At 40.8% G+C, this 130,109-nt stretch overlaps 1 protein-coding gene across 1 annotated transcript; it reads left to right on the top strand.

Moving 5' to 3' along the window:
* The first annotated feature begins 22,212 nt into the window (after nucleotides 1-22,212).
* On the top strand, nucleotides 22,213-75,097 carry GRAMD4 (GRAM domain containing 4). Its single transcript, XM_027639860.1, has 18 exons — nucleotides 22,213-22,423; nucleotides 30,312-30,432; nucleotides 45,337-45,457; nucleotides 52,863-52,924; nucleotides 54,361-54,493; nucleotides 54,968-54,993; nucleotides 56,763-56,854; nucleotides 58,378-58,469; nucleotides 59,444-59,492; nucleotides 60,307-60,378; nucleotides 61,680-61,723; nucleotides 61,821-61,930; nucleotides 63,157-63,311; nucleotides 67,170-67,317; nucleotides 67,772-67,865; nucleotides 69,061-69,145; nucleotides 70,192-70,260; nucleotides 71,236-75,097. The coding sequence occupies exons 1-18, from the start codon at nucleotides 22,262-22,264 to the stop codon at nucleotides 71,335-71,337; spliced, it is 1,737 nt and encodes a 578-aa protein (XP_027495661.1). The 5' UTR covers nucleotides 22,213-22,261; the 3' UTR covers nucleotides 71,338-75,097.
* Nucleotides 75,098-130,109: the final 55,012 nt, after the last annotated feature.

Genomic DNA, 130,109 nt, shown 5'->3' with positions numbered 1-130,109 from the left:
GCTGTGGCCTGGTGACCTGACGTCAGCGCCTGTAGGGGTGGGAGGAATTAAGGGCAGCAGCTGGGAAAAGCCTGTCCTGGCTCTGCTTTTCTGTGGGACGTGGTTTCAGAGAGATTGGTAGAAGGGAGTTCACAACTGAGAAGGCAAAATCAGGGGGCTGACTGGCAGCCCTGCTGTCTTCCTGGCTGGAAACTAATTCCTGGTGGTTTACAGCAGGTAACAGATACAGAAACTATTCCCTGGTCTTATGCCTTCTCTTCCCAGTGTGTGATATTCAAAGCTTATAGGAACAGAAGTTCATTATTAGAGTGAATGGCTGAGGCAATATTGCGTACCAAAGAGATTCAGTATTGTTTGAAACCTGGGAAAAAAACCCCAGCTGGATTGTTTTATTTTGGTAACGGAACCTTTGCAGTGTCTGAGAGGTGATGAGTGCTGCTGTTGAAGGTGGGGTACACATCTGGGGTATGAAACATTGTGGATACATGTGATTCTACATAGTCTTCAGCATAATTCTAATACTGGAGCATTCAATCCTTAAGAAGGCAACTTCAAATCTAGGGAGAAGCATTAACTTTTTAACCCCGAAAGCGATGACAGATCTGTTGGAAGAATAACAAAGACCCTGTTTCTCCTCATTTTACCTGCTGAAAAGTTATGTTTTGTATTTTGGCTGCATTGCCACCAAATCCATAGGGATTCTTGAAGATACGAGTCTGTGTTTTGTGTAACATATGGTCCCATTAACAGTTTTACAGGGAATATTTTTTTTATTTAAAGAGTAATAGATCACATTTCCTGATGTTTTGGTTTTTATTCACAAATGTGGATAATAAATACTGTTCAGGAATGCTTGAGTCAAGGGCTACATATACCTCACTGAATTTTTTGGGTTAAAGCTATGTAGCTATTCAGTGGCTGGTCACGGTCTCTTCTTCCCTCTTCTTCCCCCAGTATTTATCAGGCTTAGCAGTGATACCCTCTAAATTTGAAGTCTTCAAAGCGCTGGCTATTATCAAAATACTCCAGTATTATGTGCAGAGAATTCTGCCATTTCATATTGAAGGCTCTCTTGTCCAAACCTGACTGTGTCAGGCCCAAATAAAGTACACAATTTTCTACCTTTATCCTGTACACTGTTTCTGTTTCTTTCCTACATAGATTTTTCTCAGCTAAATAATATCTACATGGCAGCATCCATGCTGGGAGGAGAGATGACTTTCTCTAATAGATTATTTTTATGACAGAGAGTTTGATCAGAGGGAAAGCTTTTGACAGTAAGTGCTTAATCAGGGTCTTTCAAAACAGATTCTTTCTCTGCCCTCTGCCCTTAACCTGGCAGGTTAATCCATGAATTAATCTGTGCACAGAAATATAGACATCAAATGTAGTGGATCGGCCGTAGTGTTGGTTGCTTTGTGGTTTTATGTGTTCTGGTCTTTCAAGTTTCTTAACAAATACAGGTTTTCGCATCTTTTGGCCATTGTCATTGCTACGGGGAACACACACACAAAACAAGGAAGTTAGGCCTTTTCTGTGGAGCTCAGGATTTACTAAAACAGTTTATTGGTGAACTCACCTTGAAATTTAATGAGTTAGTACTGCTTTTTGTTATGACATAAGGAAATGAAGTAAGGAGTCTTTGAAGCTACTTCAGACTTCATAAATATTAACAGGCTCTGCAGTCTTCACAGAGAGTAAGTTCTGGATGCTTTTTCTTCACCTTAATAGTACGTTTTTGTTTGCACAGTAAATCTTCTTACCTTGACTAAACTGAAAGAGCGGTTATCAAATGCAAACCAGAAATACTGTATTTGTGGCTGGGAGTGCTCTTGCTGGTTTTCCCCTTTTCTCTTTACCACCCAGTCCTTTTTCCTGGTGAATGCACTGGTAGCAGTAAATTTAATTCCATGGCTTATAAGACCAGATTTTCAAAGATGCTTGAATGATTTAAAATGGAGATTTTTTGCTTCTGAGAATCATGGAAGGTAAAGATTCCCAACTTGTTCAGTTGCATTTGAAAAATCCTTTCTATTTGCTTCTTGGGTCTCCATACGTGTTTAGTATTTGCCTGTGTTAATGAGGAAAAAAAACCTCACTGGTAGTATTTTCTAAACATATCTTGAGAATACTTAAAATTGTCTCTAAGTTTAAAAGCTACATCTGCATCTTAATAGAAACTGAAATTCCATTTAGTTGCAAATCCCCTGTTAATGCAGAAAGTTTTTTGTGATAGCCCGTGAAGAACACTTGATCTGTTCTGGATACATGTTACAGGAAGTTTGATGCATTGTTTTAGAACTTGTTCTAGATCTCTCTTCAGTAGCTGAAGAGAACTAGGTTTTTTATTTCACAGAATCACAGAATAGTTGAGGTTGGAAGGGACCTCTGAAGGTACTTGGTCCAACCCCCTGCTCAAGCTGGGCCACCTAAAGCAGGTTGCCCAGGGACAAGGTCAGATGGCTTTTGAGTATCTCCAAGGATGGAGACTCCACAACCTCTGTGGGCAGCCTGTGCCAGTGCTCAGTCACCCCCACAGTGAAAAAGTGTTTCCTGATGCTCAGAGGGAACTTCCTGTGTTTCAGTTTGTGCCTGTTACCTCTGTTCCTGTCACTGGGCACCACTGAAAAGAGCCTGGCTCTGTCCTCTCTGCACCCTCCCTTCAGGCATTTATATACAGTTATAAGATTCTCCCCTTGAGCCTTCTCTTCTGGGGGCTGAACTGTCCCAGCTCTCTCAGCCTCTCCTCACAGGAGAGATGCTCTGATCCCTTTGTTAGACTGTCTCCAGTATGTCCATGTATGTCTTGTAGTGGGGACCCCAGAACTGGGCACATTACTCCAGCTGTGGCATCACATTTCTCAGTATGCTTTAAAAATAAGAAACTTCTAAAGTAAATTGTGTTATGTTTTTTTAGGATGCAGGTCCAAGAGGTCACTTTGGTGCTGTAAATCACTGATGCAGCTTCTCTGAGTGCTTTTGCTCTTCTGCAGGAGCTGATGTTCCTTGTTTAAAAGCCCCAAACACTTCAGTGTTTTCCCGATCCCATCAACGCAGGCTTTGACAACTCTTTTGACCTGTGATTAAGGGATTTGTGGCTAGGTTTGCTGGCTACACATGCCTAATAAGCGTAATCATTGGATGCTGAGTCACATGGAGTGTTTCTGCTGTGTGTTGATACAGACTGCTGTCTGAAACAGACCTCCTTGCAGCTTACAATGGATGCTTGCTTACGTTTGTGAGGGCACATCCTTGCTGTGGGTTTGGTTCTCCAACAGCCTTCCAGTGCACTCCATTGGGGCAGACCAGCCTGCTCCGTGGGCACTTTATGCATTACTGTGTTTCTCTTGTGACGTGCCTGAAGGTGAGCATCTGTCTATTGACTAAACCGAGTGACGTTTGGATGCTTCCTTGTTTTACCACATCTGTTTTGTATGCATATATGGGTAATACTGTAGTTGATGTTAAGTACAGAATTTGTAAACAGGGGTTTTAATTTTAGGTCAACATTTTCACTTGCAGAATAAAGCTGTTAGTGTAATGCTGCTAACACTGGTCATGGACAGGAGGGAGAGAGGAGAACAAGAAAAAGGCATAAGGCACAAAATGTCATTTTATCCTTGGGTTTCTCATCAAACTCCACGGCAGAGGATGCTCTCATTTCTTGACCATTGAGTGTCCCCTCCTGCATATATAGGTATGTGTAGTTGATTAAGACCTTTTATGGAGGTTCTTAAAGAATATGGCAAAATTATGTGGAAAAAGCAGTTGGCAGTTGCTAGCCTTATCTATGTCCAAATACAATGGCTAATAGCCACTTTTCGAATTTTCACAGTACCCCACAAGAGTGGGGTACAACCGTACAACATGAGAGGTCTATACTTACCTTAATTAGAAAGAACAAAACTGTACATTTCATGCTGGCCTGATGTATGCAATTAGTGACTGAGTGCAATTAATTTCCAGCTGCTAAAACTGTTTTATCAGACCTCTTGACAGGACTATCAGCAGTTTGTATTAGTATCTGGCATTACTAATGCTTGGCATTTTACCGTGTTGTAAAAGCCACTTGTTCCTTCAATATTTATTTCAGGTATCAGGTTACTTATGTACAGAACACATCAAATTCACTGGTTTGGAAACCAACTAATTCTTAGAGACTGAAAATTAGTACCAGGTTTTTCAGTGAAGGATACACGAGCATCTTTAGGTGCTCAAAGGGTTTAATTCATAACCTGAAGTTTATTGTTAGCTTAAATTTTGAAAAGTGGCTTCTTCAAGTTAGAAATGTATATGAAAAAGAAGACTCCTGAAGGGAATTTAAGCTCTCGAGGTACCTTCAGAAAGAAGTCCTCCAGCTTCTCACCATGTATTTTACTACCTGAGGCTTCACATTCCTTCTACGCTTGGGAAGTGATTTGTGTGTTTTTCTTTCCTTCTCTCTGGATCTCTTCTTTGCATTCCCAGGTGTGCACAGTAACTGGGCCCTAAAATAACTTGTTGCACTTCTCAAGGTTAACAGCATGTTGTAATTCCTGGGGAAGCGTAGCAGGGCTGTGGAGAGCTGTATGGGTTTTTAACCATCAGCGGTTTTAAAACAGTGTCACAGCCATAGGGATGGGGAAATGAGAAGCATCTGGAGAAGGATCTCTTGAAAAAAGTGGTTTGAAGGGCATGCATAGTCCATCCTGCTGCCTTATAAGCCTGATGAGGTTGAGATAGCTTTTTTTCCATCTTTCTTTTGGTAGAGCCAGGTGATGTCTGTAGTTGTACAGCTTCAGAGCCCTGCCTAGTTATGTTAGGACTGAAGAGAGCGTCTAAACCCTGTAATTTACTGTAATTTGCTCCAGATCAGAGCCCAGGGAGCTGTATAGTTGTGTGCTTTGGGTACACACTGTTTCCCTAGACACTTCTGTAGTAGTGGGACCACTTCCAGTAGTAGATTTTGGACACTACCATTATAATTACCGGGTTTTGTTCCAGGAGTAACGTGTTTCCAGGAACTGGATGAGTTTATGCTTTCTAGGTTGTCTGGAGAAAGTGGCATGTCCATTTCAAGTCTTAGGGATCTGAGCAGTAGAGAAGAGACCAGTCTGAAAATATCTATAACCACATTCTGGGAGTGAAGGTAGCAGTAGCCTGGGCTCTGAGCATTTTGTAAGATGCACAACTATTGCAACAAGGTACCACATTGCAACAGGAAAAAAAATAGCACGTTAAGCACCCAAAGATGAAATGCTCTCTGAAGTTCTGTGCAGTTATATGGCCCTCAATGAATGTGGCTTTGGCTACCTGATTCAAATCAAGCTGCAAGATGATCTGTAATCCATGATCCTATCTCTGAACTCATTTTTGTGTTAGGGGCTTACTTCATCTTTCCTCTTGATCACCTTTTCCCTTGTGAGACAGAGAGCTGAAGGAGTTGCCTGAATATATCATCCTTGAAGATCCTGGCTGCTTCCTCTTGCTGTATGTAGCCGAGAGGTTTGATTCCCAGCAGCTGCCATCCTGTTTGTGTGGAGCAAAGGTAGCCATGAAGCGTGGAACCTGAGAGCAGCAAAACGTCCAAAGCATCCTCATGGAACTAATATTAAGGTGACTTTGGACTGCAATCATCAAATAGTAGTAAAACCATCTCTGTAGAATACTAAATTTTGCACCACCCTGCAAGGATCATGTCACTGGAAGGAGTAGGAAAATGTAACATCTGTATAAATACACTCTTTATGTAGTCTGACTTTTCACAGCATTAAACCACTTGTAGGTGTTATTCCAGTTAGATTAACTTTATACAGTTTTGTACTTCTGCAATGCTTTTATTCAAGATCTTTACACTCCTTTTAAAGACTACAAAGTGACTCAAAAGGTACCTTCAAGTGTCGAGATCACTTTTTGTATGAAAATATGGTTTGGTTTTGTGTAAAATCTTGCATGGTCTCAGCAGCTCTGTGAGATCACCTGCACTTGTGCAGTGAGGAATGTCCTTCCCAACAAGCCATAAAGAGTGTGGCTGGACATGTTGATCTTTAAGAGAACTAACTGCCAGCTGCTAGAGCATGCTGTGCTTGCAAGGTTTTCTTCAGATGTAAGAGCTTCCTGGAAACTTGCAGTAATTAAAACTAACGTCAAGAGTTTGGAAAACACTGAAGAAGTGAGGACTGTGGTCTGTTCCACATTATCTGAAGCTAGCTCTGTCCTGTTAAAGAGAAATGTTTTGAATACAAAAACTTTTGATGCTTATGAAAGGGTCTTGGCCTTCCCTTCCCGGAGGAGTTGCTCATGGGACTGCATTCAACAGCTCTTCTTTTTACTTTCACTAATGGGAATAACCAGCCAAAAGTGGGATAGTTCTGACTTCCCCAGAAAACCGTATTAGCAAATATTTTTACAGGAAATAGACTTTTTGTAAAGATACTTCTTCATCTTTCCTGTCTCTTCCAGTAGCAACTGTTCCCCAATTTGAGGGCTCTGCCAACAAAGATTTCCGGTAACGCTGGATCACTTATCCCTTTATGACAACACATTGAAATCAAATGAAGCACAAATACTGTTTCTTGGAATATTTTACAGGAGGAATGTGGAGCTCACTTTGCTTAGCAGTTTGAATTTGCCCAGTGAAGCTCTCTGGCCTTCACAGGCGTCTGTTAAAGCAGAGCAGGGACAGTAAATGCTTTTTGAACAAAAAACAATGTCCAGCAATTTTCAGTCCAGTTTTCCTGGTGGAATGCTAGCCTGGCTTGTGTCCAGTGTCTGCTTCTGATTTCACTTGGATGCATATGGCTATCCAGGTTTGAGACTATGGGATATATTCAAAACTCATTTTGTGTTTTGTTATTAATACTTTGAAATTGCATAAGTATTCTTTTGTTGAGCAATAAGCTTTAAGTATTAAGCTGTTGCCTGTGACTCATTAGTCTGCTGTTGGTGACAATTCATTGTCTTTGTTAAATCATGGAAAATCTTTCCATGCAGTTTGCATTCCTTATTGTCTGAAGCAAAGTACATCTGTTTATTTTACCCTGAAGAAGGCTTTCCTCTCAGCTGGCTGAAAGTTCATCATATCCGAGAGCTAATATGAAAGTACAGCAGACCTCACTCATTGAACAAAAATGTTGTGTGTATTAAACTGTTGAACAATTATGTTAGGTGAGTTTTTGGAAACTACATGGACTGACAGAAAAAAAGAGTGTCTGTTTGCTTTGTTTACTTTTTCTTCTCTTTTCTAAGGCTCCAGGAGAACCAAATGTTGGTAGTTACATACACTGGGTGTTTTCTAGGGTTTTTTTAATTCATTGATTAAATTGCTAAAAAGCTAAGACTGCATTTTTGTAAAAGTCAGAAGAAAAGTCAGTTAAAGGCATATATACTTAGAGGAAACACTAGGAAGCGGTTGGACCTTGAAGATGGCTGTCTAACCACAGATTGCTCATTATCTGAAATGAGAGATGAGAAACTGTGTTTAGGAAGCAGATGCATGGCTGATGTTTCTGAACTGTGAAGGAAGCACCAGACACCAGCTCTTAATGTAGATTAGCTACAAGCATGCAGATTTTCTTTCTTACAAGTTAATCATAATTTGAAATAACTTTTTTCTTTTTAAATAAAGACTAACTAGTAGATTCAAATCCTAAAGTAAAAGTTCTTTTGAAAAATGCAGTCATAACTAGCAATGTGAATACTGTCCAGTATGTACCCTTGTGTAAGAACACCAGTATGAAGTGGTCTGACGTTTTCTGTAGCCTTGTTAACTGTATACCAAATCCAAAGACTTTTTTTCCCTATACATATGTGAGCTCATGGTCAATTTTCTTAGTGCTGGTTATACACAAATCAGACCCAGCTTTCTGATCCCACTGTCTGTTGTGGTTCCTAGGCACTCAGAAATCTTCCCACTTACTGGAAAACAGTCTTCTAGTTCAGAAAAACATGTTTTCATGTCTCTAGGTTGTGTGGCTGCCTCTTCTGAAGGAGAGGTTTTAGTAGGGAGTGGTTTTTAATCTACTTGTTGCAGTACATCTGTTGAAAAACCTGATGCCCTTGTTATGCTGTGGTGCATCAGGGCTGAGTGCAGCAATTAAAAGCCAGTACAGTCCTTGATTAACTGCTGTTTAGTTTCTGAAGCTTTTGTATTGTCCAATAAGTAGAAGGGCTTGGCAAGAATATCATTAGGAGAGGAACTGTCCCTTCACTGTGTATTTACAGCTTTTCTTGTCACCCAAAAGACAGCCTGTCCCTGTTTCTTGTCAAGTCAACTTCCATGACTTAGGTCTTGCTTAGAACAGACTCCCATTTACAGCCATCCAAATCCCTGCTCGAGTCAGCCTGCCTAGATCTGCAGCTGGATGGAGGCTCCAGATGCCTACAACGAAGAAATCCAAAGATGTCCTCTTTCCTTTTTTTTTCCTTCGCCAAATTTGATGCTTTGTAGTTTGCTTTTGGGCACTTCTTGCTCTTGAAATCTCTGAAATATTCAAGAATAATGTGGTATCATTTTTTCTTTTTCTTTTTTTTTTTTTTAGCTTCTATGCCAATTATGTAAACAAATCATAGGTTAGTGGGAGTTCAGTGCTAGCTGATGGTTCCGTAATATTCTGCAGTCTTCAGTGTGCTTCTGACATTAATGCAAAAAGTCTTGGAATTCCCAGTTTCTGTGACTTTGAGAGACTTTAGCTGTTAAAACATATGTGTAGTGTAAACAAAAGGCTTGATATCCCAAACTGGAATTTGAGCCAGACTGGTAATTAACTTTTAGGATCCTTCTTGAAAAGTGAAATCTATGGTTTAGGTTTTAAAATTCCAAGATTTAAATATGTGAATATTATTGAAGTAATTGGGAATAAGTTAGAGCTGGAAGAAATCCTTGTTAGCAAACTGACAGAAGTGCCAAAAATGTCGCTCTCTGCCTTCGTTTATACTCCTTTCTCCAGATTCTTTAGGGAGTTTTCATGAGGTGTGGTCTGTGAGTGGTCTCTGGGCTTCAGCTGGTGATGTGGCCTCTCAGTTTCTCTGTGAGGCACCACTGCCTTCTCTCTGGCTTTGACTTGGAAAAAACACACCATTTCTTAGGAGTGGTTGGATGACGAAAGGTGGGATCTCTCCAGAAATCTCCTTTGTGAATTTCAGAAGCTTTGAAATGGGCACAGCTGTGAAGTGGTTTTATGGTGGCAGGTGGGTGTGTGCAAGGACTAATGCTCCCTTTTCCTTTCTTCCCCATCCCGACCGTAGCTGCTTGGAAAGATACACTGTGGTCTACATGGATCTCTGCCTTAAAGTACTTTGACCTTTGGACCTTTATCATTGCCAATTGAAGTGTCAGCATGGCATAAATAAATCAGCTCTCAAGTAGTGTAATTCTGGCCCTCATCCCAGCCTTAGAGGCAGACGTAAATGCCATCCTGTAGCTGGCTCTTGTTTGGTCTGATTGAAATGATGACTGATAGAATCTTATTTCTTCTCCCTTGGTTTCTTTACTTTGTTACTAAACTCTCTCCTGATATCTTTGTACTAATTAAATCTATTTTGAGTCTGAAGTCTCAACCATGTACCATGTTGCGCTTTGCTGTCATTGAGTTTGGATCATCTTAGCAGCCTGACAGGCTTCATGGCGTATTTGTGACATTTTGAGACAAGAAAATACTTTTTTTTGTTGTTATAGTGTAGGCAAAAAATATGGTAAATCAGGGTACTTGTACAGGTTTGGTTAATAAAGCAAAGAGCTGATCCATGAAGTGCAAATACCGTTGGATTCATAGCTTACCCCATGTTTGGGGTCAAAGAAACCAAACTGGCAGAGTTGTGGGTTGTTTTTTTTATTTTTTTTTTCCTTTTCCACGTGTCCAGTAAATTTCATGTTGAAACATGGTGGAAACCATACTAATATGGCTCTATCAAGAGAGGAGTTGACTTTTCTTAGGAGAAATGCTACTTAGAACATGTCTGTAGTCTGGTGATGATACCAACAGCAGGCTCCCCCTTGGCAGAGGATGGGAGCTGGGTTACTTAATATGCCCTGCTTTATTTAAAGACTTGCTCTAATATAATCTTGTTCCAGTTGTTTCAAGCAGCTTCAGAAATGTAGTTGTTAACTCCTGTGTATAACTTTTTGTCATCTGCAGTTACAAAGCAACAGGACTTTTGCTAACAAGCAGTAGGACTAACAAGCACTATTAAAATGTTAATTTTTCACACATATGATCAAATTAGTAAGAACTGGGCAAGCTTATGGTGATAACCTCAGCTGGGTGGTTTACTTGCTAGAAATAGGCTTTGTATCTTCCCTACAGATTTATGTAATGCATAATTTCTGTGTTTTCTTAAAATGATGGAATTTTTCTTTAGTTTTCCTCAACTACATCCTCGGAGGAAGCCTCAAAATTGCTCATAGAGTGTGGATGCAAATCTCCATGTCTCCTTCCCATTCCTCCGTCAGCTGTCTGTGCAGCCACATGTGCTAAGCTGCTGAATGTGGAGAGCTGAGCTGCCCTGTATGTGTGTGATGAGTGGGTCACAATTCCTGGCCGGGGCTCATTTGCAGCAGTGTTCAGTGTCTTGAGTCATGAGTTACTTCAGTTTTGTTTGCAAAATAAAATTGGTTTAGTAAATGAATAAAATGTGGGAGAAAATACAAGCATGCATGGGAAACTTAATTTTTTTTTTTTTTTAAATCTCCCTCCTGTATTTCCCTACAAGTGTCTGACTCACAGGCTCCATCATTCTTTCTGTGGTTGTTCTACTTCCTGACGCTCAGTTGTCCCTGACTGTATCTGCTGGTGGGGTGAGGGGATGCACTCTGCTCAGCCTCACCTTCATGCTTCTCCACCAGTTGCCTATTTTAGCTTCAGTGCTGCAAAGCATGTACAGCAGCCTTTTCCTGGGCTGAACTGGTGTCTGTCTTCAATCCTCCTTGTTTGTTTGGGTTTTTTGTTTGTTTGTTTTGTTGTTGTTGTTTTGTTTGGTTTTTTGTTTTGTTTTGGTTTGGTTTTGTTGTTGTTGTTTCTTTAATTTAGGATTACTACTGTAAGCATGGTGACAAGGAGCAGATATTCTGCCTACTGTGGGAATGATGCAGTTTGAAATGTGACAGTGTAGGGGTTTGCTCCTGTAAGGGAGATTACCTTGAACAACAGGGCCTTTCAATCCAGAACCTGCCATTTCACTATGTTAATTATTCAAACAAGTAACTGCAGGTCAGATATCCAAACTGTCTTCCGGGTACAGTGATTTACTTCTTTTTATAGCAAATGTACCAACAAGTGCAGTTGAACTTATGCAAAGGGATGCACTCTCAAGAAATGGAGGAGGGGTCTGCAATACTTAGAGGCCAAGTTTGGTGCTTGCCTCTGTCACGCAACTTCTGCTATTTCCAAACTCTTCTACGTGGAGTAAATTATCTCTCTCATCTTTTGACAGGCTGTGTGGGTGAGATGAAGGAGGCTTTTCCAGTGCTGCTTTCCAGCAGAGCTGCTGTTCATGTTTCTGTCAGTCTGGTGGGAACTTGACCTTGAGTTTTTTACTCTGTGATAAGATTTCAAGGAATAGTTTACATGGCTTTTACAAGCGGCTGTGTAGTACAGACAGTACCAGAAATTAAGCTGATGCCTGAAGCCAGACTTACTGTATGGAACTTGCTGTTTCTCTGTTACTTTTTCATTTAACTTACTCATATAACTCCCTCCTTTGTGTATAGTGTCGTGTCCTTTTACGCATTATTTATGCAAGTTTTTACACAATATTTCATGCCCCTTCATTTAGAAGTTGACATGATGAGTAATTATAACACTGCAAACTTGCGTAATCCACAGAGTGGCTTTTTTTTTTCCTGCCCTCTCTTCTGTGCCTGTAGCACCAAATTCAGAAGCATTTTCAGGTTTTTGTTGGGAGAAAGGGAGAAGGAACAGAACGAGCAGCAGTTCTGCTTCTTGGATGGAAGTGTATGTGATTTGGGGATTACACGCATTCTTTGTAAGCTCAAGGCCAGTATATAGGAATTGTAATGGTGGTTGTAATTGGCATGTGCTAGCTGTAGCTTTGTAGTTCTTCACGGAACAGCAGTGTTCAACTTCTTTACCTATGAGGGGAGATTTTTTTGCAATATAGACATCTCAGAGGCTTAATGAATTCTCAGATCAGCAGTAGAATAGTTAAAACTCACAGATGCGAGTTACAAAGTGTTGTACACAAAATCACTGCATCCTGGGAATCTTCCTCTGAAAACTTGCATCCGGATGGTTTCATGTTGAGTGGATACTCACAAAGTTCTAATGCTGGCTTCTGCTAAATTGTGTCCCTAAATTGAGGGAAGCCCTTCGAAATAGACCATCTTGCTGTACTTTGGTTGTTAGTCTTGTTCTCAGTGAGGTGCCCTGATAGCTGAACAATCTGGAGAGCATGAACCCTGCCCTGTGGTTGCTTAGTGAACAAAAAGGTAAGGGAGTTATTTACATTGTATATGTAGCACAGCAGTTGTAGGTCTGTGGTCTTTGCCTGATAGTGATTCCTGCTGTATGGTCTAGCCATAAGTGAAACTGTAATGCAGAGGGAGCTTGGCACTGTGGCACATGGAAAGTGTGACTCAAAGGTGCACGTTGCCTATGTGAGGTCCAGATGTTGGTGAGGGCTTGGGCAGGCTTCTCATGAGCACTGGGTTGTGTGCTCTCAGCTGTGCTCAGTGGAGGTGCACACGCAACAGAGATTTGTCAGGCTGCAGTCATTAACTGTGGCCTGCATCCTGCTTCAAATGGGTGCCTCTTTGTTTATAAACACAACAAAAAGGAATTCATAGTCATTCTTCAAAACTGGGCAATGCAATATACCTTTATTCTGCTTTCAAAGGTTGCTGAGTGAGGTACAATGAGACACCCTGAGCAGATGCCTGCTTCCGAGAGTCCTCTCATTGAGACACTTGCTAGATCCAAGCCATTCTTTGTAGACCTTGGAAGGTTGTTCTCAAATGACTTTTTCTAAGCCTGGATTACGGCTCATATTCACAGTGTCACTTTTTCTTAGCAGTACCTCCATTCTCTGATTTATACCATCTGAAGATGATGAAAATGCAGTTGAGGTAATGAAAAACTCAGCGTCAAACAGGTCTCAATAACTTGCCCTTTTTTTACTTGAAGGGATAGAATTAAAACTCTTCAGGGCTGGCAGGACTGACACTTTCTAAACAGTTAGTGATTACCTTCTGTAATAAACCTGTTAGTCTGAATAAGATTTTCTATGCCAGTATATGTTCTTCTGACTTTAAATATTTACTTTAAAGTAGGTTGTAAAAGGCCAGTTTTATTCTGAGTGCTTTGTCAAGCTAGGCTTCCTACATTTTCCATTTGAACAGTGGAAGAGAGATAAATGCAGTGATAGACTAATTTTCACAGAATCAACTAGGTTGGAAAAGACCTCTGCGATCATCTCACCCTCTGTTAGTTGTGTCCTGTCCTTCTCTTCCATCTGTCACCCCTTTGTCTTTGTTTTTATAGGCAGAATTGTGGTGCTTGCTTAGGGCAGCACTTCCTCTGTGCCCCAGCTTTTTACCTGTTTGAAACCCATCCAGACCTGAGCTGCCTGAGCCTTCTTGTACGCAGAAGCTCTTGCTGAGCTGGTGATGTTCATCTTCCTGTCTTCACCCTCAGCTCTACCCTTGACTAGTAGACAAAATTCAGAGCAAGAAAGCAGAAAAAAAACTTTTGTCAATGCCAAGCTGTGACAAACTCTTCCCCTGTCCTTCAGAGTAGGCACTGAAGTTCTGGTGTCCAGTGTCTGAAATGTGCCTTATGGTAGCTTTATAACCAATGTCTTTATGGTGAGACTTTGCAGTCGTTTCACCTCATTTAAGTGCAGGTGGTTGCTGTAAAGGGATGCTTTCTCCCTCTGCCCACCACCACAAATGTTTTCTGTGTGAGAGTCCTGACAGCTCTAATAGCTTGTGCCACCTCAAGTGAGACTGCATCGTTGTCTGCTCTGATTAGACTGACCTTGCCAGAAAACAAACACAAAAATTAGTTGCATCAGCAGTGAGCTGATAAACTGCATGAATGGTCAAGTGACATAAAGGCTATGGCAGAAGTGAATGGGGTAACTCCCTTTGGTGTCAGCCTGTGATCAGGTCGGCTTCAGGGTTGGCTGGGCTCCTCTGGAATCGGGATGGGTACACAGCAGGGGGGATGAGGGCAGCAAAGGAGGACCCAGTGGGTGACTAGGAAGGGAGGGGTTCACCTCCACTGTGATAGGCTTTTATTACTATCATTACATGCTACCCCTTTCACAGAATATCTGCCGTGGCTTGAACTGGTGACTCCTCCCTCCTCTGCAGGCCGTCTTTTTCATGCAGAGTTTTTGGTGTGGCTTTTATTTTCTCCCACACGCATGTCTTGAGGAAAAATTAGCTTTATCTTCCTTCTTTGGGAGTTAACATTTCCAATTTACAGACAAATTAATTTAACAAGGCTTGCTAATTTTAGGTTCATGATGACAGACAGATGAGAGACAGTGGTGTGTAGGGTGGCTATGAGTTTGCGGAAGAGGTGTTACCTTAAGTGGGGAGCTAAGTGCGAAGTATGACTCCCACAGCTATTCAGTGGAAACAGTTACTGCCTTTTGTTTCTGCGCTACTGTGTGACCTGGATAGATACATGTGTGTGGTTTGGGATTTTTTGTTGTAACCCCCTCCACCCACAATTTTCCAGTGGTGGTCAAGCCAAGGCCTCCAGTTTCGGCTGGCTTGGGTACTGAACAGCAACTCCTCTTTCTTTCTTCATCCTTCTGTGTAGGGTCACTGGGGCCACTGCCTATGTCTGACTGGAGGGCTGGTCTTTAGGTCCTTGAGGGGTTAAGGCTGATGCTTTGCAAGGTCTGCAACTTTGCGGGGATGGAACAGCGCATTTTGGGAACGTTTGCCTTAATATGTTTGCCAAATATGTCTGAAGTGCCCTCTGTCTGAGGCAGGTACGGAAGAGAGCCCTACAGCCCCATGCCACCGTGCTCTGCGCCTCCCCTCTTCCCCCAACCCTTTCTGTTTGCAGCAGTCAAGCTGAAGGTTTTGAAGACAAGTCACTTCTATTGTGCAACTCCGATTTGTCTCCCAGGCAGCATCATGTTGTGAGCTGAATGACACGTTAGTCTCTTCGGGGGAAAAAAATAGATTTTAGCGTAATGCATATTCATGAAGCTGCATTATGGTTGCTGTGACAACCTCACCAGTGGCAGTTGAGATCAGTATGCTGAACTTCTGTCTTCAGTCCCTGTGTTGTACCATAGCTCATGTTACATAGCTTTCCACTTTTTTCTTCCTCCTCTCCTCCCCCAGTCAGTGTACAATTTAAATTGTTTCAGAGTTGATGCTTAATTAATAGCTGCATCTAATTATGCCTACAACACCAAAACACAACTTCCTGCTGGTTCCCAACCCACATTAATCGAGTGTTGCTTCTGCCAGCAGAGGAATGAAGTAGAAGTGATTCTGGTGGAATTTTTTTTCTTTTGTTCAACTCCCTTTAAGTTTAAAGGAAAAATAAACCTTAATTACTAAACATAATGTTTCTCCATAGGTAGCCTAACTAATAACTTCATCTCTCATGAGAAAAAACCCCAACAGAATCTATCCCCCTAACCTATCCCTATCTTGTCAAGCATGTCTCTAGATTCCTAAGGACTCCTGACTCTGAAAGGAGCTTTTAGTAGGGTTCCTCAAAACCAGCAAGGAGTCTGTTCTGGGTATATTATGGCCCTGAAGCCAAAAGTGATGTTACTGGAAGAAGACTTTACCAAACTGTGACTCTGAGGCAGTGACTAGTATTTCAGGATGAACCTGTTGTGTTGAGTGTGGGGAGAGCTCAGCTCTGAAGTTTTGTTTGTGTGTCTGTTGATGTCAGATACTGAGGGCACTTGTGCAATGCTTGTAACATTCACAAAGTGTTTGTAAGCTGCTCTTGGCCAATCCATCTGGATGTTTGACCCAAAGCATTGCTGTACCTTGGTTTCCAATGAGAAATGATGACATCATTCTATATAGAGAATTTAAAATGTTGCATTGTCCTGGGTGATCTCATGTGGGTGCTGCTCATGAACAAGTTGTGTTGAGCGAGGTTTGTGACCCTTCTGTGTGCTGAACGACTTCTTGAGTTGAGCTTAATGTAAAGTTTTCTTGAAAGGTGCCAACTTCACCTCTACAAAACCACTTCCTGTTGTTCAAGGAGAGATGCTGTGGTTAAGGTTTAGCTTTTTTCACACGTGAGCCTTATGGAGAGCAATTTGGGAGAAGTGTGTGCACAGGGAGAAGAAAAGTGTGCTTTTCTTCTTTTATCCTGTGCTCGAGGATAACCTTGCTTGAGTAGGGAGGTTGGTCCAGATGACCTACTGTGATCCCTTCCAACCTGACCCATTATGTGATTCTCTGAAAAGCTGGCAGACAAGGAGCTCTCAAGTGCAGTCAATTGATCTTTCTCTGGTGAGTTTCTTAAATATTAATAAGTACAAAATGTTCAGACAGTGACTTGAAATGAGATTCTGCTCATTAAAATGAGAAATTGGGGAGAAAAAAATCACGTAGCAAGAGGGAACTTTTTGCACAGAGCAGTATATAGAGCTGGACTGTGAATCTGTTGTAGATTTAGATGTACTCACTGCGGCTCCCAGTTTTAGTCTGACGTCCAGAAAAAAACATGCCAAGCTTTGTTTTCAGTATCAGTTGGTATGTGGATGAATTGGGTGTGTCTTGTTGGGTTCCTGCTCTCCTGTCAGCTGCTAGGATAATATGCAGGAGTATAGAAATAATGAATACCTCATGTAATCCTGATACTTTCCACTGCCTCAATTTGCACACCATTGCCTCATGATAAGACCAAAACATCCCTGTGTTGACAACTATGCCTGTATTTGTTTGTCCACACACAGCCTGGCTTTTCTTGGATACCAGGGCTCTTACCTTGAACTTCTGCAGAAACATATTTTCACATTGAAAGGAGAATATCAAGGAAAAATGAGGGATATGTTAGATTTGCAGTGTCATATTCAGCTTTCTGAAAAGCTGTTTTTCTAGCAAAAAGAACATGGGTGCTTTGAAGGTTGCTATACTGTGTCATAATCTTGTAGGGTCTTTTTGACCTGGGATGAAATTCATCCATGATGTTTTAGTGGGTTTTTTGTTGTTTGTTTTTCCTGCAGGCTTCAGACTAACGCTTGCTGGGGCAATGCTGTTTGACTTTGTGTAGCAGGTTTGTGTTTTGTTAATAGCAGGTTTGTGTTTTGTTAACAGTTAAGGAAAACTGAACCCGGTGTTGGGAAGCAGAGCCCTTTATCTAACAAAGTGCACATGAAAATTTAGCTGTTCAATCTCTGCCTGGTCTACCAGGCCACGTGCTCTGATTCAGTGTATTCATGTGTGAAAACTAAATGCAACAACAGAAAACCAAAACCCACAAGCCATTAGGGTTTGAGAGTAGGAGACTGGGGTGGGTTAAGGCAGATTTTAGACATAGTGGTCCACTGGGTGCTGCCCTTCCCTGAGTTCCCTTTTCCCTTTTGCATCCCAACCTTTTCCACGTTCATGCAAGAGCAGAGTATGGGGGAGCAGTGACTTGAAGGGGTGGAGAGGTTGTCCATAGGAAAAAGCCTCATAACCAAGTGCCTCCAGACTGCACAGGTGGGATGACTCTTGGCATTCCCTGGAAGCTTGTTTTCTCCTTACTGAAGCCTCTCTGTAAATAGGCAGAAAAAGCTGTTGTAGATCTCTGTATGATTTTTATATGAAAGTTTGGGAAAACTTGATTTTTCTGTTCTTAGTATAAATTTGGAATGTGTGTATGTTGGTTTGGGTTTTTGGGTTTCATTTCATTTAAAATGAACATCTGACGGCTATTTGGGAGTTAATTGAGGGGTCACATATTAGGTCCAAATAGAGTTATCTCTTCCTTGGCCCTCTGTAAAAGGAATAAAACTTCAGGCTTGAATGATTTGCTTTAGCAACTAGATATTAATGGCAAATAAAAAATATCTTTAAAGATTATTTTAGTTTGGGGTTTCTTTGAGTGTGGAAAATATAGACCTATAGGGCTAATCAAACCCTGTATAAATAAACTGTTTCCTAGGGGGGTTTTTTATGGTTTAGGACTTTGGGATCATTTTTACAGGCTGCTGCTTAATTTTGCTGGTTTGACATCTACTAGTAAAACAAGAGGAAAGCAAGCTGCTTTCTTAAAAATCTGGATGCCTGAATAGCCTGGTTTGTAAGCATGTTAATGTAAGATATCCTTACTGTATTATGATTCAGGACCTGCTACTATTATTAGATCTGGGTGAGCTGTAACAAAGTTGGCTGTAAATCACTCTTGCAGAGTCAGCGCCTGCCTTACTGTGCTGTGCAGCACTTTCTGTTGTAGTATTGAGTGTGGGGAAGGTCTTTTGTTGCTTGCATTAATGGTAGGGTGTTTGTATGCAGAAATAAGCTTGATTGGGGAGCATGGATTGGATTTTATTTTGCTCAAGTTGATTTGCAAGCATGATACCAGTCTTAATTCTCACTTATAGCTTGTTTGCTGTATGGTAGTGAGAACAATTATTGTCACATGTATGAAAGTGTTGGGAAATGACAGTTGAAAACACATGGAGTAAAATACTTGTATTGTTATTAGAATTTTGTAATATTTATCAGTGGTTAGTTTGAAAGCAGAGGGAGATGTGGGTCTGCCTTTGCACTCTGAGCTCCACATGTGCAAAACTACAGGGTGGTTTTGATGCTGTGGATATGGGGAGTTACTAGAAACGACCTGAAACTTACAGCTGAACCAGCTGAGTTCAGAAGGGGTGTTTGGGTAGGGATGAGTCCAGGATGGAGAGATGGGAGAAGGTGAGGGATGAATAGCTATGATGGTGAAGGAAGTGTTTTGATATTTAGTTACTATATTTTACAATAAATTAATTCTAGATCAGATTCTGGTCTTTCATTTTATAAAAGCTTCCTTAAGCTTATCTAAATTTGACTCAAGTCACTTGGAATACAGAATTTCCAAAACTCATTTTACCTAGGGAGCCTGAAACTGCTGAAATGTCGCCATATTTATTGATCTTTATCTAAAAAAAAAGTTGCTAGTTGCAAGAACAGGCTGCTGACAAAAAAGAGCCTGTTTTATATCCAGCATTTGGCTGGAGGCCAGATAATGAGTTTCTATAGGAGCTTATTGGCAAGCTTACTTTTTTGCTTAGGTTCATGTAATGTAACTGTAAGTAATTTGGGAGCCTGGTACATACAAAACAATTTTTAGACAAAATGATCTTATTATTTTTAAATTTTAACAGAGAAGATATTTTTATATAACAGCTTTGTGAACTTAAAGCACTTTAAAAGTGCCTTGGAATGTGATTCTTTACTATCTCCTCTTTTAATGGTCAACCTACTGAATAATCCTTTAAAAATATTGACCCTCATGGCATCTCTGTTTTGCTAGCCTCAGAATTAAGCTGACTACATTCAGTGGAGTGATTTAAAGAAAGGTTTGCATTTATAAAAGGCTGTGTGGTAACACACATAAGGGTAAGTACCTCAGTTTTGCGAGTAAAAAATGCCATAAATGTGTTAATGGGTAATCTGTTGGCCAGGTTATTCTGTCACCTAGGGCTGAAATGTATGAACTATCCTAGGATGAGACTGGAGCATAGGATTTTAATTTCCCAGATGGTGTCCATTCCAGGCAGTTGTCTCGATGGGCCTTTTCACTGGCCTCGTGCATTTTTCATTCTTGATTCAAAGCTTGATGGGAAGGATTGGAGATTGCTCTCTCTCAAGATGTTTTTGACATTTCTCATTTCTTTTGTGTGATAAGTGAATGTGAATCTATGCTAAGGGGAAAGAAAACTGAATTTGGGTCTTGAAACATCCATTGAAGTGCTGTATATACCAGGCTATAAGAAGATGTCCAGATCCAGCTCTTGGCTTTGAGGAATGATAGATAAATGTGATTTTAACAGGAGAATGCCAAGGACTCCTGATTCTATCCAGGACAGCAATGCTTATCTGCAACCTTGAGTAATGGCTCCATCCTTAAGAGGGATAGAGAAGGCATGGGACGCGTACTCGTCCTCCATGTTGGTATGGGCTGATGGGTGCCAACCAGAAAAGGAATAACACTGTACCATACTTTATTATTTCTTCGTGTAGCTGTATTGTTAGCAGTGGCAGTGTGGATGATGAACAGACGGGGTTTGATTTGCAGCTGCTTTGCTGTAGGTCTCTTACGTGGTGTATAAAACTGGTTGAATGTAGATGGAGATCATTGCAATGGGCAGGAGAGCAATACAGTTGTAGAAGTGCTTATCAGAGGTTTGAACTTCCCTAATACGATTTGTTCCCTAGTTGCTATTAATAGAAGGGCCTAGAGATATTTCTGGATGTGATAGCTGAAATGTTTCTTCATCAAATAGTCAATGAATGAGCAAGAAGTGTTTCTATTTTAAACTTAGCTTTGACAAGCAAAAGAACTTCAAAGAAAAGCTGTTCATAGAAAATAACCTTGGTGTGAGTTACCACAAGTGATTCTCTCTAAGTGATAGATTAAACACAGGACTGCAACTTTAAGCATCTCTGATAAAGGAAGAATTTTATGGGGTTTTTTTGCAAGCTATACTGTAGGGGATTTGTATTAGTTTAAAACTTCTGTATTTAATTGAAGGTGCTAATAAACCTTGGCAGAGATGCAAACTCAGGCAGATTTTGAAGGGAACGATCCAGTTTGAACTTGGTGTGAATAGTCACTGCCAAAGTGTTAGGGTAAGCAGAGAATTCATAAGGAAAGTTGAAGAGCTCTGTTGAAAAGAGGTTTGTGTTAGGAGGTGAGAATTGCCTCAGGTGCAAAGGCTTTGGTAGCAAAAGGATCTTCTATTTTGCTCTTTATGTATATTCCTGGAGTGACCTGTATCTGAATCTGCCTTTGCTTTTTCATCTCACACCAGTGCCTGGGATGATGTGCCATGAAGCAAAGCATGACTTTTAATGAAGAGGATGGTAGTGTTGACCACAGAGGACAAAAGGGTAGTAACAGGAACAAGTGCCTCAAAGTTTTTAAAAATCCATTTGTTAGAGCATTGAATCATTCTCCAAATGGAACTCTGTGAGCTGAGGAACACTGTTTGTAGGAGAGAAAATTGCGGCTGATTTGTTATAAATGGCCAGAGTGTTAGATTGCTGAAGTGGCAGGAAAAAGGAACTAACTGTTGGGTTTTTTTTTTCTTTTCAAAGATGGAGCTTGGGACCTTTAGTACAGAGTGTGATTCATTGAATGGGACCAGTTTGGCAGGTCTGGTTTAAATCAGAAATTATACAGTGCAGTGTCTTGGAAAACTATCATTACAATGAGTTTACGTACATAAATTAAGCTTTCTTCTATTGTCTTTTAAAAAGCAAAATGCTTCCCCCAGTAGTATTTAAGATCTAGAATTTAAGAATTGCTCACGTCAAATAGTGTCACTGGAAGTGAAATGTCCTGGGCATTTCTCATTCCTCTGAATGTCGTGGCACCTGCACGTTCTGCAAAAATACTGGCTATGGTGTTTCTCTTACAGTAGAATTTTAGCCATGCTACTAGTCCTAAAAAATTGTGAAAAGTTGTGGTAATTTGAAGGATTTTCGCAGTGCATTTGAATGTTCATAGTCTGTTTCAAAGTCTCTAGCATTTGGTGGGATCTTCTTCATGGGTCTGTCTAGTGGCTTTCTTCAGTAAACCCTTGCTACTTTGTTTTCTTAGCCTGAAGCAGTAGGGAGATATAGCATCCTTACTATTTTGCTCCAGTTTGTCTGGGAATTTAAAGATTGCTTGTGAAGCTGAGTGGATTTTCATGTCTTTGATTAGAAACATCCCAAGTTCAAGAATGTGGACTTACCAGCTGAACTATTTTTGTTTCATGTGACCTGTTAGGAACTGACTTCCTAAACTTTCTTTGGAGTGCAGGTTGTTACCTTGTGCCTATTCTGACTTGCTTTAAAAATAGCCAGGAGAAAGAGGTCATAATCGTTTGGGAAGAGGGTAAATCATCAACTACTGAAAAACAAACCATGCATTTGTTACACTGTGGAAAAAAATGCCTATTAAAAAGCTAAGCTGCACCACATTTTTCATCCACTGGCAGGAAGGCCCTTGAAAGATGATTGTGAGTAGTTAATGATGAGAATGTCTTTATTTAAGTTTAATGCAAGCTTTCTAAAATACTCTTGATGTCTTGATCTTGCAGAGACTCCAACCGTCATGTTAAGGTAAAGCAGAAAAGTGCAGTGCTGAACATGCTAAAGAAGTTGGACAAAATAAGGTTCAGAGGTCACAAGAGAGATGAGTTACTTGATTTAGCAGAGTCTCCAAATGCTTCAGACACTGAATGTGGAGATGAAATTCCGGTGAAAATACCTCGAACGTCAGCTCGAGACAATGAAGAGCTGAGAGACCCTGTAAGTACTTGATTTAAGTATTGTTATATGATGTTTTATAGTTGTGAGGCAGAAAATAACAGACATTAGTAATTCTTTATCCTTATATTTTGGATTTAGCACTTGAGGATTTCTGGACCGGGAAGCAACCTTCCAGTAATAGTCTTCCATTTTGTAGAAGGATAAATTAATTTCTTAGTATTACAGTTCCCTGTCCCTACTTTTTATTTTAGATATTGTGGGTTGACAAGTTTGTTAACCTTGGGTGTGCTTCTGAATGCTCTCTGTTTTTATTTGTTTTGTTGAATTACTAATGAACACATGAAAAGAAAAGGCAACTTTTCAGTCTGAGGAGCTCAGGTCTGCTTAAATGGCACTGTCCAGGACTGTACGGATAAGGCTTCTGTTGGCTTCATTTCAGGGTCACACCACATTGTTCTCCACCGCAGTGTTGTACCTAGTAAAGCTTCCATGCTATTGAGCTGGTTTAAACCTATGCAACAGGTGCTAAAACTTTTTGGTGCTTGTAAGTGGGAGCACCCAAACAGACCTACCTTTTTAAAAGACACTATTTCAGGAAGAGTTAAATATTGGTTAAAAAGTAAAATAAAATCCTACTTTAACTGTTAAAAAGTGGCTAAGGATCCTTGAGCTTGGAATGCTACAATCTAAATTCAGATTTGTCTATTTAACTGTATTCTAGAATGTGACTTGGAAGTCAGAATTTATATCACCCTATTTGGAAACGTACTGTGCGGTTTCTATCCCCAAAATGTGATCAGACTGTTGTCTGAAGGCTCATTTCTAAGAGCACAGGGCTTGCTCACAGCAAATTCTAAACTAAAAGACTTCAAATCTTATATGCTTATGTATCTGCTTTGAGGTTGGGAGCTTTTTCTGTATGTATTAGCTTTTTTAAATTTAAGTGGGCTTCTCTGGTACCACATACAATTCTGGTTATAAAGAGCCTTTTTGCCAGAATGTTTTTCCTGTGGTCATGGAACAAACAGGTGGTAATGACAGAGCATGTTTTGGTCACAGAAAGTCTGTTGTATGCAAATCCTCAAGCATCTGAGACAAGTAAGTCTGTTAAATGCCATTTATTCTACTGAAGACATCTGTCACTTGTTAAGATGTAAGTATTGTGTATGCTGGGAGTAATCTCTGCTACTGCCCTTCTAACATTGTATTTTCTGAGGTTTTTATAGGTAAATACTTTTTTCATTACACTTAAGGCGTTATGTTTACGTGTGGGTATATATTAGATGCCCTTTGTATCTAAACAGAAGTATCTGGATGAAAGAGCTAGAGGCTACAGAAACTTAAACTCTAGATACTATCTTCTATATTTCTTCAGGGGAATAGTAGCTTCAGGATGGTAAGGAGGGAACAGCAAGGTAAAACCTACAGTTTTGAATAGTTATAAAGCCTTATGACTGCACATCTGCAGTGATGGTCTCTGATTTCTCAAAATGTTGAGCTCTGTGTGCTGAGAAGGGAATTTGAAGAGAAACACTTTGCTTTCTGGCTAATTTACATACTGTAGTAGGCTGTTGTGATCTAAGTACTTGGGTTACAGTTGAGTACAGTTCTTTAAAAAACAGGGAGAAAGGGAGAGAGGAAAGCAGCAACAGCATCAGACTTGTTTTGCCCCACTCCTGATATTTGGGAACTCCAAATGCAGTGGAGTAACAGCCTAAGAGCAGCAGCTGTGTTACAGATATGAGCGAAATAAGCAAATTGGTATGAGCAAAGAGGTCTGATGTTCAGGGATAAATTTCAGATGGGAAGTTTGAGGAATTAGCAGTTGGCCTCACAGACATCTGGGAACTGTCCATCTGTAAAATGAAGGGAGAAGAAATAATCCCCTGTGCTGCAGAGGTGCCAAGAATAAAGAAAGTAATGCTTATGTATTTAAATCAGTATTAAAATACTGGTTGAGATCATGTGAACAGGGCAATTCTGAATTATGTCTTTCTCTTATTGAGATCATATGATTGAATTGTACCTGAATTGGTTTTAATTTTCAGTATCTAAAACTCAAATCTTAAATTGCATGTATACAGATTTGTTTTCTTTTAAAGGTTCTGTTAACAACTTAGTATTATAGTTCTATTGCACTCATCATAAGAAGACGAAGTCTTATTGGTTTCTTCCTGTTTAATACCTTAGGGAAATGTTGAAAGCACACAAAAGCTAATGCAAATCTGCATAAATTGCAGTTAGACTGCATATCTTTTCAGATAAATGTGAGCTGTACTGTGCTTCCACTTTTGTTGCTTCATTGTTTCTGTTGAAATCTGAGTACAGAACTTGTGATTTGGAAATTGGTGGCTTATAACTGAACATATGCATGCAAAATTAAAGTCCTGGTCCCCTTATCTGCATCTGTCAACCATTCCCTTGACAAAGGCTTCATCTCTGCCCCTCTACTTCCCTCCCCCTGCTCCTGTCTGGTGTATTAATCGTTATGGAGTCATTAAAGAAAGATCTCTGTCTATTAGAACAGTACAGTGCAGTCATATGAATGAAGGGTCCTTCTTTGCCTCATGGGTTTGCAGTGCACTTAGAAATGTGCACATTAGGTACCTGTTCTTTAGGTATGTATCTGAACTTGACAAGCGTATGCAGGAACTCGACCCAAATGCATCTTTTAGAGTAAAAAAAACCCTGTCATAAAAGCTTGTGATTGCAGAGCCCTGATCATCTGCCAAGAAGAGCATCATCCTCTGTTGTGCACCTCCTGCAAGTGAAGTGAATGTTCAGTCTCATACCACAGTGGCACTTAGTCCCAACATATCTTACCGAAGTTACACATGCAAAATTTACACTGTGAAAAGACAGAAAAGATGGCCAGATGAGGTCATCTCGTATTCTTTATCTTAAAACTGTGAGCTTTACCTGTTTAGTTCAATAATAAATATCCTAATCTGTGTTTGGATAAATCACACAGCTCCTGATAGGAGGGCCCTGGGTCTGGAAGGATTTATATTTTCCTTTCAATTCTTCTCAGTGATTTCTTCTGTTCAAAAAGTGTCTTACTCCAAATTTGAACTAGTTTGGACTCAGCTTACACGCTGGCTGCTAGCATGTGTGGGTACTTTCTCCCCTCTCATTTAAGTAACCCAACTACTAGATAATGCCTTGGATAGCAGATACTTTCTTTGATCTCTGTGGGTATTTGGGCACTGTGATCAGATCATTGCCAAGACAGCAATGTTGGTTAACAAATTTAACTCTTTGCTAAACATCTCTCTTAGTTCTTGAATGGCTTCCTGGATTTCTTCCTCCGTTCCCTCTTTACCATAGGTGATTGTTTGGTTTTTTAAAGCAAGAACATTCAACACTGTAGGTATGTAGAAACACCACAAGTGCAAAATAGGTAGAGGCAGTAACTTGGTCCATTCTTACTTCCTAATTGTGAACATATTAGCATTTGACTTGTTGTGACATTGGAAATTGAGGTAATGTTGCTTTCTCAGTAATTAAAGTCCCCTTCATTCAGTGCCACCATGTCCCATTTTTATGAAAGCGGAGAAAAGATTCAGTTCTATGTACAAGTATATGAATGAATGTGGTGCAGAGGAGATACCATCCCATTTGCAGAGGAGTAAAAGAACAAATTGTGTCTAAACCTGTGGAGACAGTGCGAATTACAAGTCAAATCTCTCTTGTACCTGGCATGTTGTACTGAAAGCAATCTAATCTACTTAACGCGAGTTCCCTACCAGTATGCTAGGATTAAATCTGCGTTAACATGGTACAGAAAACATTAATTTAATTGCAGTACAGCTTGGCTTTTCCTGACATGTCAATTAAAACTTAAATGCTGCTGCATCAGTCACCTCATTTACAGTGATTGTAAGGTATAAAGCATGATGCTTGGGAGGTATGAAGCATGATGCAAACATTACAGTTAAGATGTTCAAGTCTCTAAAACTGACTAGCACTAGAGTTTTTAAAATTTATGTAGAATATAGCTGTGTTTTAGGAGACTTCCAATATGGACAGGCTTCCAAGAATAGCTACTAAGCATTAACTATTCATGCAGATGCCTTCACTCTTAAACAGCGTTGTTGAGTTTTCCCTTTTCTTACAGCAGGTAAATGCAGCATTCATGGGGAACTCTTTCATAATTTGAAGTAAGAAAATGCACATGAAGTGTGAGTTGAGAAACTCAAGACAAACTGTGAATGCAAGCTAAGATTTTGTATTTCAAACTACCTCTTCCCTGTGTTGTGTTCCAGCCACTTTCTGGGCCCTGAGGAGTGACTTGGGTGGATGGTTATGCCCCTGGGGTTGCCATGCCTTGTCCTCATTGCTCCTTTTCCTCTGTGTTTGAGAACTGTTCCTCTTCAGGCTAATTACAAACTTGGAAATGAGGCAACTGTTTTGTTATATCTTCCTAGAGAAAAGTCATCCATGTACATATGATGTTGTGGAAGAAAATTAGGAGAGAGTTGGCCATTTTTATTTCTGTATGATGGTGAAACATGCTGTGCTGCAGATGGAGAGGACCAGATCCACATCTGCTTGGTTAAGAAGTGACTTAGACCCTTTCTGTGACTGTACAGTGGCAGTGGTGTCGGTGCTCAGCACACAGAACAAAATCCCAGGGCCAACAGGATAAAGGGAGTTTGGAGAGGGAAGGCAGAGAACTCTTGGGCTGGGAAGTGCTTTATGAAAAGCCTAAACTGCAGATGGTTTGAAAAACATTGATGAGGAGATGTGATTTTTAGACCCGGAGCCGGGTATGGCTTGGAGCAGCAACCCTGAACTCTGATAATGGGTTAGAGACAGTCTGTCATCATCAGAAATGTTCCTTTAACCCCTCTGTCTCTGACTCCACACTCACCTCAGGCATTTCTCTGGCTTCCTGGGCACTGCCAGGCCTTGTGCATGGTCTTGGCTAAGTAATAGCAATTGCCAGCATTTTAAGAGGGCTCCTGTGTCAAATACTGTCAAAGCTAGAGAGGTAGAAGAAAAAGCAGAAATCTGCAGAAGCCTTCAAGGCTTTTCCTGTGAATCAGAAACTAGAAAGGACATCTGTATAGTACAGTGTAGTTGTTTCAGCCTGAGTCACAGTACTGTCCTACGGAGACAACAGATAGGAGAAACCTTTACCCAGATAAGGCTAGAATTAATACAAGGATTTTGTTAACTTGTGAATTGAGTCAGTTATGCTAACTTCAGACAGAAGGGCTTTTTGAATTCAGAGGTAGGCAGTAGACCTTCAGCAAATGTAGAGACTTTATTTCTTGTCATCTTAGGTGTGTTGGTGTGGGGAAAAAACTTCTGAGACAAAAAGAAACATCTACTTAAATATCTCTCATATCGCTGTCCTGGGCATGCTTAGTTTTCTGAACACTTCTAAACAGTATTCATAAAATATGGTGATGCCAGTTTTGGAAATTGGTGCTTTATTTACCACCAAACTTGTGTTACTGTGTATCTTACTACTCTGGTTAAACTATATTATTGTTACATGATAATTACATGATCTTGCTCCTAGTATTCTTAGCAAGCAGCCTTATGTTTTAACTTAGTGGATTTTTTCCTCTTTTTTTCTCTACGTTACAAGGTCATTCTAACCTTTTGTACTTAGTTTGAAGATCTGTACCTTCTGATTTTTAACCTATCAACGGATGTCAGGCTGCTTGAAAATCTAATGCTTAAGCAGATAAACACATTTGAAAACTTTCAGAATGAGTCATGTTAACTGATATCACTCTCCTGAGTGCTATTCACCTCTTGCTCTTTCCTTTCTTCTAAGAGGCACAGTCAGGGTATGCTGGGCTTTAATTAATGACTTAACATCTCTAAAGAAGGAAAAGCAGAGTTGGTTCTCCAGATGGATTTCTGAAATGTAGCACAACTTTGGGTGAAATATCTTGAGTATCTTCAATGAGGATGAAAATTTGGATATGCTGAGATATTTTTTAGCCTGTTTCTTCTTTCTCTCCTCCCTCGCTTTCCTTGCGCCTGCCTGTGGAGTGTGTTGTAAGGGTGCTGCTGTTCGACTTCAGCCACACCATCCTCCTTGGGGCTCTCCAAGTGTCTGGCAAGTGATAGCACTAAACCTTGCAGTGTAAATAAATACAACCCAGCTCTATAGATAAGAAATCAACACAGAGGTTAATTGACATGCTCATCTGATAACAGGCTCTGTTACTCTTCAGCAGTGACTGGAGCTGTTTCACCTCTCTGGCTAAAGGCAGAGGTTAATGGGAAATGTGGAGCATGGGGAGGAGGATGCTGTGCTGCAGCTTTCCGTGTGAGGATTGCTTGCGGTCTGTCTGCCTCTGCTATGACATGGTTCGTGCTGGCTCCAGAATGGGAAGCAGCTAGGGCTGCTGCTGAGCTAACAGCTTCTGCTCCTCATCGTGGCCAGCAGCGTTGACTGACTGCTGTGTGGGTGGGTGCTGCTTTTGGCACTGGAAATAGCATCTCTGCTTGGCACTGTATTGAGCATGCCCAAGTGGGGAGTTGATACCAGGTAAATGCTGGGCAGTAACTACCTACAGAGTGCTAATTTGCCTGTATAGACAAATTCTGAGGCTTAAACTCAGCATCTGTTCAGCTCAAGGAAGAAAACAGATGTTTAATAGATATTTCCACACTGATTTATCTTAGAAGTGCAAATCATTCCCAACAGTGAAAGTAATTTGTTGTCAGTAAGCTTTCTGCACATTTTTCCTAAAACACAGAAGATGTCTTTTAATTAACTCTCCTATAGATTACTTGAGTATATAAATATATATATATATATGTAATTTAGGTGGTGTGGTTAAATGTAAACAAGCTGTTTGAAAGCAGTGCAGTTCCTATGTGTTTTTAGGGTTCAAACAAGGAGTGGGGGAGCGATTAGAATGGGTAAATAAATCCCTTTCTGTCTTTGTTCTGAGATGTAGCCTTCTGTAATCTATCACTTTGATTTTGAGTATTAGCGGTTGAAGAAGCTCCTGCAATTCTCATTGACAGACTTTTTGTACCTTGTGGGGACTGCACACAAGTGCTGAACAACCATTACCCAGGAGATGCCCTCACCCACCCTTTTCCCTACTGTTTGAAAATGCCCACTTAATGAGAGAAAGATGGCATCACCTGCCTTCTGCTGTGTGGGCTTGGGGTTTTTCTGTGCTCACTTCATGGAGGTGGTGGTTGTCACTGCTCTTGCAAATTAATCAATTTGCTCTTTAATTCCTGCTTTCTGCAGTATTTCAAGTGCTGAGTTCACTTGAGGGGTGCTGGTAAATCTGTCAAGACACACAGTCTCCTGACTCCCCCCTCTCCTAGCCTGCCAGGATGAGCTCCTGGGCACCAGCAACATCCTTCTGCAGTAACGGGGCTGTGGGGGAGATAGAGGGAGTGGGGAACCCTTCCTTGCTTGAGAGCCTGTGGTCTTCAGAATTACACATTCTATAAATGGATATTAAAATATAAAATATATATTTTCTAATAGCTCAGCAGTTATCTAGGAAAGTATTACTTTTGATAACTTCACAATTTTATAGGTAAAGTGTGTTGCATTGACTGTTCATTTAATGGGAAGAAGAGAGGGATAGTATAAATATGCCTTTTAAATCAGCAGAAGTAATGCTTAAATGATAACGCAGCAGAACTAGTAAGGGTGGCGGTGGTGGTGGGAAATCTTAGTTTTCTGTAACTCCCTGAGGTCTGTAGAAATGTATTCTGTAAACTCACATGGGAGAGATACCATGCATTTGATTAGCTTTCATTCATTTGTTTTGGTAATTTAATACTGAGAGAGGCATGCAGAGTTGTTGATACTTGCATGTTTCTCACATGACTGTTTCTTTACTGCCCCAGAAATAAGTTGATGTATTTAAATGAAAAAAAAAACAAACATGTGCTTCTGAGCTGTGAATATGTTCTGGCTTTCTTATAGGCTGGTCCAGGGACCATCATCATGGCTTCAGGAGTCTCGGATTTTAACAGAACAGAGTCTGACAGACTGAGTGAGATCAAAGGTCACCTGGAAATAGCCTTACTGGAAAAACACTTTTTACGTAAGTATAAAATGCTCTGTGGAGAGGAATGGCTTAAGCTTGCTGAAATAAGGTTTCTCTAAGCTGTAGAAGTTGGCATCAGAATTTTGAGGTGTGCTGATATGTGGATAGCACATGGGCTGATGTTTCCCTAGGAAGACCTTAAAAGCATTCTCAGGGTTTCTGGGTCACTTGGATGTTTTTTCTTCATTGCATTTCTCACAGCATACCTCACTACATGACTAAAGCTGCTTAGTTGAAATCCTGATGTTGACATCTGCAGGTTATCTTAGAACTAAGTCAACCTTAATGTGCTTGGAATAGGTGGAGTTTTTTTTCTAGTAGTAATTCATAAGAAGAGATTTCTGAAGGGGCAACCACTGCATTTCCTTGGCAGCTGTTTCAACAAATAATATATCTTAAAACACATATCTCTTAACAGTATAAGGGTTACTAGTAAGTGATGTAAGAAATACAGAGAAGTGTGACTGCAGATTTCAGGTGTTACTTGTTTGGGTTTATTTGTATATATATGTGTATTTGTATATATGAGAAAAAATGTATATGAGTCATTCATGGCTAGAGAGAGCCACAAGATTTTGGGGATTTAATCTCAGGAGTTCTGAACTGCTGATTTTTAAGACAGGATAGTTAAAAACGGAAAAACGGAAGACAAGCATTCCCGTGACTTAGTAGAAGTAGAGATCTCTGTAATAAATCAATGAGAATTCTTGGTCAGTTGCTTCATAAAACGGTCATTTTAATGTTTTGGTTTTAACTTCAGAGTATGAGGGTTGTTTTTATGTGTTCAGAGCTTGTCAGGTATTTTCTGAGGGGTAGGAATAACAAGCCTATGGATTCTATTCAATTTCTATAATCCAGCAACAAGACTTGTGTTTTATCTTCAGCATGTTCTCAAGGATTTGCCATTAATTTCCCTAACTTGTTTTTCATTTGGCAATATTTCTTTGATATGTTCCCCCCCCCCCCCATGTATGTGAGGGAGGCCTGATAAAGGAAACTGGGAAAGAATTTATAACAAGCTACTATCAGCTTCCACAGATAGCTGGAAGAGGTATCACGGTTGGAATATCAGGCAAAAACTGAAAGATCTGTTTGACTTGCCTCATTAGTTTCAGTACTTTACTTGAATATTTAGCTACAGTTACCATGTACTTCTTCCATCGCAAAGGTGATATATTGCTTAAGCTCCTGTTATCCAACTGTTTTTAAACTAGATGGAACATGTATGATTTCCTGATGTAATCTAGTGTGTAACAGAAACAGTAGGACCTACCAGAACTGATTTCTGGTTTGAACTAGGACATGCTTTTTGATATAAAATAGGGTTCCCAGGGCACCTCCATTGCTGGTGAATCCATTCTCCTTTCTTAGCATGTTCTTACAGTAACTGAATGTTATTTTTGTGAACGTTTGTAATCTTCAGGTTCTTGCTGTAATTTCAAAACCTTCTGATAAACTATGTTACCACTTCTGGCTGAATCCTTTTTCCTTTTCACAGACCTTTGTAGCAAACTCCAAGGTAAAGGGTAATGAAGATTACCCTTTCATGTAAACGTTGAGCAGATGGTTGGAGGTTCAGGCTGATGGGATAGTTTAGCTGAGTGGATTGAGTCAGCTCTGGATGTCTCCAGCCCTTACTGCTAGGTCAAGAGCTCTTCACCGAAGCCTGAGGTTTGCTGTAGCTGAAATTATGGATTTCTCCTGGCAAGTTCGTTGTAACTCTGTACCGAAAACAAGAATAAGAATCATAAACTGGTGGGGAAATAAGTGAGGTAAAGCTTACCCTTTATTCCCCTACACTCCATTCAAGATTTTAGGCTGAAATAGGTCACTGTGTTTGTCAGCTGGAGTGAAGTAGCAGTTCTCTTTTTTGGGTATGGCTCCTGCGTTCTTCTCCTTTCTTTTCCCTTCTCTTTGAGTTCGTGTTTTGCACTTTTTTAATATTAGAAGTGCTTCATTATTGTTTTCTTCCCAAAAATGAACTAATGGTATGCAGAAAAATATTCTTGAAGTGTGCAGTTTGTTTACTTTTATTTTCCTTGGATGAAAGCCTGATCATTATTTTTTTAAAATCCTATAGCTGCAGTCAGTGCTTTTTAAGAAAGCTAGTTTCTCTGCAGTAGGTGTTTTTTTAGAAGGCTAGTTGCTCTGCACTATTTCCATACTATTTTTATTTATGGAATTCTTTAAGGACGTCTGGCTATAATTGTGTTTTTGCATAAACCGTTTGCATAATCGTCCACTTAAATCCATTTCCTCCAGCTAGATGTGCAAAAATCAAAGCAACTGCTATAGTTAGTGAGGGAAATACTTAAAAGTTTCATGGATTTGCTTTTTAATGTGTTGAGTTTCTAATTGTTATCACTTTGATTCTGACTTTATTTTTGCCTCTTCTGTACTTTTATTTGTATTACTGTGCCATTAGCCAGGAGGTTTAAGGAGATTTCCTCTCAGCTAGACATTATGCATAATGTACGTTACACAGCTACAAGTCAGTGTGGGTCTCTAGTTGCAGGTGCCTGGCTAAAGAAGAGCAAAGCACTAGTCTTCTCTAAACTCTATTCAGCCATTAGTAGGCACAAGTAATAGGTGCAGTTTGGCTGAGTAGTATATTCAGTGAAACACATCCCAAACCTAACTGTAACCTCTACAAGCTGCAGAGGAAATCTGGATCAAATAGGTACTGGAGACAAGCTGTTGTCTGTAAAGGGAAAATATCTTCATCAAAGATGCCAGATGAATCTTTTCTTTAGCAAAGAGATAATCTGAACATCCAAAGATATGAAGATGGAGAGGAATTGCTTAACGTGTGCATAACTATAAATGCAAATAAAATGTGACTGGAAATGCAAGGGGTTTAAGCTGCAAACTGAGAGGAGGATGAGGCAGGCAGAGGAGGGGATGTTGGATAATGTCTTAAGCAAGAGGGAGTGATCATCTGACTCTTCCAACCAAGTTGCTTTTTCTGCCTGTGTGGGAATGGTCTTAATCTCTGTGATCTAATGGCTCCTTCTGAGCCTTATTACAGGAATCCTGAAAACTGTGTTGGTTGGGTCTGCAGTGTTGGGGATTCCTGCAGAAAAAGTCTTGAACACCAGCTGAATGAAAAGTGCAGAGAGCTTAGTGTGCTAGAGTTTTAAGTGCACGTGGATGGATAAAGCTTTTTCTTGGAGCTGTGACAATCAGAATCGTTCATTTCTAAAGGATTTTGTGTTGTTATAACCTAGTTTTAAATGCACATGAACACTGCCTTGGGCTAGTTGAGGATTCAGTTTGGAAAGGCAACTACTGACCCAGGACAGTTTTGCTAAGATCAGTAGTGGTTTTAGTGTTTCCATTTCAAAACCTAGTTGTATCTAAACAAGCAATAAAATCGTGCTTGCTGCTCTTGCATTTGCAAGACAAAAATTATGCAAACCCACGATCTTTCTGGGTTTGCACCTCATAGAGGTAAACACTCTGCTTTTCCTCCTGTTACTTCCTGTGCCTGCTTATAGAGGGCAGTTTTGGAGATATGAGCACTCTGATCCTGGTGCCACAAGGTGCTTTGTAAGCACACATGCATCCTGTGGTTTACATGAAGTATTAGCTAATTCTTGTTCAAAGATGTTCAAGCCTTTTGCAGTGCTAAATTTAGCAGCTCAGTGAAGAGGAGTTGGTGGTAGCAGCAGCATATGAGAGTAAACAAACCAGGTGACTGTTAGAGAAGAGGGTTAGTCATGACTCGGTAAATCAAAGAAACACTACATGAGGGTGAAGAGCTCTAGGAGGAAATAAAGTCCTCTCCCACAAGGGTTTTGCATTCCACTTGGTAAAGCAGAGTGTGGCAGGAGTCTTTGGGGCTTACCAAACCACTGGTTTCAGTTATGATTTTTATACTAGCATTACAAAATAACTTGGGATTATGCTGCTTTCCCATTGAAATTCTGCTCCAGCACAGTCTTCATCCTCATGTGCCTTTTTGAACCCTTTATGTGACTAACCTCCACAGTGTTTTCTCTGGCTCGTTCTTTCTGGTATAAATGAGCTGATGATTCTTTGGATGAAGAACAACCTAGCAAAATACTGACTACAGGGAAGTAGAGCTCTAGAAAAACATACATGATTCTCAGGCAGATCTGGGATGTTAGAAAGTGTTGAATCTTGAAGGCAAAGTGTGTGGTGGTGGTTGTAACCAACAGAAGACCTACACTGAAAAGTCCAGTTCTGCACAACCCCAGTAATTGTATGCAACAAATTGACTATGAAGCTGAGTCAGAGTCCCATTACCAACTATGTTAGAATACCTTTGGTGTAATTTATCTTGACGTAAGGGCCAAACACCAGCTGCAGTGGCAGAAATAGAGAAGAGCAGAAGAACAGATTCACTGCATTGGTTTTGCTGTCTTCTTATTGACTTGGCAGCCTTTAATCTGAACCTTAGGTTTAGAAATCTGGAAGCAGAATCTAGAGCTGAAGCAGAATCTAGGGCAGGTGAAGACCCTGGCAAGAGAGGAAGCAGCTGCTGTGTATATCTGAGACACCCAAATACCAGCTCTGGGCCATAGTATCCGCTGCTTGCTACATGGTCAACCCCAGCCAAGGGATCCTGATGCTGCAGCTTGGGCTCCAAGCTTGCTGATGCTGGTGAGCACTGAGGCTGCTGTAGCAGTGGAGGTTACCCTGGGTTTCTCACATCCTTTACTCCTTCCCCTAAGCTTCTTTCAGTTTAAAATCCTGGACTCTCAGGCAGTAAAAAGATGTCCCTAGGGAGATCTGCATGTGTCCCTTGAGATTGTGGAGCTTCTCTGATGAGGACTGTGGTTTGTGTATGGTGACTGGTGGGGAATCTTCTTAAGTATTTTACCTGGGCACCCAGAAAAGACACAGTAGAAAGATTGAGTTCAGGCTTTGCTGTAGAGCTGCTCTCACTTGCTTTGTACTAACAAATTTTAAAGTTTTTCTAGGTCTGACTTCTGACTGGGAGACTTCTCAAAACCTACAGAAAGTTTCTTAAGAGATGTAGGAAAGGTATTGCTTATAGCTGGAGATGCTTACATGATGTACTGTGTATATTGAGTTCATTTCTAGCCTTCCTGGACAGAAAAACCCACAAACCTCCAAAACTCTGGCTTCGTTTTCCTGGAAACATTGGGAACGTTGGATGAGGCAGTCATGAGCAGGTTAGAGCACTTCTCTGGGGTTTAAGAAGCCTCAGTACAGACTAAGGAACGTTCAGACCTTCCTTTCTCATCTGCAAGGACTCTGTTCTGACTGGTGGAGGAGATGGGTTGGGCTCTTGCTTGCTCTTGACTTGGCTTCCAAGAACACGATATTTCTGAGAGGAGAGGGAAAGGATGTGACTCCAGCTCAGTGCAGCAGCAGGCTGGAGTCCTGGACTGGTCCTTGTTCTGGTCCTGACTTGTGCAATGTGCAATGTGGACAAAGCACATACAGGGAGATGTATGTGATGATGCTGTACATGAAGATGCCAGAAAGCTGGAGGATCTCATATGGTCACACCATCTTTGGGACTGATGAACCAAAATGCAGCACTGTGCTGAGAGAGATGTATTGTTTGAGCTCCTCCAGAGGCTTGAACAGGTGCCACCTACTCACTGTGTTACGTAGGTGGGCTGTGCTCTTGCTTCTGCCTTTTTTGCATGCCCAGCTCAGCTTCCTGAATTGCAGAGAGGGTGTGAAAATCCAGGCAGGGCAGTGGTCAGCACTGTTGTGCCTCTGCCTGTTGTGTAACTGGGATGGAGAGTTTGGGAGCCCCATGAACTTGCCTTTCCCTGCTCATCTTAGTAACACAAAAGCTTTGGAAGAGCCTACTGCTATTTCTAAGCCAGACATTATTTCAACATTTGTAGACTGTTTCACTTCTGCCAAAACCAGTGAGTGAAAACCATTCTTGCAATAATGACAATATTTTTGCAACTCCCTTCATTTTAGATGGATTCTGCAACTCTTCTGGCACTTTTATTCCCTGAAATTTCTGGAAATTCACATAGCAGCAGTACTTCTCATGACTTTTAAGCTGACTTTATAAGTGTATCTAGCAATAGAAAACTTCCCACTTGGTGTTTTGAGAAGGGGATCTGTCTCACTACGCTGTATTTTCAGGAAGCATAATTTAAAATCTTTCCATAATGAAGGGGAAATGATCCTGTCTGTGTCACTTATAACACAGTAAAGCTCCACTGAAAGCACTGTATGTAAAGTTACTAATTGGTACTGTTTTGTACAAACCATAGCAATGACATCTTAATTTTTTCTAATATCACCCACTCCAAGTAGGACATAATGAGAATGGTGAGAGAGACTAGAGCAGTTTGCACTGAGGAAGACTGTCAAATATGAGGTGCTTTGTAAATCAGTCTCCTTCATCTCACAAAAGAGAAGAACACTTCATATGAGAATCTACTATTCAGGTGAGGAGAATAGTACCAGGGAATATTAGTTGCACTGAGAGGCAGGTTGTTGGTTCACTCGGCCTTGCCTCCACTGCCTCTGGATCGGAGTTGGCTTATTTCCTATCTGCACAGCAAGAGCCCACGCTGCTCCCTGCCTTGTAGGCGTATGCAAAGAGACTCAAAAACTGGTCCTCAAAAGATATGCTTATTGTAAGTACTGGAGCAGGAGCTCTGCCTTTGAAAGACCACAGGCAGGAACAAAAGAACGATGGAAACAAAACAAAGTAAAAAGAGATTGTTTAACTGCCAAACCCATGTTGAAGTTTTTTAAGTCATTGGGCATGACAGATCACTTCTTTGTTTTGATATGTGCAGACTTAGCTGGAGAACAGTCATAGTGAAAATACGGGATTTATATTTGATTGTTTCACTTCTCCACTCTACCAAAATCCCTATAGAAAACACAGGAGAGAGGAGGGAAGGATATGAACTCAATAAATAATCTTAATCTTTAATGATTCTCTCTGCTTTTGGGCTTTCTCTGACACCAATATTCTTATCAGAAAATCTTTTTGCCTTGTTTTCTGGATGAAAGATTCATGCAAGATTCAAGCAAGAGGCCTGACCGCAAGGGAAAACCATTAAATTGACAAAGTAAGGTGTTCACAAATGCAAAAAAAACCCCCCAAAACAAGGAAGAGTTCTTCCAGACTGCTTGTTGTCCGCCTCTGGAAGAGCTCTGTAGAATAAGAATGCTGGTATCCATTTCAGAAGCAACCACCTAATCACACAAGACAAAGGAGGGGGTTAGACAGTCAGCCTGGAGTCTGGAGGTTTACAAGGCACATTTTTTGGTTCTTCTTAAAGCTCCAAGACTAGTACTCCTTAGGAGGTGAGCTTTGTGCTTCCCAATTGAAGCACTGAAGTCCAAGCATGAAAGAGGACATGAACTTAAGTGGTGACTTAAAGAAGAAAGGGCAGCTAATAAAGTGGAGCTGTTAGAGCGATAGCTTAAACAAGTACTTTTCTTCCCCAAGCATCTGGCATGCAAAGAAGTAAAATATCTTTCAGTGTCTGGGATCGAAGGCTAGTGTTTTATTTGAAGCCTTTTGGGTAGATCTGTGATAATTTTTTGGCAGTCTCTGTGATTCTCAAGTCGCTGGTGGAAAGACATATGCCCTGGAGAAGGACAGTTGTGGATTAGAAGAAGAACAGGTAACAAATAGTACAATTAAGCTGTATCCAGTTATAACTGCAAATTGTGAACGTGTCTTCAGAGGAGTATATATAAATTGCAAAGTAACTGTAAGCAGGAAAAAAGCAGGCAAGGGAATTCTGTTGTGGGTCCTTCCTCCATCACTGCTTGTTGGTCAGACCTCATTCTCTGGATATCTTCGCTTTATCTTAAGTGGTGAAGTCATTTCATGTTTTTTACAGGACTGCCATTTGCTGCTGGTTTTTAAGGTGAAGACTAAAAGCTCTTCAGTATCTGTGATGATGAAAATAGATATGTTGTTAAGACTCCTAACATCTTGTTAGTAATGTCATATAGTTGATTTACTTGGGACAAGTAAATATTAGCTTTTTGTAGGAATTAGGAATCTGGTAGCGGTTAAAACTGCCTGCGCTGGAGACAGCTCTGGCTTCATTAGTGTGGCTGATGAGATCCAGTTTGAAGATGTGTGGTTGGAATTTAGTGTGTTTAGTACCAATTCAATAATGTGCACTCTGGTAATGTTCAAAGGGTTGTAGAGATATTTGCCATGATTAACATAGACATACAAGGGTTACTTTTGTCTTGTTAAGTACTGGTGTTTCCTCATGTAAATATGATGGGTAACATGTATGCTTTTTGGCATTTCTAGTTTTCAACTTGGTCTCCTTAAATTTAACACTAAACTGATTTGGTAGCTAGAAACAGCAGGCTGGCAGTCTGTAGCTGTGCTCTGAAAGAAATTTGTGATCACCTTGTCCCAGAGGGAGGTTTTGCAGTGTACCTGTAGGCCTAGGAAGGAATGTTATGTAAAACAGCTACGAGGAAACTCCCTAATCTACCTTCAATCCTGGGATTAAGGGAAACATCCGCTTTGCTGCATATGTAGTATCAGAATTAGAAATCCAACCTTCTGCCACGCCTTCCCAGCCTCATGTGTCATCCTTCTTACCTAAATACTACTCAGAGTCTGTTCGGTCTCACCAGACCTAAATATTTTGGTGTTGAAGTGCTTTTTGTCAGAACATTTTTTACAAGCTTGTGTATTCTGAGGAGCAAACTGAAATTTTTCAGTTTCTCTAGTGGCTGATGCCAGACAATGGTGCAGCACAACACTTGGTAACTCATCTTATAGCAGTTCCATTGTATCAACTAACCTTTTTGGAATGTTAATCTTTGAATTTGAGTGGTCAAATACTTAAGCGTTCAGGTGCGACAGTTACATTAGACCTCATAGAGGATGAAATACTGTAGAAAAAATGAAATAGATAAACGTTTTGGTAACCTGTGAGATGCATGGCTGATGACGTTCTTTACTATGGGGTCAGTTCTCCCACGGCTTACAGTGCAATAATACTTGGATTAATGTCATTGGAACACCATTGTTGCCTTGTCTCACAGACATCTACAGCTCATTTTTAGAAGTGCAGTAGCATCCAGATATTGTCCTGCTTTTCTACACAAGTTGACTTTATTCTAGAGAGCTTTTAAAGCATTTTTTCAGGGTCACACCTGCTGTCACAGCCTAAAGGGTTACCCAATGTGTAGGTATATAGAGGTTATAACTGTAGGTTGGTAGGCTTCTGTAATACTCAAAGACACGGAGGCTTTTTACTTTAAATTTCTCTACTTAATATTAGATTGCCAGAAATACCCCAAAAATCACCCCTAGCAACTATACCTGTGATTTATAAAGTGAATATATATATGAATGAAATAAATATATACAGAGAGCGAGCTGTTATAAATTATTGGCAGCAATCAATAGTAGGTGAATAGCAATAGCAACCATGTAGGTGTATACTATTATAGGTTACTGCAAAATGATCACTAATGAAGAAAACTTTTCAGTAATACAGCAGAAAATGTAATTATGATGGATTACTTTACATACACATATACATATGTTTACATTAATACCAGTATCAAGCTAATTGGTCCATATTTGGCCCCTTATATGGGCCAAACCATCTGAGGTATGGGAGGACAAACTAAACCCTTCTGGGCAAAGGTCCAAGATCTCTTAGAAAGTTTGTGCAGAGAGTTCAGCTCCTTTAGGAAAGGGATAGTGTGCACAGCATGGGAAGTTCTTGGAGAGAGAAGCTTCATTTTGAATAAAAATTAAGTCATATTTATATAATAGAGAAATAAAGACGTGTTGGACACCATCACTTCAGCAGCCGATAGATGCTGATAATTTCTGCTTTTCACTCAGAATAGCCAATAGATGCTCATGTTTTCTGTTCTCTTGTGCCAATTTTTATTTTTCTAGACTTTTCTTGTTCTTACAGATAGAACAGCTAATGGCATTTACCAAGTCTTACTTTCCCAGGATGTTTTCCCTTTTTTTTCCCGACTATTTTTCACCTTTTCAGATGATAAGTTGCTATTACAGTTCCTTATTTTCATGCCTTTCAGTGGTATCTCTGGTTTCTAGGTACCCGGCTGTGCACTTCAGAGAGGCCAGCTGCACTTCTTGACAATGCTTCTGGTTCCCAGGCCTAGTTCCAGCATTTTCTGTGTCAGTATTTCAGCAGACACTTTCTTCTGCTAGTAATTTTCCACTTCTAAACAGGTCACTTTTATGGCTGCTTGCTTCACCTGCGTGTCCAGCTAAGACATACACTGAGACTCTTGCAGTATTTTAACATTTCTTGCCCAGGAGAAGATAGAAAGCTGTGATTGATATACCTGGGAGGGAAATTATGGAAGCTGATTAATCTTGAAGCTGAAGCGTGACCTTTTATGTTTTACCCTTTTGTGCATGTGCTGAGGGGGGAGGATGTTTGAATTTTGACTGTCTGAAGATGAAATCCAAGCAGTGCTCCTTTCTTGTCATCAAGAAGGATACTTATCTGTAAAACTCAGTAGATAGATACCGTGGTGAAGTGTTCTTAGGGATTCTTCTCAGGGGTCTGTGACCTCTGCTCTTTGTAGCCAACTTCACTCATTCTGCAAGAGGACCCCATAGGGATAGAGAAATATCCTTTGAAAGTGCAGCTCAGCTTGGCCAAATGGTAGATTATTTCAGGGGAGAGAGCAAGGAAGAACTTCACCCCCTTCCCCTTCTGTTGCTTAGCAGAGTTAAGAGTATTTAACTAACCAAACACGGAAGTTTTACGGTGCCTGACCACACTGCTGCCAAAGTAGCAACAAATACTACTTTAAGGACATAAATGGACTAGAGCAGTTGCAGTGGGGTGGATTTGAATTGCAGTCATGTATGGGAAAGTTAGGAAATGCTCTGAAATGTGAAGCTGTGACAAACTGTAATGATGGGATGTTGCATTTGTTTTGTTTTGTTTTATAGGAGTTCTGCCTCATTCATTGTGAACCCTTTAACTCTGCCTCTTTCCTTTAAGAATCTTTGGCACTGCTCATCCTCTTAGTGGTTGAATTTCTGGGGGTTTTGTTTTGGTTTTAGTAGTACAAGATGTAGAGCAATCGGAACAACTGGAGTTAGGGAAGCTGGAAGATCTGAGTAAACTTTCAAGGACATTGAAGTTAATTTATACTGCTTGTGGTTTGTTTATATACACAAAATGCATAGTCACTTCCTCTTTAAAAAAAAATAAATGTGCTTAATGGAGAATTTTTTTCCTTTAATGGTCTTGAGATGATAACATCCCTGTCAAACTTTGGAACGTTCTGTGATATCTTCATGATATTGCACAAGCTCCAGTGCATTTGAAGTGCAACAGATGTTTCCCCTCAGCTGTGTGCAGGCCCGTGTTCTGGAACAAGGCAAGCCCTTGAAAGTAGGGTAAACTAATTATAAACTTAGTTTTCTTGTTGGATTTAAAATTCCTTGTGGACACGTAATTAGGAACAGCTCCATGTGTAAGTCTGCCCTTATGTCCATATCTTTCCATTTATTTACAGGAGAGACAGTACCTGCTGCAACAGTGACATTTCCCTACCATACTCTTGGGGATTCTCAGTTTTAGTTGCTGGAGGATAACTTGGTTTTTGTGCTCCAGCTCTTCTTCCCAGGATCACTAACCATCCGTCAGTGGGGAGATGAATTACAGCACTCCTTTCTCTTTGGTGGAGTTCAAGCTGTAGCTTCACAGTGGAAGCCATCATATTGTCCTCTGGATTCATGTATCTTTTTCCCATTTCTCTTAATTCTGTGCTCTAAACCTCTTATTGCTGCAGGAGTGCAGATAATCTCCCACTAGCTAACTTGCACAGCAGATAAAGTGATTGGACATACTGCCCCAGGGCCTCCTGCAGAGGAGGGAGAGTGTGTAATTTCGTCTGTACATTTGCATTGTGGCTTCAGACCTTCTCAAGATGCATAATGATTGGAGTCAGAGAGGCTCAGATATCAAAATTATCTGATTATCAAACACTTACAAGGCAATATGTGAAAAGAAATAGAAGAGGTTGCTGGAGGTTATAACATAGTATACCAATTTTGTAAAACAATGTAAAGCCTGAACCCCTGTGTCTGCAGTGAAGTATTTTCTCTTCTGCTTTGTTGTAAGCTTGAAATACACCTGCTGTTCTACTATTTATTGTTGAGAGTGAGCTAAAAAAACAGCCCAGAGAACAAAATGTGGAGTAAATTTTTTGTTTAAAAAGACTTAAAAAAAAAAAAGAGAATCTCACTCTTCGGTTTTTCATGTTTCTTGTATACCTGTTTGGGAAAAGTTATTTGTGGTGGTTTGAAAAACCTTTTCTCTGAGGCAGTAATGGTTTGCCCCACTGATAATACTGGACCAATCAATAGTCCATGTGCGCCCTATGGAAATTACATACCCACAGAAACAGATGATAAGGTTGTGAAGATAGTTTAGAAGATAGGTAGCCATGATCTGAGCCAGGAGGAAGCAGGAGGCCAGTGAACCCTTCTGGGGGCCAAGGACCCCCAGCCCTCAGCTGAGGCTACGGGAGACCTGGTATAGTGTCAAAGCTGGACCAGGTCCCGTAATCAAGAACTGGAAGAGTTTCCTTACTGTCAGCAGCAGCAGAAGACACTGAAAGTTGCAGCGGAGCAGCCCTGAACAGAGACAACGGTGGCTAAAAGGCAAAAGATAGCCAGTAGCAATGAGTTAACGTGAGGCCGGCTGAAAGACACAGAGATGTTCCTGCAGGAGGGAGAGCTGGCAACAAAACAGAAGAAAACTCAACAGAGCTGGTTTGGGGTAAGACTCTATTACTTTCCCAAAACCCAGACACTTTTTTGAAGAGGAGGGGTGGACTTCCAAACCCTTAGGGAGTCCCGAAATGCAGCAGCAGCAGCTAGACAGAGGGAGAAAGGAGCTGAAAACCCGGAGTTGTCCTGAGAGCTGAGCCAGGACGGAATGTGGAGGAGGTGGCTGTACCCTCTGCTGCTGCTGCTGCTTCTATTGCTGGCGAGCTGAGACAGAGCAAAAGAGCTTTGGTAAGACTAAACTGAAAGCTGCCTTCAATGTTCTAACCCAAGAGGAGTGAAGATCTACAAGGAAATCCCCCGAAGGCTCGGGCTCGGGGTTGGAATTTCCACAAAGTAAGAATAAAAACCCTGACTGCCATACATAAATCTGCTGCCTCAGGAAAATGAAGGACACTAACCAGTGCCACAAAAAACTGAAATGAAGGAACTGTGGCCTAAGAAGTGACAGAAAGACTTTTCTCTTTTCTTCTTGGACTTTTATTGACAAAAAGGAGAAATTTAATTTAATGTAAATATATATGTGGGTGTAAATAAACCTTTGTAAATATTTTCCCCTTCCTCCAATAACGAATTGGTTGTGTTTTGTCTGAAAACTCTCCACATGAGGTAAAAAAGATATCAAGTCCATACCAGCACTAAACCCTCTCACAGGGGCAAACTGTGGGAGGGGGGCTTGAACTTAAAAATTAGATTCTTGGGAGTTTCAAACCACCACTTTATCAATAATAGTGACCCCGTTTTAGCGCTAGAGTTAAATAAGGATGCTGCCAGTGACAAAAAAGCAAGGCTAATTAGACACAAAAAAGCCTTATACATAGCTGATGCTAACTTCTTGTGAAAGAAGTTGTGTGTATGTGTGTGTATGTTTATATATCTAATTATTACACTGAAGTTTATAGGGCACAGTGTAACCTCAGAAGAGGGTAAAAATTTAAACTTAGTTTCTTGTTTCATAACCCCTTCTTAAAACTGTAAGATGCTCAGGCCCATAATTGGGACCATCTGACTTAGATAAAATTACAAGGGTGCCAGAAAGTGACAGGCAGTTTCTGTCCTGACAGCTCATAGAATCATAGAATCAGCTGGGTTGGAAAAGACCTCTGTGATCATCAAGTCCAACCCTTGATCCAACACCACTGTGGTTACTAGACCATGGCACTAAGTCCCACATCCAGTCTCATCTTAAAAACCTCCAGGGACAGTGAATCCACCATCTCCCTGGGCAGCCCATTGCAATGTCTGGTTACCCTCTCTGTAAAGAATTTCTTTCTAATATCCAACCTAAACCTCCCCTGGCAGAGCTTAAGACCATGCCCTCTTGTCTCACTGATAGCTGCCTGGGAGAGGAGACCAACCTCCACTGGCTACAACCTCCTGTCAGGTAGTTGTAGCAAGTGATGAGGTCTCCCCTCAGCCTCCTCTTTTCCAGGCTAAACAACCCCAGCTCCCTCAGCCTCTCCTCATAGGACTTGTGTTGAAGTCCCTTCACCAGCCTTGTTGCCTTTCTCTGGGAAATTTTCACAACAGCAAAATAATTAGGTTGCTCTTTTTAGCACAAAAAGAAAGGGCTCAGCCCTGCAGACGCTTTTCAAGTGCCTAATTTTATAAATGCTGACAGTCATATTTGTATACAGAAAATAAAGCTTGTGACAGCATGTGTGGACAGTCAGTCCAGTATGGCATCATATAACTTCATGTGAATTTCTTGTGTTTTCCTACCCAAAGACATGAGGGAAAAAATCAGGTACTTTTTTTTCTTGTTATGGCCACTGGATTTAGCAATAGACAGCCTTTCCTGCTGATTATTTCTTTGGGGAATGAAGAGTATGTCATGTTGTATTTAAATAAAGATAGCTTGTACCATGGGCTTATTTTGCATCTTGAAAAGAAAACTTCCAAGTTGTTTTTTCCCTTGCTTAATAATTGTAACTAAATATTTTGTATATCATACAGTTGTGTGCTTTTTATGAAGTCTGTCTAGCCCTTGATTACTTGTTTTTTTCTGGTGAACATATTTGGTATAGCACAGATTAAAAAAATCCCCCACACTTAATCTGTCATAATTAGATTTTAAATTTCTTACAGAAATACTTCAGGGTAACTAAATCTTTATCTTCTCCTTTAATTAACAGAGGAGGAGCTCAGGAAGCTGAGAGAAGAAACAAGCACTGAAACATTAAGGCAGGAACTAGAAAAGGAACGGCAGAGGAGAATGGAACTAGAACAAAAAATCAATGAAGCACCTAAAATAAGGTAAGAGAAATATCTTCACTGTAAAGCTGAAAACCACTTGAGATCTCTGACTGTCTATGAGAAGTTCTGGTAAAAGCATATGTTTCCAGCCTAGATGCCCTTAAAGTAATAGTTCACAGGTGCCTGTGTTTTCCTGTACATCATTAACACCATGTACATATGAGTTACCATGCATATTCCTATAGCTACAGAAGTGCTGTGACACTTTTCTATTTGAGATATTCTTCATTTCTGATGCCCTCCTTCTGGGATCTTGCCCAGCTGGAACTACTGAAAGCCAGAGCTTTTGCCATGCCATTGCATGTGCTTTGCCTTTTCAAAACCTCTGTCTTTTCCAGACTGCCCAGTCCTTGTTGCTCCTGTTCTAGCAGCAGCATAGAAATCCCAGTACCACAGCATTAAATGTGTGGAAGTGACTGGAGTTTGAGCCTTCCTTGCCACTGCAATAAGTGGAAACATGCCTCCCTATGCCCCTAGTCCCTTTCAGCCTTGAAGACATCCATCTTGATGATGTAAAGCACTGTGTTTGATGTCTCTCCTTAGTCTGCCTAGCTGCACAGACTTTGGATCTTAAGACCATAGCAGTTGCTTGGTGGTCTTGTTGTTCTAGACCACTTGCATACCTAGATGCCTGTGTTATCTTCCTCAGCAGTAGCCAGGATTACTTGGCTGAGCAGCAGGATCTGTGGTTCGCTGCCAACTGCTATCATTGGGAGATAGTGTGGGCTGAGTTCATAATCACACGCTATAAGCCAGTTATGTAGAGGTGACAAGCAAGAGCAAAAAAGAAAAACTTTTGGCTTGGATATGAGGTTTCCCAATGCCATACAAACTCTTCTTGGTCTTCTGCTTCTTTCGGTACTCCATTCTGAGTGTAAAAATGCCTTTCTGCTCAGGCCAGCAGTTTGTGTCCAATGCCTTTCTGCTCAGGTCAGCAGTCTGTGTCCAATGCCTTTCTGCTCAGGTCAGCAGTCTGTGTCCACTGCTATTCTGTAGCAATGGAAATCAGAGCCATTTGTAGGAAACATGAGTCTAGTTGCTTTCTGTGGTCAATTTCTTCCTGCTCCTATAGAATCATTTAGTTTGGAAATGACCTGTAAGATCAAGTCCATCCATTAACCCAGCACTGCCAAGTCCACCTCTAAATTATATGCCTAAGGGCCATATCTACACGTTTTAAATTATGATGGTGACTCAACCACTTCCCTGGGCAGCCTGTTCCAGTGCTTGACAGCTCTTCTGGTGAAGAAATTTTTCCTAATATCAAATCTAAAACTCCCTAGCGCAACTTGAAGCTGTTTCCTTTTGTCCTGTCGCTTGTTACTTGGGAGAAGAGACTAACCCACACCTGGCTACAAACCTCCTTTCAGGTAGTAGTAGACAACAACAAGGTCTCCCCTGAGCCCCCTTTTCTGCAGGCTAAATGACCCAGGTGTCTCAGCTGCTCCTCGTAAACCTCCACAATCACTGTATTTAAGGGTATCAGAAGGTACATTGCTGCCTTTCGCTTCAGTCTCTGTTTGCAGGCCTGTTATCCATGAATTTATTTAATAACATTGAAAGTGCTGGAGCTGTCTTCCACAGGAAGCTATGGAGACAATACAAGTCCCCTCGACTCTAAAGACACATTTTTTTTTCTTTCCTTTTAAACAGATTTCTTAGTGGTTTCAGTAAGTGCCCCATGGTTACAGAATTGTGAGACTTGGTGAATAACTGTTCAGTGTCTGTTTATTTGCCACCCTTGATCAGTCCTTTCTTCACTTATGCTTCTGTCCAGACTGAAGAGTTCCAGCTTTTCCACTGTCTCCTTAAGAGTAGTCCATCCCTTTGATCAATTCAGCTGCCATTCTTCAGCCATTTTGTCCTAAGATGAAGAGTGGGATTTTTTTTAGGTCATGTTTCCCATCAATGGTTTTCCAAAATCACTAGTTCCATGCAAGGTTGGTCTATGTGTAGTTTTGACCTGTGCTGCCAAGTCATGTGCTTAGACGGGGCTCTGGAAGGTCCTTGTGGAGGAATCTGGTTCCCAAGGCAGCACCATGACCATGAAGTGGGAAGGTGGTCCAGAGTGCTCTGACCTGGGCTATTTTTAGTGACCCTCTAGAGTTGCTCTTACATCTGGGATGTGAGAGTGCATTTTTATTACCTATGCTGGTTGATCTGGCTGTGTATGTAGGCTGATGTTGCCTGGTTGAGTGGACAGCTGAAGAGGAGAAACTTGGACCCGTCCCCATGCTGAAGGTATCTGTTAGCTCCCTAACAGCAGTAGAAAGCAATGAGTATTGTGGTAGGTGGAAATGGCAACTATGGATACCGTCTTGCTTGAAGTGCAAATTCCACAGGCTTGTCTTTAGCACTTGCATGGGCCTTTGGCTTTCTCCCCAGAACAGGTATGCCTGGGCTCTAGATTGTGCACAGAGAAGGGGGAGAGTGATCTCCTCATTGCTGGGAGTCCTGGAGGAGGATAAGGAGCCATCTTCCTCTGCATCATTCTGTCCTGTTTCAGAGTAATGAGGGCGGCTCAGAGTCTGATCTGGCCCACTGCAGCTTTGAGTACACATTTTACAGAGAAGAGAGATGGAAGATCTTTGTTTATCAGAGTTAATGGCAACATCTGTGCTTTGTTGGATTGTGGACAATAGTAAATCTCTAGCAGGCATGTCATTGCTAAATTAAGGTAGGATGACGCTACTTCCTGAGTGTTGTGTTCCCATTTAGATATCCTAAGGATTACACTAGTCCTGTTAGCTTGGGTATTGCACTTGTGGATTACATTCAGCCAATTATCCCTCTTACCTGAGTCTTTAACTAGTCTTACTAATATTTCAACCTTTTGGGACAGGCAGTATATGTAAGGTACAACAAAATAAGACTTTGAAAATTTTTCAGTTCCTACTCAGGATGAGAAAAATTGGGTTGTCTATGATTTTTCATTAACTTGTGCTTCATTGTGTGAAATTCTTCTTCACTGCTTACTATCTTTTTACTCTTCATTGTGGACATTTTAAAATACTTTTATTAGGACTACAGGTGAAATGTTGACATAGTCAAATAAGTAATAGGCCAAATTTATTCCTTATGGAAACTTAATTTTATTAAGCAAAGTAATGGCAAAAAGTTCTCTCTGCTTATGTCAACAAAACCAAATTCACCCTGCTTCTCACGTAATTCTTTACACAATTTTAAAATAGATATTCATATATCCCATAGCAGGGAGAGTGAGAAGCTGTATGGTACTTAACTGGAGACTGGGGTTAACCAACGATAGTATATAAACATATTTGCGTGTGCTTTTCTTTCTGCTTACAGAAGTGAAATGAAAACAAAACCATGCTGTGATGTAAGAAGAAAGAAACAATTTTAAAAGTTGCAGTTTTAAAAGTATTTGTGAAGCAGATCAATACATGTAGCAATATAAAACATGATGCAAAATGTTTGCAAAGAGAAAACAACAAGCTCACAATCTATTTTTTTTTAAATTTTTTTTTTGCTAGTGAAGAACATGGGCTTCTTTCATTGAGTTGTGCACAGAGAGGATTGGAAGAAGAGGATTTTTAGTGGTTTTGTTTGTCATGGTGTTTACTGTCTGTGTGTGTCAGTATTCAGAAACATGGTGGCCTCAGTTACAGTTTTCCATAGATACACTTCAGGACATCCCCCCATTTGGAATGGCAGCTGAAGCTTATGACATTTTGCTGGTAGAGAAGTGCATAAATAATCTGAAACGTGTGAGCTATTGCTGCTATATTTTACAAATGGTGAGCTAGAATCACAGAGGAAGAAAAAATAACAAGTTTTGCAACAACACCTACCAGCAGGCTGTGACTCATGCAAACATTTTTATTAGTATCATTGTGAATTATTTTTACAAGGACTAAATAGACAATGCTTCTGCATAAGACACTGTTCCTTCATTGTGGATGAGAATGGCAAAGGCTTCTGAAGTGCTTGGTGTATTTAATGGGAAGGAGATGCAAAACATGAAAATTATTTAACTTGGTTTTTTAAGAGCTCTTCAGGTTAAGAAACCGTGCATACCCGAATGCTATGTCTTTAAACTAGGCTGTGAAAATACCTAATTTATGCTTATTTTTGTATGTATGTGCTTTTGATGGACGTGCACACACATTCAGGTTGCTTTGAACAGTAGGAATATATAACAGCCTTGACTGGCTTCCGCAAGAGCTTTTGAAAGATTGATGGTTGGTTGCTTGTGAGCTTGGAGTTAGCCTGTAGCAAAATTGCTCTGAATATGTCTGAGAACATCCTGGCAGTGACTGGACCTGTCGTGTGCAGCAGTTCTAGTCTTCACCCAGTTGTTGGAGGGAGTCTGTTGATTTGCATACATCTCAACTCGCAACTGTGTTCAGGGCCTAATATGCACAAACCAAAAATGTTTTTTTAAGATAAACGGCCTTCAGTGTCAAGATTTCCTTAACTTTTGTGTCACACCAAAGCTACAAAAATAATGCTTTGGTGATGTTCTGTGGGGCAGCAGTGAGTGGACACTGCATCAGTATGTGCTGGATGTTTTTGAGTGGTACATGTGTACTGGTCATGAGCAACTCTAATATTCATCAATATTCATGTTTCCCTGACTTCAGTATATTGTAGAAAAAAAAAAGGGAAAACAAAAAAAAGGCACATTTGTGTTTGTTTCCTCCACAGACTGAGATTCCTCTTCCCTCTTTTAATCAGCCTGTGCTTTAAATGGGTACAATCTCTGGTTGTCTAAACATGACCTCACCTCAGGTTGGGGATGTGTTGATGTTACCAGTTAAACCCTTTTTCTATGTGAAAAGTGTGCTCCAAGAGGAAGTAATGCAGCTTGTTTTCTTTGGTGCAGGCTGCAGTTAGGAAGCCCACACAGGAACACAGCATTGTTCTGGGGACTCTTTATGTTTTTCAGCTTTTTAACTGGTCTCTGGCATGAAGAGTGGTGCAGAAACTGTAGCAAAGATGATTTCTCCCCTCTGTCAGTGGTCTTGATGAACCCGTGGTTTGATGTGACCTGGTTTTGGGATTGAGCTTCCCGGTAGGTGTGCAAGCCTAAACAATGAATTCTGAGTTTCCTGGCCCAGATCTGTCTTAAGTGGCTAATTATAACCTGATTCACAGGTGCAGTAATGAGCTGTCATTAACCTGATGATTCGTAAAGGTCAGGTTCTTCATAGGGAAGGAGTAACAGGCAGATGGCAAGTAAGACATTGCCAAAAAAATGAAACAAAAGCATCAAGAAGGGCCAAAGCCAACTTGATGTATGGTCCTGTGCTCCTGATGTAGCCCAGTAAGGCTGCTATCCAGAACTGCTTCTTGATGAGATTTTTTTGCCCAAGAAACATGGGGAGTAATGACACTGTGCTGCTTCTGAAAATACATCCCAGCATGTCAAAGGAACACCCAGTTTGAAGAGTCTGGCAGCTGGCAGTGGTGGGATCCTCTCTTGGCTCTGTCACAGGAGTTGTTCAGGTGTGACACCACCCTGGTGCCTTCACATGACTGCAGTGCGTTGAGTTACTGGCTCCTGCTTGTGTGAACCTGCTTGTGAGTGACTGCCTCCTTTCCACCTAAATGTCTTCAGCTTCAGTGAAACACAGTGACAGTGACAGATTGCAGATGAAAACGCCCAGCTATATGGTGTAACCATCCAATGTGCTGATAGAGGAAAACGAGACAGTGCTCTATAATAGTTGGTGCAAATTTGATCATGTTTATTGCTGTCTATTTTTTGAGAGCTTGAAATGGAGGAGATGCAAGGGTGTGGGAGAAGAAGCAGGGAGAGGAGGAGTTTTTAGGTGACGAACCCAAGGTTTGTATAGAAACTGGGGGAAAATGGCACAGAAACCAAAGTTAAAGTTTAGCTAGAAAAAATTGGTGGAATTTCAGGTGGCTGTTGAAAAGAAGAGTTGCTGCAAATACTCTGGGGAGTATGCTGGGGAAAAGTCCTGAAGAGTCATGAAAACAAGTGTCTTTAAAATCAGGAACCATTTGAATTCAGCTCATCTAAGCAGCTAAAATGTCCTGTTATAATTCATAAATCAGTAAATTATTTCTAAATGTTCTTTTTAGAAATGAACAAGGATGTTGTAAGCTCATTAAATCTGAGGAATGGTTAAGAAGGAAGGGAGGTAATTAGTTCTGAGGTTTCTCCATCATACCCATTGATGTATGGTGATGTTGAGACAGCACATATTAGTAACAGCCTTTTCCATGTGCAGACAGAACAGTGAGATGTTTTCTTAATGTCCTTCAGCAGGAGAGAGAACTGTATGTCTATATTTATGCAATCTGCCCAATGCAGTGAGATCTCTCTTCCCACTCTTTGGTTTTTTGACCATGTTTCACTTGATTCCCTTCTTGAGAAGCAAAAGATGAAGGGAACATTTGAAAGTATCTATTTTATCTGATAAATGATAATGAAATTGAACAACTGACACTTTTCTGTTTCAAGCAGTAATGTTTTCAATCATACAACTCCCTGTCAAGTGAAACTTGCTGTGGCTGGTGTTGTGTTGTCAAAGCTGCTGCTTCATTAGAAAAATCTTTCTGTAGGATGGCTGTACATGGATGGCTGAAGACTTTGGGACTGAAGCCTGAAGTAATCTCAAGACAGGTTGGCAGTTGGAGGCTGTGGATAGTGCAAATATAATTTGAAGCCTTGCACATGTGCAGAATGGCAAAAGCATTTGTGTTTTCAAAAATCTGTTCACTTTTAATGGATGAGAATATTATTCTTGACTCATTTTGAAAGGTGAGACCAATGATGCCTGCTACTTGACATATAGTTTTAGAACATTTTTGTCTCAGTTTTTCAAGCTGTTATTTCGATTTTGGAAGTTTTTAAAGATATTGTTAAATCAGTTGGTATCTGTGCATTTTTAGAGCTTATAACATTTTAAATCATTCTTGACACCTATTCCTCTTGTGAAGTTGAGTGGTGTTTGACTGTAGTAATGGCAGCAGAATTCAAGATTTATGCAATTAACTGTGGTTTTGCTCTACTGCTGTGGCTATCAACTTGTGATACGGAATTCCTTTTAATTTATTACTGTGAGAAAAATCATGGCTCTGAAGTTTTCCTGGCAGGCATTGCAATGAATATACCACACAAACTAATGCAACGAATTTGATACTAAATTGTTTAGTAGTTGTAAGATGAAATTGAGGTGTTGGTGACATGAAATGGCTAAACCCCACCTCTCCTTCCAGTGGATGGAATTTCCCTGGGTCCTAAGTGCAATGAATGTTTTGAACCTTGTGAAAGGGTGTATATTTGTTTTTTTTCTTGTTGTGATTTTATAATCTCAGCTATGGAAACCATAGAAGTTCTAGTGCTTCCTTTACCTAAAAGGGAATAAATTCTTCTTCTTTAACATTTCACACTGTCTCTGTTTTTTCTTTGTAGGACGGAAGAGGTGCCTGCAGCTCAGCAACCTGCAAAGCCACCAGTGCAAACCAATGGAACAGGTAAGCTTGGTCAGAGCATTTGTGGACATCTGCACTGTCATCTACATTCCTCAAACTGATGCTTATTATGAAATCAATAACATAGTGATTTCTGAAAGAACTAAGGCAACAGTTAGATTCTCAGTCTTTCAGTACCCTTAAGCTTTCCTCCCCACACCTCCTGATTGAGACTTAAGGCTTTTAAATCTGTGTACTAAATTTGAAATTGCTCCTTCTGTACTCCTGTAATGTCAATGCTTTCTGTTATGTGAACTACAGCCTGCTGTTTTTTATTCTCATACACTCAAAATTTCTTTCTCAGTACTTTCTGAAGTATTAGCATGTGGGAAGATGCTTCATATTTTTATTTTCCAATGGAAGTATTCCAATGAAAGTTTTATTCCAAATGGACAACAGCTGTAAACTGTCACAATATTCCTTGTTTTTCTAGATATCATTGTCATTCATTAATAAATAATTTGATTCTATTTTCTGAGCACCAGTTGCTTTTTCTCATGAGCTTAAAAGCATCATTTTGGCTGTCGTAGTTGGCTGGTTAATCTTTCCTGCCTCTTAATTTTATGGAGTTCTGTACTGAATTTACCTGGAATAATTTATGTCCTTTTTGCAACTTTGTATTGACTTACATTTCCAAAGAATAGTCTGTCTGTTCCTTCTAGACAACAATTTTGTGAGTTACAGGTGATTTTGTTCTCACTTGCTCTGTCCTAAGGTTTTTACCCTTATATTATTTCCGTATACCCATATATTATGTTATAGTTTTCCACTGAAATCAACACACAGAAAGTGTGCATTGCTTCATTATTTTGCTGTATGAGACTTTCCAGGTAATATGGTGCGTATATGTTCCATATATAGAAAGTAGGATATGCAGCATAATTTCTGAAGCCTGACTTTATAAAAAAGAAATTATTTTATTTGTATATAAATGTTTTATTTGTACAGATATATAGAGACACACAGACACACAATCTTTACAGACTATAAGTGGTTGGAAAGTGGTAGTAAAAATGCCTCTTGCAGAATCTTGCTTGAGCTTCCCTTTCCTGTCAAATTCACGTGGCTGCAAGGTGGTTGTCCAGCTTTCTGCTCAGGGTTGCTTTGCTTTGCACTTGCTTTTCTCAAGGTCACCCCTCAGCACAACAGGAGCACTGAGATTTACAGTCTTTTGTTTACAGAAGCCTCTTAACTAGAACATGTTTTTACGGTGTTTGCTAAAAATTATTGTTTCTTAGGATGTTTTACTCTCTGTACTTCTGGTAATAAGACTCTTCATGTACTATCTTGAGAGCAATACAGGAGTCACCTTTAGTGAAGGACAGGAAATCTGTACAAAGTCTGCTTCCCAGCGAAGCATCGTGTGTGGGAACAGGAGCAGGCATTGGATAAAGAGGTCTTCTAGCATTATCCTAATACTTGCAACTTCTTTTTTATAGATAAGCAAAGTAACACGGTCTGTTCAAGACTCCAGAAGTGGCTCTGTGACAAATTTGGGGAGTATGTTGAGGACTTCAGATTTCAGCCAGAAGAGAGTACAGTGGAAACAGAAGAGCCGCTCAGTGCTAGAAGGTAAATCCCCAACATGATTTTGAGAAATTATTGGCTTCTTTGCAAGTTGCTTTTCTTCATCACTTAATTTTACTTTACAACTTCTTACACGGTTTGAGCAAGTGTTTGCATAACAAGTAATAAAACTGAGTGCACAGAACCATCTCAAAAATTTTGTGAATGCTTTGGACAATACATGAAATTAAGTTTTTCTGCTGTCTGAGGTGAAATAAGATTTATATAATTTACTAGGTTCCTTCATATGCCTCCCAAAAACTGTGCACCAAGTTGTAGGCTGCAGTGCTTTTACACTTCAGTTTTTGGTCTGATGCAAGATGGACTGTATTAGTTACTAGAAACACAATTTTTAACAGGCAAGAGTGAAGCTTTATGCACATATAATTTATAACTGTAAGCAGTATTTCAGAGACCAAATGTACCCAACTGTGCACTGGTTACCTATTTAACACATTGCTTTTATCTGTTATTTTTCAGATTGACTGAAAATTTGAGAAGATTAAGTAAGTACTTAGCACTGGTTTATTGTCTAGAAATAACAGTAGTTCTTAGTAACCCTATTTGGCAGGATTGCTGCTTTTTAAAATACAGCGTTTTGAAATGCTTCTGCTAGTTCATAAGCAGAAAAGGTTCTGGAATCCTGAATTAGTGTTTGGAGTGCAAAGTAACTTAGAGGAGTAGGGATAGAAGCTGTGATTCTGTTTAATATTGAAATATATAGGGTATCTATCTCTGAACCAAACATATAATGTTAATTAAAATGTGTAAACATGCAGTGAATGAGAATAGGGTATTTGTTCACTGGCAGAAGTAAGATTGTTCATTTGCTTATGTCTTAGCTGCTTGTAGTTGCTGGTTTATCAGCTTTTGCTTTCAAAGAAGTGGGTCTCGGACGGTGCATACCCTGAGTGTGTCTTGCATGTCTTTCTCTTGGATTGGTGATAAATTTTTTTTTGGAAGGTGGAGGATGCAAGATGGCAGGTTAAGCAAAGCAGTTAAGCCCTTCAAAAGTTTTGTTTTTCAAAGAATTGGTAGCCTGAAAAAAAAAAATGTTGATATGTGTTCCAAATTGGTAAATTATTGTAGGGAGGAAGGTGCTTAGAGGAAGAGAGTAAAGGACTAGTGGGTTTTAGGGAGCTGAGAAAGAGCCCCTCTTGCTGTTGCTGGCTGTTTGCATCTGTCTGTGGGCCTCTCCCAGCACAGGTCAGTCTCCCATACAGTGACAGCAAGAGCAAAGGTCTGCAGAGGTGGGAGACAGACTTCTTCAGAGGCAGTGATGTGCTATGTTGCTTGGCTTGGAAAGAGTAACCAGCAAAGTGCTACTAATGGATAGAGTCCTGCAGAAACATAGCCAAAACAGATCTAGCCTGGCTTTAAGATAGCTGAAGCAGCAGCAAGGGAGGGAAGGGCTGTGGGTGTTGTCTACCTAGACTGTAATAAAGCTTTTGACACCATTTCCCACAGAATTCTCCTGGAGGACCTGGCTGCTCATAGCTTTGACAGGTGTATGCTTTGCTGGGTAGAAACCTGGCTGGGTGGTTGAGCCTAGAGAGTGGTGATGAATGGTGCTGCATCCAATTGGAGGCTGGTCAGTAGTGGTGTTCCCCAGGGCTTGGGATTGGGGCCAGTCCTGTTTAATATCTTTATCAGTGACCTCGACAAGAGAATTGAGTGCTCCCTCAGTTTGCAGGTGACACCAAGTTGGGTAGGAGCGTTGATCTGTTGGTGGGCAGGAAGGCTCTACAGATTGTTTAGGGACATGGCTTAGTGGTGGACTTGGCAGTGCTAGGTTAATGGTTGGATGCAATGATAATCTTAAAGGTCTTTTCCTACCTAAATGATTCTGTGATTTTGAGTTGTTCCTTGGTGGCTTGCAATGCAGTCACGCTGATGTACGTTGTTTTACAGTGGGATGAGCTGACCTGTGCAGAGGTCTTTGGGGTAGTATGGACAGGGCTCAGAACAGACTGCTTTTAACATCCAGGGTACCCTTGTAAAGGATGTTGGGGTTTTTTTCTTTGTCTATAGTATGTGTTAAGAGTTTAGACATAACCTTTGTCTTGGATAATACTTTACTTTTGGAAATGCATTCTATAACTAATTTCTCAGTTACATTGATGGATTTAATTTTTCTTTATTTGGATAAGCCTTTTGTCCTTACATGTCTTGAATATTCTTAATAATTTTCTAATTTGGTTGTTTGTCGTTTACAAGTGATTTAACTACTGCCAGCTAATTCTAACAGTTCTTTTTTTTCTCTGCTTCTCTTTAGAGAGAGGTGCCAAACCTGTTACTAATTTTGTGAAGAATCTTTCTGCCTTATCAGACTGGTATTCTATCTACACTTCTGCTATTGCCTTTATTGTAAGTTATCCTATTCTTCTGGGAGTACTAAATACTTTAAAAAATCTATTATTTGCTCAAATTCATTGAAATTGCCATATCTGAGTAGGGGTTGTGCTACAGTTCAAGTCAAAACAAATAGTGTAATTTCATTTAACACAAAATACCAGTAGTTGTCACTTTAGTTATATTTCAAAACCATTTAAATTGTGTATCCTGGGTTTCTTGTAGCATAGCTTTGTCAGTATTAAAATAACTTAAAACGATCTGGGCATTGTTCTCTTGTTTCTTGTCTCCCAGTCCTGGTAATTTGATGGTAACTTCAGCCTCTGCAAAGTCTCTTGTTGCCTAGGACTGAAATGCTGATAGTGGTTGTTTGATGAGAAGCTATTGTTCCTCATCAGTGCTCTTTGCCACTTGTTAGGATGATAGTGAGGAGAGGCAAAATGCCTTGATTTCAGTATCATTTCATGTGCAAATATCAGGTCTGTGAGCTAAATTCAAGCATTCCCATGCTATCTATGGAGGTTTGGATGTCTCAAAGAGACATAAGTATTTAGTGGAGTTTTGATTTCTTTTCCTTCTGAATGTTAATTAAATGATCTAAATTCTTTTGGTCACAGTGTATATGAAATATTGTTCTATCAAAGGAATTACTAATAATCATAGCTGAATGAGCCTGTCCGGTGAAAATGTCACACACTTTTTCATTAAATGATCCCTTCCTGTAAGTTACAGAGCCTATGCTATTTTACATGGCACAACTGAAGGAATATTGAGGAGGAGACTTCCCTGTCCCAGTGCCCTGTGTCTGTCCCTCCTCCTAAGCTACTGATTTTCCTCTTGCCTCTCCTGGTAAACCCATTTTTCAGATAAAAACCAAAAGAAGAAACTTCAGCTGATTTTTTTTTTTTTTTTTTAAAACTCTGGAACTGGGAGCCAGAGCTCCCAGTTTCATTTTGGGGTTATCCATAAAAACCGTATCATCTCTCACAGAGAGACTGTAGTCTCTATTTTCAGAAGGGAAGGGAACAGAATACCTTTGTGTTTGTACTTGTTATGTAAAATAAAACCTGTTTTCCTCCAATCTTTTTGGTCTTGGTAGATATCTGGGATTTAATTACTTGAAATACTAGAGCAAGAGTTTATCCTGTTGCCCAGTATGGGGCTAATCATTATAACTCTTCTTCTATACCATTGGTGACCATATCATGGTCTTGTAGCAGATTCACAGACTTTAAAGTTTACTTCTTTTTTTTCCTCCTACCCCTTCATGTAATTGTAGTGTTGGAAATACTCAATACTCTCTCTCAGGCAGCTGAAAACTAGTTAGGTGTAATCTCTGGAGATTTGGCTCAATTTTTGATTTACATTGATAAGTGCAGGGCTGTTGTCAGTCATGGGGGCTAAAATTTATTAATTTTTTTAAAATTAATTGCATGATTCTGAGCCCAACAGCATAGTGGGAAATGGTATTTCATGTAACTCGCTGTACCCCAGTTTGTAATCCACATCTGTCTTTGTTTTTTCTTCTTAATCTGCAGATTTACATGAATGCTGTATGGCATGGCTGGGCCATTCCTATGTTCTTATTTTTAGCGATTTTGAGGTTATCCCTAAATTACCTCATAGCCAGGTATTTACTTAAATACTAGCTTATTCTCTTGTAATGCTTTGCTTGAAAGATGTCTTATTGTTCTTGCATTGAGTTGTAAACTGTTACTTTTTCTAATGTTGTGGGTTATGTCTAAGAAAGAGAAATTCAAACTTTAATATCCTTAGTGTCATTGCTCAGTTTCTAAAATCTTTTACTATTATAGGGAATTATTTTTGTATCCTCTGACTTGCGTCATCATAAATAATGTTGCATGCTCTCAAACAAAAAAATTTTAGTGTGCCCTCAGCACACTAAAATTTTAAAATAAAATTCTGCAGCATTTAGGGTACTTGGGGAACATCACCTTAAATATTGAAGTCAGCTGCTTTTCCCTGGAGAGAATTTTCACCTAAAATTGCAGTTTTGCCTTTTTCCATAGCTCTTGGCATGCTTTATCCAAAGTGTCTTCCATTTGTAAATTCAGTCTCTTTTAAAAATGAAGACTTTTTTGTAATGTATGTTTTCTATATTAAGAGAATCTTTTTAAAATGCTGTTTTATGGTGATGGTGTTTTCCCCCTTAAAATGGTGCAGAGTACCTTAAAGTGAATATGTTAAAATAAGTTTCTGACTTCTTAATTGATACTTAACGTTTCCCTGAAAATTGCTGGTAGGAACAAGGCTCCTGAATAAGTTGATGTAATTTTGTTCACATGGAAAAACAAGAAAAAATATTCCTAATTGTTTATTTTGTGTCCACCATTAACTTTTGTTGTAAAACCCACAAGCAGTATTTCTGTGTAGTATCTACTTAGCTAATATTTTTAAGGCTGGCTGTTGTTGGTCACTTGTGCTTTTGTCATGTTGTGGGTTCTTTCTTAATTTGGGGATTATATATTAACTTTTAAGCTATAAGTCCTTGTTGCAGAAAACTACTTTTTAACCCTTAACAAATAATTCATGTTGGCAGGTGGAGAAGTTCTTGCTCTCTTTAACTGTTTCCATAATTTCTAGGGGTTGGAGAATACAGTGGAGCATTGTGCCTGAAGTGTCTGAACCCATGGTAGGTCTTTGATCAGCTTGACCTGTACACCTATGAAAAAAATTGCACCTTTAAACCTTCCTTCTGCATCTGTGTGGGGTATTTGTTAAAGGAAGAGTGAGGCGCAAGTAAAGACATTACTTTTTTTTTTCTTTTTGTAATTTAGAAATCTTTACTAACAGCACTCTTAGAATCAGGTGCTTCACCTTAAAATACTCAAAACCTGAAATATGTTTATGAAATTAATCTTAAGATATCAGTTTGGGACAAGTTAGGTCCTGTGGGATCTTCAAGAAGCCTTGCATTCTGTTTTCTTTAAGATCATCAAGTCCAACTGTTAACCTAACATTGCCAGGTCCATCAATGAGTTCTGGTCCATGTCCCTAAGTGACACATAAAATACCTTTAGAGCGGTGACTCCACTTCCCTGGACAGCCTATTTCAAGGCTGGACAACCCTTTTCGTGAACAAATTTCTCCAAATATCCAGTCTAAACCTCCCCTACGACAAGTTAAGGCCGTTTCCTCTTGACCTGTCACTTGTTACCTGGGAGATGAGACTGACCCCCATGTTGCTACCACCTCCTTTTCAGGTAGTTGTAGAGAGAAATAAGGTCTCTCCTGAGCCCCTTAAAGCATTGAAAACTAAAGATAACTAGCAATGAAAGACATAGAAAGTAAATCTGAAACAAGAGAGGATATTGGTAAATTTAGAGACTATTTAAAGGGAGAGGACTGTTGCCAAGAATGTTGAGGGATCACCTTGTTTTGAGAAGTTTTGTAAAATGCGTTTCATCTGAGCTGAAAATTAATGGATTGTCTCTTTCTTGCCTAAGGAACATGCAAAAGAGGACCTGACTGTGTCTGAAAAGTTTCAGCTTGTTCTAGACGTGGCTCAGAAGGCGCAGGTACTGTGCTGCTCTCAGACCTCTCTGGCTGCTCCTTTAGAAACAAGGAGGTTCATAGTCCAAGTGGTCAAAGGATGTTGTTAATGCAGCATGTGAAAACAAACACTCAAACTTTTCTTGCATAGGGATTTTTTTACCTATGAGCAATGGAGATCTTGTTAAGATTCCTGGAGCTTCTGAAGTGGCATGATGCTTCAGAGAACTGGTTGAGGTTCTCTGGTCACATCTCTGAGTGAGCTCTGGAGCTTTCACAGTTTTCTTCCTTATATTTTCATATAAGGTTCTGATAAGGTAGATTGGATGGTGAATCTTACCATGTACTGGAGGGTAGGTCCTTATCCCAAATCTGCTAGTCACAAAACTGATGTAGGAGGCTCTATTCCTTCAAGATTTAGCTGAAGGCTGCTGTCTGTTTAGGTGTTAATTCAACAGTTTGCACTGCATCTCTAAAATAGCATGTTTTTAAAAACTCCACCCCCTTCAAGCCCTGAAATCTGCTTGTGTGGGAGAGGCTGAAGGAGGGTTTTCTCCTGGCTTCATCAGTTTGATGAGGTAGCAACTGAGTGACTGCACCACCCAGTAAACTGCAGCCTTGTGCCATGTCAAATGATGTGCTGCTGTTGAACAGGGTTTACCTTTCCCTTGCCAGCTGCGTATGCTCAGCTCCTGCCTTCTGCTGGTGGCAGTGCATGTGTTTATGGAAATTTATTGGGAAGGTGAAATTTTCAAGTGCTCTGACAGCAAGGATTGGTCGGAGAAGGTGGCTCTTAGTCCTAAGCAGGAGTTGGTTTGCATCAATAGTTGTTGGAATTATATGGAATCAAGTAACTCCATGGGCTTATTATAAAAACCTGATAGTGGCTGGCTTCCAGGAAGCTAATAGTCCTTTTGATGAACTCAGTAACCACTTTCCCAAATTTCAGTGCTCAAAATGTATGAAGAAATTTCCCATTTTGTTACCTACTGGCAGAAGCTCTGAGCTCTTAGATTGACAGATGTATTTGCAGTAATGTAGATACGTTTCAGTTGTGACAGTGGGATCAAATAGTTTCTTCACTTCTAACTATCAATCACAAGGTCCAGAACAAGATGTTAAATTAGATGGAAGTCATTGAGTATTGCTATTCTGTTTTGTATTTCCTCAGTTGTGAAATATATAATGGCTAAAAATTAGTTTAAAAACCTCCACTTCTGGAAATTGCTTACCAACAGAGTAAGATAACTGTTGGTTTCCATTATGTGGACAAAAAAACCCCAAAACAATGCAGGACTTAGTTTTACTTCTCTTGCTTCTTATGCAGAACCTTTTTGGCAAGATGGCAGACATACTGGAAAAATTTAAAAAGTAAGTTATCTGACGTGAGTATTTTTTCCCTTTAAAACAAGACTTGACCAGTATTTGGAACACTGGTAATAAAATTTTGTTTCTTTTTTTTGTGCAGCTTGTTTATGTGGGTCCAACCAGAAATAACACAGAAGCTCTATGTTGCTCTGTGGGCAGCTTTTATTGCATCCTGCTTTTTGCCGTACAGGATTCTTGGCCTTGGATTGGGTAAACACAATAAATAATTGACCTGTTACAGTCTAGATTTAATGCGTTAAAATTTACATGATCTTTAGAGGGAGAATTTTAGAGTTTAAGAAAGAAAACCTTCATTAATAAATAACGCAGTGTTTTAAAGTATCTTCATTGTACTTGGCATCATTTGTCATGAGTTTCGAAAACCATCTCTGTATATAATAAAAAAAGACTGGTTAATGCTTTTGCTTCTTGAGGAGAAGTTTATGATGAGCTGTTAGCAGAGCTCTTCAGACTGTCAGATATAAGGCTTCCAGAAAGTCCTATATTTTGAGGGTTTTTTTCTCATATATCTTTGTAAATATGTGGCAAGACACAGAAGGCATGAGGATGACAGGGTAAGTTGGAATGGAAAAGTTAATGGGAATACTTGTAAAACTTGGCGGATAGGCTGGACAAAACGAACTGTGGGTGAAGTGGCAGCTAATTAGTCTCAACTGGGAGTTGGGAAAGGAGAGTTCTCACTACAGCATGAGACCATCATTTTTCTAAGGTATTAAACCCTGTACTGTGAATCAAGAACCTCTCTTTTTTTTTTTCTTCATTAAAGTAATGATATAATAAAATGAGTATTACTTTTAGTGGCACTGAACTTCAAATTGTCTTAGCTTGAACATAAATGTAGGTTTGCTTAATGTGGCAGTTGAATTAGATGTGTGAGGAATTATTTTTTTACTCTGACTCTCGGGAGGTCTGAATTGCACTCAGTAAAGTTTTGAGAAAGTATTTTAAACCCTTTTTAATCTGGCAGAATGTAAGGAAATAACTTGGATAAGATAAGAGGAGGGAGTGGAAGATAGACTTTTATGTAGTACGTGAGAGCCCTCTGTTGCCATTTAAATTCTTGCAGGAGCTGCAGAGTTGAATGCTCTGGTCTGTTTTCTGTTTTGGAAGTATATTGTGTTTTCAGACTGGTTCTAGAACATATGTTTGGATTATTTTAATGTTCCTCTGCATAATAGCAGCTATATAAGTACTTTAAAAGAACTGAGGATGGGGAGGAAGTAATCTGGGCAGGGAGGAAAAGAAAAATAATTTTCTGTCATAAGAAGAATCAAAATATAAAACCAAGGGAACGGTTTAACACTATGATTGAAGATGCAGAATTTGGTTTCATTCATTAACTTGTTAAAACATTATTAAAACAGTGATGTTCTTAATGCCCTTCCAACATACATACTGAAGTGAATTTTTTTCAGGACTCTATGTTGGAACAAAGTTTTTCCTTGTTGATTTTATCTTCAAACGATGCCCCAGACTAAGAGCTAAGTATGATACTCCGTATATCATCTGGATAAGTCTCCTGACAGATCCTCAGCTCAAAGAAAGATCTAACGCTACAGTGTCGAGACGGGTAAGGGTAATAAATCTTTTTGTCCCTCTGTTCCCAACATTTGAAAATCAGATCCCTTTCTCCCTTTCCCTTTTCTCAAGTGACTAGAGCACATTAAAGATAAGCTTAATTAAATCCTAACAATCAACGTTAGTTCTATTTTTTTATTATTTTCAAGATTCACCGTTTTTCTATGAGTTCTGTTGTATGAAAAGAATCAATTATCAAAAATGTGTGTGCATATATATATATCTGTGTATATATATATACTGTGAATCATATGAAGCTAAACACAGAAATATAACATCTTCTGTATTCATATTGATTTCTCTAACATACATTCTGTGTGATTTTATTATCAAAATCTAGTGTTTATGCATCCACCCCTATACTTGGACATTCCTTTTCAGTGGAAATTTAGATGCTTAGGTAAATTGAAGAACAGTTAGTTAAAAAAAATAAATAAAGGCTTGATTATAATATGTGCCTTACTAATGGGATAAGTATTAGCAAAGGTAGTAAAGTAGTTTACAGATTTAGATGTTGTGTCTTACAGTTATTTTTATTAGTTGACCTTTTAGCATAGTGGTGATAAAGGACTTCTCACCATGCTGGTACTCCAACAGTACGTTTTCTTTTTGTTAAAATGTCATAGTTAAATCTCAAGTGTTGTGTTTTGTGCATCCTGGTAAATTGTTTTGGAGCCTGACATGATAACTGAAAAGCTAGTCATGCATTTCCTTGTCCCTGAATTTGTCAATGTTTATTAGTTTAAAAATTAAGGTAGTTGTAATAAATCTTCACTCTAATTCCCATTTTAGCATTTGCTTAATGCCTCTTAGCACAACATCTGATTGCATTCATGGAGTATCTGAGTATTGTCTGAAATGTGCAGTACTGAGCAATAATTCAGGCTGGGTACACAACTGGAGAGCAAAAGGGATAAGCACATGAACCCTCAGTTGTTAAGTTGTGAAGAAGCAATCTTGGGTTCTGGGAGTGATGGAGCAGTTAGTGGTAAATTAACTGGAGCATAATCTGAGTATTTCAGAAGAAAGTGGAAGAGAAGGACAGTCTATGACAGAGTGTGAATCTTTTGCTCCTATTTTCCAAGGGATGAGAAGACAGAGAGTGAATCTTTTGCTCCTGTTTTCCAAGGGATGAGAGAAGTAAATAAACACTTAGATGAAGCCATCCATGGCGTGTATTTCTCTTGCTTGCAGAAGATCGCCTTAAAAGTTTCTGTGCTTCTTGAGCTTACAGGTTGTTTTTCACATACTGTGGTGGTTGTGACAACTTCTTGCTGGGTCTCTCTAATCTGCCTTAGAGGGGGAGAGGTTCTGAATTGTTAAGCTTGAATCCATAAGCTTAGAGAGTAATTATTCCTTCTGGGTTTTCTTCATGGCTTAAGTTTTGACAAGTAGACCAGGGATTTTGTACTGTCATGTCTGGCTTGGTGGCCTTGGCTTCTCTGCCTGGAAAGTATGTGCATGACTACAATACGTGCATCCAAATATCTTTGAAAACATTAACTTGATCTCAGTAATTTTACACCCCTAGAGAGATTTCTGCAAACCTCATAGTATGAAAAATAAATTTTTGTACAAAAAGGTAAAAATCAGATGGGCTTTTCATTTTTTTCATAGAACAGACAGAGCCCAAACGCATGTAGTGCTGCCAGCATGTGTGCATTGGCTTTGCTTCTTGTCATTAAACAGCATACAAGACACTGTAAACTTAAACACAATGCATTATTCATTGCCTGTACCACTACTCTGACCCTGTGTCCTTAGAGAACAGTCCTGACAGCAATATCTGATCAGTAAAGGCTGTATGTCAAAAGCTGATGACAGATCAAGTGAAATGGAATACCTCCAGGTATTCCTACCTCCAGGTTGTTGGTGACATTTTTAGACAATCAGGACTCTTCAGGATTACAAATCCGATCACTTCCAGTTAGATTTAAGGCTTATCAAAGTTGGATTCAATGCTTTCTTAGTAGTTGACCATAGGTTGTCTCAAGCCTGAGTGGTTAGAGGAAACGTGCATGTGTTAGGCAGGACTGGAAGTAAGGGCAGAACTTTCTCACATTTCCAGCCACCAGATGGGATGTGGTGCTGAAGTTTAAACTCCTTTTTTTAATCTCTTTGTATAACAGGTAGGTATGAAGCAGTGTAGCAAAGAGCAGGAATAGCCCTTATTCCAGTGTAAAAAACATTAGACCTCTTGCCCTGATCTTTTTTTGTTTTGGGCCATGGAGCTTCACCTGGCTATGTGCATGTGCAGCCAAATAACTTGTCTAAGAAGGATTTCAAGAAGTTCTTCTCATCTGTACTTGTACACAGATTGTTGGAAAAGCTGTTATTTTCCTTGGTTCTAGGGACTTGATCACTGCTAAGAGCACTGCAGAAGAGCAATACCTGAGGCAGTATTGCAGTTACCATCAACCATTTGCTTTCCATGTCAACTTTCTTTATTTTTTTTCCCAAGGCATCATTGTGCCTTAAAAGGTGGATGACAAAAACCCTCTGCTGTGCCTGTTTTGTTCAGTCTGGTTTCTAGTTAGCAATTGCAGCACACATTTTTTCTTTTGCTTTGGATTTCTTTTGTTAGCTCTAAATCCTGCAAAGTGTCAAGTGCTGCCAACTTAGTGCAAAAAAAAAAAGCAACTGGAGGCTAGTTGGCCTTCAACAGCATTGGGCCTTCACAGAGGAAGAGCTTAGTCCTGAGCTTCCATATTGCCAGTTTTCCAGTTGCTTAATTGCATGTGTATGTTAGGGCTAAGAACAGAGCTGCTAATGCATCAATGACAAAAGCTAGCTTTTGGAATCATGTGGTGCCCCACCAAGATGAAAAAGCAAATGCAGGCAAACTTTCCAAAAGAAACTGCCTGCTGTCCTTCCAGAAGCAAGGCTTGTTGCTAGGGTAGTCTCCAGTGCTTCAGGAGCTCTATTTAAAAGTAGATTTTACTCAAGTACTTTGGTTTTGGGAACTCAATGCCTATTTTCCCCACAAGGATGCTGACAGCCATTCAGATTTTATTTCATATGTCGACACTCAAAATTCAGTGTAACTTCAAAGCAAGGGAAAGATCAATGGCTGTAATGCAACCTTGAATAAATTTAACTGGTGTGCTCTAACCACGGATAACGCCTTTTTTTAATTGCATTCATTGTGTGTAGTCTCTTGGTTTGTGAGCAAGATCTTGCAGTGGCACTCAGTTCATGTTTTATTCTATGTATTATACTGTTAAATAGATTTTACTTTTTTTCTTTTGTCACTGTCACATTTGTGTTGTTTGTTTCTTTTCCTGCCAGCTGTCAGGGCATGAAAAGGTATGGATCATAGCGTGGAAAACTTCCTTTCAATTTCAGCATTTGTATTTTATAATGAGCTTATGCAGTTTTGTGTGGCTTTTTCTTTGCTCTTTTTTCTTTCTAAACTTCTTTTGTGCAGTAATATTTTGTCTAACTCTTGAAGACAAGCCAAGTGCTGATACCTACTGTCTGTTGGTAGTCCTGCTAGTTACAATCGTTGGAGCTGTGTGCAGTGACTTAGGTGTATCTAATCAGATATAGCCTTTACTGTAGAAAAATGGTATTTTAAGGTAGGTGTGTTTAGCACCACGTACTTCATCCCTGCAAAGGGTGTCCATCAAAGGGCAGCACTTTGAAAGGTTATGTTCAGGTGCTGTATTAGAGATTGGTGTTATAGCAACAGTATAGTGCAGTAGTCCAAAGTTAACTTTATTGAAGTAATTAATGAAAATTGTTGCATTGTAGATTTTTTTTTTTTAAAGAATAGTTAGCCAAATTATTTTTAAGACTGTAGCTTAAATATTGATGCTCAGATTTTGGAATCATGATTCTTTTTCTGCAGATTCAACCAACAGGATCCAGAATCTACGTGGGCTCAAGTGCCCCAGCCGGAATAAGCAAAGATGAAGACACAAGTCGTTTGCATACCACCAAGAAGGGGAATTTCCATGAAGTTTTTAACCTGTCAGAGAATGAACGTCCTTTGACAGGTATGATGCCATAGGAAGGCAAATATTTTGTAAAAAGCCAAGGATAGTTTAAAGTTGAATTCCCTTTCTGTGCCTTGTGTAGGTGTAAGCTTTTGATTAAAAAAAGTCTTGCTTTAAATTAGGATGAATGGAGACAGCTGCTTTCATTCCACATCCTTGCTCTTTGAAAAAGTGCACAGCCTGATGTGCCTTTTGTGGTTATGCAAATCCAATAGTCAAATTAAAGGGAATAATTGTGTGGGTGGTTTTTGTTTGGGGTTTTTTAAAACCAGTGTTAAAACAGATGTTATGATGTCTAAAACACCTTATTTAGGCTTTTCTTTCTAAGCACTTTTAGTTTTAGGTATTAAAGTTTAATATTCGTTCTTTTCTGTTTTATAAGGAAACTGTTGGGGGTAGTGCCTGTCTATCTTTCTTTTTCTTAAACTAAGAATTCTTGTTATGATTTTTTCAGCGTCTGAAAATGGCTGGCGCTGTTGCTTGATTAACAGAGATAAGAAGATGCCTACAGACTACATCAGACATGGAATTCTTTATGTCACAGAAAAGTGAGTCATTGCACTCCACGCATTTTTTAGGAGGGAAATGCAAGACATTAAAGACTTTGAATCTAAAAGTGATCCTTTAACAATGTTTTGAAACAAAAATTCAATTTCAAGGTGCTTTATAACCTCAAAAAAGCATCATAGGGAGAGCTGAATCTGGTATATGGCAATGCTTAACAAAAGTGATTTTGCCTTGGGAAGGCTTGCATAGGAATGGAGAGTAGCTCTGTATAGACAGTTGTTAGTAGCTCGAGCTCTTAATGTGGAAAACGTGCTAACTATATATATACTAGAAAAGAAACCTAAAAGCTTAAGTGTACTTTGAAAGTTGTGATCAACAGCTATTTGGCAAATAGTCTTAGTTAGTCTTAGTTTTTGGATTTTAAAGCAAACTGAATATATAGCTTCCTTGAAATGACATGCAGCAAAAAGAAAACTGAAAATCAAACCTTGGTTTCAAATCCAGTACTTGATTTTTATGGGTGTTTTTTTGTGGCGAGTTTTTTTTTTTTTTTAGTTAGTTGGTTTGGGTTTTGTTTTCATTTTTTGTTTTTGTTTTTTGAGTGGGGTTCTTTTTGTTTGCTTTTAGGGTTTTTTTTTAATCCTTACTACCTTCCAGCCTCCCAGGGCTGAATAACTATGGTCATTACTGTTTGGATCTTGTGCTGAAATTCCTTTGGTGTGTAATGAAAGGAAGTAAAGCTCATCTGTATGCAATGTCACCTATTGATGGAGACCACTCTCCAGCATTTATAAATCTGAGCTTTTGTCTGCATCACAATACTGCGAAACTAACACAGTGTTTTTCATTAATCTTCTTTTGAGGTGGTAAAAGATTTATAAGCTTTTGGAGATTCGGTATTTCAACTTTTTAAGGATAGATGTCCCTCCTGTGTCTTTAAAATGCGTGTCAGGTTTAACCATTAAATGCAGTAATATAAATACAAGAATTTTTGGGGGTGTGTATGCATACCATATGTTCTGGGCTTTCAGACAGATCAGTCAGTTGCTAGAATTTATAAATGTTTTCTCTAAATTACAAACCGTAACTGAACTGCAAATTGTGTGCCTCTTTCTTTGGTTTTGAAGCTGATTTTAACCTGTGAGATTTCAAACTTCAGAAGAGACAAGAGGAATATCTGAGAAATTTGTTTTAGAATACTGTAACTAAATGAACGTCTTCTTTTCTCTTTTTCAGTTACTTGTGCTTTGAAAGCTCAAAATCTGGCTCATCTAAAAAAAATAAGGTTATAAAGCTAACGGATATAACAGATATCCAGAAGGTATGTCTGGTTGGTGTTGCAAATAGGAGAGAAAAATGGTTTTCTGTTCAACTAGTCATGTTTTGCATTTTTCCTTATTATTTTGAAAAAGCATGCCATTGATAATTTTTATAAGTAAAATGTAATTCTTCCTGGAACTGCTTGTTTAGCCATTCAGACTCGCCACGAGCAAACTCACTATGATCATGAAGACAAAGTAGTTTACTAAACCCTTACACTCCTGCATTAAAGATTAAAGTTGTGTTGTTTATTAACTCCAGTGTTGACTAGAGCTGCTGCATATGCTTTAATAAGAACTATTATTAGCAGGAATAGTGTAATACTAACTTTATTTTGGGTGTGGATATCGGTAGATGCACTATCTTAAAATTAGGTGCCTCAGAGGGAAGAAGGATTGTTGTCAATGAAGAAAGGCAGATCATTAGAATAGCCAGACTGGTTTATCTAGTTGGGACCCGTCAGTAACAGAGGCACAAAATGCATAGTTGGAAGCACGGCAAGTACAATGTCATCCGTCCTCACTTGTCTTCATCTTAAACACACCTGCTTTCTGCTGCATCTTGTGGCTGTGAGTGCCACAGATTAAATCGTGTTGAGCAAAGAAACACAGCCTGGTGTCTGCTACTGTGTAAGTACCTCCAGATTTCCAAATTAATTCCTTCTATTTATATCACATGTCTGTAAAGCAGACAACTTACACTCAAATCGAACATTCCTATTGGAATTAATTATCCATATGAATGGATTTCAGACATCATAGTTGAGGTAATGCTGGCTTGTTTGTTGGTTGGTCTGTACGACCATAAAAGTCCTTTTGTGTCTGTTTAGGTTTTTTTAACAAAGGTGAGACAGGGATTGTGCAGCCAAGCATAAACATGTGCTGTGCCTGCTTTTATTTGGAGGTAGGAAACAAAGGTCTGATTTGGGGGTCTCTTCCTCTATGTGAATATTGGGAAGACATATCAATGACAAGCTATGTAACCTTCACAGCATCTTTTGCAATTGTTCAGTAAGTAAGGTATCTTTTGTGATTTTTTTCTTTTTAGTATAAAGTGCTCTCTGTTCTCCCAGGATCAGGGATGGGTATTGCTGTATCGACACCATCTACACAAAAAGTAAGTAGCTGCCTGTGTCAGTATTGCTGTGTTTGACTTCATACCCTTCTTTTCTTCCTTCTCTGGCTAGCACCAGCATAAAGGGGTTTTTTTCCACTTGTAGCAGCGTTTGGCTTTTTCTGTTTGTTTGTTTTAAATTCACTTGTCAATTATTTAGTATGTTTGTCTTCAGAACTTTAATGAATTAGACATTCAGCTTGTTCTACTGCATCTGGACTATCTTACTATAACACTTCAGAAAGATTTTCCCCAACATCCTTCTTGAGGAGCATGGAGGCTGCTCTGCTGCACAGTCTGAAACAAAAAGGTTATGGCTTGATAGTATCTGTGGATGAGGAGGCTTTGGAGTGGAAGGGCCTGACTCTCAGATAAAGGTTTCCTGTTTCAGTCTTTAGTACCATAAGATTTAAGATTCTGTAAGCCTCAAGTACCTTTTGGGCAACTGAAGCATTTCTTAGCATCTGTCTGAACCGTATTTTAAATTAATCACTTACAAATAACTTTTTACCAAGTCACATGACTGTTGTACGAGTTTTTTGGCTTGTTGTTTGATATTGAGAAGTACTTCACAATTAGGAGGTTGAAAATGTTAATCTACCTAAATACATATTCTATGAGTGAAAATGAAGAGGCACTGGTAAAGATTTTTAGAACTTTAATGAAGGCAGAGATCAATCAGGAAAACATCATGCTCCAAGGGGATGGAGACGAAAGTGGGTTACGATGTTCTCCATTCCTCATATTCAGTCCAGATGCATTTTATGCCATGGTTAGTTTAGGAAGAAGATAAAAAAATGGAAAATATTAGAAACTCTGCCATATAACCAAGGATTTAGTAGAGAAAAGTAATCTTATGACTTTATCAATGCACTTCTATTGCAATTAATCTGTTCCTATTGACCTGGCCAAAACTATACCTGTAGAAACAGTTTTCTTTCTAGACTAACATGATGTGTTTTTTTTTCTGTTGTTTAGCCTTTGATTTTTGGTGCCATGGTACACAGAGATGAAGCTTTTGAGACAATTCTCAGCCAATATGTGAAAATAACATCTGCAACATCCAGCAATGAGAGCTAGTATCTTATCTTAGAAGAACTAAAGGAAACTTTCCTATTTTACAACTTGGTAGTGGAAAAAAAATGAACATCCTCATCTATTTTGCAATAATTTTTCTTGTCTGGTGGTTTATATTCTGTCTGTTACATAAACCAAGTGTATTTTATATATGCCTTCATGTTTGTTTTTAAGGTTTTTGTAAAAAAAAAACAAAACAAAATGAAACAAAACAGTGAAAGTGCTATCATCACTATTAGCCTTGCACATTAAGCACTTTTAATGTTTATTTACTGACATTAAAAGCTGGGAAGATACTTGGAGATCTGACTACATAATGAAGTGAAACAGAACGATCCCTTTAACTCCACTGATATCACTAGTTTGTCCCTTTATCTTAGTTGTTTTTCCCTGTGATGTGAGAATAATGGATGCAGCAGCCTGAAGTCTCTCTTCAGCTCAGTTTTGAATTGGGTTCTTTATTAAAACTGATAGCAACACCAAGGAAGTATTGGCATCTCAGTATTTTCATATTTACAGCTACACTTAAAATAACTCCTCCTTACTAATATTTGTGTCACAGAAGGATATTTTACTGGTTTGGTTAGGTTCAATTTTTCCTGCATACAGATGTTTCAATTACTTGTACAGTGAATTGGAGTAGAAAGTTTGTAACTACATCTTCCTTTCCTTAAACTAAAGTAAGAGGAAGGAAGGCAGGCAGATACTTTTTATAAAAGAGGGCACGAAAATGTTGTTCCTAAAATGTTAGGCATCATATATTTGTATTTCTGTAGATACTTGTCATAGAAGGGCTCAGCTGTTGTACATGTTGTATGTACCAGGCATTTGTATGTTAATGCATTAAAGACTTGCAGGCTTTTTGTGTTGGGGGAGGTGGGAATAATTAAACTAAACTGAGACATGACTTTTTTAAATTTGGCTTTTCTCTTGAGTTACCTCGTAATGAGAAAAACCACTATAACATAGCAACTGAAAGCACTAGTTCCTCTCAAAGCGGAATTTGAGGAGCATTGATATGCTGCTGTCTTCCCCCTTGCAGAATTAAATTTTAGTAACAATTAAACCCAACTGCCAGGTAAATCAGGAAGGCTGTGCTCCTCTGAACTCTCTCAGGCCTATCTAGCAGCAAAGCACATATTGACCTTTGTCTTTAATATTAAAAAGCTTTTATACTCTATATAATGGCACCCATCTGAGAGGTTTAGAATTTTATTTGCATTTTCATGAAAGCACAGTAGGAGTTATGCCAAGCCTTCCAGTGTGTCTTTTCCTTTGCTGTGTCTTTTGAATTGAGCAGTATGGATTCTCCAGACATTATATGAATGGTTGTAAAAAAAAATGGCAATGGAGATGCAAATTCTTGTTTAAAAATGGGACTTAATTTCATGGATTTTTTTTCTCTGTTTTTTTTAAACAAGAATTTTCTTTATTTATAGGGAAAGAGGTAAAATGAAGGGGGGGGAGAGAGGTAACAAACACCAAAGGGTGTTTAAGTCTTAGCACAGTTTTAAATTAAAGTGTGTCAACAAATGCAGCAGTAATGAAGAAGGTGGCAGTCAACATATACAAACCTTTCTTTACTCTGGCCGGGAAGAGGTATGATATGAGAACTCAATATAAACTTAATATGAAGAAATATTGTTGAATACCATGATTTGATTGAGTATCGTAAAGTGAAACACTTATAGGGTAAAACTCTGTGCCCTGGGTGGAAATGTAAGCAAGAATGGCGGGGGGGAGGCCACTGTAATGGCTAAGATGTAATTTTTGAGTTTTCCCTTTAGAGTAGCACTTGAACATGTCTTTACATGACCTGAAAAAGGAGTGTGTTTCTAACACCCACCTTAGGTATGCTGTAACTCAGGGCCTGGAAACTTAAAATGTAAGTGAAACTGGTGGGAAATCCATTTTGCCACCATCTAAAGTGGATGTGGCTTGACAGTTTATGCTTTCATCACTTCACACAGTCAGGCTATATGTTTAAGTAAATATTCTTCATCTTAAATTTTTCTCTTCAAACTTACTTTAAAATCAGTCTCTTTTTTGTAATTTCTGTGTATTATAATTTGGCTTTCCTTTCTAGAATCTTCCTTGAATAGTAAGTTTGGCTAACAAATAGGCATTAAAATGGCTTAATGTTATATAAATCTTAATCAGATCCATTCATTTTGTCTTAAGAAAAAAATCCCTTGGGTGTGTTTTAAGATTATCCTTTTTTTTTTTGAACAAACAGAAAACTATATTTTTTACAGAGAGCATGCTCTTTTTCTTATTTTTGTATCATTTTTCAAGTGTAATTTATACCTCCACTCTGATCATAACAGCAGTTTCAGTAGGAAATCAGTTGACTTGTACTTATTACCTCCTTCCCCTCCCACCCTCCCCCTCACTGGTTGACCCTTGTAAACAAGGTTGTCCTAGATTCTGGTTCCTGAAGGAGCTATAGGATCTATACTGATGGTGCCAGGACAATTAACCATATCTAGGCTTCAGAGAAAAGATATCATTATCTTTTTCCCAGACTGAAATGCCTCATGTGTACAATATGCTCTTAAAATTTATTTTCTGATGTTTGAAATGAGTCCACACTTTTAACAGTGTGAACTTAAAAGTTAGTGATTCTTAAAGCAGTAAACCTAGTGCAAACTGCAATGCAACATTGATTCACTCTAATGTATAGGAAACAGACTGGATTTCTCTTTTTTTTAATAGAGTTGTAATATAATTGACAAACATCTGTGTACATATTTTGCAAATTTCACTTTACATTGTCTGGGTTCCTGCTGCATAACTGTGGTGTATGTGACTTCAAAGATGCCAGAAGGTACCCTTAGTGTGTTTACTCAGGCTTTTCCTGCTGCTACACCCTCCCGGGTTTGGAGGGCAGGAGAGGACAGGCAGCGAGTAAATATGTACAATTACACTGAAGTTCTCACCTTAAATTCCAATCTTCCTGTCTAGTTTTGCAGTACAGTCTGGTGTTCTACAGTAACAGACTGGGTTGGAACACTTAATCGTAAAGTGCTTCTAAATAGCAGAAAGTGATGTTCTTGTCATTCTGTCTGTCTGATTGCTGTTTATATTTGCAGTTCTGTTGATGTCTGTAGATTTCTGGATCATTCACGCGTAATTGGATTTAACTTCTAAAGAAGTTCACTGGTTAGTTTGAGTCCCTTTTAAAGACAATAAAAAAAGGGAGATGAAAACTGACTGCTTTAATTATCAGCGACCACTTAAATTCAAAAGGCTGAAAAAGCTGAAATATGAAATCATGCCTTTCTGTGCACTGTAGCTTTTGTGAGGCAAGATTGAATAAAACAAGCTATTTATTAGTAGCAACATCACACAGGATGCCAGCAGCAAAACCCTACCCTTGTTCTGCAGACAAAGAGAAAAGGGATTTTACCCAACCATGAAGAGATGAAAGGATGTACCTTTTTTTTGGCTACTTAAACCTGTTTAAAAACATCGTTAGTTTTTATTGAACTCTGTACATTTTGGCAGATGTTTAATTTCTACTAATCATTGAAATATAATGGATGTTAAAATTTTTATGTCTGAGGTTTGAGTCTATATTTTGAAATTGTAAATAATTCATTATCAGTGTAACTTTTGTTTGACAAAAGACTTATACTGTATGGATAATTGAAATAATGAAATTATTTGCCCTGTACATTTTTTAAGAAAATCTTGTTTGTTTAAAAAGTCTTGTATAAATTATAATTTTTATTTAAATAAACCTAAAAATGCTTTGTGCTAATGCTTCTTGCAAACTTTCATTATTTATCTTTCAAAACTACACCTGATTTCTTGCAATGAGGTGAGTTAGTGCTTTTTGGCAGATTCATAGCCACAGGTCCATCACTGGTGGGGAAAGCAGGTAGGTTTGGTTCCTCACTGCTTTTGAAGGAACAAGGAACAAGTGTTTTATTTTAAATAATCCTGTAACTATATTGTAGAGTGTATGTATATATTTGATTAGATCTTTTCTGTAAGTCTGTCACTTTGTAGTTATATGGTTAATTTAAATAAAAGGAGGGGACCAGTGAGTTCTAAGATGCTGCCACTGCAGGAGGGCATGGATGACACAAGACTGTTCAGAGGAGTACAGACTGATATCTGCCAGAGCTCCACCACGAAACAGGTAACTGCACACTGTGCTACAGGTGGGCACTGGAGGTAAGGATGAGTCCTTTTCCACTCCAGAGGTTTCAGGTGTGCTCAGCAGAAGCATTCCATAACCACAAGTGGCTGTTCTGCAGCATCCACAGTCCCTTCAGCTCTCCGGTCACACCAGCCCACACTGCACTGCTGAGCCCATGGCTGTGCTTCTGTGTAATCTGTCACCCTGATCCATGGCGTGTGCCAGGGATGCTCTCTGCCCAGCACTGGCTTTCACTGTGTTCTCAGGCCTTTGTCTGCAGTTAGGAAGGTAATACCAGGAGTGAGCTGCCTGGTCATCTAATCCAGACCTGTTTGTTTGTCTCTTCAGTACTCCTGTCTGTGTTTTGCTGGGCTGAAATAGATCAGCCTGGGATGGATCCTCCAGTTGTCAGTCTGTGCTGCTCCATTTATTTCAATATTTAGTTTTCTCATGGTGGCAGCAATGCCACTGGTGATATAATGGTGCTTGTTGTGACAATACTTAACTTGTTCAGAGAATACTTAACTTCCCTCTTGTATTGCTTTAAAGCATTTTTCATTAAATATTTGTACAAGATGAGTTGCATCTGCAGCAGTACTCACAAAGACTGGATTCAATCCTGCCTGCCTGAAGGCTCGTGAAAGGAGCATGTGGAGCCTGGAAGTCTGGTTTTGGCTGTAGACTCCATGGCACTTGCAGGGGGGGACACAGTCCACCTGAAAACAGCGCTTGCTTTTTCAAGGTCACTTTAACAGCCCATGAAAATTATAGAATTGAGTTGAATGAGCCATTTACCTGCTCTCTCTGGACTCTAATGACTACAAGCCTCTAATGCCTGGCAAGCTCCTTTCTGGTGGTTTGCAGTGCCACCTACACACGCTGGCTTAATGCACATGAGCAAGGCATGGCCTTATGTAGTACCTGCATTAATGGTAAAGAACAATTAAAGTGTTCAGCTTAGAGAAGCTGAGGGGTTTTTTTGCTGTTACTTTCAAGTAATTTTTGAGTTAAGTCTGAGTTCCTCTGCTGAATCCCTGGATTCCCTAAATTCCTCTCTTTAGACTGTTTTAATATAAGCTAAATGTCTTATATATTAATTATTTGCTCATCTTAGACTTTTAAATGTTTTTATTTAAAAAGTACTAAAAATGTGAGAAGTTAATTTTCTGCCTTAGAGAAGCTGGGACATTGCAAAGGGATCAGTCCCTTGCAGCAAGAATGTCCTCACTGAGCTGTGGATGCTCTGAAAAGTTAGATGGGCTTCATGCAGTGCTTGAAGGATGTAGTTGTGAACGTGTCTTTGATATAATATTTAGGCTGAACTGATGCTGTCAGGTTGGATTTGGTTGGGAGGTAGAGAGAGAGGAGGGGACAATAAATACCTTTTTCTGTGTTTAAATAGCTGGCATTTCTCTGTGCCTTGTGAGCTTCACAAGTCTAATTGAGATAAGCATTAGGCAAAATTGCTGCTTTTGCATCCTCTACTGAAGTTCCATCTTTGCTGATTTCCATGAAAAATAGTTGCATGTGGATAACAATCTCTTTCAGTCTTCCTTTTTCACTATGCTTTCCTATAAAACACCAAATTTGTTTATTCCACAACTTCTGCCTTATGTTTCACTCTCTACTAGTTCTCTATATATGGGGGTTTTTCTTCTTTGCTTCTTCTCATGTACATATACAAACCTTCCTCAAAAACCATTTGGCCCATTTAACCTACTGCATCTCTTTTCTTATGCCCTGCCCTTTATTTCATCTCTGAATGGTCTCATGTGAATGGGTATACTAGCACATGCATGCCTAAAACAGAAATTTCTCTTCATCCTCACTTTGCTTAGTAATTTGTGGCTGGCTTTAACCTTATAGTCTAACTGAAAGTTCAAGCTGAATTATGTCCAAAGGGAAAGTTGCTCCTTTTTTTTTCATTCCCAAATTGCCCAAATTTCTGCTTTGCTGTCTCTGACTACTGAAGTTTTGAATTGAGAACTTTTCCATGGTTTCCTCTTACCTGTGTTTTTCTGCTTCAGCGTTGTTCCAGCTTTCTTCCTCTGACAAAAATAACCTCTTAGACTTTCAGTCCTGATTATTTAGAAATACTGACTGACCATGTCCTGATGAATGTGTCACAAGTTCACTAAAGCTGCCTCCACCTGTTATATCTTCCATTTTGTATAAATTGGAGCTAAATTGCTGCCTCTGCTGATTTGGATTACTCAGTGGCTTCCATTTTCTCTATTTAATTTGTCATGTCTTTGCTCCTAATGATCCGCATGACTGAGGGAGAAGATGCTTTTGTTGAGTGAACTCTTTAAAGCAATTTCTTCTTGTCAAAACCAGTTTTACTGGTGCAAGCCTTTGTAGAGCAAAATATGTATTTTCTGAGGAGTAAGTGTAGATGTGGCTGCCTGCTGCAAAATGGTGTTTGGGAAGCTGAGCTAGTATTTGCACAGGCATCTCCATGTTAGTCTCTTTAGCACAGGGCTAGTTTTTTTTTAGGTCGGATAAATATTTGAGAAGGACTGCTCCTAGTATAAAGTCTGCAAACAAAGCAACTGTATTGAATGTTGGTTTTTCTTTGTGAAAAATTGTGTCCTCTGACCAGAAATGTCATTAACCAGCCACACAACAGGAATGTGAGTCACAAGTTGCTTCTAAACCTAAGAATCCTTAGAAATATCATGCAGTTCTATACATTTGCAGAAATGGAATCTGTAGGAGAAGTATTTGGAGCCAAAAGAAGCTCTCTGCAAAAAAACAGGTCAGAGAAAAAGATTAAATCTTCTAGATGTTATTTGGGAAAAACTGAGGTTGGATCCTGGAGTGTGAGCTAACAGCAACCTCCATTAGACATTTCTTGTGGAGTGTGTATATATTTATATATGTATATATATATATAATGGTAGCATTTACTTGTCTTTACTCTCTTAATGCAGTGCTTTCCTGTGTTTCATATGGGTTTTTCTTGCAATACCCTGTGCTTTGAATGCTTGCAGGAAGTGTGTCAATGGTAGTTAGTGGACATGCTCTAGGAAAGCTACACAGGATGTCGTCATTACTCACAGCACTCACCTGACAGGGGACATGCCTTAGAAAGCCATCTTGCTGCTCATAGGTGGAGCTTCCCATTGTTCTCATGATGTGTTGACCCCTATGACTTACTAAAATAAGCACCTCTGACTGCATAGCTCATAGAGTAGTGGCAGCTGTGTCTGCACTCAAATCCTACTGTAAGATGAATGGCACTGGGCACTGTCCAAGGAAAGCAAAGTACAGCAGAGGGGAGTTAAGCCCTGAACTTCATCTAGGTGGTGCAGGACTGAAATGGTGAAGGGAACACAGATGGGATGTGGGAGACAGGCAGCTTTGAGTCCAAAACTGGACTTGTGATAGCTGTGGGTGCTCCTTACACCATCTGTGGCTGAGCAGGGATTAGAAGGGCTTTTGGAAAAGGAGGGGAGGTACTGTCTTCAAAGATGTGTAAATACATTGAGACTCTGCTTTTAAATATGCCAAAAGGTGTATAAAGAATGTCTGTATGAAGAATGTGGATTTATTCTATTGCCCTAATACAGCCATTTTCAAACATGACCACTTTGGTCATCACGCAAGGTCACTGTGTGACAAATACCAGTTGTATTTGGTGACTTCTGGGGAAAATAAAAAAAAGATCATATATGACCTCGGCAAACAGCTTGGACTTGCTACTCTACTAACGCATGCTTGAGATTTATTTCTTCTATTTGAGTAGTTTTATTGTTTTATATTCCTGACAAAGTGGATGGCTTAGTGAAGACTTACTGTGCATCTCCTAACTTGGAGATGACAGGAACCTGTTAGCACCTACTTCTACAGGTGTGCTGTCTCCAGGTCCAACTGGATGAACACCTTGAAAAACTTGAACTCTGGCCTCTGCTCAAGCAAACATTTTAGGGTGACTATGGTTTCATGCCAAACTAAGAGCTCCCTGCCTCCTGCCACCTACCTTATGTAGATGCTAGGGTTCACCACACCTTCCTAAAATGGCAGGAAACCAGCAGAGGACATGAGAGCAGTGAGAAGACCAGTGCATGTCCCCCTTTGCAGAAAGCACAGGAAGCTGTTACAGGCTGTCTTATCTGCCTTTGGATCTGCAGCCCAGGTATCATTTTGGTGGTCATAAGGGAGCTGACATATACAGTTCCCTCTGTGTTCCCCTTTTCAATTTTGCAATGTCTATCAGATTTCAGAGGTAACTTTTGAATATAACCTGGATAAACTTAAAGCTGGTTCTGAGTATATAATGTTACAGAATAATCAAAAAAACCCTGAGCTAAAATGAATGTCCATGTGTGCATGTTAACTCTGCACAAAACCTGATGGTGCAAATATTTAAAGTGTTGGAATGCTGCTGTTAGAGGTATGTTTAATCTTCTAAATCCACTTCCTTCAAGCACTGACTTTAGCCCAGCTCCTCCTCTCAAAACTTCAACCAGAGCTGGCAAAAAAAAAAAAAAAAGGTGAGGGGGTGGAAATTGCTCATCAAATTTTTGGGGCCATTGCAATCAGAGCAGGGATGGTTTGAGAGAAGGCAGGAAGCACAGCCAGGAGAGGTTGTGGGCTTTCTGTTTGAGCATGTTGTCTCAAGGGCTGTGCTGGATTGGACTTATCCCTCTTGGAAGCAGGAGTGAAGTGGGGATGGCTGTCTCAGCGGCCCTATGCAAAAGAAGCAGAAGACATGTTATCTGTGGTGTGGTATGTTCTTCTAAAAATCATGAGTAAGGGTCTTGGATGATGTAAAATTTTAAAGAAAAGAAGGTTTTGTTTTGATTTGGGTTTTTTTAACCCATGTTACCTCTTCAGTTTTACCTTCTTTCTGCATGCGTGCCTGTGGACATGTAGCTCTGTGCACTGACAAACAGGCCAAAAACTTACAGATACATTTGCAGGAAGGTTGGCTCTCTTTTTCCAGGCCCTTAGCCCCTGTCCAGCCATCATGCTCCTGCAGCTCTCCCATTTCAGCTCCCAAAGCTGCTTCCAGCCACCTCGTGCTCCCACAGGGGCCAAGGGCCACTGCATGGCTTGGTAGGTGGTGGCACTGCTCAGGTGGTATAAAATGCAAGTAGATATAGGATTGAGTTGTGAGCCCATGTGAAAAGGAAGGTGATGGTGTCCTGAATCTTTGCAAAAGATCTTACCCTTGACTCGTAAGATGTGCCACAGGGTGTACCAGCAGCAGAAGCTGCCAGGAGAAAGCTCAGGCTTCCCAGCTCCCTGTCAACAAACACCCAAGTGAGAATTTTTTGCGGGTAGACACAATTTCTAACATTTGATGTTTTTAAAACCTAGATAGGAGTAACTCACATTAGATGTGGGATATCCTGCTCCTGTTAGCCCCCTATCCTTAGCCTGCAAAGAAAACGCTGTCTCACACTTAAACACCCAGATCTGTGTCCTTGTGCTGATGCCAGAGATCCCAGCATTTGCTGTATGTATCTCTGTCTTTATGATTTTTTTTCCCTTGCTTTTTGAAAGCATCAGCTGTCTGAGTCATGGAGCCCACCAGACCAGGGTGGGGAATGTTAGGTTGGCTTGTCTCTCAGTGTTGCTGAGATTGAGGGGGTCCTGTGACAGCTCTGGGAACCTGACCTGTAAGCTCCACATGGAAACACATCACACTAGGTCCTTTATAAGCTATTTATGTTATTCTAGGGCTGAGATACTTTATAATACCGTATTATAATCCTCCTTGCTGCTAACAGTTTTGATGGAGAATATATTATCAAGATATAGGTGCCAGGTTTCAGTTACTTCTAAGTCTTTGTTCTTGTTTTTAGGAATTAGGGTACTGGGTTTCTTTGTTACTGTCAAGAAAGCCCTGATGAGAGACACTTTTCCCCTGCTTCCAGGAGTGTCATTTCGGCAGTTGTGCCAGGTTGCTCAGGGACAGGTTAGCTGATGAAAGAAGACCTGAGCATGTGGCAGGAGTTGCCTCACACTGTGACAGGGGGACGCGGGGGTGACAAACTTACTCAGACTTCTGATTTCTGGCAAAGCTGGATCTCCAAGAGGTATTAAATCCCAAATATAGGCGCTCTAAAGCTTTTATGGTGGGTACCGAGCCTTGCAGTTGTCCAAATTGACAGATCTGCTGAAACATTTTGGCCAGGAGGACCCTTACAGTGACCGTCAGCTTGATGCCCCCTCCAAGCCCAGTCTGTGCTGCTCTGCTGGCCTTGGCAGCTGCTCAGAAGTGCCTGCCCTGAGCTCCTGGCTCCCACACAGCTGCAGGGGCAGGTGGAACGCAGCAGCTCCCATACTCTCCCAGCACAGAGAGCAATTGGAGCAAGGCACTGTCCCGCTGCAGCTCCCAGCTGGGTACAAGTCACCACTCTGTTCTCTTGGCCAGGAGGGTCATCACCCCTCACCACAGAAATGCCTGGGCTTTGTGCCTCTGGCAGTGAATGTGTTGGCACTGATGGGTGGGCAGAGGCGGAAGAGGTCCTGCTCTCCTCTCCTACCAGAAATATTTCAGACAAAGCCTGAACTTTTAGCAAAACAGTGTTCTTGTTTAGGCTGTTATCCTCATTTCCACCCATTGTTCCACATTTTATGGTGTCCAATATGTTTTAATCACCAAGCTCTGTGTGGGAAGGACTGTACTGCTTGCACTGTGCCTTGTGTCAAGGTGATGAGAGCAGCCATAGTGAGGAGAAAGGGACACCATTACAGAGGAGGGTCTTGCCTGTCCCACATAATTTACCCTCTCTTATTAGGTTAACCTTCTGTCTGGTTTTATACTGTTTTGTGTAGTTCCTGAAGTGCAGGAACTACCTAGTCTCTCCTTTTGAAACCTAGATTTGTAGATCAGAACCACCTCTGGCAGAGCCAGGGGACCAGTGCTGTGCTGGGCCAGACAGGGCTCAGGGACTCTTGGTCTCCATTTCCTCTTGCTTTTGATGTGTCTGAGGTGACCCAGAAGCCCTTTCCATTTGTTAATTCTTTTGCTGAAATACATTCTTTTGCTGAATGAGACTTCTGACCAACTTGTAGGGAAGCCCTTGCAGGGGATGAAGTTGAAGTGTGTCTTTCAGGTGTTGTTTCTGATGCTCTCTTTAGGAAAAGCAACACTGTTTATATGGTTTTAGTAAGCAGCAGGCACTATTGGCTGCTGCAGTGGGTAACATGCAGGAGCCTGTTGAGCTGTGAGGGGGATGTGGTCTGTGCAAAGGATGGGTAAGAGCTGCTGATCCCCATGGGGTATAAGGATTGCTGTGCTCTGCTGAAGCTGGTGGTCTCCATCCCCCAGAGCATTGCTCAGCTGGGCACCTCTCAGATCTATGGGGTGGATTTTTTAAACAATGTGTTTTCCTCTGAGCTCTGTCCTGGTGGGTCCTTCTGCATTCAGGTCACGGTTGAAGACAACCTGCATCCTACCTGAGCTTGGAGCATGGCTAGGGGAAGTCTGCAACTGGTTACATCTGCTAGTATTTAATGATGAAGGGACTTGGAATAAGTGTGCTGCTTTGGATCTCATCAGCAGTTTCTACATGCTCATCAGCAATGAGGTGAAAATAGCATCTGGCTACAGACCAGTGTGCAGGTCTTGGAAAAGGTCCCCAAACCTAATGATGGCATTGAGATGCAAGTTTTTGGCATGAACCTAAGCCTTTTATAAAGAGAAAATTGTATTTGCACAATCCTAGAAGAGAAGAAATGTGGTTAATCCAAGTGCTCTGTAATACTGAAATGATTTTGTACAAAGTGAAGGTTAAAGGCCAAAGTAATGTACTTTCTCACACCTCCTGATGCAGCAGTCTGGCAGCCGTGGGCACGGTGGGGAGGGATGGAAAGGCCTTTGCTCCAGCAGGATGTGTATAGCTTCCTCAGGCTCCAACAAGGTAAAACAGACAGGAAATATCTGGGAAAAGGTCTTTGCCTTCAAGAGTGCAATGTCTGTTGTCTTTAATAGGTAATTTGATCAGCCCAGGGTGGGTCAGCATGGCTGGGGATAACTGGTTACTTCTTCCCCAGCCGTCCTCCACCCACAGCTCGCTCCTAGGCTCCAAACCCCATAGGGTACTCCTGCCTTGTGCTTTGGCTGTCAGGGCAAAAAAAAAAAAAAAAATTACATCTCTTCTCTAATATAATTAGCTGTGGCTGCCAGTGTCTAAGGAACAACTAAAATAACCATGTTAGACTGTGCTGTATACCGTGACAAGTAATTTTAAGGGTCTGTGAGCATTTAACAATGGAAGGTGGAGGCAGAAGCAGGAAAAATTATAAAAAAAAGTACCTGAAGCCTGAGGTACAGCAAGACACTGTGGTCTTCTTGCAGACCTCAGTTATTTGCTTTCCCAGGTACAACATTGCCTTATTTGCTACTGGAATGCATTTTTTACCCCAATGTATACTTAAATGCTTCCTGATGAACTAATTCTTACTTGTTTCTGTATTCATGCCCCTTTAATTTTGCGTCAATAAATAAGAAGTGTAGATTTGGGGATATTCAGTGCTTTTATGAGAATGTTCATAGTTTCTTTCTGGTTATTTCAGGTCTCTTATCTGGTTCAAAGTCAGAAAAAAAAAGGTTTCACTGAAAAGATGTAAAAAACCCACATTCCCTTTTAAGACACCAAATTCTCTTGATAGTACTCCTCCTGACTGCTGCTTTGTTGCTATGGTGATTGTTAGTCCATTTAAGCCACTTTAAAATGGTAATGATGAACAAGAAAACCAGATTCATAACAATGCCAACTATTTTGGTGTGTTCCATGAGATTTGGAAATGACCAAAGTCTGGGGAATAGTAGCCTGATTTATTTTCAATTTTTATGGACTGCTACTGATTTAATGGCAAACAGATCTGATGCAAGCTGCTATCAAATGCATCAACTCAAAGCTCTGTGATGATAAAGCTACTGGGCTTTTGTGATCCCCTACGGTAGAAAAAACCAGCCTGAACTAATTAAAATACCTTCAGGGACACCCTCCATCACTGGTGCAACATGAGACTTGTGCTCTGTGAGGAATCTGGTATTTTTGCGGTGCTACCAGGGAAGGGAAACCTCTGAAGATGTTAACCTGGATCTCAAACTTTTTGGGCCCTCAAGTCCTCACAGCCATAAAGCTGGGTGTTGAGATTCCATGATCCACCACCCTCAGCACTTCAACTGCAGAACTGCAAAGGTGATGCTGTGCCTGGGGGCCAGTAGCTTTGGATTAGGAAGTTATCTGGTGGCTCTGAAGAGGGCTGAAGGAGACCTCAATTGCCATGCTGAAGGGGAACAGACAGGAAGAAAACCCCAGCACCCAAAATAGGGCACCCCTCTGCCTGTCAGGACACATGCTTTAGCTAGAGGACTTTAAATGGATGAAAGGCATGCAAAGTGCCTGGTGAGCTCCACAGGGCCAGTGGCTATGGAGGAGGGCAAGGAGGATGGCCCACTGGGCAGGTAGCTAGGGCAGAAGCAGGAAAGGAGCCTTCAAACAGCACCAGTGGGGAAAGTTGGAGCTGTCTGGGCACATTTACATTTCTTTTAGTCTTTTGGAGACTGTTTCAAAGTATGATTATGTATGTAACCCTTTGGTGAATAAAATAAATTTGTTTCTTATCCGTAAGTATCATTGCGCAGGGAAGTTTTGGTTATAGATGCCAGCAGGAGTTGTGATGCCCTCCAGCATTTGGAAGGATATTCCCACTCTGCTGACAGGCCTTGTATGAGGACAAAGGATAACGGATGCCATACCAGAGACACAGTTGGCTCAGGAAGGCGACCTCAGCCCTTGGGCAGTGGCAAGGTCAGATCCAGGGATGGGGGCACCCTGCTGTGCCATTTCCCTGCAAACTGGGTCCGTTAAAAACCCATCCTCAATAAGGTCATACAATAATGATATGGCTCCAAAATATCTTGTTTAATGAAATATGTATGACATAAAAGATATTTTAGTAACCAAAAATCTTAAAAGTATTGACCAACTGGAGGGAGGGAGAAGGGGAAAAATTAAGGTAAAAAAGTAAAATAGGTGAAGTGGCAGACTGTGCTGCTGGTGCCACTGATGTTACTCTGGCTTGAGGAGTATGAGGTGAGAGGAGTCCAAAATACCAGATATGACAGATAGGAATTAGTAAAGTGACTATGAGTATTTTTATGAGGCTCCTGGAAAATTAAAAGCTCCTCTAATTTCCCTGTTAAGAAAAAAAAAATAGAGTTAAAATACAAAAATATCACCTGCTGTTCAAGGCCAAATTCTTTTTCACTTCTGAAAATATGGATCTTGTTATATCCTGAGTCACCTAACAAGTGAGGAAACTCTAGTTTCAGAGGCAAGAGGCTGCTGCTTACAGCAGCCTTTGCAGGGCAGGAGGCAAAACTGAAAATAATCTCGTCCTAGTACCTGGCTTTAGGGTCTGTCTGCTACTGATTCCAACTATAATAAATGGTAAAAAGTAAAATAAAAGAGGTAGATATTGATTTTATGATATTTTTGCCTGACCTTCATCCCTTTACCTAGGGGTAAATGTGTTAGTTGTTCATGTACATGCAGTTCTGACAGCCTAGTTGGCAGCATGTGATGTGTAGTGAGAAGTCCCTCTCCAGAAAACTGGCTTCGAAAAGCTGGGAGTGGGCAGTATGTTCCTGAAAAACTCTCCTGGTGTAATCATGGCCCAGCACTGCCTCGTTAATGTGAGACTTGCTCCTGGGTCCACCTTCTATAGGAAAGATACTTGAAGTGAATCCAAAATGTTAGTAAATCCAAAATTGAGACTGCCACCCTTTCCTTATGATGTCTTAGAATATACATATGTGTGATATACTTTGCCATATATTAAATGAACGGATCTTGTCAAAAAAACTACAGTGGATTTTAGGTTTGCTTTCCACAACCCTAAGAGCATGAGTGTCCCCAAGTGTCTCAGAAGTTCATGTCTTTGCAAGCCTCGCAGACTGGTTTGAAGAAGGGAAGTCAAGATACACTAAATGCTGAACCTAATAAATCCTTATAATTTAATACCAATATCTGACTACACCAGGAGAGTGCTGATGATCCTTATGAACTAGAGTGCTGTCTTCTGCACTGGCAGCCTAGAGACACAAACTGGTGTTTTGGCTCCCACTTGTCAGTGTCATGGAGATGCCCATTGCTGTGGCTCGTGCTGCACAGAGAATCTGAAGCTGCCATTTGGAAATCACCGTAACCAGGGAGATGGTGGTAGGCTTGTGGGGAGGAGGTGTATTTGGATGAGAAGTTTGCTTTCTAGACAACAAGATATACTAAAATCATCCCACCTGTTCCACTCTGAAAGCGTTGCTGCTTTTACTGGCAAAGATAAAATGACCAAGTAATTCCTCATGGAAAAGTGGATGAAACGCAGGATCTTTTATGTGTTTTGCTACATGATGCAAGGACTTTATTTTAATTCAAAGCCTGTGCAACGTGACATTTTCCTTTATCTCCTCCATCCATATGTGGCTTCTGTGTGAATAGAAAAGTAAGAAAAACAACATCAAAATTAAAAAGAAAACCATAATATTTTTGGCCTGCAGAAATTTCATCAAACACTTCATCACAGGAGGGACTGAGTGAAGGCAGACTCAGATTGTCGTTCTTGTTGCAGGCAAATGTAAGGTAAAGGAAAGGTGAAAAATGAACCTGTTGGGTCACTATCCGTAATAACACATCTAATTCTGTTGTTGTTCCGTCTCCAGGTTGATCTGGGGAATTTGTTGAACTGTGAATTTCTGTACGCATATAGGGTTCATGCTTCAGTGCACAGTGCTGATTGCTCATCAGAGGCCTGTGAGCAAAGGCAGCTACTGCAGAAATTCAGTTTTCCTTCTGTAATGAGCTTGTCCAAAAGAAAGAAGAAAAAGGATTAAAGTTGTTTATAAACTGTGTGCATTTTATTTTCCATTATGATATTTCTTTGCAAACACCTTAGGTGTCCCCCATATGACTTCAGTACAAATGAACTACATATACATTTTTCTTAATTTAAACATAGCACCAGATGAATTCTCTATCATAGACATGGAATAGTGAGGAGAACAAACTGAATGGTTATTTATTGCCTGTGATGTTTCAGTGAGGAAAGCTTTCCTGTTACCAAATTAACCAGCTTCCCTTTCTGTTTATTTGACTAACAGATGAACGAGCCAGCAAGGCTGAAAGAATTTGCTATTGCATCTTCTCTCTAGTAATGAATCAGTGTGGAATGAACTTCATGGCAAGCTAGAATGTAGCAGTAAGGAGCTCTGTGCTTGCAGGGGGTCTCTAGCTGCAGCACTACTATTAATGTGAACTGTGACTCTCTGTCTAGGATGGAGGTTCAGCACAGCACAAATGGAGTTTTAAACAAATGGGCTATTTAGAAACCATTCACACAAGTGGGATGAGTGCTGGAATGTGTTTTAGAGTAGCAGCAAGGGTGAGAGTTTCTCAAGAACTGTTTTCTGTTCATCTGCTATCCTCTTCAAGGCTATTAATTACTTTTTCTTATTGGAATGTGTATTGAGGACAGCTGAATCCTATTCAGATCTGCAGCGATGGCTTTCATTTCACTTGTGAGCCAGCTGTTGAGCAAGCAAGGGCCTTTCTTAGAAGGTTCACAATAAATGTTCCTTTAAAAATATTAAACTTCACAGGTTTTAGTGTAATTTCTTTAAAATCCTGCCTGTGTGACCTCTGCTGAGTGTTACTGTATTTCCCACAAGGTGTCCAGCTGCCTCACTGCACAGCAGCTCCCAGTCTGCACAGCAGGTGCTGGGGAACTGCCTCAGATCCCTTTGCCATTTGACCAACGGTGGCAATAAATTTTGTTTCCACCATCTCAAAAGCACTTCTGTTTCTGTTTTTCATGAGCTCTTAGTTGCAACCTGGCGGTAAAAACATACAGCTCTATAAAATGCATCTTGTTAAGGTAACTTTTTCTATCCTATTTCTATCACATAAGTGCTTGTCTAAGTCTTAGTGTACCAAAGCCTGGCTGCTCTTTAGAATTGCTTTTCTCTTTACACTGCAAAGTCAAATAGCTTTGAGTTTTGGTGTTTGTTTTTTTTTTTTGTTGTTGTTGTTTTTTTTTTTTAAATTTTTTTTATTGCTGATAGAATCCATTAAAAAGTCGATGTTTGCCAGTTTTTACCACAGGTATAGTTGTCTTTTAATTAAGCCTCTAAGCTACTGCAGATTGTTTATTTTCTACAGCCAAGTAGAAATTAGGTTTTTCATCCTGGGGGAAAAATGAGTTCTTCAACATTTGTTGTTTAGTCCTGATGCAAGCTGGAATATTCACATGAATGCACATAAAAATCTGAACGAATTGTTCAAAACCACTATCTAATTTGGAAGCATCTAGATGTTTTTGCTTCAAGCTGCAATCTATAGCACATACCTGTTCCCAAAGCTGTAGTCCACAGGGCTATGATTTTAAGTTCCCTTTGCTCCCATTTCCCCCTTAGTCTTCAGGCTTTGCTAACTCATAGACAAAAATCTCAGAGAAGGAATGCCAATTCAACAGCAACCTACTTTGCTTTCTCTCAACCCAACCTCTTGAGGGTTCTTGTCAAGCCTCCTGGGAACACACGAAGGTCTGAGGGCCCAAGGATCCTCTCTTTGGTGGAATTACATCTCCCACCACACAGCAATGCTGAATCAAACCATTCTTTTGATGGAAAGCTCCTGATGGATTATAAACCTGTTTGGTAATGGCACCAAATTCCCGTCTTAAAATGGAGACTCATACAACCCACTACATTTCTATGTAGTGAAAATACCTGTGCTATGTTACCTCCAGAAGCTGTGTTGATTCCTAGATTACTCTCTCATTAGACAGGGCCCAATTGATATCTTTAGGTTAGGTGGGATTTATGCCAAATCAGGCACTGTGAAATGACTAAAGAGATTTCTGGGTACAATCACAGAGGAAGCATGCAAATGGCTAAACTCAAAGCAAGTTTTCTTTCCCTTTCCTTCACTTGTTTTAATGCCCAGGTCTGCCAAGGCTGTGCAGCATCCATCATATGTTTACCTGCCAATGCTCATTTCAGATCCAGAAACAAAATTAAAAATGCAGGGAGAGGGATTGACATGATTCACAGAGTTTCTAAAAGCATAAGGAAAGCATGAACCAAAGAGAATTTAAAATCTGGGTAACATGATGAATTGCTGCTGAAGAAACTTGGTGTGAAGGGACATCAAAGGAATAGCCTCATAGCCTCTAAGTATTTTCATGTCAGCAGATCTATAATGTCAAGAGTTCTTCAGAGATGTTAGGAGAAGAAACTAAGCATGAAAACAGGTTGGTTGCATACAAACCTCAGGATATGTATAACAGACTAAGCCATGGTGAAATAGGGAGCTGAGACACCGATAGTGCAGACATCTAGGAATCAGTTAAATAGAACTTCAAAGAAATGTCTTATGAAATGATCTTGTAAAGTTAGCACTAACCAAAAAGGCAAAGAAGTCTGTCTTCTTCCAATTTTACAGACACCTGTGGGAAAAAACAAACCCATTCTTTTGACATGTCAAAAGCAAACCTATTTTTTGTAGTTCACTGTGATTTCAGCATTCAGTGTGTTATAGATTCTTTTCAGTATTTTTAAATAAGCTTAAAAATGGTCAGTTTTCCATTTAGAGCTGTGGGTAGGGTGGTATCAAAGCTTACTTGGATCTCAGTACTTCCATTTGGGACAAACTGTGATTTTGGTGTTTGGCCTTCAATGAAGATGGAAGTCTTTGGGATAGGTTTATTTTTGTTATTAGAATAGAACTGCATTTCCATGCCATCATTGTTTGAGGCATTTGAAAGGTGTAAAATCATCTGGATTTGGAATAAATTATAAAATGAAGTGAATTAGATTAAATGTTTTTGAATTGCAACTACATAAGAAACGCAAAATTAGAAACTATGATAAAGGGGAAAATACTTTTTTAGACATTCAGTTGAAATTCTCTAAGTCATAGAGATAAACTGAGGCAAAGATTTTTAGTTAACCTTATTTTAAAATAAAATATAACACTGCAGCACAAAATCTAATACTGAAACATTGCATTTAGCAGTTCCTTGTAGCCTCCTGCTTCTGGGGGACAGCAACTAAGCAAAGGGCAGTACAATACTGCTGCTCAGGTGCTTGCAGTGATGTAAGCATTCACATCACAGAATCATAGAACCCCAGAATAGTTTGGTTTAGAAGGGACCTTTAAAGGCCATCTAGTTCAACCCTCCTGCAACAACACCTGCAAATAGATCAAGTTACTCAGAGCCCCATCCAACCTGTCCTAGAATATTTCCAGAGATGGAGCATCTACCACCCCTCTGGGAAACCTGTTTCAGTGCTTCACCACTCTCAACATAAAAATTTCTTCTCTTTTAGTACAAAACCATCCTTGTCCTATCGTGCAGCTGAGCACTGTCAAGACTTTTTTCTTCTACTCAGGAAGAAAGGGAAAGCTGGGGGTGGTGTATATGTAGGGTGGATTTATGGTAAGAGGAGATGAAGGCTTTGGTATTCAGGGAGTGCTATGCCTGCTTGGGTGTGTGTACTAGGGATGGAGTGACCACTGGGGTGCTGTGCTGGGCAAGGACAAGATGGTCAGGATAACTGGATAAGGATAGCTGAGATGTTCCACGTACGCTACCTCTATGGTTAAACAAGGTTGTAGAAGAAAAAATCCCCGATGTTTTCAGTCTAAGGCCAAACTTGGCTGGGATATATGGAGTAGCTCAACTGCATGTGGTAGAAGTTTTACGTGGGGAATTAATGGTTATATCAGAAAGTGTTTTCTGGGCCAGGTTTTCCCTTTTTGGGGCTCTCAGTTTCCCAGTTCACTTCTATCTCAAGTGGGCACACATTAACTTCTAGTATCCATATAGCTTTCCTTTTGTCCTGTACTAGCCAGGTCTGTGGTCTGGAATACAGATACCAGAGCAATGAATGTGTTAAAAGAGGTAAAGTTTATGTGTTCATTTAACACATGCTTAATCTAAATCTGAGTATTGATCACAGTAGGGTTATTCCGATATTTAAGCATCTACTTGAACATTTTAATATATTGGAAATAAAATTACGTGATATTCTTAAATGCTCTTACGAGTTACTGTGTTATTAGAGGTTCATTATCTCAACAGAAAGAGAAAAGCTTATGACCATAATTAAACTGTTCATGACCTTATTGTTGGTGTACAATATTTTCCTGTGTCTACATAACCTTTTGTTTCAGGACAAAACTATATATTGTACCACACAACCACAAATTGCTGAAGCTGGAAGCACCTCAGAAGACTGTCTAGTCCATCCCTTTCTCCAAGCAGGGTCAGTCACAGCATATTACTCAGGACCATGTCCAGTTAGCCAAGGGTGAAGACCCTACAACCTCTCTGGGCAGTCTTTCCAGTGTTTGATCTCCTACACAATAAAAATAGTGGTTCATGCTACAAATTCTGTCTTCCTTAAATAACCATACAAACCAAAATAGAAATCACAATGAATACACAAACACATATTTCTCCTTAACTACATTTTTACCACAATGTATTATATCATTGTAACAAGGAAAATTCCACTTGCTTGTACAAATAAAATATCTGGGTACATTTAGGTATCTCATACCCAACCAAAACAAGGAATGTGTACAGAGTTTCCAAAACATGATCTGAATGACTTGACCAGGATCAGGGTTGAACCTGACTCCCCAGCTCACTGCCCTAAACTTCTCATTTTACTTGGTCCATCTTCTCTCCATCTCCTCATGAGATCTGAAGTAATACTTTTGGTCTTTCCAAAGCCCTAGACAGTTTATTCCTTGCAATATTAAGACATTTTGTCTTATTAAAATGATCACAATATTGAAATACAATTGGTTTTTTTGCTACATGAACTGTTCATTATGAACCTCGCTCGACATTTTATGAAAATATGAAAAACTTGGACATTGTAGAATTAAAATCTTTACTATTTTAACTTTATTACACATTGCATAAGCATAAGCAGGTCTTATGAAGTGTGGGTTTTGTCCAAAAAATCAAAATAAAAAAAATTTAAAAATCATTCCAGTAAGATGGATGCTTTTCAGGGATGGAGCTTTATCTTTCAGGCAGGCAGAACCAGCACACAGTCTGAACACTTGCAGGCTACAAAACACAAAAGCAAAGTGTGTGCAGTGAATTAAAAAAACAAACAAACAAAACCCACCCACACCCCCCCCCCCCCCCCAAATATTAACATCTTAAAACCAGAGCAAACTATTACTTAAATTTCTTATCATGAAACACCTTCTCTTTGATATCCATGAGAGAGCAGCTCAAATCATCCCTTTCCAATGCTCGACAGAGCCCTGCCCACAGGGTTTGACAAACAGAGTCCCATCAGGTTGAAGCGTCAGCACAGTCAGGTACCACAACATTTCAAAACACTGCTGCAGCAGAACGATGTGCTGGCTTATTACCTGTAGCACTTCTCCAAATGAGACCAGCAAGTTCGTTAAGAGACAAATATTCTTGCTTTGTGTTAGCTTTTAATAGTGGATGGTGGAGTAATATCTCAGAAAAGCACTGGATGGCAGTAAATGCCCAGCAAAACCCAGTCAGACAAAGGCAATTAAATAAAGCAAGGCAGAGAGAAGCTGAAGACTTGAACTGCTTCAATGATCAGTTCCTTACAAATGGCTATTATATAATATAATAAGTAACTGTAGTTTTACTTATTCATTAGAGAGTTTTGTGCATGACTATAATCCATCTGCTTTAAATGGCTTGAGAGTGAAATTGGCTGTCTCAGACTTTATGGGAGTTGCTGAATATCAGGAAGGAGTAAAAAGCTTTTTGTTTTCGGGAATATTGCAAAGTGGATGAACAAAAGATTTCTCTTTGAAAATTTAAATAACTGAATATATTTTCTTATTTGCCGAGGTTTTGCAGATTGATCGTTTTTTGTGTGTATAAGCAAATGAACACAGAGCAGAATTTCTGTTGAACTTGATATTGCTTTTTCTTTGAGATGCATTTTGACTGATAAAACTAACAGCATTGCCAAACTCGACACTGTAAGGCATTTCATTTGCTAATGGATGAAATTCTGCTGAAAAAAATAACCATTTCTTTACACAAAGCAATACAAGCCTATCAAAAGGCTCAGAAATCAGCTTATAGACAGACCTCAGAAAGTAATTATATGCAAGAAACCAGTCTCCCAGTGGAGTGTGCCTATTGGGATTTCACAAGGTGCCTGCTCATGGTCCTGCTCTTATCAACACTCCCTGCAGCCAAGGTGCAAATACACCCCAGTGGACCTGACTGCAAAAAGTTTGTGTGGGGGAGGGAGATAAAGGGCAGCCCTTCAGAGCTATCTAGTGGCACAGCAGCTTGGGCTCCCTTGAGTAATGTACCTTTTAATGGTGAGCCGAATTGCTGGAGATGGAACTGCATAGCTGGAATATTTTTATGCAGGTACCAGTGACAAGACTCAGGACTGTATTTCAGCAAGCAATGACCAAGAAATGGCTTCACGGTGGATAGCTGGCTGCTGATGGGATCCCAGACTAGTCAAGTGGCTGAAGTGCTAAAGTAATCCATGGCTGCATGGGAAGAAAATACTGATGAGAGGCAGGAAGGGAAATTATCACTCTGTGAGGCATTAGCAAGAGCTTTACTGGAACAAACTGACCACTTCTTGGATCCCTAATTTAAAGAGTATGCTGATAAATTGGAAGGGATACAGAGAAGTACTGCAAGGATGATTTGAAGTCTAGAAAAGCTTAGAATATGCCAAGAGCTCAGTATAATTTATCCAGACGATTCTTAAGTGCCTTGGTCATAGCCTGTAAGCCCCTACCCAGGGAAGAGGTTTCTGAAGATTCTGAGTCTCTAACACAGCAGAAAAAGGCTGGAGCCAGGGTCAGAGCAAGGCTGAATATCTAGGCTGGAGGAAAATGACTTTTTCACAGTCTTTGTACATTATCCATCAGGACCCTGGGCTCAGCCATGCAGGGACAGTCATGATGCAAAAAAATGAGCATTCTGTGGATGAGTTTCTCCTTTGGTACAGCAGTGGGTATCTAGATGAGCAGCTTAAGTCAACAGTTGTTTTAGATTTATTCAAGCATAAATAAGAGCAGATTTTTGTCTGCCCTTCACCAGACAAACTGCCACGTTCCTAATTTTTCACAGCAATATTAAAACAGAGAACTGTGTTGCCATGAAATAAATTGTATAGTGCTCAGAAGAAACATACTGTAGACAACAAGGTCCTTAGGATAAACAGATATTTTTGTTGCAAATACCATGGAGTTCTTTTTATATAAAGAAGACCAGAGGTATGTCAGATAAAAGCCTTGATACATAGCTAGATAACAGACCATATTCAATGAGTTTTCTAAACATCTTGTTCTGTCTGTCAGATCTAATGATGACTGGTGACTAGACACTTCAGCAAAATGCTGCTTTGCTATTTATTTCTCATTTATTCTCCTGAGAAATCTCAAAACATTTCCAATTTGATTTAAAGAAGTTTCCCAAAGTCAATTGAACATGCTACAGAAAGCAGTTCACTTTCATGGTCAATATGCAGTCTATAAAGAACAATAAGGAGAAGGTAATTTCATTTTGATGATGCTAACCTTGTATGTTTATACTCTGCTTGGATTTTAATACTCCTGTCACTTGCTCTGAAACTTGTGTTATGTTGAATCCTTTTGTCACGTCCAACTCCTCACTGAGATAGAGTATCTCTCAGTGGTGCACATAAACTTTGCTCACATGAAGGCCAAGCTAGTCAGCGAGCTGGGAGGCATGAAATGGGAGAGCCCACAGCCATGAATGGTGGCAGGGAGCTCAGTGGTGGAACTTGTGCTTTCAGCCCATCCTGTCCCACAGTCACAAAGGTGGCTGTCTTTTTTAAGCATTTCCTTTGCTGTGTCTAAGAATGTCATCAGGGAACTTAACTATTTTTGCCAAAAAGAATGGGATGGCAAATCACTGTCTACTTCAAGCATCAAAGTCCTTCAAGCCCCTGGTAGCACTGACCTCCTAGACCACCTTCAAGTTCATACCCATCCTATGGACGGCAAACATATAAGTCTGATAACCAGTGCACAGAAGAGATGCCTGTAAACCCCAGTTTTTATTACAGTTGCTTTGGAAAGGAAAAGCTGCCATTCAAGAAGGCAGCAAAAGGCCTATGTTTTAGCCTGGTAAAACACGGACAGAAAAGGGATATCCTCATGGCAAATACAAGGTTCAGGGAACGGTCCTCAGGAATATTTGATCTGAAGGGCAGTTTAGGTGTGGAATATAAACTGGTCTAAACATAGGCTGGAAATTGCCAGAAGGATCCCAGCCTATTAGAATAATAAGAATAAAAATTATAAGAATAGTGTCCTAGTATCTTAGCAGAGGAAATATATTTATCTTAATAACTTTAAGGTGGATCTAGATCAGTTTATGAAGGTCATATTACATGCCTGCTGAGATGGCAAAGGCTGACTCCATGAGCAGGGAGTTCCCTGTAGCCTTGTGCCTCTTGCTGGCACAAACTGTTTGTCCGGCTTGATCCCTGCTCTTCCAAAAATCTCCAGTCAAATAACAGCCTGGTGCTTTTCTGTTCTCTCCCTCCCACACACTGTGTTTATTTACAACAATGATAAGAAATTTTCAGTCTGTGGTTTCCAGACATTGTGGGTAGATTGAAAAAAAACCCAACCCAGTAAGCAAGCAATAGGTTTTACAGTGAATTTCAGGCCTGCAGTACTTTTTTGATGGTTTGTTGCCATGACCAACTGTTTTTTTCTAACATCACTAAGTGTTAAAATTCCATTATTTAATTCTGGGAAATTCGTATGCGTGGACAAGCCAGCTCTGTGTTTTAATGATACTTATGTATATGGAATTTTAATGAGTATTGGTTTCAATGGACCATTTGTCTAATCAAGAATAGGTAAAATGCTTCTTTTTCTCTGGTGTATAAAGAACATTGAAAGACAAGCATTTCCTGCCACCATGCAATTGATGATGTGACATCTTACACCTGCAACCAGACAGGGGAAACAGGGACAAACCTGTGCAGCTGGGCATCCTAGAGAGCAGAAGGCTTGGGAAAGCTGATGTGATCTGAGTGTCAGGAAAGGCTGGTAATGCTTCAGATGTGCCTCTCTGAGAGGACCAAAGGATGCTGAGCTAGACTTTCTTTACTTATCATATACAGAAATGCAGCACATGGGGTTATGCTGCTAATTCTCCCTTCCACTCCCTTCAACTCTAGTCCTAAATAAAAGAAAGTAATTTCATGATGACATTCACAGGGCATTCAGCTCTTTGCGAATAAATGAAAGACTTTGTAGTCTTCCCTGCTTTTGGTTCTCCTGACAGTGCCAGTTCCTTGGTGGACTCCTGGTCTTGGGGACCCTGTCCTGGGTGACAGGTGGAGCTGTGGGGCTGGAGTGCACTGGCAGCAGAGGATCCTTTCCCCAGCCAGACCTCCAGGGAAGCAGAGAGCCTGTTTTTCCTGGGCAGGGAACAGAGGCTCCTCCCTGCCTCCCGCCATGCTAAATTTCCTGTGACAGGTTTTACAAACACATCAGCTCCCTGCTGAATCAGAAACCCTCAGTGACTTCTTGCAGGGACTACTCTGTCTTATTTCTGTAGAGATGACCACCTTCTCTGCCTCCACTTCTCTCTCCCAAGCATCACACCCACGTGCTTTCCTGGTAACTGCTCTGCGCCCATTTAGGTGAGGGCTTTTGCAAGGCTGCTTGCACCTCCACATGGTACACCAAGATTTTTTTTCTGCAGGGGTACAATACACCTTGTTTTAATTATTTCTGAGGTTGCCCACTAAAAAAAATCTTAAAAGACCTTGTGTGAGGAGAGAGCTCCTTCAGCTAGAAGTAACTGAAACCACCTGCCAATCCACCTTCCTCAGTCTTTCTGCTTCCTCCTGGTTTCAAGTACAGTTTAGGTGTCGAGTTGCAGACAGGAGATGTAAAAGGAGAAAGTGTGGGCCTCAAATACTTATTTGGCTTGAATAACATGTTTTCCTCACATTTTCTGGCAGTTAATGGAAGACTGACACATATATATTTTAATAAAAATACGTATTTTTTTTGTTAACCACTCACGTTATATTCTTCTGCAAATCCAAAATCTGATGGTTTTATCCTTTAGGATGCTGAGCCTCTACTCTCACTCCCTGTGGGTACTGAAGCTTCCTAATAGCTTGCGGGTGGTGCGCTTTCTGCCACATTGGCATGGAAATGATTTATCATGAAAAAATTGGGGCTGAGTGATCAGACAGACAAGTACCTTGCTATCTCTGAATAGAGTTTGAGATACGGCAGGCTGTTCACTGTTGTGATGCTTATTGGGTTTGGAACTGAAGGAGTTAAGAGTGGGAGCCCTCCATGGGCATGGCAGAAGGCTGGAAAACACACTTTTTAGCATGACAGTGCCTTGCCTCCTGAGCCACAATTGGAGATTGGTCATATTTCTGTTTTAAATTCACATCCTTGCCTCAACAATATCCAATGTCTCCATCTCCATGGAAATGCTGGTGTTGTTCAGCGTTCACAGTGCAAGAGGACAAAACGCAGAAGATGCATTTTTGCCCTGTAAAGAACATATTCTTCTGCAGCTGCCAGGGGCTCCCCACTGCTCTTTGCTCATTCAGTACAACAGCTCACCTTAAAATGTTTTTGAGCATCAACTCTCCAGCCTTTCGCTGTCTTGAAACATCTTTAAGGAATCTGTCTGTGTGAAAGACCTGCAGGCAGGTACAAAACTCACTGCAATATGACTGCCCCTCTCCTGGCAGTGTTTAAACAGCCCACAAGGTATGTGGTTGCTGAAGAGATTGAATGCATGTCTCTGAGAGTATCCCTCACTCCCCACATAGAAAAAAGAGGCTGGGTTACTCTCTTTACCCTATGCCTTTCTTTTATGTATGTATACTGTGCATTTATTTTTAAAAAAGCAAACAAACTTGTAGATGTGTTTTATTAGCACTGCACTAATTGCCTGTTTCCTTTTTTAACAGCAGGAGATAGAGAAAGAGCTCTTCAGGCTGCCCACCTTGAGAAGCTGAGATGATGCCCTTGCCTGGAGAGAGCCCTTGCTCTGCACCACCCAGCATGGGATCCCTGGCAGCAGCTCCCACACAGAGGTTGTTCCCATCTACTTAGCGTTGGCCCTTTCCTGAGGAAGGGAGGTGGTGAGAAAAAACCCAGTACAAGTCAAGCACACCAGGACTAGTGGTGGGGAGGACAGCATGAGAGCTGGCAGTCATGGGAGACTGGTGGGACATGTTGGTGAACTTGGTCACATCCCTTCTTTCAGAGAACATTGAGAACAACAGTTATGTCCTTTTGTGGCAGTGCTTTGAAATCTGCAGGTGAAAAGCCGGTACATAAGGGCTAACTACTATTACTGCTACTTCTATTCCCACAGTATATGCTTATGCTTGAAGCACTCCACTGCTTCTGCTCTCATTTTTAACGCAAATAGGAAGCAAAAAAATACATCTCAGAGGACTGCCAGCCTATGGTGAGCTATCTTGTATGAAATTATGGTGGTTTGAATAAGGTGTTGTTTTCTTGGGACCTGCTCAATCTCCCACTGGCAGCAGCCACAGTTTGGTCCCATCTGATGAATCCTCACTTGCAGTGGCTGTGAGGCTGCAGGTCATGGGTGCCTGCCCTCTTCTCCCTGGACAGGCTGTGGGGGAGAGAGCACTTTTCCCTTCCATTAAGCTATTGGTTTGAGAGGTGATTTCTATTAAAATATAGTTTGTGACAACTAAGACTGGATAAGAAGTTGGACAAGCCATAGAAGTTAGTTATATCAGAGTAAAACTAAGTTAAAGAGCTTGGAGTTCAGAGGGGTTGTAGTGTGTGACCAAGCCATAAAACAGGCAAGAAGCCCCTGATTCTGGGTTGTGTTGAAGTGTTTGTCACTGCTCATAGCAACATAGATTTTTAGGTAAATTTGTATACTTCTAAGTAAAGACCCTGGACTGCACATTTGAGGCCGACCCCGGGGCTGCTTCTAGACTAACATCACATACCATGAGCAAAACCTGTATAGCATCCTTTTTCCCCACGAAAGGAAACTTTTTGAAAAAACTTCTTCATGCTGTGCTGCTTTGTGAAATGATGGCAGTTCCCAGAAAAGGCTAGGCCTGCAGAACAAGCAGGGAGAAAAACCAAGGCAGAGCAGGGTAATCAGCAGAAATGAGCTAGAAGGATGCTTGCCTTGTATTTACCTGACTGTCCAGCAAACACTGCAGAGGAAAAGGCTTTAAAGCCTGCTAGATGGAAAGAAACCAGGCTTTCCAGAATTGATACGCAAATACAAGCTAATGCTTAGTGAGAAAAGCTGCTTATATGAGGATGAATATAGTAGCACGTATAACAAGGACTTATTGGGTTTATTTTAAGCTGATTTATTTTAAAATTATTTCTGAGCTCCTGAGGAACTACATAAACATTTTTTCCATAGTATTTTACAGCAATAGCAAAAGATCTGGGTTTTTAATAGAACTTCAAAGTTGTCTCTACACCACACTGGTTTTGTATATCTGCTGGGCAGCTAACAAACACATTGGCTTTTTCACAATCTCAGCCCAAAAGGGAGCTGCTAATAACAAAGCTACTCTTAAAATGAATGACTGCGGAATATTTTAACTGTGTTTAATTAATTTCACCTCATAGCACTGGCAGCCTGTGTTCTCCCCACCAAGAGGGGAGAGAGACAAGAACAGCTTCCTTCTACCCTACTGAGGTTGTCCACAATGGCAAGTGGCTGTATCTGAGCCAACCCCAGTGATGCCCCTAGTCGCAGGGGATATAAACTGAGTCACGCCAGCTGACAGAAGACATTGAGGGTGGTTCAGATGTCTAACATGTCTTGAAGAATCTCCCACTGTCATGATCAGGGGAAAGGACTTTGTGACACCGCAAAGAGCATCTCCAGGTGGTGAACATGGCTCATCCTGGTGAGACGATCCTGCTGGGAGAGGGTCATGTTCTGAGCCTTGTAGGAGGGAGTGAGTTCCAAGAGGTAGCCAAGAATATCTCTTGGTCTCCCAAGCTGGTTCTCTGGCTGTGAAGTATAAAATGCCACACTGACACTGTGCTGCAAAGCCTGTGGGCTAGTTACAGATTTTGAAAAGTTTAGGGCAACCAATTCCCAAGGAGTGACTACTCTGGTGACTTTTACCAGTGGCAGTCCCAAGGTTATTACAAATGCAGAAATTAGTACCTTTGTCTTCTTAGTCTGTGAAAAGCTGATGGAGTTATTTTTATAAATGAGTTGCATATTTTTATGGGCTTAACCTTTTATCCTGATTTTTCTCATAACTGTTTTACTAATGCTCAAGAGATCTGAAGTTCAGATTGCTCAGCTTAAATAGTGTAGGAAATTTAAATTACAGTTAAGACTTGGCAGGAAATTTAACCTGAACCGCAGCTGCTTGGAATGAGAGGCTGGCAGGTTAGGTACCTGCCACTGACCAACTTAGATTTTGTACGTTCAGGCATAAGTGAGGGATGATGCTGCAGAGGGTGAAAGAACTGAACTGCTGGGACAAAGATGCATTTAGGTCCCCCCTGTCCCCATTGCTACTTTTCAGTGGGCTGTGCTTGGGGACACACTGGAGCGCAGGAACCCTGAATCCTTCCTGGGCTTTCCCACATGCCATGTCCATGGGTCCTCAACACAGGCACTGTGTAAGTCCCCATTCCAGTGGAGCTGAGAAGGACACAGTGACCCAGCTCTGCACCAGGCTGAATTTTAGTAGAAGCGGGAGCTGATTTTTCTCTGAGGGGGAAAAATCTTCTTCCATTAAAAGGTGCAGCATCAAGAGAGGAAATTAAATCAGAGACATTCCAATCTTACTTGATTATTACATTAGAGTTGACTTCTAACTGCCAAATATTTTGCCTGGTTATTCAAATGTCACATTAATGCTATAATTGTTATTTGTTTTTACAAAGCCATGAAGGTTCTCCTTACTCTCAAGAAAAGAAGATGATGACTTTGGGAAAAAATTAAAGCCTTGATCTTCTCAAACAGGATAGGCACAAGGGTAAAGCCAGTAGTATACAGTTCTGTATCTTGAGTGAGGGAGCTGAAGCAGAGAGCAGCAGTGTGTCTTAGAGGAACATAGCACATGCAATGGCAAAGGACAGGGAACCATCATGCTCAAGGCTGGACAGAGGAGAATGGTCAGGGCTACTCTGTGAGTAGTGAAAAAGATATGGGGGATGGACTGAGCCCAGGAGGAAAGCTTGAACACAGCCAGTCAGAAGACCTCTGTATGCCAGAAGCATACAGGCAAGGACTTCAGAAAACTCTAGAAAAAAGTAAATGAAAAGGTTATAACATGAAAGCAAAAAAGGGCTTGTCTTTCTTTTGTCACATGGATATAGAAATTTACTGAGCATCTTTCAGAGCCCACAGAATTCAAATGTCAGCCTGGGGAAATACTAGGAGAAACTACAGGCCTGTTCCAGATAGGACTCAACAACATTGACATTATGGTCAGGTATCATAGAATCATAGAATCACAAAATTGTTTGGGTTTGAAGTGACCATGAAGATCATCCAGTCCCAACTGTGGGCATGGACACCTTCCACTACAGCAGATTGCTCAAAGTTCCATCCAACCTGGCCTTGAAGACTGCCAGGAAGGAGGCAGGTAGATAAAGGGCAGCATAATTTGATTCCTTGGCTGCTGTTACAAATCCAGGTGAGAGGCTTGTGCCAGGTGAGTTTATGTGCAGGCTCACAGAGTTAAGGCTGATAGGGTTGTCTGGGGCCATCTGTCTCAACCATACTATCAAAGTAGGGGCAATTACAAAATTAACTACATCACATTGCTCAAGGTCATATCCTGAGGTACATATCATATACCACATAGTTCTACATGATTCAGTGAGGCATGGGAAGCCGAGTGTTAAAAAATTAGAGATTCTTTCTGCCACCAGAGTCTCTGAGGAGGACTGGTCTCAGCAGACTGTATGTTACAGTTCATTGAACTAGAGATGCTGCTGCTACTGGGTTAGGATTTCATCAGGTTCTTGGAAATCCAGTGCTGGATAATTAGGACTGGAAGGAGTCCTGCAAAGTCTGTAAGCTTTGGTTGTGTTTGATGTCACTAACATCATGCACATTATAGTAAATCATGTTAGAAATATGGGACTCCTATGAGTGAAATGCTTGTGCTATTTGTGTGTCCTGCAAGGCCTGTTTGCTGAGGTGAGGAGCAGTATCCACTGGGATGACTGATTCCTTTAGGGCTGGTTATACCATCCTATCTATTAGAGGATGAGATAGAGAGATATGGGATAAGGTTTAGAAATCAGGGACTTAAAACTAATTTATTTTTTTTTATGATTGCCACTCAACATGTAGTACCAAGCTTAGAAATAGCTCTAATCTAATGGACTCATTTCATACTGGCCTTCATTCCTGCCTGCAGTCACTGCAGGTTTGCAGTCAGACTGAGGGAACTGCTTCTCCTTTATCCTTAAACAGAGGCCATCTGTCCCACCACTGTTAGTTCCGACATCGGCCTGACCTGTTTAGTTGTTTCCTTCTGCCTGCAGCAGAGATTTTTCCCTCTGTCAAAAACCTAACACAAAGTTTAACCATTTGGTGTGGTTAAAGCTGTAAGTACATAAAACACTGAATTGTTCACTGGAGCCTCTCTCAGCCCAAATACAGCATCACAGATTATTCTGAGTTGGAAGGGACCCACAAGGATCATTGAGTCCAACTTTTAAGTGAATGGCCCATTCAGGGGATTGAACCTGTGACCTTGGTGTTATTACCACCAAGTTTTAACCAGCTGAGCTAATCTCAGGGTCAGTAAGTGTTTTTGAAGCCAGGAGAAAAAACTCCTGTGGTCCCCATTCATAGCCTGAACTGAAAGCTGAGCCTTAATCCTAGTTTACTGACTAACACTTAACCATAGCTAACCAACACAGAGTTGCACAATCCTGAATCCTTATTGTATCCTTATCCAATGCTGGATCATTTTCTCCAAAAAAAACATCCAGTATATGTTAATTCCAAAGCAGAGCAACCCTAGCCTTTCTATGAGTCTATGATTCTAAGACTGGTGCTTAAGGGTTAAATGACTTGTATTTTATCTAGAAAAGCTGTTGTTTATGGCATTAAAGTTAAGACAGAGATGTAGTGGGATAAAGAATGTGGTTTCTACTCTTGTGGCCTGCATGGTTATATTTATTACCATATGTCTGGCTGTATCCATACCAATAAACTAAACAATGCCAGGATATGGGATGGACCATGTTGTTTACTTGCTAGCACAGTCCCTGGCTGGGTAGAGGATGAAGTTGGCTGTCTCAGACATGGCCTGTACATGGCTGGGGACACAGCACCAAAGAGCTGGGACTGATATCTAGAGATCTTGACAGGTCAAAATGAGGGCTGGTTCCCTGGTGATGCATCTTCTCATGGGTTATGTGTCTGTCTTACAGCTGAAGTAATATTAAAACGCAGGAATTAAGGAGTCTGAGGAGGGTTTCGGGTTGTGCATTGGCATCTCTGTGAGGCTCCTGTGGGCTGGCAAAGGTCCTTGTGTATTTATTTATTAGGTGATGCTAAGCAGGAAACCAGCACTCCTGTGGCCACAGGTCTCTATCTCAGCCCTTGAAGGTGTGAAGCATAAATCTAGCTCTTCAGTCCCTTCCTTATGCTGGTATATTAATTCTGACCAAACCCCAAAACCTTTAGAATTAAAGACGTGGTTTGGGTTAGCATTAGTGGTAAGCTATGTTTATTCCTGAATCCTGTGAGAGTTATCATGCTAGGAACAAGGTCAGTGCCAGTATGAAGGAATCCTTCATGTTTGATCCTAGGGGCACAGAGCTATTGCTGGGCTGGGTTTAAATTCTAGATGTGGGGCTAAGGGTTAGAAGTAGAGAATCAGAAACTTGATGTTATTTACAGGATCCTGCTATAGCCATAAAATTAGAATGAAGCTTGATTCTCACATGGGCATGTGGATTATAGTCAGGTGATAGTGAATTATTGTTCTGATAAGTTTAGGGTCAGTGCTATGCTTGGGGATTGTGAGAGCAACAGTGATATATACCTGCTGTTGGATCCTGGCAGATCCCAAGGAGGAAAATGAGGCTGGCATGGATATGGGACAATGAATGGTTGTGCCTCTTCCTGGGGTGGATGTGGGTTTGGGTTTAGTACAGCAGATCAGAGATGTTACAGCATTATTGGACTTTACAAGTCAAACATAAATAAAAGCAAAGATAGATAAATAAGCAAACTGTGGACTTGCATAGGACTGTGTGCTTCAGAATAGAGAGTGGACAGGAGAGTGAGGCAGTGCAGAGCAGAGGGGGGCCTGTCTGGGTGCTCTGTATCCAGAGAGGGTCTGTCTGCTGCCAGAATATAAAATGTGTTTAGGACAGTGATGTCCTTCCCTAGCTGAAATTTCCAGTTCCAAAAGAAATGGTATGTTTCTGAAAAGGAGCCAGATGTAAAGTGACTGACCTTTTTGCTCTGAATGTTGGGCAGTATATTTGTGTCGTGGGGAAGTGTCCATATACAGCCTCGATAAAAGGATGAAATGGAAGCCTTCATACATCACCCACTGTAAGATTCCTGACCGCAGAGGGCAATGTTTAATATTCTTGCTTTGGATGTATGAAAAGATAAAATATGAATCAAATAGCATGACTTGAAGCAGATTTTTTTCAGAAGAAAGTAGAAGTTAAAACTTGCATGCATCTGCACATCAAAGTGTTATTACTAGCTAAGGTTTTTTTTTTTTTATATAATTTAAGTCCATATCTGAATTGAATTTCAATGGGCTGGTTGCGTGGTGCACTCCGATCTCCATATCAGTCAAGTTTGATGAACACCCCAAAGCTCGGCAGCTGAGAAAGAAAGAAGAAAAGCCTGCCTAGAAACATCAAATATGAGTGCAGGCCTGATATCTTTTGTCAGTAGAAAGATTGTTTTAATACCCTGTCGGTCACAGTAATAACCTTAAACAAATAGATCACTTGTATTTACTTTGTAATATCAGTGCTTTTACAAGATTGACTACCTAGTGGGATTGTCTGTACAAATTCCACAGTTGTCCCCAGGCAGCTCTGTGAAGAGGACACTTTAACTCCATATGCCGTAGAAAGATGCCTTCAGTGATGCTCCATGAATAAATCATATCCCCGAGGGCTGTGAGAGGATAATGGTAGAAAAACCTTGCCGGAGTGACTTGGAGAACTCCAACGAGCTGTCACAGCACCTGGCCACTTTGTGCAGTGGGGAGCAGTTATATCAAACAGGCTGCTACCTGCGCAGGCAGATAGCGCTGAACCTCTCTGAGCTGCCAGCAGGAGAGAGGGAAGCACCATTTACACTACCTATCAGAAGGGGCTCCCCACTGCCTGGGGCCACAGGGGTTACTGCAGAGAAAAAGAAGTAAACATTTATCTAGTGGATTACTCCTTTTTTTCCTAATCCCTGCTCTTGAGTTACAGAGGCAGTGTAAGGACGAGCTCTGCGTATTCTTTTTGATGATAAAATTGCCTAGCAGTGAGATGAAGATTTTATGCACAAGTGGTTTTTTTTTTCTTTATTGGTTATCCATTGCTTCTTCCCAGCTCCTAGGATCCTACCCTCAAACCCATGGCCATACACAACCATTCTGTGTATGCAGCATGTGCATCTCAGGGAAGGTAGGGGTAATGGCTTGTAATGAAAAAGTAAAATTATCAAGGCAAGACTGCCTTGTGTTCTCTATTCTCACTATTTTCAGCAGTCTGTGTCAGATCTGGTTTAATTTTTTTTTCATCTTTTCTGGGCAACAGAAGTTGTCCCTTTATATGAACATAAATAAACCCCTTTCAGAGTAATGATGTTTGCATAGAGGGTATGTTCACCTACAGGAGTGTGAAGTAAGTTTACATTCAGAGAACAACATGTGTATCAGGATTATTCCTTCCCCACTCCCCCTGTGTGAGACCTTTTCCTCTTTTGTTTCCATCTGAGCCAGGTGCCAGTTCATTACTCTCAGACATTTAAAATACATCAAGTGCAAGTAATATATTGGGTTTTTTTCCTAAACGTTTTTCAGTTGGTTTGTTTCTACTATATTTTAAACCTGGTTTTTCCTGTCAGGACAAATCTTACCAAGATAAACATGAGCACAACTCTGATCTTGTATTTCCTTACACCTTCCTCTTTAACAAGATCCTAGCTACAGGGTCTGATTAACCCCTCTGACTGAGTCAAGTGACTCTCAGAAGACTGTTGGAGAAACTCCTGATTTACAGCCATAGGAAAAAGCAGGAAATGAAATCACCGTTTAAAGCTTTATACATGCCAGGCACGAATGATCTGACCACACAGACACTTGAATGGCCAGACATGTAAGGCAGATCTAGAAAGATCCAAATGCCACTCTTTCCTAAACCTGTCTCTTTCTCCTGGTCAATATGAAGGCAGCCTCAGTGAGACTAGTTTGGATACAGCCCTCTACCCTTCAGGCATTTCCATGGCCATGAATGAGCATCCAATCTTTTCCCAGGTTGTCACTCTTGCCAATTGCCTTCATGCAGGAAATTGTCTTTTAGACTTCAATGTTGAAAACCAGTCTCCATCATGTCCAAAATACAGCACCACAGGGAAAACTTCCTCAAATGCTGTTGGCTTTTCATCTGGTTGATAGCTCTAGCTAAAACATTCTGGCTTGAGGAGGCAAGAAAGACATTCTTATTTCCCCATGTCAAGCTCCCTGGGCCAGTGGAAGAGGCCAAGGAAGGACTAGACCTGCTCAGAGATTTAAGAGAAGACTACAGAAACAATTACTGCCAGTTGACCTCATCTCACACTTCTCATTTTGTGACTTCTAGGTACAGCTGACAGCAGAGTCAGATCCATCCAGTAAGGTGCTGAAGTGCTCTACATCCTACTGAAGCTATTCTGCATTTTTCACCTGCTCTGGCAAAAGAACTGGGGAAATCTTTTCTCCAGGTTGCACTGTAAGGATCTATGTTCTGTAGAATTTCGCAGCAGCTTTGGTGCCCTAAAGTTTTTATGGGTCTGATCTCTTAACTCTCATGCCCTCTATGAGATTTCTGTCTCCTTTCGTTTTTGCATAGGATAATAGTTCTGCATTTCTGTTGAACTGGAGTGGGCTTTGGACTGGTCAGCTAGACAACCCATTATACTTCTACTGTGAGTAAAACTCTTAAACTGTTTAGTCAAGACGTCTTCTCCAGAGAAACACCTCATTGCCTGGCTGTTTCATTTTGAAGCTTTGTAGCCATGAGATTTGCTGGGAGAACACAAACAGCTGTGATTACCTGACAGCTTTAGCAAATGGCACAGAGACAAGATGTCTGAGATAAAAGTGCTGATTGCAGGTAGAAGCTGCAGGCAGAGCTTTAAAACTTCTCTGTAACCTTTGGGCTCTGGTGAGCACCAAAAGGGAGATGCCCTGTCAGTCCGTGTCAAGGAGCAACAGTGATCTGATACTGTTCTTCTGCCCAACTGAGAGTCATTACTTTTGCTAAAATTGGATTGTGTCTGTAAGTGTGATGCCATTATTCTTCCTTAATGTAACCACATTTTACACAGAGGATCCTAATAACAACGAAAGCCCTTGGCACTGTACATGCTGTACAGGTCCCTTCTGAGAAGCAGGTCCTGATCTGGAGTCCACATAATCTACAGGGGGAGCATGGAGAGCTGCCCATGGGGAATTTTGCACCATGGTGAACAGAAAGTCTGTCCGAAGGAATCGGATTTTGGAGTGCTAAACCTCAAATTCTTCCTCGTAGCCATGGCTGGGACAAGCTGCATTTGTGTCTGGTTATTTTGCAACAGAGCTTACTGGGACTACAGGAGGCAATTTCAGATGCTGTTTTGGCAGTGGGAGATGCAGGGAAGTGTTAATTCCTGGGGGTCTTCTCCCTGTCTCATCAAGCTCTCCTTAGGTTATGTATAGAAGACAAAATTTATAAAACCCAGTGTTTCCTTCTTTCTCTCTCATTCTTGTCTCTTGCTTGTGAATATATTAGTCCACATTGCAAGGACTTTCACAGGCACCGAACCAGGACAGGGTGGGTTTCTCAGCCACAGATTATAATCAGATCTGTTCATTTTCCTTTTCTCCTGCAGTCTGTCCCTTTCTCTTCCTTGTGCTTTTCTACACCCTGATCTTCCCTTTCCAATTACTTTTTCCCAAGACATTTTACTCATCACAGTCTCCAAACCATTTGTTACTGTACTGCAAAAGGTCTTATGTGCTCTCCCTTTCCCTTTTCTCTCTCTCCTTTTTTTTTCTTCTTTTCTCCCCAAAATAACATTCCCTATTACAGCCAATACATGCTACCAGCTCCAGATCCTGCTTACACATCTTTGTGTGTGTGATGGTACCCCAGCACCTCGTGTGCCACAGATGGCTGGGAGAGACAATTCAGTCCTGCAGGACAATCCCACACTGCAAACTCTGCGCAAATATAAGCAAATCCCAGTGTCTTATTTCTGCCATGTAGTGGTGGTGAATCCAGTGATGGGATAACTTAAAATATTGAAATACTTGGTGGTGATGCTTCTGTTCATTTTGCTTTTGAAGAATGCTATAGTGGAGCTGCAGTGACACCCAGACAGGAAGTTGAGGCCAGAGGTATGTGACTGTGAGGTAGCTTGGTCAAAGCAGTCACAGATACCAGGCTCTCTGTGCCCTCCTGCCACTGCAGAGCAATGGTGGCCAGTGTGCTGCTTTTTACCAGTTGTGTATAATCACGGTGAGGCAGTGGAGCTGCAAAAAATCAGGACTGAACAAAGGATGCCAATTTCTGAACTGCCCCTTTCCCACCATGTGTGACCAGGGAAACAGCCTTATATTGTGCTTACCCTGCAGCTGGTTTGAGTTCACTTGTGCCTAAATCTCCTGATAGCACAGCATCATACAGTGATACTAGAGGAGGGAGCACTGCTCTCTTTCAGTAGCCCAAGTCATTATTAAGAAGGAGGGGGAAAAAATAAAAATTTATGTGGTCTCACTTGGATATGAGAACTAACCTAGGCAGTGCTCAGCTTTAAGTTCAACTGTCCTGGAAAATATCCTCATGAGATTTTTGAACAGGAAAGTCAGAGATATTATAAAACGAATGGTTTGCTTGAGATTTCTACCAATTCTGGGCAAAATCCCATGAGAATAGTTGTTCTTGGGAATTTTTTTCTGCATCTGAACAAGAAAGAAAATATGTTCTTGAAGCATTACATCTCTCCTCACAGTGGAGTGGTGTATCTGGAAATTCAATTCTAACACTTCTCAAAGACTGAAAAATGAATTTGGTTGAGCTGCGTGAGACTATTTTTATCTCTTACCACATCCACATTGTCTCCTATATGTGGGACAGGCAGTGCTCAGCTCTTCTGCCAGGTGCAAGGAAACACCTCAACCCAGAGACGGCATGGTGGGACATGATTATCATGCGAGATGAGGGATCCTTTGCTGCCTCACGTCCCTCTCATTGCCTCTTGGTGGGCTGCAATGCCCCAAAACCAAGCGAGAGACTAGACCAAGCAGCTGGTTAATGGCAAGGAGATAGAGGTGGTCACAGTCCAACATTCTGTGACAACTGGAGGGCAATAAACAGTATTTTAATCTGGTTTTGTAGAAAGAAGAGGGGTAAAAAGTGCACTCTTGTAGCTGCTTGTGAAGTGTTCAAGTACATTGGGTTCTGAGGATCTCTGGGGAGCGAGAGCGCTGCTCTGCGAGGGGTCGAGCTGTGAGGGACCCTGGTGTGGGCCGTGCTGTCACGTCTGGGCACTGGCCAACAGCCCTTTAACAGGCAAGCAGAGCTGGGAGGTGGCAGCAGCAGGTCCTTTCCATGAACCATGGACAGGGCTGGAGCCAGATACCCCTTCAGGATGAGCTGAAGTGGCTTGAGATGGTGCAAGAATCTTCCTTAGAGATAACATAAGTCAGTAAGACGAGACCTCCTTCGTGACAACATGAGAGGAAATTCTGACTCCTGAAGATCCTGCCTGGATTTCTCTGATGGCAAGACTGCCAAGAGTGCTTGCGTTGCATGAAAGATCTTGGGCTGCAGGCAGAGGCCCAGCATTATATTGTGGCATCCGAGTGGCATCCTCTCCTCCTATCCCATGCCTCTGCACCCTTTGCCTCTGTCTCCTGGCTGTGGATGTGGCTTGGCAGACTGTTTATGCACATTTGTGCTCCCTGGGCAGCTCATTGAAGCTGCACCTTTCTCCAAATCCCTTGCTAAGATGTGGTCAGACCAAATCAAGGATTTCTAGTAACATTTTACTACCTGTGAAGCTTAAACACATGACTTTGGTATACCATAAGGTGCAAGCAGCTTTGATGTGGCCAGGAATGGGGTCCACACCTCTAAATGCTGAATGGGTGGGGATTTATGCACAGCTCCAGTCCTCAACCAAAGACTAGGAGCAGCTGCTCTCTTCCAAACCAGCCCAGTCCTCCCAGCTGCAGCATCATCCACAAAACAGCAGCCACACCCTGGGTTGTGGGTGCTAGAGATGGAGGACATTGCCTGTGGTCATGGTGCTGTCGTGGACTTCTGCTTGGAGTCAAACACCTACAGCTGTGGTGACACCACGGTGGCAGGTGTTGCATGCTTGTATGACTGTGCTGCTCTGATGTCTGAACACATGGCATTCACTGGGCACTTTCCCTCAGGGGCAAATCCCAAAATTTCTCACTGAATTTACCGAGCAGCAGTGGGGGGACTGATGCTTCTGGCAGAGCTGCTATCTGAGGCACTCTGACAGGGTCCATGGATGAAAGGGTAGTTTGCATCTAGCTCAGATAACAGAAATTTGAGATTGCTGATGCATTAAGAAACAAACACGCACAGTTTGCATTTGGTTTTATAAGGAGGCTAGATATGACCTGAGGTATGCAAATACCTTCTGATGCAGAGAAAAAGATTTCAGGACTGCGGAGGTGTAAGAGTTGGCAAATTATGCGGCATTATGGAATAATACTCCATTTTTGTGCAAATTGAGGAACAACAGCTGTTAAGCATGTCAGTATTTGGGGAGGCTAATTTTCAGAGCAGGGGAATAGAAAACATTGCTGTCACATACACAGAGAGGAAAGGAAGTGAATGCAGTAATGAACATGGGAGAGAGCCTCACGTTGTTATCCGTTGGAGAATAAAAGCACCAAATCCTTATTTAATCCTTGCAGAGTTATTTAAAATATTAAAAATAGTGTGTCTGAGGGGATTTACAATGGTCACAGAGGGTGAGTTGCATTACAAAGTTAACATTTGAGGATTTTGTACTCATTTGTGGGAGTAAAGCAAGTACTTCTTTTCCACAATTCTTTCTCTTTTTTTTTTAATTGACAACGACATGCACACCACATAGTTATCTTACCAGTATTGATGTCCTTTGAATCCAGAGGGTTTAAATCTGACCTCATCCCCACCCTCAGTGCTTACCATGCAGAAGTCCCCAGCCCCACTTATCTGACCCCTCACTCTGCCCCTGCTGAGGATTCACCCACCTTGCAGATTCTTCTTTGGCCTTAATCTCCTGCCCTCCCTGCCTTTTTTCACCTAAAGCGCAAGCAGTCATCTGACACTTGTCTCCCTTGTTTCTTGACTCGACTTTCTTATAACCCATTCTCTAGAGTCAAGGAAGGAATTGAGTCTTGTCTTCTAACTGCATCCTTTTTCCTCCCAGTCCTTCCTTTGCCTCCTGGGACTAGTATCCCTCAGGTTGCTAAAGATCCCTTGTGAGAGACTGAAATGTTAATGGTAAATAACTTGAACAAACAGCCATTTGCCAAAGCAGCAGGTGCTTTGCTGATGATGTGCAAAGGAACAGCCCAGGAGCAGAGGGAGTGTGCACCCACCACCAGAGGCTACAAGCTGAGTTTTCAGCCAGACAAGGGCCTGTAATGATGGGGTATAACTGGCTCAACCACACGGACGTGACAGGCAGCTGCCATGTCTTAGAAGGTGTCATAAACCATCAAAGACCCCCAAAGCACCCTCAGACTAATTTCTGAGGCCTTCCACCAGAGGACTGCATGTGAATCCCAGCATTACTTCAAACAGTGCAAATGTCCTTTCCCCCCAGGGGACGTACCTGGGCATTCCTACCTGAACTTGAACATGTACTACTCCACTGACCTTTCTGTTTCATGGGCTTCCCCCATTCTCAATGGATCAAAACTGCTACCATCACCTTGACTCAGGGACATTGAAATTGCAACAATCAAGTCTCATTGGAGGATCCACAGGGGGTGATATCTTTCTACTCTTATCCTGTCTTTCTCTTTCTTTCTTTTCCCTATACATTTTCTTAAGTGTTCTTTTAATGCTTTTATATTGCTATATTTCTAAAGATAATAAGCAACATGGCTACATACCTCCTTCCCATTGCAACCAAATTGTTCTGAAATAAACCTGACATACATATATTTATAAATACCCATCACTTAGTGTTATTTCACTCTAATCCACCCCAAGGGATCTATTATTAACAAAACCCTTAACTAGCATTTATTACATATATATATATATGAGGCATATTGTTCACATTAAAAAATAAAAAAATACCCACTAGCAGAGGTAGGAACTAGAAGATGCTGGCTGCAACCCCCTTGGAGCAATGAAATTTCAGGGTCTTATTTGGAACAAACCCGATTTGTTTTCTCCCCTCCACCTGGCGCCTTCAGACACACAGAGGAATCCTGCCTAATGCCATGTTACCCAGCCTCGGCTGCCTCAGCCTCCCTGTTCTTGGCTGCTCAGCACTGTGCTGGCTTTGTTTTTGCTAAAGCTTAGCCAACAGCAGTCTTTGGCTGGGATTTGTGAGCAGAGCTGCCTCTGAAAGCTGGGGAGGGTAGAGAACCTGGCTCTATCTGTCCTCATGATTAGTCTGACAAGAGTTGCTCCTGTAGGAGAACCAACTGAAATACCGTTTCTCCAATTTATCCTCTGCCAGCTCTAATTTTTCGTGTTCTATCTGCGTTATAACTTAGTTGATGTAGCAGGTGCTTTTCAAATAAAGGGAGAGAACTACTGTTTCCTGTTTATTTTGTGTTTGATAACTTCTAGGCACATAGATTTTGCCTATACCATCCTTAATAGAAACTGATTTTGAGAGATCTGCTGTAATATCAGAGGACCAGTTGATAGGGTTCATCCTCTAGGCAACCTCAAACTTTCTCCTATTAGGCAGGACTAGTCTTTGCATATGTAGTTACTTAGAGGTTCAACTTTAAACCCAAGCAACTGATCACATGGCAGAAAATGAGCTCTTCCTTCAAAACTGAGGGTGGGGAGTGGGTGGATTTATTTTTTAAGGACACACCGGCAACCCTTAAAAATGCCAAAAATTTGTATCTGGCTGAGTCACAGTCAGTGCAGTTACCTGTTTGTGTTCCTCACTGTTTCACTTGTGGTTGTGGATTGGAAAGTGCGTTATTTTTACAGGTTTACAACATGGCAGTTTGTTGCTATACAGTAAATCCTTGCAGCCTGGGACTTTAAGAGTATAAAGAGGACAAAGTCATGTTTGCCTGTTTTAAAATGCAAAACTTTTCACAAATAAAGGGTAACCTTCAGCAGTGGGCAGCTGTCTGGAACTCCAAATACCCAGGTAACTCTGAGTCTGTTCATTCAGTGCAGCCAGAGGCCTCAGGCAACCGATACTCCTCTGTAGTTGTCCATGGCCAGGTTGAACTACTTGGCAAATTTTGATTTTTAGTGGGATATTAAGGATCTTGGTGCAGCAGCCTGTTCTGGTTGCAGGTCTGATGAAGGCAGCAGGACAGATCACCGGGAGCTGGCCCAGATTTGTCAAAGTGGCACTGAGCATGTGATGGGTGGCAGAAAGTTTCCAGGTATGCTGGAAACATGTGAGCAGATTTTACTCCCCTCTGCTGTAGTGCAAGACATCTCTTGCTCTTTTTCCTGTTCTGCCCTTACCAGGTGAAGGGACATAGGGAGAGTGGGCTGGGTGGCAAAAGAGCTGCCAAAGGTGAGAAGGTGGCATTGGGGTGGTGGAAACAATTACACTCAGGTGGAGACCAAATGCCAGGGATGAGGAAGTGTCACAGGAGGTGAGGACATACAGAGCTGGAAAGGGGCAGAAGTGTTCAGTTCGCAGGTGTAAGAGATAATTGTTAAACTGGTTGCAGAAAGGGCTGTTGCACTGTCAGGGAGATTGGGTGAGGCAGAGCTCATTGTAAGGATGGCAGATATGGACAGCAGTGACCAAATGGCCCAGGCAGAGAAGATGCCACAGAGGAAAAACAACAGGTGATGGGAATACAAAAGTGGGAGAGGCTGAAGTGGCATGTGTGAAGCAGTGAACAAGTTGGATATGAGAAGAAAAAAAGCAAGGAATCAATAGGGAAGGATGGAAAGAAGAAAGACTGTACCTGCATTTCACAATGTTTCTGGGTGTCTTCAGGAGGATTGTGGTGTGCCTCCTCCTACTGGCCACCCTTCCGGGCTACCAGACACACTGGGGACAAATAACAGCCTGCCAGCAGGGTGCACCTCTGCTTGGTGCAACATCTTCCAGTGTGTTTGTCTGGACGCCAGTAATTCAATCTCCACCAAGACCTTATACTGCAGTCTCATCAGTCCCCCTGTCAGGTTTATGCCTATGCAGTATACAACATACCCCAAAACATCAGCATCTCCATTTCAAGCACATGTTGGCAGAAACATGGATCTAATAAAGAGATTAGTGGAATATTTGATTTACTAAAAAGGCCTATCAACTCTTAGAGTTTTCATATTAAGCTTCAGGGTCTGTGTTTTAAACTAAAGAGGAGCACCAGTACAGTTTTCATTAATAAAATACCAGTGTATATGGGTTGCAACTGGCAAGGAGAGAATGGCTATGCAGGAGATATGCTTTTATTTTTTTTATATACTTATTCTAAAATTGACCTGACAGCTTCTAGCTATTCCTTGGTGACAGATTTCAAACTATTCAAATAGATAATTTTCAGCTCTAGCATTTCTCTTTGGAACCTTATGCAAAAATTTTTCCACAATATTTAGCATGTCAAAGGCTGTCTAACAGCTCTGAGCCTTGCTTGTAAAATATGCGCACACAAAAATGTAACAAGAATATGTTTTGGCAATAAGCTTAAATCTCAAAGAAATGTTCCAGAACCTTGATTAATTAAAGACAACCCAAGTGTTACCTCCAACCTGCACTGCTACATCATTAAGCAGCCTAATTAATACTAGGACATACTGAAACAAGAGAGTTATTTTGGATTTTCAGTTACTAAGGGAAACCTAAGTGCTGTCTGTTAAATGCTTTGGCCTCCTTTTCTTGTAGAAAATGTGCTTTATAACTTCCCCATATGCTCCTGCTGTTCTCTCCCTGATGGATGTTGCTATGGAAGCAAACTAGGGGAAAAAAATCAAACAGCTAATAATGTTTCTGCAAATGATTGCACAGGTGGAGCTGAAAAGTACAGATGACAGGAGTTAGTTAAGCAGGGGATTTGAGCTGCAGCAACAATTTGAGGCCAAAAATCAAAACACTCACACTTTGTTTCCTTTTCTCTTTACATCAGTTAAGTGAAATTCCAGATTTCTGTAGGCTGTTGAGGTTTATTTTACCCTTTATTAAGAAAATTTATTCAGAAAATTTCAGAAATGCCCTAAAACACTGAATAAAATAGATGGAGGCTTAGAAGAAGAGAGGGCTGGGTATACTGCTAGAGGGTGGGATAGTCTTGGAGAATATAGGTTCCTTGAGGCTATGGTATAAAGAAATTGTGTCTTTTACTCAAATGAAATATGATCCTTCAGTTCTGTATCATATTTGAATATCATTTTAGCAACAGGGGAAGATGCAGGTGCCGGATGTTGGAGGAACAAACTTGTAGCACGACTGACTTCTTATATTCATTCACAGGAGCATAAGCTTTTTGATATAAAGCACACCCAACAAGTGTATGTGAGTGAGGAAATGCACCAGCATGTTGACACAGAGCATTCAGTTAAGTACTGAAAATGAGAATACAGAGAGTCAAGGAGTGAGAGTGATAAAGCTTGCACCTGGCATCTCTGCAGGCTCCTGGCCAAGGCCAGACAGGTTGGCAGCGTGTCTCCAGGGCACAGAATAGGCAGCTACTCTATATATTTCTTGCTTGCTTTTCAATAATGTTGGCTGCTGCTCTGTCTGACTTGGTGACACTGAACTTTTCTTTAGCTTTTCTGAGTCTTAGATAAACTTACACATATGGACCCTCTTCAATCTGGCTCATGCTGCTTGGTCCTGTGTCCAGGCATCCATCCCTCTCTGCTAACAGCTTACAGCCTGTGGCTCCTTCCCTAGACCACTTCAGACATGTTGAAAAGTGCAGCTGCACCACCTGAATGCTTTGGAATGGGGCAGATGGCTGCAGATCTCCTCTGGCCTAGAGCTTGGTCCCCATGAGGCCTCCTGAGCCCATGCTGCAACATGAGGAAGGATAGAGAGTTCACTGTCAGTGTACATTTAACCAGAGGCCATTAGTCTCATTTTACCATCATTTTAAGGTTTTCTGGATTCTGTTGCACACCAAAATGTGAGGTATATTAGTGATGGTAGCACGGTGCTGGTGTGTGCCGAGAGCTGGAGTCCTCCCTCCCAGAGGAGGTCTGTGCTGATCACCTTGCTTTACACTTAGCTTTTCACTGCAGATGCCGCCAAGCAAAGGCTCGCATCTCATGTACCAAATCAGGGGCTAATATATGTTTAATTTTAAAAAAGTCCCTTTCCTGCCAAATCTCCTTATGAAACTTTTAATGAAAATGATACATCCTGTCAAAATGCTACAGTGCAAACTTTTTAACCACTTGTAATCAGGAGATGGATTTCAAGTGAGGGAAAGGTCAACTCATCCACTAAGTCCTCCAGCGATGTGTGGGCCAAGTGCCTAAGTGCCGGAAGGACTCCTTCACATCCATGTGTGCTACCACATAGCACAAGGATGAAGAAAAACAAGAATCAAAAGATTCAAGGATTCATTAAAGGCACCTGTAGCCCATATGTACCTAGAAGGTACTGGAACACAAGCACAGCTGAAGGTGCACAAGTGTGGTCCATAACCCCAATCACATAAGCCTTGGCACAAAATTTGGCCAGCCATTTAGGGAAAAGGGCATGAATCACTTAATCCAGGCAGCCTTACTTGTGCTAGTAGTCCAAACTGACAAAGTTATGCAGAGAGGCTGGATCCAAACTATATAAATTCATGCAATTGGTGTTCCATCACCACACTCTTGCTTAGCAAAGGTGCATTCCCAGGTCCATGTACATGTTTTTCTGTTGGTGTGTTTCATTGACATCCACTGTATATGCATACAGACGTAAATACATAGCTATCTACTTCTAATACTGGATTAAAAACAAGCTTCCCAGCTCCTGGGGGGTAACAAACAGGGCTGTCCTGGTCCTTGATATGTGACAGCCCTGACTTGACTGCAGAAGAGACCTGATCTAGGCTATTCCATCCTCTCACACTGTTCTTGTTGGAGAAAAATCACTTACCCCTCTTTTTCTCCAAACTGAAAAAATTTCCAACCACTTCCTTTGATTATTTTATCTTTTTCTGCTATGTGTGTGTTCTTGAAAGGGGGGACAGTGCTCTGCATGTAGCCACAGTCACTTGGTATTCAGGCAAAGTTCAGAGTTAGTGAGGCGCCTCTAGAGCAGCTGCAAAGGGCCTAATATAAATATGAAGAGCTACCGAGATTCATGATTGCACCTGGCTGTCCTGCTGCTTTACAGCCACTGCAAATTAATTCTTTCAGCACGTGAGCAACTAACTCAAGTCACTTAAACTAGTGGCCTCCTGCTGTCCTCTTAGGAAAAGAAATAGATGATTTACACTGTAGGGACCTAGCCCATGCCAAGGGAGCCACCAGCTACTCTGCTGTGCCTTTCCATGACTGCTGGAGCAAGACAGAGAAGAAATGCCAGCTTAAGCAAGATAGGGGAGAAATGTCAGTTTAAAGTTCAGCTCCTATATAACCCTTGATAAGGTTAAATTACAGTCTCTGGGCCAGTATTCCCTGGGCACGTTGGAGGGAGCATATGGATCTGCTCCCTTGTCCTGGTAGAGTTCCAAGCACAGGAGTGCAGAGGAAACCACTATATATTTTTCCATTGGCTTCACTGGAGCGTGCTGGCTGCAGCTAGAACAGCAGGGAAAAGATAAAATAGCCTGTTTTGGGAGGGACATTGTTAAAAATGGCAAAAGCTGCTGAAGAAGCTGCTGCTGAATGCCTGGGGATGCTGTCCTTGAGGCCCCATCGCAGGAGTTGCAAACTCCAGCTCCCACAGGTAGCTCTCAACCACACAGCTGTGCTGCTGTCACCCAGTGGACCATGCCTCCCACCCAGTGAACCGTGCAGCACTGACAGAGAGAACACCCTCTTTCCCTTTCTGGAGCGTCTGATTTATAGACACATACATCCAAAGCACTGCAGAGGCCCTGTGCAGCATGACAGTGTTTGTGGTGCAGTATAAATAATTCCTGTAATGTATGCAAAGCTCTCAAAATGCTAACTTTTTATTTCAGTCTGGGAAAAAGAAATATATTCTCTCTTGGGCTGGAGACATTATTATCACAGTTAATACTGTCAGAGAGAAATATCTCATGTGTTTCTGTCCTGTGCTATACTCCTGGGCATTCTGTTGTGGGGGGAAGATTCTCCAGTCTCCCTGAGGTCCAAGTGAGCCCTGCTGCCTGTACGAGCATCACTGAAAAATTAGGCCCCCTACAAGGTGTGCCAAGTGCAGTGTCTTCTAGGTTAGTTTGCAGCAACTCACCATACATTTCTGCTCCTTCAAACACATTTTTAGAGAACATCACCGGCAGGCAACGAAGACGAATTAGGAAAGAGGGATACAGGGCTGGATGGCTCCACTGAGGTCCAGGCTGAGGAGTCAGGACTCAGTTACTCAGCTGACATGATATATGAACTGAATCCCATACTTAGAAATAGGGGCAGAGTCCAGGCTGACACCTGAGGCATTACCCAGTCCTTCTCTCTTGCCAAGACAGAATCAGGTCCACCTAAGACATTCCCAGTGTATATTTTAGAGACTTTTTAATGTGTGCTAATGCCTCATTAAAAAACTGTCTAATATACCTGGACAGTCCTTATAACAGGTATTTGCTATTTAGGACATATTACTGACCAATGCTTCGATCTTGTCAATATGACAGAGCCAAGAAGCCAGGACCTCCCACTTTCCACAGAACAAGACTGATATACCAAATAGGAGCATCACCTAAGCCTTGTGTCCCGTTGAGAAGAGGACAGGAGGGGTAGGTGGAAGATCCTCAGACCTTGCATTAGTTCCCGACATCCTTGGAGAAGGGCAGTGTTAGGTGTCCTGCATCCCCCTCTGAAGTAGCTTTGTTTTCTACAAAAGCCAAGTGGAGACAGAGAAGTGTCTTAATCAAAAAATTTGTGCCTTAAATGGCCTTAAATGGCCTGCAATCTTCTCCACCCAGCTCTGGGATCTAGCTGCTCAGAGTGGCAGTGCCTTCACCTGCCCCTGGGATCCAGCAGAGCAGATCTCACCTGAAGGAAATAAATGTGAAATTGAATATTAGCAGAAAATTTGATGATATATTCATCAGAGCATTATGGACCTGGTTGAGTACACAATGCTACCCTTATATATGTGTGCTTGTTTCTTTTTAGTGCCTGTGGCAATCATATTTCTGCTTGACCCAAGTTTCCTTTATTTGCAAAGGTAAAAATGCTATTATTGCTGACCATAAAATTATTCAGCCCTTTTATACATAGCTATAGGAGTTGAAGTGGTCCACTGATCAATGATGCAATCAAGCATTTGTGTGCATACAGTGCGTAATTTTGTTACTCAAATGTAGTTTGTCTGTTGAATCTGAATGAATTTGCTGTTTTTGCAGAAGTGGCCTCTGCAGAAGCTTTCCCAAGACTACCCTGCACTAAAAAATTTACATTGTGTCTATTGTCCGAATGAGCAATTTTTTCATCTCTTACCCTTCTTGAATGGAATTGTGTAAAAACCAGGCCATACTGAATTTTCCTGCAACATAAAGAAATCTCAAAATCATTAAAAAAATCCCTATAATTTTCAAAGAGGAATAATCCTTCTTTTTCAACTACTTCATCAAACTAAGATCAGATCTGCCATCTGCATAACATGTGTCGATTTAATGAACATATTGTGATACAAAACTGAAAAGAATTAGGATAAATACTAGGATCTGTATATACTGATACTAGAACCTATATATTGAAACACACCCCAAATCCACACATTTACTGTACAACAGCATAGCACCAAAATGTACACTGTTAAGGGCCTGCACTTGTATTCCTACTTGCATTATGGAAACATGACAATAAAGGGCTGAGAAGCTGTATCTTGTTGGAATTTTTCAGCTATGGAATTTCACTTAGGACCAGGGCTTTTTTTTCTCTTCTGTGTTATGTATTAGTAGGAAAATTCCTACTACGTGGTATAGCTGTATCTGTATCACTGAAAGATACAGAAAAGCAGTTGAAAGATTTTCCTTACTTCTGGCTAGGACGTAATGTTACTGCTCCATTTAAATTTGATGTTCAATTTGTATGACTGTAGAGGGGAAAAAAAAGAAATCCTGTTAAGAAATAATTAATGGCGAAGTCACAGAGATGAAGTGCAAACTTCTAAAACTAATTAATTCATTAGCTTACCCTAAGTCCCCAAATGACTGTATCAATTGCAGCCTAATTCCTAATGGCTGGGACAAAGAGGTGACATGTACCCTTAGAAGAGCTGAGGGACAAAAATTTTTGTATTCCACTAGCTGTCCCTGAGTATTCTTTCTCAAAAGGCAGAGCTCAGCAGTAAAAAACAACATAGTGCCTTTGAGCTGCAGCAATAAGATTTTTTTCTTGAGTTAGCTGATGACCTTATCTGTTCACTCCTGCTCCTCTCAGCCTTCAGATCACAAAATGAGTTCAACACATATGACATTTGTATAATACTTCTCACTGAACAAATGTGCTGTCAAGCATGTTGCTCAAGTTTCCATGTCTCTTTACAAACCCATTCCTTGCCTGTGAAAAGCAGTCTGTCTTCACCCAGATGTGCAAGCCATGCCTTGCAAACGTGACTCCTTCCACCAGTGCCACTTATTTGATGCCATGAGCACACAGGCACCTAAGAGCTGCAGCATGCTGGGTGCCCTCCTGCACCACAGCTCATCCCTCCCTCTCCTCCCCAGATCAGAAGAACACATCTTGGGACCTTGGGCTTATTCAATGCCTCTGGAGAGCAAGGAAGAAAAGTCTGACATTTTGCTGGAAGAAACCCAGCATGGAAAAGATCCAATCATGATAACTGAAATTTGCAGCTGAGCAGGCAGAAGTAGGTCAGGCCTGATGCTATTTGCAGACGGCTTTTCCAGGGAGTGGGAAAAAGTCTAATGAGTGCCAGAGTTGAGGTTAATGTAGACAGCTATGATGCCAGCTCACCCATCCTCAAGTAGAGGTTTATATTTGACCTCCCCCAGGGATGTCTGCATGCTCTCAGAGCTTATTCTAACTTGAAGATCTACTAAGCCATTCTTTCTCTATGCATTTCACCCAGGTAGCTGTTGCAAAGCCTTGGCATTTGCATTATTCCTTTCTGCCCCTCTACATCCACGGAAGCCCCATACAGTCTGTATCCATTAGGAAACTGAAGTCATGATTTATACTTTACATTCAGCAGCCATGTAAAAGTTATGTTTGGGCTCAAGTCTGGTTTGATTGAAGACTCAATTTATCTTCATATCAGAAAGTTTACGGTTGTGCTTTTCTATTTGGCATATAATCAAAAGAGAGGTGTTAAAACTCTCCAGGAAGAGCCATGTCCAAAGACACTAACCTTAGAAAATAGGGATGAGGAACTTTAAAACATAGTATGGATATTTACCCCCAGCAAACTGAAGTGTCCAAACTTTGAAGCTCCTCTGTGTAGGCTTATATATAGCAGTGAAGGGAATACTACATGTATTAACAAGGAACCATATCCTAACTGCCTTCCTGAGGAGCTCACTGTGGGGACTGTAATGTATTTTAACTCAAGAGAGCAGTGAGTGGTTTGAAGGGCTGCCCCATCCCAACTGCCTGCACACAAGGCAGGGAAGTGGGGAGGCTGATCCAAGCAGGCATCCTGCCTGACAGTCTCAGGGTTATTTTCTCAGGTTATTTTCTGAGCATATTTTCTGGGATTGCAGTGGCATGACATCATTGCTGTGCATTGGGATGTGCTATGGATATAGCAGTAGTTTCCTGAGACACAGTTCACTCTGAACCAGAGATGACTCCTGTTTTCATCAGGAAGCCCCTGTTGCCTTTTGATGAGCCTAGACTACATTTTGGGTTGAATGAATTAAAAATGGGTGATATGCAAATACACGGGTATTGATTTGGGTATTATGGGGAGATTATTGGGGTTTTGCAAAGAAGTAGATCCAAAATATCAAAGCCATAACTCCCAAGCAGGTTTGGCAGATGGGCCATTACCCTTCACAAATTCCTGCAGTTTCAGTGCTGATACAAACTTCATGATCTGCTTTGTTTAGTTATGTCTTTCTCAGATGTCACTATGGTGTGTGCTTAAATTTCAGAAAGTTCATTTTTGTAGTATTTATATGGCAGAGACATCTGTCTCTTTCTTTTGTGAGCCTGTGTTCTGGCTTTGATTTAGTGTATTGGGTCCCTTTAGTGCCAAAAAACCCACTCTATTCCTCTCTGGCTGATAAATTCTGATGATTGCTCTCATTCTGTTTTCTTATGAAAGGAGACATTTTAATATTGCCTTCTCATCCATCAAGCCTTTTCTTCATCTCAGGGAGGCAACTATCTGTTTGGGAAGTGATTTCTTCTAAGTGTCATTTCCTAAAGGTGAACTCCTCCTGGCCACTGCTTTTAATCATATTTTAATGGCAAAGGGCTTGCAGAGACATTATGTAATCAAAAAGATGGCTTTGCACATCCTTCCAAGGGTTTTGCCACAGTTGGACTCAGCTTGCTTTCCTTGTTCCTAGCCCAGCAATCATGGAGAGGAAGGGAAGGGCACTCTTCAAGCTGGATGTTTTTCAAGATCAGAAAAATGCAAAATGTAAAGCAGGGAGCAATTTCTGGAATCTGTGAGTCTCATCTTAAGAAGAGATGTGTTTTTACATTCATAACCACCAAAGGCATTTAATTTCTTACAATGAGTCTGCAGTTCACAGTAAATAGTCATTTGTCCGCATGTCCAGGGAACAATAAGATTGCAAGTGTTTTCTGCTGGCAGGAGTCAAATATCCTGCTTTTGTCAGTAGGTCTTTGATATGCAGGAGCAGCCATGCAGATGGTGAAAGCAGCCTTATACCACTCCTCTGCACCTGGGCCATCTCATAGGTGAGCAGTAGCAGGTTCTGGTTCAGCAGCCTCCAGAGACCAGTGACACCCAACACTGCTGTTCTTAAACAAGTGAAAAATAACAAGGCTAGGGATAACCAGAAATGTGCTTCAGCACAGTCTGTGTCTGGGTAGCATCTATTTTATTTCTGTCAGGCTCCATTTTAGGCACTTTGAGCAAAGCATCTTTTTTGAGTATTGTATTTTCAAGACAATGGTGTGACTCAGGAGCCATAACTAGCGCTGGCTACTGGCCAGGAATTACAGAGAATACAGCTCTTGTATAATTGGTCCTTAAACAATATTGAAAGAAAACTACATTCGTTTCTGAATCTCGGTGCTTTTGAGTATTGGCCAGTGCTGGAGAAAGAGCACCTGGCCCCTGGGAGGTGTTTTCCTCTGTCAGGAGGCATCAGTGGGTGCAGAGGTGCATCTAAGCAGTGTGTCACTCATTAGTAGCTGGTGAGGATCAATGTGACAGATGAAATATTTTGCTGCTGCAGCTTTTGATCTCTTTTTGCTGCTCTTTTCCAGCCCCACTGCAAATAAAGCTCTGAACTTTATTGTTCTCTTAACCCTAAACCTAATTTTAACCCTAAACCTACTGGGGTTGAACCATGGAAAGTTTTCCTCTGGCCATTACATGTACAAAGTACTTCTCAAAGCTACCATCTCTGAAGCCTCTGCTTCCCTTTTGCAACCCCATTCCAGCCTCACTGCCATGGAAGTACTGGCATTTCTTTCTTTCAGCCCTGACCCTAAACATGGGTTGAGTTCTCCCAGACTCGCATTAGAAAAGAAAATACAGTTTTTCTTTTCATCTAGGGTTGGGACTAGAGAAGGGTTAGGATTAAGGACAGATGTAGAGTAAGGATCAGAAATGGGTTAGGGTTTGGGCTAGGGCTGATGGAAGAGGAAAGCTCTTGGTCTGCATAGAGAATTACAGTTTTTGGAATGGTTCCTAGTGGCTTCCTCGTTATCAAGATTCCCCAGGGAAACCCCTTTTTAGTACCCTGCAAGGAGATGATTATTTCATACGAGAATGAGGTGGTGCATTCCCGTAAAAAATAACTTGTTTCCTGGTTTTGTTCCAAGTGCAGATTAAGCACAGATAGATTTATTATGCTTCCTTGTAAGTCTTAATTTGAATGTCGGTCACTTCATCTTAAGCTATTTTTCTTTCTACAGTGCCCTTTTCCTGGCCCCAGACATGGAGAGCTGTGGAGAGAACTCAGACAGGGAGCTTGTGCACAGCAGTGCAAGGTCAGTGGAGCAGTTCTCTGCTCCCTACTCTGCAGAGCAGGTTTGAATGCAACTGTTTTATTTGAGTAAAACAGGTCTAGTGCAATTGTGCTGGGCTGAATGCTCACAAGAACAATACTCCAAATACAGCAGTGACTGAGATGCTGATGTTCTAACCTCCCTGAGGGTGTAAGTATTTGGGGAGTAGAGGTTTCTCTCTCAATGTTCTTCCTTCCCTGAGCATTGTGACTGAGAAACCAACAAATGGAAATGTGAATAGTATATAAATACAATCACAGCAAGCTGCTTTTCTTCCCCCATGGGTGCTGGAGAAAGGAAATCTGAATGGAGAGGGCTGGATTTGATTTCTTCCATCTACACTGAAGAGCAAGTGCAAACCCTGAATCCAGCATGGTGGCATGCTGTAGGCAGTGTTAGAAAGCCAGCTATTGCCATGTCGTATCTGTTTTCCCCTTATTCTTGCAGGTCATCAGACTCTGAATTTTGCAAACAGGCTCCCTTGTTTTGTTTTTTTGTTGTTTTCATAATAACTCATATGAGCTCTTTAGTAAATTGCCACTGTGATTTTTTCCACTTACATCATAGTTTTTTTATACTTCAGTTCTGAAGTACCATAAAACCTAGATTAATAGTATAATGGGAATTTGGAGAGCTGTGACATACAAGCTGTAGGTGCCCATGAAGCACAATTATAATACTGAGCTAATCAGCACTGTATTCAGTTGACTAAATTCTCACCTCTTAAATGGCAGTAAAAAACCTTCATATAAGAAAAATTAAGAATGATGCAAATGCAGGGAAATGTCAGGGCAAGTTCATCTATATCAGTGGGCAATGTGTCAGCACTGTCCTGTTGATTAAAGCCAATACTATTATTATACATCATGCTTCCCAGCTCCTGCAGGTTTAAAGGCACAGAAAGGTAACACACAGCTCCTAATGGATAAGTTTAGGATGGAATGGAGGGAAATGGTGCATGGGAGTTGACAGGGATGTTGGATACTGTTACCCTAACATTGCCACAGGCAAAATTGCTCCTTTGAGACCTGCTTCACCACTCTCCATGCAAGGTATGGATGATGCATGTCTTGCATTTCTACAGATCATCTCTAAAGATTTTAGACTTTTTATCACGGGCTCCCTTAACCTTTCATGTTACATCAGTACATGCTCATCAAATGTGAAGGTAGAATGCACATCAGATAGGTCAGATGAGTCTTTGCTGACCTCAAAGAGTAAACTACATTTAAAAGGAAAAAACGTTGCCTCCTTCATTTGTTCCTTACAGGTTTTTTCCATTTCAATTTTAAATTTTGTGTCAAAACTCCCAGAAAATGCCCCCCTTCACCTGTCTCTCTTTCAAATATGGGCTGTATTCAAGACACAATGGTGCAGAGTGGCCCTAAGGAAGTTTTATCTCTTCTTAAATAAGAACTTTATCCATATTAAACAGCAGTTTTAGCTTAGTGACTATGGCCAAGCCAGACACACCAGCTGCTCTTTGGCTATTGCAGTGATTCTGCACTGGTGACCAGCCTCTCTCCCAGCTCTGCTGCTATTCTCCATTTGGGACCTTATCAACAGGTCATCACTCGATACATGGACACTCATTTATATACTTCTTTTCTAGCTTTTCCTCTCTGTGCCCAGAGATACCCTTGAAATGCAAATATCCCCCATGATTTTAGATCACAGGCACTCTCTGCCCATGAGTGAGGTGGCACAGACAAAATAACCCTCCATAACATGTCCGAACCCTCCATTTCAGCATTTTCTGAACTCCAGTGGCATAGGGCTCTATTGTGAAAATCGACTAAGAAAGGCTTCACTGAGTGGAGCACATCAAGAGAAAATAAAGAATGAGGCCTTGGTTTCATCCACAGAAACTGTCATGATTTATTTGCTGTCACTTGAATCTCCATTAAAAGGCTTGCTGCGACTTCACCAATTTCTTTCCGTTCTGATTGTCTCATCCTTTGCTGATATTTGAGGTCTGGCTTGTTATATCTGAATTTGAAAGATATGTAGCCACCCGAGCCTGGCAGCATGCTAGCATTAACTTCTCCTACCCGATGGGCTTTTGCTGGTCCTTTATGGAAGATGAAAATGGATGAATCAACTTCAGAGGCTTTATGGATTGCACAAAACCCATCCTTCTTCCTACCCAAGTAAAGCAAGAAGTCCTGCTAATGAACCCATTGGAGGAGGGCTCTGTCTGCTGCTCTGTGGTAACCACATATAGAGTGGCTGTGAACTTTTTGAGCAGCCATTTCTAACTTGGGAAGTCTCAGATTTATGTAGCCGTTTTCGTTTTAAAAGAAGAAGTCAATACGTATTCACAGTTTGACCCCCATTAAGGACTAAAGTGATGCCACGTTTCACCAGGAGAACGTTAATGCTATCAATTTTTCAGCTTTCCTACTATATTTTCAGCGTGTCATGTCCCTTCATATCTAGCATGTGCTGAGGGACCACTGGAATTCAATTACTGCCTGTCACTGCTGTTTATATTGATTTATAGATCATCCTTTTTGACAAGTTCATTGCCAAGCTTTAATATGCCTTAATAGTTTTATTGTTTATTAATAGTAATGCAGTGGTCCAATTTCCAGCCTGCATTAAATGTCAGCCCTTTCTTTCTGTGGTGGGCTGTGGGCTGCAGAGGATCAGTGGGAAGGTGGCCACAGCTGGCTCCACCCGCCTTCCCCTGCCCAAATGACTCTGGCACCAATTCTTTTGGTTAATGACCTCCACAGATTTCCTTCAGCACCTCCAGTAAGGAATTAAGAAGAGATTTGTCTAACAATTGCTTGTCAGAGGGACTAAATTGCCTGGTCATGCCAGTGGGGTTTTGGCAGTGCTGCAGGGTACAGTGTGTAGCGCTGCTGGTGCCGGAGTGTCTCCAGGCACAGGAGAGCCCCGGCACACACCACACCTAGCTCAGCACACAGACCACACCATACCCTAAAAGAGATGTAGATTAACACTGCCACTGGTTAGCATATCTGAACAGGTAACATAACCAAGATTATTATGGGGAATACAGAGGTGAAAAGTGTATGTGCATCAGGGGCTTTTTTTATGTCAAGCTATGCAGAGTTTTATAATGAGGCCAGAGTTCACTGGCAATTATTGCTTAGGAAAGTTTTCATGGATGGCTATTTTTCTTTCTTTTCTTGCCAACTGACTATTTGAAATATCAATTTACCAGAGGAAAAATCCTCCTTAAAAGCAGGAGTCCCCAGGTACCATGGGTCAGGGCTATTTCAGTGCAACTGTGCTGTGAGAAAAAGGAATGTCCTCAACAGTAATACAAAGTCTTGTATTTCTTAGGCATAAGTTGTTGCACACTGGTAGGATAAGAGATGAACAGCAGCATATTTCTGAGTATTTTCTGCCTAGAAACATCCAGGCCAAATTTTTCAAATGAAGCTGTAGCTGTTCCTCCATGCGTGGGTCTGTGTGTTTCCCCTGCACCACTGTCAGCCGCCTTTGCAGTGCCAAGCACAGCAGTTTGTTTTTCAGTGCTATTTGCAATCCCAGGATGGTTGCAGAAGAGAGCTGCTGCAGCTCAGAGGTGCACGGTTGATCTGTTTACCCAAGCTGGGGAAACACGAGGTGCAAATCTTTCCCCAAAAAGCAGCTATCAGCAGCTCAGGTTCCGTAACACAGCACTGCTCTCTCCTGTGAGCTGCTGACAATGGCAGCCAAGGACTCTTTGCTTTCAAGATGCTTCCAGAAAGGTTCCTGCTTCCTGATATCTTGCTCAGCAGTGCTGAGAACCTTCAGAGAAATAAAATTACTTGCTCATTTCTGCCTTGGTCTGCTGCATTCCCCAAGGAGCATTAGTTCATATATTCCTCTTGCCTTGACTAAAATGATGAGAAATGGACAGTACTTACATTCTGTCTTTCTCACACACACACACACACACAAATACATATATAGATGTATTTAATGGGACAGCTTAAAACTTAAGTTATAGCCCAGAAAAAACAACTAAAGGTTATTTTTTTTTTTCTCCCTCATATTTCAGTTTTTGAAGTGAATTCAGAGAGAGCTGCCACTTTGGTTGATGAAATGTGACCTGTTTTAATCACTGCTGTCCACTGTCAGGTATGTCAGGCAATTTAGCTTCAGGCGCATAATGGCAAATTATTAGAGAGGCAGAATGATTTTAAGTTTCTAGACAGTGGGAGCATTCCCAGAATCCATTACTGCCTGATTAAATTACTCAGATTTCTGTGTGTGAAGGTTTTGTACAGCAGCATGTAATCCACGAGAGTAACTAATCATATCATATTGATTTAGATGCTGCTAGAAAGGGAAATCTAATTGTAATACTGTGAAAGCTTCTTGAGGAATCTGTACTAATGATTGCATTTGTAATCCCATTTGCAGGTGAAAGTTCTGAAGCGAAGCTGTGAGATGAATAGCAATGCCGACGGTTTGGACACAGCGCTGCAAAATCAGGTCGCAAAAGATGAGAGGAGCAGAGGTTGTCCTGATGACTTAGCAGCAAGTTTGCATCCTTCTGGTTTTCTCCACTGATACTTCCTGGGACTTATACAAAAAAAAAAAATGTGAGCAAAAGGTGCAGGTAAAGACGAGAAAGGAGGCAGGATTCAGCCCCCCATCCTGCTTAACTTCAGAGTCCATCCCAGGAGCCAACATTGTGCTCTGAGCTCTGAGCTGGTGTTTTGCAGGGATACAACTTCTTTGCTCTCTCTCTTCCTTTTATCTGAGGACAAACACATTTGAAAAGCACTTTTCATTCAGGAAAACTAAATGCTCACCTGCTTTTCATTAAAATTCTTTATTTGTTTTCTTCTTCTTTAAATACAAATTTCTACAGTGCTTCTTTTGTGTTTGATGATTGCCAGCAACTTGATCTGCCTTGACCTTTCATGTCTGGGCTCTGGCAATATTATCCT

This window comes from Corapipo altera, unplaced genomic scaffold (assembly GCF_003945725.1).
Source record: "Corapipo altera isolate COAL_440 unplaced genomic scaffold, ASM394572v1 1b, whole genome shotgun sequence".
Lineage (NCBI taxonomy): Eukaryota > Metazoa > Chordata > Aves > Passeriformes > Pipridae > Corapipo > Corapipo altera.
The sequence above is the reverse complement of the archived record's forward strand: the minus strand, read 5'-3'. Positions and strand labels throughout refer to the sequence as shown.

Coding starts and splice junctions, on each gene's coding strand:
- GRAMD4 (XM_027639860.1), top strand. CDS start 22,262: ATGCTAAAGAAGTTGGACAAAATAAGGTTCAGAGGTCACAAGAGAGAT. Junction 22,424..30,311: donor ATGAAGAGCTGAGAGACCCT/GTAAGTACTTGA, acceptor GCTTTCTTATAG/GCTGGTCCAGGGACCATCAT. Junction 61,931..63,156: donor GATTCTTGGCCTTGGATTGG/GTAAACACAATA, acceptor AATTTTTTTCAG/GACTCTATGTTGGAACAAAG.